The sequence below is a fragment of the Natator depressus genome, chromosome 1, assembly GCF_965152275.1.
Source record: "Natator depressus isolate rNatDep1 chromosome 1, rNatDep2.hap1, whole genome shotgun sequence".
NCBI lineage: Eukaryota > Metazoa > Chordata > Testudines > Cheloniidae > Natator > Natator depressus.
In genome coordinates this window covers 152,945,010-153,070,760 of record NC_134234.1, presented here as the reverse complement: position 1 = coordinate 153,070,760, position 125,751 = coordinate 152,945,010, and the positions used below count along the sequence as shown (strand labels likewise).

At 41.9% G+C, this 125,751-nt stretch overlaps 1 protein-coding gene across 1 annotated transcript; it reads left to right on the top strand.

Annotated features, from left to right (window-relative positions):
• The first annotated feature begins 32,301 nt into the window (after positions 1-32,301).
• EFHC2 (EF-hand domain containing 2) lies at positions 32,302-119,145 on the top strand. Its single transcript, XM_074969207.1, has 15 exons — positions 32,302-32,482; positions 41,630-41,818; positions 46,122-46,272; positions 65,081-65,304; positions 73,449-73,700; positions 75,339-75,449; positions 75,806-75,944; positions 83,804-83,969; positions 85,869-86,011; positions 98,862-99,058; positions 103,047-103,180; positions 107,900-108,097; positions 108,820-108,912; positions 115,211-115,316; positions 118,815-119,145. The coding sequence occupies exons 1-15, from the start codon at positions 32,441-32,443 to the stop codon at positions 118,908-118,910; spliced, it is 2,241 nt and encodes a 746-aa protein (XP_074825308.1). The 5' UTR covers positions 32,302-32,440; the 3' UTR covers positions 118,911-119,145.
• The last annotated feature ends 6,606 nt before the right edge of the window (positions 119,146-125,751 follow it).

Below are 125,751 nucleotides of genomic sequence, written 5' to 3'. Positions count from 1 at the left end.
TACTGAAAGGTGGTTACCCTTCCCTTTATATTTATGACAACAGCACTGGTAAGTGCGATACTAGAGTACTGCATACAGGTCTGGTGTCCACATTTTTAAAAGGATAGTGAAAAGCTGGAGAGAGTGCAGAAAAGAGCCACCAAAATTGTTCAAAGGCTGGAAAAAATGCCTTACAGTGAAGGACTTAAAGAGGTCAATCTGATTAGTTTACCAAAAAGAAGACTGAGAGATGACTTGATTACAGTGAATAAATACCATCTGGGGAGAAAATACAGGGTACCAAAGGGCTTTTTAATCTAGCAGAGAAAAGTAGAACAAGATCAAATGGCTGGAAGCTGAAGTCAGACAAACTCAACTTGAAAATAACGCACAATTTTTTAAGTGAGTGTGATTAACCATTGGCGCAAACTGCCAAAGGAGAAGTGGTGGATTCTCTATTTCTTTATGTCTTCAAATAAAAACTGGAGGCCTTTCTGGAAACTATGATTTAGCCTAACACAAGTTGTGCTTTAATCAAACACAAATTATTGGGCTCAATACAGGGGTATCTCGTTGAAATGTAATGACCTGCAGTATCCAGGAAGTCAGACTAGATGATCTAATGTCCCTTCTAGACTTAAACTCTATGAATGTATGTAATTCCTCAGCAATGTGGCAGTTTGGGGAGCAGGCGAGTATAGCAGGCATTGGTATGTACTTTGCAGGTCACCTTAGCAAATAGAAATCGAGACCACTGTCCATTACTGCCATACTTCAGAATTAATGTCCCCTTGCAAATTCATAGTCTTCACTCCCATCAAGTAGCAACAGTGCATGTGGCTTGCTATCCCCCAGGCAGTGTACCAGGATGTATAATTATTTACTTGTGCAATTGACACCACACAAGGACATGGTCCGGGCAGCATAGTGATCTCATCAGCTTACATGGGTTGAGGATGTCAGTGAGACCACACAGGTGTAGCCATGAACCATCCTACTGCACGGGAATGATAGGCATGCTTAACATTCCAACCATTCCCACTACACAGAAGGTATTTTGTACCACAATGGAAGTGTGATGTTATGTTACTATAAGGAAGTGTGGGTACAGTCCAGGGTAATTAGGGGTGCACGGACATGTTGGTGTTAGCTATGGCACCAGGAAGAAAAGCAACCTGGATGGACAGGGCATTCTTCCAGCACAGGCATTTGAGGTGTCGGAACATGGGCTTAGCCTGGATATGCACATAGTTCCCTGGACCAATACCATCTGCCACACATTTTCTGGATCTCACCTGGATAGCACTCACATTGCACAGTTGTGTTGCTCCAGATGTTGTTGCTGAACACTGAAATTCTACCCAGGATCATTTAGCACTGTCACTCCCACATAGCTGCCTCCTGCATAACGAAGGCATCAGTGGAAAGGTGCTTAGCCATAATAAAAGAGCGTGATGTGTAGAGCATGCAATGTATGCTCAAGTTCCCAGCCATCCCTTACTTGGTTCTCTTTATTATTGATTATTAAAGTAGTGCCTATGAGCCCCAGTCACGGGCCAGGCCCCCATTGTGCTCCATGCTGTACAACCATTGTGCTGATCACTGTATTCTATGGGCATGTGTTTTATATTGCCACATCTTATTGCATAAATTTACTCCTACTATCCACACCAGGGATTGACTCTTCAGCTATTACATGCTGAGGACATTGGCTAGAGGAGCTACATATTCTTCTAGCCCCTCCCTTTGTTTCCCTGCTTCCCTAGTAATCTATGCAATTCCAGCTAGGTTCTGTTTGCAAAGCTACCAAAGGTAAACAGAATGCTGTCCATAGTTTCTGGCTGTCTTCCTACCCAGTATCTTTTCATAAATTCCTTTCCAGCTAATAATACTTACACCTTTTGTAAAGCACTTTGAGATGTACCAAGTAAAAGTGCTGTGTAAGAGCTAAGTATTTTTATTTATTACTATTATCATAAATGAGGCTTAAGTATAGGCACATTAGAAATGCATAAAGTGTGATAGATTAGATCATCTTCTGTTGTTCTGAAGAAGTCCTTGGTATGTATTGCGGCAAGCCAAACCAAAAAACCAATCTATGTGGTTAGATATATGGCACAACAAATGGCATCAATACTCATTTTGCCACTCTGATTCCATGTGAAACAGCTGGCTAAGGAGCGGTTCCACATCCATGAAGCCAGCTCTTCTTTCTCTTTGTTATCTGGCAACATGAGCAGGGATTTAAGAAGTTGTGTAGCAAAATAAAGAAAATGCTAGCGCTGTTCATTTCTAAATGGGTAAAAATTAGCTCACAAGAGAAATCATCTCAGATTCACTTGAATGAGGAGGAGGACTATACACCTCATCAAATCACAACCCCACCCACTTTTTGAGGATGCTGGCTGTTCTATACACCGCAGAGGTACAAGACAGGAGCTGGGTCAATCTAGCCACAGGTTAGAAGGAGAGTGCATTGGCAGAAATGGGTGGGATTCTTGGACAGCTCCAATCTAAGCTATGTTGGCTCTGACCAGCTCTCTGACTCTCTCAGGAGAATCAGCTTCACTTACCTTTTTTTTTTTTTAAAAGCCATACAAACAAAACACGAATCTCCTCTATTTAGATCAGAGCAAAACAATTAAAGTGCTGTTACAGGGTACAGCTGGTAAGCAGAGATGAGTCATGGAAGCAGCTTACAGACTTTTATTCAAGTAGCTCAGGCACCTGAGAACATACTTGGTTGGGGTGAAGACGATGAGTTGAGAGAAGCAGAAATGGGAAAAAAAGCATATTCTACAATGAATGAGTTAGAGCAGTGGCTCTCCGCCCTTTCTATGATATGACCCCACATTATAACAGAAAAAGGTTTTGGGATGCCCCTGCCACTAATTTACACCTCTCTCTCTCTCTCTCTCTCTCTCTCTCTCAGCCATAAAGAAAGGGAGGGTATAAGCCCCAGGTTAAGAATTTTTGCTTATACTGGTTTGGCTTATTTCCATATGGAAAGAGGAATAAACTATACCAGTATAATGCTCTTTTATACTCGTTTAACTGCATCCACACTTGAATTTATACCCATTTAATTATTTCATAAAAAATCACACCTCTATCTGAAATAGCTATATTGTTAAAAAAAACCACCTCTATATAGATTAGACCTAGAGAGTTGACTGGAGCTTATATCATCCAGAACATTCCATATTTTTGTCCAAAAATTGTAATTAAAAATGCTGATGATAAACAACTAGGATACTATACTGAAACAAATTATTTGTGGCAGAGTGGATTTATAATTTTAGAGAGGACTAAAAAGTGTTACTTCAAACTTCGCTATAAAATGTATAAACGTAGAAAACCATTTGAAATAAACTAAACTGTAGACATTATTGGAAGAGTAACAGTAAAGTTTAATATCGTAGAAATTTGTTCTTGCATCAGTAGGAAGGGATTTGCATAGGTAACTCCCATTTATGTTAATAGGAATTATGCATGTAAATTCTTTGTACAATGATAGACTATACCCTATTTGCATCGTTTACATTTCCAGTGACACTTATGTTTGAATAATATATTCTGTTTATGTATCCATGCTGTCACTTACTAAATTATACAGTCATGACTCATCAACATTTCCAGTTTCTTCTGTAGAACCAAAGGCAAGCTCACAGGTCTATAAATTCTTGGATTTGTATCCTCTCTCATTCATTTCGGAGTATAAACTACATTAACTACTCATCAGCATTTAATAACCCTGTTTTTTGGAAGCTATCAAAAATGTTGCATAAAAGCTTTCCAATTTCATCTGCTTTCTTTAGAATTCTAGGATGTGATTTATCATTCTGGGCCCAGTGCTTCGTCAACTTTTAATAGTTCTTATTGCCTTATTACCCACTCTAGTGCAATAGTAAAACCTTTTGATATTTCACTTCCTTCCCCGCAGGAAAATGTATCCCAATTCCCGGGATATTACCTTCTGTTGCTTCTGTGATTACTGGGGCGAAGAATTCCTTTAGGGCCTCTGTGTTATCAACCTCATCCATCTATTCCTGCATCCCAAAGGCCCCTAGCAACTTTGTACATTTGGTTATTTAATGTCATTTTTTTTCTTTTTTTATTTGCAATTTTAATCTTCTTTGTCAGTATTCTACCCTTTTATCTATGTGCTTTCCATAGTCTTACTTTCCTCATAGTGCGTTTTGTGGTATATATCCCACTCCAATTTACTATTTTTAAATGTAGTTTAGGAATCCAAAGCCATAACCAGTGCGGGGCAAGTGAGGCAGCTGCTCAAGGCGCAGAGCTGCAGGGGTGGGGAAAAAAAGGTAGGGGGAGCAAATATGCTTGCTTGCCCCGGGTGATAAAATGCCTACTTACGATACTGTAGGAATCATGTGTGTTAAAAACCAAACAAACTGTGACCTATACACCAAGTGGCTCTGCTGCCCCATATTATAAACGTGTTTCTTACGTACAAATGCAAATCTTAAGTCAACTTTTTTGTGACTTTTTTTTAAGAAGTTTGCAGACAGATTACCTTTCTTTGCTCAGTATTTAACAGGAACTGCAACTGCTTTGTGAAGACAGAAAAAGTCATCTGGTTTTACTCTTACTTCTGTAGCTCTCTTCATCTTCTACAGAAATGGCATTTGACAAATAACTATAACATTAAGTCTAAGCAAACCACAGCGAATATTCCTACATGCCCTCTAGCAAAGGAATTTATTTTTCTCGTGACAAAAATATACCAATATCACAGAAGAGTTTGGTAGATATCTTACACGCTTGGTGGTGGCAGCATACTGTTCAAGGACAAGGCAAAGTTTGTACCTTGGGGAAGTTTTTAACCTAAGCTGGTAAGAATAAGCTTAGTGGGTCTTCATGTGGGTCCCCACATCTGTACCCTAGAGTTCAGAATGGGGAAGTAACCCTGACAGCTGTACACAGAGGTAAAATCACCTTCTTACTCACTACTCCTCTGTTCATACATCCAAGGATTGCATTAGCCCTTTTTTCCACAGCATCCCACTGGGAGCTCATTTTCAGTTGTTTGTCTACCATGACATCTAATCATAGAATATCAAGGTTGGAAGGGACCTCAGGAGGTCATCTAGTCCAACCCCTGCTCAAAGCAGGACCAATCCCCAATTTTTGTCCCAGATCCCTAAATGGCCCCCTCAAGGATTGAACTCACAACCCTGGGTTTAGCAGGCCAATGCTCAAACCACTGAGCTATCCCTCCCCCCCAAATCCTTTTCAGAGGAACTGCTTTCCAGGATACAGTCCTCCTTCTGTATCTATGGCCTGCATTCCTTGTTCCTAGATGTGTAACTTTGTATTTTACTGTATTAAAAGGCCTTTTGTTTGAATTGGCCCAGCTCAGACGCGGGAGTCCTAGTAGGACAGTGGGGGCTAATGTGCCCACAACAGAAATATTGTGGGAGCTATTTCCCCCCTCTCCCCACAATATTTCCTCTGTAGCTGGGCGGGTGTGAGATCCTGCTCCTTCTCCAGCTGAGGCCCCGCAGTGCCAGGGAAAGGGGATGCTTGGAGGTGGGGCTGGAGGTGGACCAGGCAGGGAAGGAGCTGCATCTTTTGGGGACAGAGGGAGGGCTGTTTTCCTAGCAGGGCAGAACCCACTGACATTTATGTAAAAGCAGCAATCAGGGTAGGGAGCTGGGGTATCTGGAGGCCTGGAGCGGGATGCCGGGATACTATTCTGCCACAGACACCCTCACCACTCCACTTCCTCTTCCTGCCATGCCTCTCTGAGGCAAAGGTGAGTGCCTGCCCACCACTGCCAAAGCCCTGGCAGTGCCTGAGCTCCCTCTGCACCCCGGGCTCCTTGGCATACCCACTCCCGGCTCCAAATCTCAGCCCTCCCCCTGTCTCTGGCCCAGCTTACCAAGTGATCCAGATTGCTCTGTCCTCATCGTTATTTATCATTCAGCTGATCTTTCTGTCACCTGCAAATTTTATCAACTGTGATTTTATATTTACTCCCAGTTCATTGATGAAAGTGTTGGAAGAGTGTTGAGCCTAGTACTGATCCCTGCAGAACCCCCCTAGAAATACCCCCATTGCATAATGATTATCCATTGACAACTACTTTTTGAGATCCATCAGTTAGCCAGTTCTTAATCCATTTAATGTGTGCTCCATTGATGTTGTATAGTGCTAATAAATGTCATGTGGTACATATATTGCAAAGTTGGTGTTTTCTGAGTGAAACTTGCACATGCATATTTCCATAAAGGGATTTGCCAAAGGGATGTGCAGTCTCTGTTATTCCAGCTCTTCTCCTGGAGTATCTTTCAGGACCCACCAGACCTGCTCCACTGTGCACTTTGCAGGTAGAGCATGTGAAGCTGCAGTGCTGGGGGTTGGATCTGTTGAGTCCAACCGGGCTACTTCATTTCTTGCTCAGGAATGCCTACCTAACTTCTAAAAGCTGCTTCAGATCCATATCAAATGGGGAGACCTCAGCATTGATTCATTTGAACTGTGGGTTTGTCAGGCTGGGCATTCCCCCTCCACCTTTTTTTTAAAACTTTGGGACACCAACCTATCCATAATGGGGCAAAATCCCCGCTCTTGGACCTTTTTTTTTTTGGATGGGCTTCTCCCTGTAGCCTCCCCTCCAGAGGTCACAAGTTTTTCCTTATATCCAATCAGTTCATGCAGTGAGCAGTTACTGAGACTTTAAATTGAAGCGCTCCTGCTGTGGGCTCCTTACCTTAGGACACAAGTTAGGCTCTGGCCAGTTTGTTCAGTAAATTCTGTAATCAAAAGAAAATCCTGTATTTCTCCTGGCTACATCAAGGCCCAAAGAGGCCAGTGATAGAAAGGAAGGAGTGAATTTACCAAGAAGCAGAGTAGGTCACAAAGGGTAGTAAGTTTCATCTGAGCCCTGTGGGGAAAACGTGTTTTCAGATATTTTCCTTGCAATTTCTTTTGTTGGAGGAGGACAGGTTAAAGATTGTGCCTGTGCTGATTCTGTTTGCATCATGAAACAACTACACTTTGGAAATCATCTGTATACTTTTTTGTATATCCTTCAAAGTAACCACAGAAACATAAGATTAATATTTAAAATTAAAAGAAAAATTCTTAGGCTAAACACACTAATAGAATCTATCTATCATTACCCCTTTGGTCTGAGTGGTCAGGTTGTCTCCATTAGGATATGAAATTCATGGTATGAGTCAGGTATATTTCTGGGGTAATCTTGTGTTTTTACAACAAAAATATAAACAGAGCCCTGTTTCCCTGAATGTGGTATAAACAAACAACACCAGGCAGTTTTCTTGTTCAGAAATCCCCAAGTCTGCTACTCCAATGAATTCTGCAACCAAGAAGCCCTGTCTCTCTGCTTCCTCTCAGTGTCATGCTCATAAATCCTTCTTATGACTCTTTTCTGTCTCCAACACAAACAAGCCTGCCACTGATATCGTAGCCCTTGCACGTGCAACCAGGGAAACCTCTCAGTTCACATAGCTTAGCTCTGCCCTGCCATGCAGCCTATTGTCTTTGAACACAAGTGACACAATCCCGACCATGACTGATTGAGCACTATGGACAAGGGCAAATTGTGTTGAGAAGTGGTTTTCAGGAAACTGCTCAGTATTACACTGGTTTTCCATAACCGGTTGATACAATGTTGAACATGACTTATCCTATGTTAAGATTGCACAATTTTCTTTAACATTGTGCTAGTTAACACAACTCCTCAAGGTCATGTTCTGACACAAGCTAATTTTCTAGTGGAGATAATCTTTCATGGTGCAATAGGAGAACAGTAACCTTAAAAATAAATAGGAAAATATGATTGTAGAACTACAGAAATTGGCAGAGGGTCCCTTTGCAGGGTTGGTACCTGAAACTACTTTAAATTGAAATTTTTAAGCTGTCTTTGTTTTGGCTGACAGGGTCCCTTTAAAACTAAGCAGGTCATGTAGCTAAACTAAGCAAGAGCTGGTCTTCTGTATGAATTGCTGTGAGTCATGTTTGTACTCACAAGGAATAGCGTAATGCGTTAATTGAATCTCTCTCACTGATTTAATTTTCAATTGACAAGTAAATAGGTCTGGTTTAAAAAAATTAACATAGAAAAAGAAGCTGTCAGTAATACTTTGATGATAAATTTCTCAGGTGCACATTTTCCCTTTCTCAGACCAACAAAAATTGCAAGGGCTTAGAATTTGCAGCATTCTCTTTTCAATGAATTCTACCACATTTCATTGCATTAATTTGATGGCTCAGTGTTTTGGCACTTATTTCCAGAGAGATTTTCTTCACATCTTTATATAAAGCTGAGTGTTTCCAGGAAATTTTAACACTTAATAGAACTACTAGTCATTTTCATACCCCAAGAGGGTCAACCCTGACCCAAGCCCCAATACAGAACGTACAAGTAATGCAAAATTGATAGATAAGAAGCCCAGTTTGAGAGCAACATGACTACATTTTAGAGGTCAAATGCTCCCATCCACTTACAGGAGCAGAAGGAAACTGGAACCTCTTGATGTCTATCCAGGGGCGTGGAAGTGGAGTGCATTTTCTTCTAGTTCCCCAGACTACACAGGAACTCCTCTCTTCCTTCATGGGGTTTGGACTCCACTGCTCAGGTGGGGGAACACCAAAGGTAGGATGGGGTTGTGACTGTGGGTCTGTTGTACAATGACATCATTCCTTCACCCCATTTACATGGGGACAAGAAGCACAAGCTCTCACTGACTGAGTCAGCATTAACATGTGCCAATTCCCGTTCCATATTGGAAAACCTATTGCGAGGGGGAATTCCAGGGGCAGGGATGATAAGGTTTGAAATCTAGAAGCCTCTGTTCATTGGCTGAGCCTTAGTCAGGGGTGGGGCTATCAAGAAGGCCAGGGCTTTATAAAGCAGTGAGCAAGCGACCAGGGAGCTTTGCAAACAGGGACCACTAACAGGGAGTTTCAAGAGGGAGTTGGGAAAGGGAGTGGAAAGGGGGTGAGGTACACTTGCCATTCTTTAAAACCTTTAAACTAAACTATAATCAAAACTTCATGATTTAAACAAAAACCCCTATCATTAACCTAGGTAGCTGTAGGAGAAAATGCAGGCAGAAGCCCAGCAGCAGAGTGGGGGCTATCCTGTTTATTGCACTCAGTGTAGCATGTATGATTACCTGCCCTGTGGCATTCGGTGCAAGGAGCTCCTGGCCCTCAGAGACCGTTTATGGAACCAGAGGAGTTAAGGGAGGCAGAGAGGTATGTTGATGAGGCTTTCCGGGACACTGTAGATTTGTCCCACCTCCGGTCAGACAGCCCCTCCGCTGTTAAGGAGGATGAAAGGCCCAGAGAAGGAGAGCAGTCAATGGGAACAGACAGAAGTCTTCCTATAGTTGGGACCTTCCTTCCAGATGATGTTGGGGTATCCTCTCGCATGAGGTTACCTCTCTGGTGGAGGGAACTCCAGTCATTAGGAAAAGGCAGGTGTTAGTAATGGGAGATTCGATCATTAGAAACAGAGGTAGCTGGGTTCGTGATGACCGGGAGAACCGTATGGTGACTCGCCTGCCTGCTGCGAAGATTGCGGATCTCTCGAGGCATCTAGAGAGACTTATGTGAAGTGCTGGGGAGGAGCCAGTGGTCGTGGTATATGTAGGTACCAGTGACGTAGGGAAGGGTAGGAGAGACGTCCTGGACGCCAAATTTAGGCTGCTAGGAAAGAGACTGAAATCCAGGACCTCCATGGTGGCATTCTCAGAAATGCTTCCAGTTCCACGCGCAGGGCCAGGTAGGCAGGCAGAGCTTCAGAGTCTCCATGCGTGGATGAAACGATGGTGTAGAGAGGAGTGGTTTAGATTTATTAGGAACTGGGGAAACTTTTGGGATGGGGGAGCCTATACAGGAAGGATGGGCTCCACCTAAACCAAAGTGGATCCAGACTGCTGGCACTTAACATAAAAAAGATTGCAGAGCAGTTTTTAAACTAAGCGATGGGGGAAAGCCGATTGCTGCAGAGGCGCATGTGGATCGGACAGAGACTTCTCTTAGAGGAGAGTCTATTGATAGAGATTCTCTAGGTTTTAGTCAGGAGGAGGGGATGGAAGAGGACAAAGTATGGGCCAGATCAGACAAGAAACATTCACATAAAGAATCTGACATCAGAAAAGGGCAGACAAATAAACAGTGACAAGTTTTTAAAGTGCTGGTACACAAATGCTAGAAGTCTAAATAATAAGATGGGTGAACTAGAATGCCTCGTGTTAAAGGAGGATATTGATATAATAGGCATCACAGAAACCTGGTGGAGTGAGGACAATCAATGGTACACAATCATTCTGGGGTACAAAATATATCGGAAGGACAGAACAGGTCATGCGGGTGGGGCCGGGGAAGAGTGGCACTATATGTGAAAGAAAATGTAGAACCAAATGAAATAAAAATCTTAAATGAATCTGCATGTTCCACAGAATCTCTATGGATAGTAATTCCATGCTCTAATAAGAATATAATAGTAGGGATCTATTATCGACCACCTGACCAGGACAGTGATAGTGACGATGAAATGCTAAGGGAGATTAGAGAGGCATCAAAATAAAGAACTCAATAATAGTGGGGGATTTCAATTATCCCCATATTGACTGGGTACATGTTACCTCAGGACGAAATGCAGAGACAAAATTTCTTGATACTTTAAATCAGTGGTTCTCAAAGCCGGTCCGCCACTTGTTCAGGGAAAGCCCCTGGCGGGCTGGGCTGGTTTGTTTATCTGCCGCGTTCGCAGGTTCAGCCGATCGCAGCTCCCACTGGCCGCGGTTCGTCGCTCCAGGCCAATGGGGGCTGCGGGAAGTGGTGCAGGCCAAGGGACATGCTGGCTGCCCTTCCCGCAGCCCCCATTGGCCTGGAGCGGCGAGCTGCGGCCAGTGGGAGCTGCAATTGGCCGAACCTGCGGACGCGGCAGGTAAAAAACCAGTCCAGCGCACCAGAGGCTTTCCCTGAACAAGCGGTGGACCGGCTTTGAGAACCACTGTTTTAAATGACTGCTTCTTGGAGCAGCAGGTCCAGGAACCCACAAGGGGAGAGGCAACTCTCGATGTAGTCCTGAGTGGAGCGCAGGATCTGGTCCAAGAGGTAACTATAACAGGACCACTTGGAAATAGTGACCATAATATAATAACATTTAACATTCCTGTGGTGGGAAGAACACCTCAACAGCCCAAAAGTGTGGCATTTAATTTCAGAAAGAGAAACTATGCAAAAATGAGGAGGTTAGTTAAACAGAAATTAAAAGGTAGAGTGACTAGAGTGAAATCCCTGCTAGCCTCATGGACACTTTTCAAAGACACCATAATAGAGGCTCAACTTAAATGTATACCCCAAATTAAAAAACACAGTAAAAGAACTAAAAAAGAGCCACCGTGGCTTAACAACCATGTAAAAGAAGCAGTTAGAGATAAAAAGGCATCTTTTAAAAAGTGGAAGTCAAATCCTAGTGGGTAAATAGAAAGGAGCATAAACACTGCCAAATTAAGTGTAAAAAATGTAATAAGAAAAGCTAAAAAGGAGTTTGAAGAACAGCAAGCCAAAAACTCAAAAGGCAATAACAAAATGTTTTTTAGTACATCATCAGCAGCAAGCCTGCTAAACAACCAGTGGGGCCCCTGGATGATGTAGATATAAAAGGAGCACTTAAAGACATTGCAGAGAAACTAAATGAATTCTTTGCTTCAGTCTTCATGGTTGAGGGTGTTCGGGAGATTCCCAAACCTGAGCCGTCTTTTGTAGGTGACAAATCTGAGGAATTGTCACAGATTGAAGTGTCACTAGAGGAGGTTTTGGAATTAATTGAGAAACTTAACAAGTCACCAGGACCAGATGGAACTATTAACTATTAACTATGGTTTGTAACCTGTCCTTTAAATCAGCTACTGTACCCAATGACTGGAAGATAGCTAATGTAACGCCAATATTTAAGAAGGGCTTGTTAGGGGGCTTATTCCTTCACCCACTTACTTCCCTGGTCCTTCTTGCATGAACAGAGAGCAACAATACCCGAAGTCCAAAGGTGAAAACAATTCGATGTTTATTGGGGTGAACTTCCAGCAAGCATGATTCCAGTTTCCTTCCTTAGTATCCTCCTTCCCAGCTCTGACACCACAGAGCCTTACACCTGTGTCCCTGTTCCCATTCCTGCCCTTAGCCAAACATTATTCCAATTTCCTTACCCCCATTCCCTGTTCCCATCTCCCCCACCCACACACCCATCCCCTCCCACCCACGCCCACTCACTTCCTCATTGACTACAGAGTATATAGTAAAACTTGAGTTCTGCTTAGTTATACCTTAACCAATCATTTTCCTGAAATTTAACTAACCAATCCTAACATATTGTAACATGATTATGTAACCAATTATATCCCACCACCTTAATTAGTTTACACCCAGCAAAATTAATTATACAGCAGACAGGAACAATCACAGAACCAGACAGAGATTATACAGACAAACAATAGCAAAGTGGGAACTATAATGACAAGACAATACAGAAGTGAAGATTTCACATCCCAGCTATTGATAAGTGAGTTCTTGCCAGACAGGATGCTATCAAACTAAGTTTTCTTTTACATTTTCTAGGCACTTCCCTTTCTCTGGAGGTGATAGGAATACAATCCTGTCCTGATAGTGCCTGACAGCCCAATAGCACCTTATTTCAATGTGACTAGTTTGGAATGTGAGGATGTGACTGTTCGCTTCCTAGCTTATGGCTGCCTCTGCTGCTTAGCCAAAGGCCTTAGCCTAAGAACAGGGCCTCAAACTGTCACAGTAAGAGAAGGTCCTTACACCAGCAGACAGTGATTTTGATTCTTTCTTTTATACCTCTAGAACTAGCCAAGTGATAAGAATACCCCTAAATTCTTCAAGTACAGGCCTTTGCAGACAGGCCTGAATATCTATATCCTAACAGGGCTCTAGAGGTGATCCTGGCAATTAGAGACCAGTAAGTCTAATGTCAGTACCAGGCAAATTATTTGAAACAATAATAAAGAATTGAATTGTCAGACACATAGAAGAACATAAATTGTTGCGCAAAAGTCAATATGGTGTCTGCAAAGGGAGATCATGTCTTACTAATCTATTAGAGTTCTTTGAGGGGATCAACAAACATGTGGACAAAGGGGATCCAGTGGACATAGTGTACTTAGATTTCTAGAAAGCCTTTGACAAGGTCTCTTACCAAAGGCTCTTATGTAAATTAAGTTGTCATGGGATAAGAGGGAAGATCCTTTCCTGGACTGAGAACTGGTTAAAAGACAGGGACCAAAGGGTAGGAATAAATGGTAAATTTTCAGAATGGAGAGGGGTAACTAGTGGTGTTCCCCAAGGGTCAGTCCTAGGACCAATCCTATTCAACTTATTCATAAATGATCTGGAGAAAGCGGTAAAAAGTGAGATGGCAAAATTTGCAGATGATACTAAACTGCTCAAGATAGAAGTTAAGACCAAAGCAGACTGTGAAGAACTTCAAAAAGATCTCATGATTGGGCAACAAAATGGCAAATGAAATGTAATGTGGATAAATGTAAAGTAATGCACAGTGGAAAAAATAACCCCAAGTATACATACAATATGATGGGGGCTAATTTAGCTACAACTAATCAGGAGAATGATCTTGGAGTCATCGTGGATAGTTCTCTGAAGACGTCCATGCAGTGTGCAGTGGCAGTCAAAAAAGCAAATGGGATGTTAGGAATCATTAAAAAAGGGATAGAGAATAAGACAGAGAATATCTTATTGCCCTTATATAAATCCAAGGTACGCCCACATCTTGAATATTGCGTACAGATGTGGTCCCCTCATCTCAAAAAAGATATACTGGCATTAGAAAAGGTTCAGAAAAGAGCAACTAAAATGATTAGGGGTTTGGAACGGGTCCCATATGAGGAGAGATTAAAGAGGCTAGGACTTTTCAGCTTGAAAAAGAGGAGACTAAGGGGGGATATGATAGAGGTATATAAAATCATGAGTGGTGTGGAGAAAGTGAATAAGAAAAAGTTATTTACTTGTTCCCATAATATAAGAGCTATGGGCCACCAAATGAAATTAATGGGTAGCAGGTTTAAAACTAATAAAAGGAAGTTCTTCTTCTCTCAGCGCACAGTCAACCTGTGGAACTCCTTCCTGAGGAGGTTGTGAAGGCTAGGACTATAACAGGGTTTAAAAGAGAACTGGATAAATTCATGGAGGTTAAGTCCATTAATGGCTATTAGCCAGGCTGGGTAAGGAATGGTGTCCTTAGCCTCTGTTTGTCAGAGGGTGGACGGCAGGAGAGAGATGACTTGATCATTACCTGTTAGGTTCACTCCCTCTGGGGCACCTGGCATTGGCCACTGTCCGTAGACAGGATACTGGGATGGATGGACCTTTGGTCTGACCCAGTATGGCCATTCGTATGTTCTTATGGGGAGCCCCTGGACGCAGAGTTTCTTAGAAGCCCAACAGCTAAGGAGCCTCAGGAAGCAGGAGTCAGGGCAGAGGAACAGAGCATCTGTGCAGAGGGCCTTGGCTTCTGGTGGCACCTTGGAAATCTGTAGGCTGCTGAGCTATTGCCATTTCAAACCTTCTCCACTCCCTGCAATAGAAGAATTATGAGGAAACGCTGCACGTATCAGCTCATGGAGTTCCCAGTGCTCTACCTGAAATATTCCCAGGCAAGGAAGCACGGTGTCCAATCTGGTTTTGTTTCAAAGAGGTTATTTTATTTCAGTGGGACACCCAATCTAAAAAACCCTCCCTTATTTAATCATAACCTCATTTGTGTCTATAATGTCCCCTTGGAAATTTGAGATGGAGGGCCCTGATTCTCCACTATAGTCGAACTGCACATGAATACAGGAGAGTGGTGGCGATAGGGAGCTCCTTGATCCTTAGCTGCCCAACTCCAGTGGAAGTTAGAGTAGCCCTCCCCAACTCTAACATCTGCTGCTGGTAATAGAACTTTCAACAATGAAGGATCAGGCTTAATGGAGCTTTGCTCCACCGCACCTTCTTCTGTCTTGCTCTGTCTATAACCATCCATGTAACATGCCTGACATACCCCATGAATAGAGGAGAGTGCGTGAGGGGTAGAGAGACAGCTGGCATAGGAGGTGGCAGAGTGATCTCTGCTGTCTTTCCACAGAGAAAGTTCCCCTGTGCAAGGGAATTCTCCACTGGCTATCTTTAGCCATTTTAAGATGTTTTTTTGGTTTGTTGTTGCAAGGTTGCTTAGCAGTGTTGGCCTAGTAGTAATGCTTTTTATTTTATTTTAGAAAAAAGCATAGTCAGTCATTGGCTTGGGAAAAACACATATATAAAGAATGACACAGGCTTTGTAAGCAGATATAAGGGGATAAACTGGCACTGTAGGCCATCTCTTTAACTTTCCATAGAACTGTGTAAAATGACAAATCTGTTAAAATTTGTCATTATAATACTGCTCCTTCTTCTCAGGTTCTATATGCCATTAGGGATGGAGCTCCCATGACTTTCATGGAGTTGATCTGGGGTGACTTTTCTATGTGTATGTAACCAAACTTCTGTTGTGTATTATTATTTCAAAAATCCCTTTAATTAGAAACATTAATAATTTACTTCATAATTGCAATGAATGGCCTCTGTGCCATGTTTCTCTTTGTGTGGACATGTAACATTAATCTCTGGAATTAATTGTGATTGCACACCTCATTGTTTTCCTTTGAATAGCGGACATTCAAAACAAAAAGTTCATAGATGCATGAGGTAATAATAACAACACAATATTTTACTACACACAGCTGATATTTTTAATTTTTACTAATCTGTATGGGCTATGTTATTGTAAATTATACAAGACAGACAAATGTAATGGTTGATTGTAATAGTTTACTGCTATAGCTACCAGGCATCCCACATCTCTACATTTCCTAATGTATTACTAGAACCAAGCATGCACAGAGCAAAATCAACACGCTCTTACTTTTCTCTTAAGGACGGCAGCTTCACTATTTATTTAAAAGAAAAGCCAGAATAAAAGGACTCATCTTGATGGCCTTTTTCCCATCCCACTTGTATAGATACAAAACTAAAGTAAATCTCTTCCATTGGAAGCAGATTGGTACAAAGTACATGCTTCCATCATGTATAGAGAGGAAGGGCTAGACTGGAGTACACCTCAGGCAATCTAGGACTGTATTCCCAATAGAGCTTGAGCATGCATTTATTTGCAGGCACCATATGGCTTTATAATTTGGTAATAGGCATTCATATGAATAGCTTCTCATTGTTATCAGAAGAAGATAATCCCCAGGTGAATAGAACACTGACATTTGTGTAGTCATTGCAGTGGTTAATCACAGCATAAGCATGAGCAACAGACTTGGCTGGATAGACACACAAAAATGTCCTCTTCACTGATGCTATTGAAAGGTGGTTTGTTGGCTTCTAGGTGCTAAACTGAGGGTCACTGAAGAGGTAATATCAAACCAGTTTCTGAAAAATGCATTCGAACAGTGGCAAATAGAATCAGCATTGACTAATGCAGGTTCCTCCTCCGCACTTCTGAAAACCTCCCTACGGTGAGTTCTTGAGATACCTGGGAGCATGGCTTTGTGCCTGAACTACAAAATTTGGTTCTGGATTCAAACTTCCCCAAAGACCGGTGGTATTTAGATCTGGTGTTTTAGTATGGCTCATTATAAAGATGGGGCCATAAGTAAAGTCGGGGTCTGGATGTGAACTGACACTAAGTTTAGATGGTCTTTGGATTTGGAGCTTCAGTTTGAGCCCATTTGTACCAATTTTTGTTGAATTAGGAATACCTTATTGCAAAGGTTAGTCATTTCAGTTCAGCTCTTAATGATGTTATCTATCAAAAGGAATTTCATTTAATATGAATAAAATAGATGCAGAGACTATGTAATAGGAAACATCCAACAAATACTTCATAGTTTACAGTTCTTTTACTCTGCCTCAGTATAGAAAGCTGTCATTGTTAAATGAAAAACTAATTGCAGAAGTCACTAATTTTTTCCTGTATAATGCTCTGTCTGATCATCAAGCTAATTTACAATAGGAAGAAAAAAAGGAAAAATGTAAAGCCTTCAATTTTTCTAAAATTGAATTGTGGCTGGTGTATAGATTAAACCCCTGATGTGTTGCACCTTTAAACTATTTAAACTCTACAACCCCTCTCCTCTGTGAAGCCCACAGACAATAACCCAACTCAATAAAATTACTGTCACCTACCCATAAGACTAAATAGACCTGAAATCAAAACAAATATAATGCTTCTTTTAGGTCTCCCAGTGCAGTTTATGTTGACCATCTACTTAGATAATAAGTACATTGGGCTATTTCGTGGATCAGAAATATTGAATGGCTATCTATTCAGTAAAAAGAAAAGGAGTACTTGTGGCACCTTAGAGACTAATAAATTTATTTGAGCATAAGCTTTCATGAGCTACAGCTCACTTCATCGGATGCATTCAGTGAGCACCATCTATCCAGTGCACTAAATGAGGCAGAAGTCCTGTGGAAAAACAGTATGTGATCATGTAATTAAAGTCTATTCATAATGCATACACACAAGAGGGCACAGGTAGCCTTAATTTCGGAATTTCCTAAATTTTGAGGGCTTGACTTCGCAACCTTAACATTCTTGTAATGTCATTTTTGGGGATGTAATATGAAAATGATAATACCATGAGGTATCACACTAGGACCAATGTTATTTAACTGTCATTATTTGGAAAAAGGCGGGAGCAATGTGGTGGCAAAATTTGCAGATGACACCAAATTATTTAGGTTCCTCAAATCAAGAGAAGATTGAGCAATTCCAGAAAGCTCTAACCAATTTAGGTGAGTAGACAACACAATAGTAAAAGTATGTCAATGTTGATAAATGCCAAGTAATGTACATTGGAGGGAATAATCTGAACTGTCACAAACATTGCTAGTTCCTAAATAAACTGTAGGAAGTCAGGAAAACGACCTGAATATCACTGTGGATAGCTCAGTGAAAACCACTGCTCAAAAAAAGGAAAGCAGCTGTTAGGATACATAAGGAATGTGATGGAAAATAACACTGTCATTATAATTTCATGTATGCAGTGTTGTAGCCGTGTTGGTCCTAGGCTATTAGGGAGACAAGGTAGGGTAATATCTTTTATTGGACCAACTTTTGTTGGTGAGACAAACAAGCTTTCAAGCTTACACAGCTTCTCTTCAGGTCCAGAAGTCGGCCCAATAAGAGATATTACCTCAACCACATTATAATTTCATGGTATTCATGGTATAGTGTGTTCTGTCACACTATAGTATAGTATAGTATAGTATAGTATAGTATAGTATAGTTTTGATCACCCTACCTTTACAAGGATATGATATGTAGAGGAGATTCACAAGCAGGAAATGAAAGTGACCATAGGTATGTAAGAACATTCAGAGATGGAATGTTTAATTAAGAGAGGAGATGAATACGAGGAGTATACAAAATAATTAATTGTCTACAGAAAGTAGGTCATAGAATCATAGAATATCAGGGTTGGAAGGGACCCCAGAAGGTCATCTAGTCCAACCCCCTGCTCGAAGCAGGACCAATTCCCAGTTAAATCATCCCAGCCAGGGCTTTGTCAAGCCTGACCTTAAAAACCTCTAAGGAAGGAGATTCTACCACCTCCCTAGGTAACGCATTCCAGTGTTTCACCACCCTCTTAGTGAAAAAGTTTTTCCTAATATCCAATCTAAACCTCCCCCATTGCAACTTGAGACCATTACTCCTCGTTCTGTCATCTGCTACCATTGAGAACAGTCTAGAGCCATCCTCTTTGGAACCCCCTTTCAGGTAGTTGAAAGCAGCTATCAAATCCCCCCTCATTCTTCTCTTCTGCAGACTAAACAATCCCAGCTCCCTCAGCCTCTCTTCATAAGTCATGTGCTCTAGACCCCTAATCATTTTTGTTGCCCTTCGCTGGACTCTCTCCAATTTATCCACATCCTTCTTGTAGTGTGGGGCCCAAAACTGGACACAGTACTCCAGATGAGGCCTCACCAGTGTCGAATAGAGGGGAACGATCACGTCCCTCGATCTGCTCGCTATGCCCCTACTTATACATCCCAAAATGCCATTGGCCTTCTTGGCAACAAGGGCACACTGTTGACTCATATCCAGCTTCTCATCCACTGTCACCCCTAGGTCCTTTTCTGCAGAACTGCTGCCTAGCCATTCGGTCCCTAGTCTGTAGCGGTGCATTGGATTCTTCCATCCTAAGTGCAGGACCCTGCACTTATCCTTATTGAACCTCATCAGATTTCTTTTGGCCCAATCCTCCAATTTGTCTAGGTCCTTCTGTATCCTATCCCTCCCCTCCAGCGTATCTACCACTCCTCCCAGTTTAGTATCATCCGCAAATTTGCTGAGAGTGCAATCCACACCATCCTCCAGATCATTTATGAAGATATTGAACAAAACCGGCCCCAGGACCGACCCCTGGGGCACTCCACTTGACACCGGCTGCCAACTAGACATGGAGCCATTGATCACTACCCGTTGAGCCCGACAATCTAGCCAGCTTTCTACCCACCTTATAGTGCATTCATCCAGCCCATACTTCCTTAACTTGCTGACAAGAATACTGTGGGAGACCGTGTCAAAAGCTTTGCTAAAGTCAAGAAACAATACATCCACTGCTTTCCCTTCATCCACAGAACCAGTAATCTCATCATAAAAGGCGATTAGATTAGTCAGGCATGACCTTCCCTTGGTGAACCCATGCTGACTGTTCCTGATCACTTTCCTCTCATGTAAGTGCTTCAGGATTGATTCTTTGAGGACCTGCTCCATGATTTTTCCAGGGACTGAGGTGAGGCTGACTGGCCTGTAGTTCCCAGGATCCTCCTTCTTCCCTTTTTTAAAGATTGGCACTACATTAGCCTTTTTCCAGTCATCCGGGACTTCCCCCGTTCGCCACGAGTTTTCAAAGATAATGGCCAAGGGCTCTGCAATCACAGCCGCCAATTCCTTCAGCACTCTCGGATGCAACTCGTCCGGCCCCATGGACTTGTGCACGTCCAGCTTTTCTAAATAGTCCCTAACCACCTCTATCTCCACAGAGGGCTGGCCATCTCTTCCCCATTCTGTGATGCCCAGCGCAGCAGTCTGGGAGCTGACCTTGTTAGTGAAAACAGAGGCAAAAAAAGCATTGAGTACATTAGCTTTTTCCACATCCTCTGTCACTAGGTTGCCTCCCTCATTCAGTAAGGGGCCCACACTTTCCTTGGCTTTCTTCTTGTTGCCAACATACCTGAAGAAACCCTTCTTGTTACTCTTGACATCTCTTGCTAGCTGCAGCTCCAGGTGCGATTTGGCCCTCCTGATATCTTTCCTACATGCCCGAGCAATATTTTTATACTCTTCCCTGGTCATATGTCCAACCTTCCACTTCTTGTGGAAGGTCACATTTTTTTTCTAATAATGCAAGAACAAAGGGACATTAAATGAAACTGAAAGGCAACACATTTCAAAATGACAGGAGGAAATACTTTTCCAAGCAACACACAATTAACCTATGGAGCTCATTGCCACAAGAGGCCAAGAGCTTAGCAGGATTCAAAGAAGGACTGGACATTTATATGGATGATGAGAACATCCAGATTTACATTAGTAAAGATTACATTTTAAAAATCCGAAAGATTTGAAGAGACAAAAACCCTCCTGCTTCAGAACCTAACCTAACTTTTAAATGAGTGGATTAGAAAGAAATGTTACCTACTGTGGCAAGACACCGTCTCTGCTGCCACAGGCTCAGGGCTGCCCCCTCTGGTGGTGGGGGCCTGGACTCTGATGGGAGGACAGTGTTGTGGAAGTGACTGAACCTTCTTCACTTGGGAGATGTGACAGACCTGCAGGGAGGGGCCCATTTGTGTGGAAAATCTATGAGGAAGATTTCTCCACTATCTCAAAAAAACCCCAAACAGTAGTAAGTTAGCACTTTCCCTATCCTATCACCTATAATATCAATAACAGTTACCTTATTTTTTCCACTTCCTTCCCTCACATCCAAACAGTTTTAAATTCTGTATCAAGCATATTCAGCATCCCTAAGGTTAATCTGATTTGATCCTGTCTTACTCCTTATATTTAGACGTCTTTATTGGGCACTACAACTTGAAACAGAGATGTCCCAGATACATTATATAACAACAAAATTACGTGTACATGTAAAAATTAACCGGTAGTAACTTGACTTATTGCTTGGGCTTGAGGATCAGCATGATCCTGGCCTCCTCATCCACATAAAAGTTATTCAGCCGCAAAAGGCCCTTGAGCATAACATGACATTTACAGCATCTATCTGTATTTCTTGTTTATTTCACATAAATTTCCTTTGGTAATAACTTGATAACTGAGAAACATTCTGCAGCATCCAAATACGGTACATGATTATCCCATATTTTATACAACACATGTTAAAGTAATTAATTTTCCCAGGCAAATGTCATACCATTTAGTTCATAGTTAAGAGCCAAATATTTGTGCACTCATTTGTTAGAAAGATATGCATAAGCACAGAACACTTTAGTTCCATTGTACTGAACAAGTGTAATTTAAAGGGACACTGTCATGGCTGTTAAGTTCTTAACTTTCACATTAGTTGTTGTTCCACTTAATTGCAATTCCCTTAAGAATTCTGCCCAGTTTTATTTTTTTTTAAATATCCTTGCTACAGCATTTAACATGGGAAAAAAAAAAAAAAGACTGGACCTACTGTGTTGTGGAGTGCACTGCAGGCAGTCTGATATTTGTGTCCTATGGTGCCAGAAGGACATGTTTTATTTTAACCCTCTCTATCCTTTTTATTGACACGATCTTGAGCCTGTCCCATTTTTAGTTTGGAACCATAGCAATTGGGAGCCTGTAGGTGAACTTGAACAGAATTGCAAGTTGGAGAAAGAAACTTCTTTAATCTTTCCCCCCTCCCCACCGCAGCCCCCAAAACAATAACAACTCTGGAGCACCAATTCACAAGACAATACCCTCCATCGATGAAATACAAGTTAGCAGCATTACATCATCAGAACAATCTCGCATTGGCGAATCATGCTCTGGGGGCATGAAACCATTTCTGGCAGTTTCTCATAGCTGTTTATTTCCAAATTAACCCTTTTACATATACTACACTCTATAATGCAAAAGACCCTCACAGCACTATATTTAAATTGGAACTGAACAAACCAGTTCAGTGAACTGAAGAGTAGAAATACAGCTGAGCAACTACAAATTCTCCTCACACTTGACAAGATTGGATTTCCTGAGCGAAACCAGAAATTTCTACTGAAGCTTCCAGTTCAATAATTCTAACCTACACAGCCTCTCCTATTTCCTGCATGGCCACTTGTTCTTCAGCATGTTCAACATGCTTCCAACAGCTTTGGAAGCAGGGGGCCTGATTCTCTTCTCACTTACATTGGTTTTCCACCAGTGTAAGTCCACTAACTTCAGTGACATTAAGTGAGAGGAGAGGTAGGCCCACACCTCTTGTCAGTCACTGAAAGGAAGGCAGTGCTGCTTCTGGAAGAACTGATTTAGAAATGGGAATGGGTGGCTTGGCAAAAAGTATGAGGAGGACTGACAGACATACAAGCAAAACATGCAGCAGATGAGAAGATATGGATGGTCAAGAAATACAAAAGAGGCCATGAGAATAAGGAGGATCAAGAAGAAGCCAGGAAAGGGATGATGTGGGGAGGGAAGAAGGGCATGTAAGAAAGCCGACAGAAATACAAGACAAAGGGGGAAGAAGACAAAAAGAGACAGGAAGAAGTGCAAAAAGAAGAAAACAAAAAGACGAGAAAATGAAAGGCAGTGTGAAAAGAGATGGGGCTCTGAAACATCTGATTTTATTCGTTCACAGATTTTTGAATCCTTAGAGTTTCTCCCAGCACTGCTTCTAATGCAAAAATGTACCAGCTGTTTTAATATCTTACACTGCATTAACAGTCTGTATGGACAATATGCTATCCTATTCCAGGCAAAACAGATGATTCCTCAAAGCAGCTTTGATCAATACCAGATCCTCAAAGCAGCCTGCAAGGATAGCTTGAAAGCTTTTTATTTTAAAAATAAATGGCATTTCCTCCTCTATTTTCTTAATTGAAATAGACGTTGAATCTAGGACACAGTGTACCAGTAGCATGAGGGTGGAGTATAAGTACATCCTTAGAAAAGCCTTGATCAATATTAGAGTCTCAAGACTGACTGGAAAAAGGAAGCTTAAACATGGGCTTGGGAATTTTTTAAAATGTTTTTCTTTTTATCCATCAGCCTAAAAGATTAAGCTGGGAAATGCAGAATTTGGAGGAGAGAGGGAACTGGTAATTCCTTCATGCAGCTCCAACTGATGTCAAAGCTTCAAGGCAGCCTTCAAGGGGAAACTTGGAGAAATGCCTGGGAAATTTTCAAAGGCAGTAGGCAGCAGGTTAACAACCCTTGATGAGCAGAGACAGCAACTGAGCTTTTAAGCAACTTGCTGTATTTCAGTTATTATATTTGATAGTGTTTACAATAGAGTATTCAGGCTGCAGACAAATAACCAATGGTGGAAACAAGAATAAATTTCTCTGGGCACTTCCTTTGGGCCAAATCTGTAGTTTTGTTACCTGGGCACAGCACACAGACACAGCAGAAATTCACAAGATGCATGTGCTGTGTGTAGTTTTGTGTCCTATCACTGAAGGGAAATGTTACCCAGTGATTAAAGTAAAAGGAAGTGTATATAAGCAAAGTACAGCTCCCCACTCCTCCTTGGTTGGTGCAGTGAGAGTTCCTCCTCCTCTTTCATTCTACTTTAAACTCTGACGTTGCCATTCTGTTTTTTACGTACTGTACCTTTAAATATAGAGGCCTCTCCCTGGCAGCTGCAGGGTTGGCTGGGGGACAGATTGCCATTTTGCATTTCAGTTCAGTTGCAGAATGTCACAGAGGGAGTCACAGGGCTCTCCCGCCTTATGGTGACTTTATATTAGTTCTTTCTGTGCAGTTTCTAAATCTAAAATAAATGTCACCTAGATTGAGAAATGCATGCTTTGTGTATGAGAAAATATAACAGGGAGGCCTCAGTAAATGATGAAAAATGGTTATTGCTGCTGAGCAGTGGATTCATACTTCCCTTCGTTGCTTGTGTATGTCCTGTCACATGGGGCTAGAGCTTTCCTAGTCTTCCCAGCAGTTGCTGTGCGTTTTAGTAAAAGTGTGTCTACAGTTTTCCTGCAAAAACAGAGCATTCGAGCTCTGAGTTTAATCAGATGCTTTACTTTCACATGCATACTATTTCACATGCTTTACTTTCACATGCATCTCACGTTGGCCCATGATGTGGGGGTGAGTAGGAGCTGCACAGTTATAGCATATCCCAGGTCACACTGAATATATACAGTGGTTGCACTTTAAAAGTTTCTGTCAGTTGGAAAGTTTTTGCTGCTTTTACTGGTGATCCTCAGTATGGGTATGATTTTCAAATGCACTCCGTGTAGGTCTAACTCTGCTTTTTTTAAAGTCAGTGATGAAATTCCCACTGATTTCAATGGCAGCCATGCTGACTTCTTCTGATCACTTCTGCCTACATGTACACAGTATGTATATCAAACTGGTAAGAACTTCAAAACCTGTAGAGACACTTTAAAAGTACCACTGTACCTGATGTAACTTTACATCCTAGTCTATCTCATATTCATGCTCATTATTATGAAATGGCAAGCTTTTACTATGAAGTATTTCACATACAAGCTCAGATTCTTCCCTGTGTTAGGGCAGCTTAGCCAAAGTAACTAGCCACAGGAAGGTCACTTCAATGTAGGGGGATCTGCCAGTAGTTTAAAACTGGCATAGCTGCTCTTAAACCGTCCCTCTCTCTGAAGCTGGCATAGTCAGTATGGCTGGGAGAAGGGGATTATTGTCCATGTGCCATGGCTCTTTCCGACTGCTACATCGTAGATGCTCCAATTAAGTGAAGATTTTGCAAACATGAAGGATATATAGATGAAATGCATTCCTGGGACCAAGTTCTCTTCTCATGTATACTGGTGTGAATCAAGTGTAACTTCATTGAAGGAAATGTAATTACTTCAGTGTAAAACCAATATAAATGAGAGGAAAATTAGGCCCTTTGTGACAAAAATGCCCAAGTGGTGAGTAGTTTTGTTCAAAGCAAATCAGGAGATCATAGTTTGAATATTGCTTGAAAAACAATCCCAATACAGATTAGAATCACTATGTTTCTCTTTTCACCATGGTAATAATATATTGTATTTTTTTTTACCCCTTTGGCTTCCTTTCTGCCTTCTTCCTCCTTGTACTATAGAACCAATACAGTGTCTGATCTACGTTTGCCATTATAACTCTCTGTTGCTGTCAGGATGTACAACTCTGTCCACATATCTATTCAGGGGACACCATCATAGGACCTAAACACATCAGCCACACTATCAGAGGCTTGTTCACCTGCACATCTACCAATGTGATATATGCCATCATGTGCCAGCAATGCCCCTCTGCCATGTACATTGGCCAAACCGGACAGTCTCTACGTAAAAAAATAAAGGGACACAAATCAGATGTCAAGAATTATAACATTCAAAAACCAGTTGGAGAACACTTCAACCTCCCTGGTCACTTGATTACAGACCTAAAAATCGCAATACTACAACAAAAAAACTTCAAAAACAGACACCAACGAGAAACTGCTGAATTGGAATTAATTTGCAAACTGGAGACCATTAAATTAGGCTTGAATAAAGACTGGGAGTAGATGGGTCATTACACAAAGTAAAACTATTTCCCCATGCTTATTTCCCCCCCCTACTGTTACTCACACCTTCTTGTCAACTGTTGGAAATGGGCAATCCTGCTTATCACTACAAAAGGTTTTTTTTCTCCTGCTGATAATAGCTCTCCTTAACTGATCACTCTCGTTATAGTGTGTATGGCAACACCCATTTTTTCATGTTCTATGTGTATATATATCTTCCTACTGTATTTTCAACTGCATGCATCCGATGAAGTGGGTTTTAGCCCACGAAAGCTTATGCTCAAATAAATTTGTTAGTCTCTAAGGTGCCACAAGTACTCCTCGTTCTTTTTGCTGATACAGACTAACACTGCTACCACTCTGAAATTAATTTAATATTACTGTCCTTTGTCATTAAAATCTTCATTTAATACAAAGATTTTATTAAAAAATATTTTCTTTTAACACTTTTTCAGTAAAGGTACTAATGAATCTGTTTTTGTTTTGGCCATATTCTCAAAGGAATATAAAAAGTGAGGAACACAAGATAGCCATGATAAATCATTCTCAAAGAAAACTGGATGTGGTTACAGAATCAATGATTCTAGACAGGATATATTGCTCCTTCACTTCTGAAAGCAAAATGTGACTGAAGAGTAGATGGAAAATGTTTGCAATTGTGTGTTACGTTCCTACAGCAGTTCTCAAACTGTGGGTCAGGACCCCAAAGTGGGTTACATTTTAATGGGGTTGTCGGGGCTGGTATTAGACTTGCTGGGGTCTGTGGCCAAAGCCCAAGCCAAAGTTGAAGCCCAAGACCCCGCTCCCCACCCAGGTCGTGTAGTAATTTTTGTCATCAGAAGGGGGTCACAGTGCAATGAAGTTTGAGAACCCCTGAAACAAAGCATATGCTTCTCTCACCTGTTACATCATGTAGGCCAAGAGTAAAGTCCTAACTGTGCTGAGTAATTGTGCAGGGTGAGGGATGATGTGGAGGGAAAGCAGCAATTCTGTATGTGTTCCCCTCCACAGCTGCCTCTGGCCCCTCCAAGGCCACTATACAGGAGCTAATTTCCATGCAGCTAAGAAAAGCTTGGCCAGAATGTGAGGAAGAAGTCATGGAACTATTCACTGTGGATGTTCCCTTGTTAGTGAATTGTACTTTGCAATGATGTCATCTGATACAATAGTAAGGGCTCAGGCATTTTTATCACCATGTTGTCTAATCTTGCTCTGTGTTGTGTTAGATGACAAGGTAGCAAAAAGGTCTGAATCCTGTCTACAATATGACTTCCACTCTTACTACCTCTGATGGAGCTACACTAAAGGTGAATTATGGCTGCCAGTTTTCCTAGTGAGATGCACGAAAGAAGTAGGAAGAAGTGTGAGTTCTTTTTGGGCTATAGCTGTGTGAGTCAGACTTCCATTGCTATCTGGAAGGCAAGAACAACACAGGTCTTGTCTATATTGGAAATTTAGATCAAGTTAAACCCAACGTTGTGAGTTCATGTTAACTAACGGGATGTTAAACACAATTTTGCAACTGGTGTAGATTTGTACAAGTTATGTTTAACAACATGTCAGCTGGTTGCGGTTTAATGTATAGTTCCATGACCATCTGACACAATATTAAACACAACAGTCCCTGCCGATATTGGTTGCAAAGTCTGTTTGACATCATGTTAGTTAACATGTCACCTCAAAGTCATGTTCTAACAGGACCTCAAAGTCATGTTCTAACAGGACCTCAAAGTCATGTTCTAACGTGACCTAAGTTTCTAGTGAAGACAAGCCCACATATAAGGAAACCCTTATATAGCCTGAGATCTGAAGGGTGTTCCCTGGGTATCCCTGTAAGTCTCTGGGTGAATGAAAAATTCTACTTACATATTTGTCCTGGGCTCCTGCTCTATTCAGAAGTCAGGAGAGTGGCAGCTTTTTGAAAGTCCTGCAACTTTGAGGGCTGTGTTTACATTCTGTGCATTTTTACACAGGAAGAGAAGCATATGGCCCACAGTGAATAACATGTTTTTGCAGAGTGTTAATTGTGCTAAGTATGGCTTTCAAAACCTCACTTGGAATTTACTTATGATTTTTAATAGGATGCTGATAATACTGTAGTATAAAACCATCTCTTGTTGCTTGTGACAGATGAAAGCACACATTCCTTCAGCTACAGAGAGGAAACTGATTTTTGTACACTTTCAAAATATATTTACAATCTGATGTTACCTAGCAGCTCTGTGTTCTTGGGAAACCAGGGTACAGTACCCGGCCTGTCTGACTCACAAAAGACCTTTCACCCTCTTCCCCACCCCCCGCCCAGCCTCTGCTTGAACCAAAATCGATCAGAAGAAAGACTTACAAAAAGCAATGAAAAGGCAGTGAGATACACACCTAAACCACTGGGATAAGGGTGACAGGATTAAGGAAACTCCCCTAGCCTCATTTGCATCAAAGATGGGACAAGGAGGCATCTCCATTAACATACAGAATGGAGAACAGAGATTCCAAGGCAAGAACCGCATGGAACTCTGGGACCAGAAAAGCAGAGTAGCACTGCATCATGGGGGATCTCTGCTCCAGATATTAATGATCCAACCCAGGCCTGCATACACCCAGCTCAGTAGCTATTCAGACCAATTCTAGTAATAAATCCTTTATTGGTATCCAAAATAGGGAAGCTCCCTAATTGCATTGTGAGCTCCATCTAAGGAACACCGCCCATTGCCAGGAATGATCAGCTCCGATTGTCTAACCTGAACAAAACAACTTTGGTATACTCCCTTGAGCTATCAGTTTACACATAAACAAATCTAGTGTTCTCCCTTGAACCATTGTTGTTTCTCTACAAAAAACTGCTACCCATGCTCAAGTAAGTGTTCTGATACCTGGATCCAAAATCTGCAGCAGTTTCATTAGGACTTCATCTTCTCCTGACTGATCGTGTTGGAGGCTCTGCCTGTCTCCAGCACTCCGGACCCTCAGCTACCACCACTACTTGCCCCCCCCACCCCCCCGAGCGATTCAAGCTTCACAGAGTGGTGAGAACCTAGCTCTCTCTCTCTCTCTAGGTATAGCCTTCTGACCCTGACTTGTGTGGGCAGTTACAGTTTTCTAAACCTCACTTTTATAATCAAATTTAAGTTAGATTTAATATTATAGCCGTTTTGTTTGTTTGGCTCCCCTATGGTTATTACCTGGCAATAAATAACTTTAATGACTGAGCTGGTTGCTTCTCTTTCTCTCCCCCCCACCCACCATCCCCCAGGTGTTTTTTTGTTTCCTCATTCACTCTGCAGCAACGCTTCTCGTACCTAAGCTAAAAGATCCCTGCAGTGCCCAAAAATCCTGTGGGGTTTGCTCATCAGGTGGGTTACTACCAGAACAATCGTAATGTGAAAGTGGGGATAGGGACGTGCTGAACCTGGGACATAGGAGGGTGGCAGATTGAAAGTGCTGCTTGACCCAGCCTGCTCAGGCGCGCTCTATTCTGGAGTGGTGCCCATGGCATAGGAGGGGGACAGCTTGGAGGTGCTGTTCGACCCAGCCTGCTGAGTCCAGGGACATATAAGGGGTCAGCTTGGGAGTGCTGATTAACCCGGTCCTCTCAGACACACTCTGTTAATATGTGTGTGTGTGTGTGTGTGTGTGTGTGTTCATCTGATTCTGGGGCTGGAAGAACTCAGCCCTGGGGAACCTACGTCCTGCAGGATAGCTCCATTGCAGCAGGGAGAAGTAGAGCTCCGTATGGGAACACAAGTGACACAAGCAGTACATTGATAGAAGTACAGAAACCCTCCCACCCCCAGAAGAGTAACCCTAATAAATGAGCATACCCCAAAGTAATGGGCAAAGCTGGTAACACTGATGATTTGAGATGATAAAGTTAAGGACATTATTTCAAAAGTAAAGTATGTAGGAGGAAAGTTTGCATTTTTGTTTATTTGTCTTGGATCCGATAGGGCTTTAATAACATCGTGCATCGACTACAAGAAAGGGACCGAGAGACTTTTTCCATTGGACCATATGAACTGGAACCATAAACTCACTGAACATTAAATCTCACCAAATGAGGGTCAATCCATCCTTATCATCGTATCCACTCATTATACTCCACACCTGAACATAGCCATTATATGAACAACGTACCCTCATATCTCAATGTCTGTACTTTGACCCATCAACCTTTTACCCCCAAGCGAGGATATTGCAGATTATGTATTCCTTACACCATCCTATCTTAAACCAAACTTTTCACCCCTTGCTAATCTGTATGTTATTCCCTGATAACCAGAAACTTCTATGCTTAAACTCTCTACCGTTCACTTTTTAAAAAATCATCTCAATAATGGCAGGAGTTCATGCTGATGGAAAAGCCATGCTCACTTCTGTATTTTCACATCTTTATAGAATTGTCCCGACCTAATTTAGGATAAACTCTGCAGTACTTTCTCAATTCTTTCTGAGTTGAAAACTGAGGTATTAAAAGGTATTTTACTAATGTAGTAATATCATTTCATCAGCCTATTGGTCAATACAAGAAGTGTCCATGAGTAGTTATTATGAAATTGCACTAATCCATTTAAGCTTTCCCTGTGGTTAACTAATGTAGTATGGAATGGGGCTCATACCTGGAAAAGAGACTGAACAGAAAACTCTGTTTTGCTTAGAAATTTTAAAAAGTAGAAATAATTTCTCACCAGGAATTAACAGTGAAATGTATATGAAAGTAGAACTTTTAATTGGATTCTCTGAGCCTATTTTTGATAGTAGCCCTCTTGCTTTCAAATAGGATTTATGATGCTGGATCTATGGAAGTGAAAAGAAGCTTCTATGCTAGTTCAATAATCACAAAAAGAATAGGAGCATATTGGCATGTAAGCATTCCAAGATGCTTTGTGTCAATGTCCTCCAGACCCTCTCTTTCAAATGAAAGCTACTAACATTGACAGTTTTGCTGCTTGAATATACACAGTGTTTCCTGAGGACTATACAGATAAATAAAAGGTAAAGACACATTGAAATGGATATAGAAGGTACGTGTATCGTAGGGGTGTTCTTAGAACTTCAGTCAGCACAGAAAGGGGTTAGTCATATGCGTGGTACTGGTGCTACATACACACAATGGCACCTTCAAAAGTTGTACAGCTTTTTGCAAAACTTCTTTGAAACCAGAGGTGGTAACAAAACAGGTTATTTCCCCCAAGGAAAATTTCAACTTTTCTGCAAAACGTCAAAAACTGAAATATTTCTACCAACAATCAAAGTAATTTGATCAGGAAATGCTGCTGTGGGGATTGTTTGAGTTGTTGTTTGGATGCCTCATGTTCCCATTTTTCTCTACAGGCTGGGCTCCCTGATCAGACAATATCGCCTGTGATACCCCGTAGTCTTCCTCCCCCAACCCCCCGCCCCGTTGAAGGGAGGCAGTGCAATATGGGAGTCTCATGATTATGGTGCACAAGGAGAACTGACACCTGCCTGCAGAGTCTGACCCATGGAGGATACAGATAGGAAGCAACTGAACTACAGTGCCGAGGAGGCACTGTGGTGGCAGATCAGAGTCAAAATATTTGTTTTTTTGGCTAAAATATTTCAGCTATTGGCCAAAAATCAAAATCTTTTTGGATCTAGGCTGTCCAGTTTTTTTAATAAAAAATTGAAATCTGCTGTGGAAAGCAGAACTTTCTGAATTTTTTTTTTTGGCAAAAATCCAATTTTCTGTGGAAAAACAGTTTTGATGAAACAGTGCTAGACCATCCATACGTGAAACACAAGGACAGACAGGCCCTTCAGCTGCTGCTTTTCTGGACTATGTTTTGGAGGTGCACTGAGCATCCAGAATGCCCCGAAGAGGGTGTCCTATTTACCAGGAAAAATTAAACCTCCCTTGGGCACTATCAGCTTAAAGTTTGTGCTCAGAACCGTGCTCGGCACTACTTATAGTGAAGTTCTTGAGTAAAACATCATCGTGATGTTTTTCTTTTTAATGTCAATGAAAACGGTTTAAAAATGTTTACATATTGCCACGTAATCCTGTAAATGCAAATAGCGGGCATGGGGCCAGTGCATGGGAAGCAGAAAATGAAATCCACTGAGCTAAATTTCATGGTCAGAACCGTGTAACGTGCAAGATCAAACAAAAAAGGTACGAGATTCTCTCTTTAGCAGGTGCATTTTGCACCTTCCAGGGGGCCACGTTTCCAAGCTTTTCTCCACAGCCACCAGGGTTGGTCACTGAGCGCCCCTAAGCGAGGAAGACAGGCGGAAATGCCACCCCGATCCCCTGACTCCGGGAGCTGGCGCTTTAAGGGAAGCACCCCGCCCCCCGCTACAAACCCCGGGGAGTCCCCGGCCCAGGGAAACCAGCAGCGGGAGCCCAGGCTGGGCGCTGGGTCCACAGGGGCGGGGCAGCCGGCAGGGGCACGTGCAGTCACCGCCCCGAAGCCGCAGGGGGCAGCCGAGAGCCGGCACTCCTCGGCCGGGCCCCGCCCCGCCCCGCTGCCATGACACCTCCCCCTGTGATGTCAGACGCAGGTCTCTAGGCAACAGAATCCCAAACAGCGCGTTCACGTTTCCTCTCCGCCTGGCAGCGCGGGGGGCGCGAGCGGCCGGGGTCCGGGCAGCAACACCAGCCCCGGGGCGGCGTCGGGCTCGAGACCGGCACGAGCATGGCGCTACCGCTCCTGCCCGGGAACTCCTTCAACCGCAGCGTGAGTGACAGCGGCAGCCCCGCCCCCGAGACCCCGCCCCCAGCCGCATCCTGTGCCCCCGCTCCTCGGCCCCCCCCCCGGTCCTTTGCCATCCCGCACAGCCCCCTGCCCCTGCCAACCCTGCAGAACCCCCTCGGCACTCCCCCTTCCCCTGCATCCTGCACCGCTACCCTCCTGTCCCCTTCCCACAGCAACCCTGTGCATAGCCCCTGCCCCTAGCCCTCCCCCACCCACTCTGCCCCAGCCACCCCCGGTGTCCCCCCAGTACCTCCCACCCTGCCCTCCTTGCATAGCTCTTTCACCAGCAACCCTGCATAGCCCCTGGCAACCTCACATAGCCCCTCCCCTGCACCTACCAGCTTGCATCGCCCCTCTCCTGCACCACCTACCCCTTGTACTCGCCTGCACCAGAGCCCCTTGTATCTAGCAGTCCCACTCAGCCCCTTCACCTGTACTCTTTACCCATCACACCTACCTTTCACAGAGTCCCTACCCCTGACCCAGCACTCCTGGCACCGAGCAACTGCACAAGCGCCTGGGTCTGCATCAGAGCTCCATCTGCACTGCTTCTACCTTCTGGTACCCTCACACACCTTGTAGCTCCCGCACCTAGTAACCCCCCCTGCACCCCTCTCCTGGCACCTGCCCCATGAATGCAGCAACCCCCAGATATTCTTTCTAATCAACCCTCACCTACCCACACACTCCCAACTCCCCCTTTGTTCCTCTCTATATGCTCCCTAGGTATCTCCCCAGCATACCATACTAATCTACCATGCAGGTGTTCGATGCCTTTGTTTTCTCATGTGTGGGGGAAAAAGGGACAATGATACTTGGCTCCCTTGATCAAAAGCTTTTGAGATCTACTGATGAAAAATTCTCTGAAAGAGCCAAGTGTTGTTGTTGCTCCCCTGCAACGTACTTCCCAAGTGCACCCTAATGAACTCCAGGCTCCCCCAATATTCTTCCACAACATACCGTTCAGCATTATCACTTCCAGTATGAAGAAAAGGAGGACTTGTGGCACCTTAGAGACTAACAAATTTATTTGAGCATAAGCTTTCGGGACTACAGCTCATTTCATTGGATGCATGCATAGCCCCGATGAAGGCATGCATCCGATGAAGTGAGCTGTAGCTCACGAAAGCTTATGCTGAAATAAATTTGTTAGTCTCTAAGGTGCCACAAGTACTCCTTTTCTTTTTGCGGATACAGACTAACACGGCTGCTACTCTGAAACTTCCAATATTCTCTCAATATACACAAGTATAGCTCTTGATTGAACTCAAGATGTGATTGCTTCACACTGTCTCTCTTATACTTATCATGTTCCTAGAAACCCATATATTTGAAATGACTGTGCTTATCTCAGGGGAGAAGGAAGTGTAAGTCTAATTTTCAGAAGATTATTAAAAAAATGTTTATTGCCGACATCAGGTGTTGGCAGTATTTGCACCTGAGGAAATGTTGCCACAAATGTGGTCTAGCAGCAAGTGTAGATGAGGACAAACACAACTTGTCCTTGTCTATACTTGCAGGTGAACAATGTTTCAGCTGTACCCGTTGTCAGCAATAGGTATTTTTCTCTGCGTATATGAGGCTTTGCTTCCAATACACTTATCCTCTCTGGCCTTGTGTGCACTGGAGAATTATATAGTGTGTGATTAAAATATTAGTCTGGGCCCAGTGTAAGTGGTATACTACTACAGTGTCCACACTATCAATAATATTTCACTTGCACTTATCTCTGCATCCACCCACAGCTGTAAAGGAAGCACATTGCCCTCAGGGGTCAGTGATGGGAGGACTAATTATCATTTACAAACTAGTTTTAGTGCTTCTCAATTTCATGAATACTGTAATATTGCAAGCTAGCATTGACTAAGAACAACTTTATTCAGACTTGCTTACAGTACAGCAAACAAAAAAAGATATAAAGTATGCCTTTAAAACATTTGTAGCAAATCTGGGACTTGGGGGAGAGAAGGGGGGAACTGACCTCTAGTATATCAAAAAAAATTCCAACATAGGTATGTCATAGGTGCTTTCTTCTGCTTCCATTGAAGTCCATGGCAAGACTCCTGTTGACTTGTTTGGCAGTAGGATTGGGCTCCACAGTAGTTGTCACAAGCAGACTTAACTTAAATTCTGGAGTTTGCCACCTTCTCATTACACATTTATTGAGCAAAAGTAAAATAATGTTACATTTATAACATTTCTTCTTTTTGAAGGCTAAAGTAAAAAATGAACGTATTTAGCAAGCAAGGAAGAACTGAATAACCAACCAGTAGTTTTTAGGACAGTTTGATCTTTGCTTGTTTATGTAACAAAGGAAAATGGAAAGACAAATACACTGTTTAAAAAAAACCACCAAAATCAAAACCAGGACACTTCAGGGATAAACAAAGTTAAGAACGATAATACATCATTCATAGCTGACAACAGCATTATTTATATAGTTCCATAAGTATTCATGGCTGTTTGTAAATATGTAGAAGGACAAGGTTCTTACCATGAACTCTAAAATAAAAGAAAATAGAGTTTAGGCAGCCACCACTTTTTCAGATCTGTCCATTAAGGATGGGGAAATTTAAATAATAAATTTGCTGAATAGTACAAATATTATCAAATATTTTTGAATATCAGTAGGTAAATACTCGGAAGTGAGTGTGCCAAAATGAAGTTCAGGTTCAAAGGCTAGAGAGAGAGAGAGTTAAATCTTCATGAGAATATTCTACTCAGTCATGTGGCCTCATTTATCTATTTTGTAATCATTCTTCAGATATTTTAGCTGCTGGTTGTTATTGCTAGCTTGTGCTGTTCTCAGTGCCCTTTTCTCGGAGAAGACTAGGAGGTGGGATGGGGGGTGTAAATCTCACTCTAAAATTTTTGTCATGAGCCACTTTATCTCAACTACTACAGTTGGCCTACTGTGTTTTAATTTTGTAATGAACTGGCTGGTGTGTATATGATTCCTCAGATACTCTGGTGATGAGTGCATTCATAGGTGCTGGTGCACCCCCTGGCTTGAAGTGATTTCTATCATATACAGCAGGGGTGGCCAACCTGAGCCTGAGAAGGAGCCAGAATTTACCAATGTGCATTACCAAAGAGCCCCAGTAACAAGTCAGCGGCTCCCCGTCAGCTCCCCCTCCAGTGTCTCCCACCTGCTAGAAGCACCTAACCCTCCATCCCTGTGCCTCCCACCTGCTGCGATCAGCTGTTTTGTGGTGTGCAGGAGGCTCAGGGGAAGGGTAGGGGGAGGAAGAGGAGCAAGGGTGTGGCAGACTTAGGGGAAGGGCTGGGGGTCTTGGGGGAAGGAGTGGAGTGGGGCTGGGGCCTGGGGCAGAGCCAGGGGTTGAGCAGTGAGCACTTTGTAGCACATTGGAAAGTTGGCGCCTGTAGCTCCAGTCCCGGAGTTGGTGCCTATGCAAGGAGCCACATATTAACCTCTGAAGAGCCGCATATGGCTCCAGAGCCACAGGGTGGCTACCCCTGATGTACAGGGTTTACAGTTTGATTCAAAGGCTCTCAGCACCCCTATGATACAAATAGTTCCAGCAACCCTGGATGCATTAGAAATACCTACATAGATGTGTACCATCTCTATCCACTGGATGGAAGCAGAACTGCTCCATTGTGTGCTATACCTTCTTTCTAATAGAGGAGCTCCTTTTAGCTTAATCGGTAAAGGTTTCTTTCTTGGTGGAGAAACGTTAGGAGTTGTCTCTATTGCTTCTGTGAAGTTTTGAACAGACTTTGAGAACCATGAAGGTTCTACTTTATCACAGATTAGATACAGTACTTGGCTTTATATACTAAAGGTCTAGATAAGGAACATATATATATGGTGTGTGTATGAATATAATATATAGTTAGAACTCATTGAATTATATATACGTGTGCACACACACACACATAGTCCAGAGAGATCTAATTATATGCATCATTTTCAAAAATTAAGTCACAGTTAGTACAAGACAGTACAGAACACAACAGAGCCGGACGGTACCATGCTCACAGCACTAAGGTGGTCTTCCAAGGCTATGCTTGCTGTAGTCTAGCAGTGATGCTTAATTTTGCTGAGAGGCATGTTTTTGGAGGTTGCTGCTTTTATATACTTTTATATACTATATACAGACTAACAAAAAGGTTTGGACCATTCCTGCCACAGCTGCCTTCCCTTCTCTTCTCTTCACCATGAGAACAACAGGTGCAGAGCAGCAACAGTAGCAGTGTTCTGGATGTTTGGGGGGGTTGCTGCTTTTATATACTGGAAAACACAAAAACCACATTGGTTACTACTAGGAGCACTACCACCAGTGCCTCATCTTTTGTGGAGAAATCTAGTTCCAGCAGTAGCACCTACAAAGCAAGAAGGATTAGTGGCTTTGTCCTTGCTATTCCTGTTAGCTCTTGGCTTATTTTTTTTTCTGCTGTTAATTCCATCATTCCGCTTCTTGTTGCTGTTGTCAACACTACTACAATGACCATTCTCTTCTGTTCCCGCTGCTACTGTTATGCCAGTTACTATGCCTATGGGAAGGGCAAGAAGAAGTGTGGATGGAGAGGTGAAAGTACCCATTTTATTTGATTTGTACATGCCTAATCAGGAAATTTGCCGAACTAGGATGTCTCTCAGGGGTACTGGTTGAGCTTTGTGATTTTTGGCAATTATTCTAGCTCAGTGGAGATGATGAATTTGTTAAAATTGGGGCTTGTAAAGTGATTTCATGATGCTTAGGTCTTTGTGTATGTCTCAGTCTCCTTCTGGTTCTGTATTTGTCAAAATTTATCTACCAGTAGCATTTAGTCTCTCCTTAGCTATGATCCATACAGAAAGGTTTCATCTCTGCTTGTTTCCTCTTTCCATATCAACTGTACACAATAGACGGCTAAGATGGACACCTCACAGCTGCCCCTGTTGCTGGCACTTGGTAGGTAGCAGTCCCTGTCCCTGTCCTACTGTAAATAGTGCCTCCTTCCAACTTGGCAGCTTCCCAGAAAACAGTATTACTACCGAAATGGCTTATGCTGTTAGTGGCCATTCTACTTAATTGGGACCAATATCTAGCCATTTGGGCATCCGAGTTAATTAGACTCAAGGATTATATATAAATCTTTATATGTACACCTTGTAAATACCTAAAGATAGATTTTTACAGTATCCGACCTAGTGCCCTCTTTTCACTGGATGAAACTGCAGAACTAACAGAAACCGTGCAACTTTTGATGTTTCATTTGCTGCAGAGGGTGGGATGATTTCTGGTAGAAATGGATCAGGAGGCAGCAGAAGCTTGAAACATTCACTGCTTGCAAAGGGAAAAGGGAGGAACTCGCCTCCCTGCCCCCTCCTTCTTCTGCTTTTTCTTTTAAGGCACTTATCATGCTCCATTGAAAAACAGGGGAAAATATATTGTGCAATTCCGTTTTCCTGATCCTGCTAATGAGGCCAGGATTAATTAAGAACCAATGATGTCTTAGTAGTAGTTACAGCAACAGGACAAGCAGTCACAGCTTCAGGAGCAGGAAGTCTCAAAGGCCAACTAGCATTGCTATTGTTAATGTGGTGGTTGATTTTTAATCCATGTAGAATGGCAGCATTTTGAGCTTCGTATAATCAGTGCCACACAAGCTGTAGGCATACACTTTGGGAATGTTGTTTGCTAGGACAAAAACTTGTGAAGCCTGATAACTATGATCCATCTGTTGAATCTTCTCTGTAATGGATGTCCCAATTTAGTGCATGAGAGGTATGCCCAAGTACAGCAAAAAGAATGCACAAGCTCTTTTGAGTCCAGAATGGGTAAGGAAAGTGGTGCGGTGGCATGCCTGGCACTATCTCCCTCTGTCATCCTACTCTCCTGCTGTTAGTACTGTCCCATCTGCCTCCACTCAAGGTAGCAGTACCATCACTTGTATTCTCTGTTCTCTTCTCCACTGGGGCTAAGGGCAAAAAAAACCCCCCAACCTAAATTGGTGGTAGCAACATGAATGCCTATTATTGTTCCAATCATGCAGTGCTTTAATACCAAGATCAAGCACAGTTCCTCTCACCCCACCATGCAGCAGATCACACAGCTGAGATGATGACAGTGGGCATGCAGCCCTTTTAAATTAGAGGGGTGAAGGGGAGAAAGCTGGATTTTAGCTGACCAATGAATTTTTGTTCCAAAAGTTTGAGATCCTATTGAGATGCACCTTTTCTCAAATAGTTCTGCCTGGTACTTCTCAGAAGATCTGAAAGTGAGTTTACAGACCTGAGAAGAAGGTGGCTGTGGGGGAAGGTCTCATCTTCTGTGCCACTAATGTTTGGAACAGCTCAAATTCCATGCATGCACCTCTGACTTCAACAGCTTACTGGAATTACCCTCAATGATGCTAATGTTGCTGTTGTTACCATGACAATTGCTGCCTCATGCATTCTCTGCTACTTCTCCAATGTTGCCAACCTCAAGAGATCAAAAGTTGCCCCCCCCAAAATCATGAGATTTAAAAAAAAAAAAAAAGATTACATTAGATTGCGGCTCCCACTGGCTGTGGTTCGCTGCTCCAGGCCAATGGGGGCTGCGGGAAGGGTGGCCAGCACGTCCCTTGGCCCGCGCCGCTTCCCACAGCCCCCATTGACCTGGAGCGGCGAACTGCGGCCAGTGGGAGCCGCGGTCGGCCGAACCTGTGGACGCGGCAGGTAAACAAACCGGTCCGGCCCGCCAGGGGCTTTCCCTGAACAAGCTTGGACCGGCTTTGAGAACCACTGCTGTAAGGGGCATTTTGGGCTATCTTTTGATTTTTGAGCACCCCCTGCCCATCCCCAGTGTGTCTATGTGACAGTTAGTGCTGCCCACTCTCCCAAATGTACTGGATAAGAGGATTTTGGCCCCTGCTGTAGGAGCTGTCACCCCCACATCTGCATATCCACTATGCAGCGATTAATCCTGTCCCTCCCAGCCTCACCTCTGGTCCTTCTCTTCATTCCTCTTTTCCAGGCCTGTGGGGCGGGGGCCGTCTCTCCCTTCCAGGCTGTTGGGGCAGGTCCATGGACTCTTCCCACCCCTCTACCCCTTCCCAGGCTGGGTGCTGCAGGGGGAGGGGGCGGATCAGAGGCACTGTCCTGTCCGTGTTTCTCACAGTGGGAGGAGGGAGTGGAGCTGCATTGATCTGCTGGGCTTTTTGTTCCCTCCTTCCTTCACCCCTCCTGAGAGTCCAGCAAGCAGAGGAGTAAGACTCTGCTGGCTTCCTGCAGGGCTGAACTTCACAAGGGGGCTGCAGCTTCTCACGTCATCGTGAGATGAGCGTTGGCAACACTGTACTCTCCAGTCAGTGCCACCAGAACTAGTGCATCACTGTTTCTTCGTGTTATTCTCCTTAACAAATGCCACACATCCCTAAACATATTGGATAATCTGCAGGAAGTCTTGGATGGTACATGGCTAGAAAATGGTCAGCTTAAATTTGCCTTCTTTGTTATGGCCGTAAGGTCTAACATGGTGAGAGAAATTGCCAATAGATATTGTGGCAACTTCTGTTGCTTTGCTTATCTCTCAGTTTCCTGGTCATCCATTATTTCCAGAGAGAACCTGGATGTCAGAGTGACGTCACTGCCACAGTGTATACCATATGTATTCACTTCCAGTGCTTGGTCAAAGCAACCAACAAACTATATGTGTAAAGAGACCTTTGTACTTTTCTTCCTTTCTTACTTAAAGGAATTTGCTGGCACATACACACTGTTTGAAAAGTTTATTGTTCGCAGAACCTTTTAAGGTTAGTTTGCTTCTAATAATGATTCTGCATATAACCATTTTTAAGTGTTCTTTATGTAGAACCCTCTATGATTTTGCAGCAAACAGTGGAAGATTCTTGATGGAATTTAATTATTCGGCCATTTGGTTTTCATATAAAAAGTTACATTTCCGGAAGAATTCCTATGGGAGCAACTCTTGATCACTTAACTTAACAATTTAAGACACAACTAACCAAAATAAAAAACAGACAGAACAACAGGAAGGCTGTCTCAGGAGAGGCTCGAGATACACAACACCTAGTTTTGAGAGCTGTTTTCCTTTACCTAGATAAAATACTTCCCTCACTTATTGGCCATGCTTTTGACAACTGCGTTTTTCTCCCCAGCTATTGCTTCAGTAATAGAGGGGGAAAAAATAAGAAATATTAGATGTGCCCAAAGTGGTGCTATTCTGTAGAGCCCTTTGGTATAAATCAGCCATTTTTGCCTGCAAATTTATCTTTTTAAAGTCAGCTTTATTATATTTATTTCCCATTTGAACTCAAATGTAGAAAGCTTTCTCCTGCTATGTCTCCTCCACACCACCTTTCCCAGTTTGGTGAGGAGCTGCTAAGGTAAGAAAATAAGGAAACAGAACAAGAGAGCCGTTGACCAGCATCAGAAAAAAAAGACGGAGAATAGAAGTAGCAACCCGCAAACCTTTTACAAAGAAATTGCCATACTGGATCAGACCTGTGGTCCACCCGGTCTAGTGTCCCATTTCTGAAGGTAGCCAGCATCAGATGCTTCAGAGGAAGATGCACTGTGTTATAAAGGAGTACTTCTTTAGTTGCTTTCATTATGCTTCCTTGACCATGAACATGCTCCTTATACTCTTAAACAATACTTCACTTCTCACTGAACATATGGGGGTACATTCCTATTGCGAGAAGCAGGGAAAGAATGGAAAGGAGAGATCTATTCACCCTTCTACAGGCATAGGGGCAACTGCACACAAGAAGATGAGGGAGGACCAGTGGAGTAATTTTTGTCCAACAGTTGGACCGAACAAGGAACTGGTTCCACAGATGAGCACAATTCCCCCTCTTCCCAAATCCCCTCACTAGTACTATGTCCTACGTTTATACCATTAAAGTTTGTGTGTGTGTGTGTGTTCATGCGTGCTCATCTACATATGATCAAATATATCAAGGATACAAATATCCCTATCTGTAAGATGGGTATTGAGAATTGACCAGCTGGATTGGTTCACTTGACTGGCAGTATTCTGGTTATGATATATTTTTAGAATTTCCATTTATGTTAAAATTAATTTGAGGGAAGTTTTTAAGCTGTTGATTTAAATACATCTTTTTACGATTATTTAGTAATGGCGTATTCTCTTTTTTCCAATCTGTTTACAGCTAGGGAAAGAAAAGTTTCATAAGTCTCAGCATTGGGGTTACTGCAATAAAATTGCTATGTTGGTGGGAGAAGATAAACCTGGAATAGGAGGTGAACCTTTGCGTGGACAAAAGCTGAAACCTAAATATACTGTGTTTCCCAGAGGTGTGGGAAGTGATGCTCCTTCATGGGTAGCATTTGATAAACAGGTATGTAGAAGCGATCTCTGATATAAAAGTGTTTTTACAAATGGTTAATTTATGCTAAAAAAGTATAAAGTGGGTAGAACCCAGTTAAAGAAAAAGGAAATATTTTCTGCACAGCAATGGTTAACGTTTATTTTTCCACAGTATTAAGTGTAGCTACATTGATCGATATACTAACTGCAACTGTCTAAATAGTCCACCACAAAGTTCCTAACTGGGGATTGGAGGGTACAGTGTGAATTCTGCAGGACATAAAGTATAAGGAAGGACAATGATATATTTCTTTTTAGTGAAATATATGGGGACCAAGAAATTATCTGGTTATCTTAAAAAAACATCAGTGGAGCTCATATATGAAAAGTTACAAGATGTAATTGATAACTTCTATCCCTGTCCAGTGGTGAGCTATGTATGGTTCAGAGACCCACTGGAACAGAATTGAGGCTCTGCTTCTACAAAGTAATTCGCCTGTCTAGACCTTTATACCTGTGCGAAGCGCCATTGACTTCCCCGGAACTCCAGATGGGTGTAAGGGTCTGATTGGATAGACTACCAAAATATTTTAAGACATTTAATATCCAATAGAAAAAATGAGTTATTTGATTTGTCACCCTAAATTGTGTTTGTTCTTAGAGCACTTATGTGGTTTTTTTTTTTAAATTAAAACATAACTAGTCATTTTTCAGTTTAAGGTAATCTCCTTTTCTCTTCCCCTCTGCCCCATCCTTTCTAAATGATTTTGCATTATTGAAATGGATGACTTAGCAATTACATATATTTCAGTCTTACAAAGCATAAGCATATTCATATACAAGGGTATAAAGAGAAACAATGTTTGTGGAGCAAAAAGCTTAATTGATCAAACTAGTATTACAAAGTGAAAAGCAATTGGGCATATGAGTACAGTAATGAATGGTTATTTAGGACCTGATCTTGCATAGAGGTCCTTGCATGTGGGCTCTTCCATCTAGACGGATTCCCATGGGGGTCAGTGAGATTCCATTTGGGCACAAGGGACCAGCTGCATGGATTCCTGTGTGGATCAGGACATTAAAGTAGAGAGGTATGTCAGCACATAATGCATCCCATTATTATGGGACCAATGGCTCTGCCCCAGAGGTAGGCTTGCAAACAGTCTTCTCATTATAAACCCTGTACGTAGCCTAATCACATCTGTTTAATCAAGAAGCTGAAAATGTGACATGCTTACTCTATGGCAAGAGGAGTTTATTTTGCCAAGTCTGAAGGATCTAGATAAAACTGGTTTTCAGTAAGAAGCAAGTAAAAATTCCCCCTACTTTTGTAATATAACAAAAATAACTAATACTTTTTGGAGTGCATATAACGGAAATATTGACTTAGTTTTAAATTCTCCCTGAGCCACGGTAGCTTCTTCATGCTCCTCTCTGGGACAATGACGCTCCTGGGGGTTGGTGGTGGAGTGTCTCCTTTGGGCACTTACAAGCTCTGAGAAGAGGGGTGCTCTGTGGAAATGTGCTGTCCAGATGGGGGGAGGGAGGGGAGATGAAATCTCTCTTCTGTTCTCCATGTTGATGTGTCTGATGCACCACGCCTCCAAAAGTCTTCTCCTTTCAGAAGCAACTTTGTCTCAACAGGACCCCTTCCCAAAAGGCAGATGATTCTTTATGTACACCACTCCTGCAGTGGATTCGGCAAGTAAAGGCAGAATCTTTCTTTGCCCTTTGCTGTTACCAACCTTTCCCTCTTTAGCCTTAGTTAATGGACCATTGTATGACTTACAGGAAAAAATAGAAAATGATGGAACCATGACTTCAGAGGGAACCATGACAGAAGTACTTTTCCACTAAATGTATGAGACAAAGGTTTTTCTGGCACACAGAACACACTACTGTGTAAAGAACCGAATGGGGTTGGAGAACATACCAGCCACTGGCAGCCTCATGGTCCAGGTGCCCTGCACAATTAGCCTGGTTCCAACTTTATTTAAGTGGAAGTACAAGCACTGGTTTGCTAGAAAAGCTTGAGTGGAGATGAGAATAACCAAGGCAGACAGGCTTGAAGGCTTGGAAAGGGATGGGTTCTGGAGGGCTGTCGGGAATGTCAGGAATGAAGCTGGGGAAGACACTTCCCACAGGGAGAGGAAAAAGAGGATGGGGGAATAGTATCAGCCCAAACCATTCTCTGGTTCTTACCTTACCCTTTTCCCTCCTTGGAGGAATTCTCATTCATCATTTAACATGCCTTCTTTGAGATGCTAGCTATACATATGTCAAGCTGCCCAGTCACCTCCCATGGTTATTCTTGCTGCCAGAGGTAAGATTTAAGCTTCTACAGAATTAAAAATAAGTAATAATCAAATTATGTTTATATAGCATTTGCATGAAAGCGCTTTACAAATGGGTGGGCATTAGTGTCCCCGTATGGGAAAACTGAGGCAGAGCGTTGAAGAAAGTTGTCTGTGGACACGCAGTCAGTCAGCAGCAGAGCCAGGAATGGAACAGGTCTCCTTGTCCATTGAATCACAATACATCCAGTTTTGTTAAGATATAAGTAATGTCATCTGAAATAGTTGAGGGGTGTTGGGCAAAGTTAAGATTGTTTATGTTTACTTCACTGACCACCAAAAATTTTAGCCAGTATTTTCACATCTGGGTGCCTAAGGTGAGGCACTTAAATCCATGATTAGAAAACTGTATAAATGCCCAACTTAGGCACCAAGTGTGAGAATTTTGGCCTTATTTTTTAATTATATCAACTCAAAGTTGATCGGAGACTATATTGTACTATTTAGACAACCTTAACTGATAACTTACAGATTTGTTATGTTTTTAACTCCTAATGTTATTGTCCTAAAGCTTAAGTGTTAACTCATTTGTTAACTTGCAATCAAGGTTACTAAAGTTCTTAAGATTTTTTTTGTTTTTTTGGGCCAGGGGAAGGGTGGAAGTCAGAAGGGCATTATCATGTACTGTTCAAGTGCTGCAAGCTGCCCAGGTCTTTGTTCCTTCAGGGTAAATTTTAACCCCTTTTCTGTAAAGAGAGATTCTCCACTCTTGCAGTTACATCCTTCTTCAGCAGAGCAGGAAGGACAGCCCAATTAAGAAACAGGACTGGGAGCCAGGAGATCTGCCACAGAACTTCCTGTGTGATCTTACAGTGCATTTGGCCCTTCTCTGCCTCAATTTCCCCAGCTGTAAAAATGGAGATTGATACCTGCCCAGGGATGTGCTCAAGTCTACTTAATTACTGTTTGTAAAAGTACTTTGAGTGTCTCTGGTGGAAATGCTAAAGAAAGGCAAAGTATTAGCAATTATGTGTTATGTTATGTAGAGAATTTTGACATCTTTAAAAAATTTTGAAGCCTACTTCTGTCAGACATCCATCAGTACCCGTATGGCATGAAGAATGGATAGATAGGGTCTTTCTTCCATTGGTCAATTTTATCAGTGGAATCCAGATTAAAAATGCATTCTTTCATTACGTAAATCTTGAAAATATAATGCTTATGAAAGAGGTACTAGTTAGCACTGGTTTGAGCTGGACATGATAGGGAAAACTATGCAAGTTTCCTTCGTGTTTTCTTGCCTGTTTGTGCTGTGCTTACTTTCCTCTTGGTCCATATACAAACATTTTTTACAATTTTCCCCAAGCTTGACCTCACGAATAAAGACAATAAATGGTGCCAAATTGTTGAGTAGTTTTGCTATGTGCACAAATGAGTATTAATAGACGAGCAAAACTCACTAGTACATGTAACCATATGGAAGACGTCAGGGTCTCTAGAGGTGAAAGCTGCTGTAGTAAACTACTGAGCAGTGCACCCACAAATATTATTTTAGGATTACTACTACTATAAGTTAAAGGAAGGGAGGATCTAGATTTATGTTTGGCGAGGCCAGCCCCAGCCTTCCCAAGGTTCACACGCTCACTGAAACACAAAACCAGGTACGTTTTGAAGTGATTGTTTTGTACAGCCCTAAATGGCACCCAGTTATAGGAAGCTTATATGGGCTTTCTCTGTGACAGTAGGCTGCTGATAGCTTAATATTTGATTTTTTTTTTTTTTTTTTAGTGTAATCTTCCTTCTCTACTCAGATGTGGTGATAAAAATGCCACCCAAAAGAATATAAAAATATGCGATTTCATGTGGATTCGTATTCTTATATTTTTGAAAAGTAAATCTACCTGCTGAAATGCACACATTTTGTTATCTTTATAATTAATTGTGCATCTGTACAACTTCCCTTTGACATCTTTTTTTATTGCAAACACACTGGATAAAGACTTTGCTTCTTTATATTTATTTATTTATGCTTTTTTGTAGGTATTGTCTTTTGATGCCTATTTTGATGAAGAAGTGCCTGAAAAAAATCAAGAGCTATATAGAATAAGACATTGTAAAATATACTTCTATCTTGAAGATGACACAATTCAAGTGGTTGAACCCCAAGTCAAAAATAGTGGAATACCACAAGGTACCTATTTATAATAGACCTTCCTTTGTTTCTTCACCTCTAATCTTTTCCTCATTGAGGTCTTTGTCCGTCTAAAAGGATACCTAAAGTGTCTGCTTACATAGGCTGTTCTACACTACAAAGTTTTGCTAGCATAGTTATGTCCACTAGGAGTGTGAAAAAAATCACACCTCCTACCTGACATAGCTCTCCTGGCAAAGCCCTCACTGCTCTGCTGACAGAGGGGCAGGTATTGGCTTCTGTCAGCATAGTTAATGTTTGTGGAGATGGTGCAACTATGCTGGGAAAAGAACTTGTGCTGGCTTACGCCACTTCTATACTAGGGGGCTCTGCTGGCGTAGCTATGCTGGCCAAGTCTTTGTAATGTAGACAAGTCCATAGTGTAGCTAATTTTGAGTACAAATCTATGACGGACTATAGATAAAATTCCTTTTCTTGCCATGGCCATTAATGAGTACTTCCTCACAGGCTTCAGTTTAGAGCAGGGGTGGGCAAACTTTTTGGCCTGAAGGCCACATCGGGGTTCCGAAACTGTTTGGAGGGCTGGGTAGGGAAGCCTGTGCCTCCCCAAACAGCCTGGCCCCGTTCCCTCCCACTTCCCGCCCCCTGACTGCCCCCCGCAGAAGCTCCCACCCATCCAACCCCACCTGCTCCTTGTCCCCTGACCACCCTCTCCGGGGATCCTGCGCCCCTAAGTGCCCCCCCGCCCCCCAGGACCCCAACCCCTACCCAACCCCCCTCGCTCCCTGTCCCCCGGCCCGATAGGCCCCCTGGGACTCCGACACCTATCCAACCCCCCCCCCATTCTGGGACCGCCCCTGCCCAGAACCTCTGCCCCATCCACCTGCCCCTTGTCCCCTGACTGCCCCCCAGGACCTCCTGCCCTTTATCCAACCCCCCTGCTCCCCACCCCCTTACCATGCTGCTCAGAGCAGCAGGACTGGCAGCCGCACTGCCCAGCTGGAGCCAGCCACGCCGCCGCGCTGCCCGGCAGGAGCTCACAGCCCCGCTGCCCAGAGCACTGGCGGCACAGCGAGCTGAGGCTGCGGGGGAGGGGCCGGGGTCTAGCCTCCCCGTCTGGGAGCTCAAGGGCCAGGCAGGACGGTCCTGCGGGCCGTAGTTTGCCCACCTCTGGTTTAGAGGATCCAGGTCTAGTAGAGGACCCTCCTGTTTTTGAAAAAACATTCTGTGACCAAGCTGCTGGACAAAGTCCCTATTTTTACACAGCTATGATTGAAATTACATGATTATGGGTCTGTCAGCACAGTTACGTAAACTCTTAGTTTTCCAAGGGGATCCAAATTTTTATATCTGCACAGGGCTCTACTTATCAGTGTTAGGGGTGAAATAAAATCCAGGAGTCCCTTTTCCTTTAGACAGTGCTTTGTGTACTGAATGACACTGCCTCTCTTGGTGTTGAGTGGCCCCTCCTTGTGATCAGAGGTCTCACTGGCTGTTCAGCAGAGGAGCTGGCTCTGGTTTCAGTAGGCACTCCTAGTCCTACCTGGGCAAATGCTCTATCAGGCTCTGGATGAAGGCTTGTCAAATCTCTGATTCTTTTAACGTGGGAAAATCTGAAGAATTTAAACCCTCCGTCTGCGATTGGAGATGGCAGCCCGGAAAACTGTTCCTTGGTTCATGTGATACAGAAATGAGAGAAGCTACTTCTGGGTTAGATGTTCACAGCCTTTCTTGGCTACTAGAATGATCTTCAACAGCTGGTGCACCTGAAGCTTGAGAGCCTGCAATACAACATGGGGTGCCACTATGGGGCTTGTTGCAGGCTTGTTTCACTAAAGCAAGATAGAGCAAGACCACTCTCCATTCCATTGGAGTTAGGTGTTGGAGCAAATATGTATCCCTATTGCCCGTGTAGTGGTAGGGGTTGGAGAGGCTAGGCTGCTGGGCTTAGAGTCCCACGCCGTTTGCTCAGGTTCCAGTGGGGACTGGAGGACTCTGACTGATCTCTTACATACTTGATTGAAGCTAGTGCTAACTGCTATTGGAGTACTTTATTTTTTTTTCTTTTGGTTTTAGATACTGTAACTTACCTTGAACATTATTGTAGAGAAGCAAAAATATTTTCAATGCACTATACAGGTGTATCTGGAAGAACTTTATGGCTTATACAACTCAGTCCTGATTCTTTACTACAGAATTAGCAACTATTCTTGAGAGACAAGGTGGATGAGGTACTCTCTTTTATTGGGCCAACTTCTGTTAGTGAGAGAGACACACTTTCGAAAGTTTGTCTTTCTCACCAATAGAAGTTGGCCCAATAAGAGAGAGTACCTCAGCCACCTTGTCTTTCTAATATTCTGGGGCTGATAAGGCTACAACACTGCATACAACAACTCTTGAAGCGTTAAAATTCATTCAAAAGGACTACTCTGAGATTTTTTTAAAAAACTGTCTAACTCTCTGTTGCCACTTGGGTTGGTGAAGAGGTTTTATAATTTCAGTGTGTCTATAGCAGAGTTTTTCAGACCGTGGGGCATGCCCCCAGAGGGGGCCATGGAGAAATATTCAGGGGGACTTGGGTCAGCCCTGCGTGGGTGGGGGGGTGTTGGGCAGGGAATGCCATTTCTACCCATGACTCACCTCAGCAGGCCACCCAGCCTATGGGTCAGTGTCAACATATACATGCCCAGTGCTGGCTCTGCCCCTAGAGACCATCACATGCACCTTCCCCTACCCTGAAAACCCCAGGGAGGGAGGGGCAGGTATGGGGGGGGCCCTGCAATCAAAAATTGTAACTCAAACGGGGGGGGCTCAGCTCAAAAAGTTTGAAAACCGCTGGTCTATAGAGAGATGATATGGATAGAAAGCCTCTTCAGCCAACCAGATTACAGATTTCAGCCAAGTCATTTGAATAAAATAGTCCATAAAGACAAAATGAGGATTTTAAGTGTTCTAAATTTCATGGCGGCTGGTGAGCTTTTAGTTGCCTGATGTAGGTAAACTGCAAAATACAATGTGTCCATAAGGAATTTATATTTTGTGTTAAATACCCAGGAAAGGTAAGAAGTATGCATTAACTTGGCTTTTTGAAAAGGTGAGAAACTAGATTTTACAGAAGATTTTACAGAAGACTTCTATTACTGGTATATGTGAAAATGTCTATTACTTGTGTATTGTTTAGCCTGAGCACATTAAAAGTACTTAAGCAAAGACAACATTTTAAAAACACTGTTTTAAAAAAAAAATCCAAAATCACTAGTTGCCAAATACATTCAGTTGTAGATACAACAGTGGTCTAATGTTGTTAATCATATTTATATGCTGGTAACCCTCAGAACCCGTTCAGGACTAGGGCCACACTGCATTAGGTACAGTATAGATATGAGAAAACTCAGTCCTTACCTAGAAGAGCTTAATCCTGAAAAGGAGGAGGGTGGGAGAACAGACAAAGGGCGTGGGAAAGAATTACAGCAAATAAGTGAAGAGATCCTGGTAACAATGGCTCATATGTTAGTTGCATGTAGTTATTTTTATACATTTATTTTTGTTCATACTTACTTGTTCTCTTTTGAGTGACTGTGCACTTACACGTTACACTGCAGGTGTATGTGCACCCAATGCACTCGAGTCAGAGACTTTTGCCAGTAGTACCACTAGGTGCGGCATGTGCCCTCTCCCATCTTGTACACCTAGCCAAGGGCATAAAAAGGGCTGATCTGCTGCCTCCCTCTTAGTTTCTTCACGCAACCCGTGGCAAGAGCTGGAGCTCCCCATACCTTTAGCTTAGGTTTGCCAGCTTTCTAAATAATTGTATTGTGTATATATATGTATGTATAGGTAGTTCTAGTGTAGCTATAAGTTAGTGTAATTATTCAGTTCTAGTTTAGGAAAAAACTGTTCATTTGGAATGAAGAAAAATCATCAGGATTCAAGCAATGTACCACATGCAGAGCTGTTTTCCTTGTGACAGGCAGGCATAAAAGCTTCTTGATTTGCCTTGGTAAGGGACATGTGCAGTACTTGTACCTCCTTCCCTACCAGGACTAAGAGACTGAGGGATTTCCGCCTCAAAGCCCTGCTGAGGCAGGGTGATGCATCCCTTTTCCTAACTGGACCCCAACAACAAAATAATTAAATCAAGTCGACAAGAAGTACTCCTTCTGCTACCTGGGATCCCAAGCAGAAATTGATGGGAAAACGTCACTCTTCACCCTCCTCCCCAGCCTCCTCAGAGCACTCCCAGCATTCTGACCCTTCATCTCATAAGAAGGCTTCCAGTAAGCACTCCAGTACTGGTTTGAGGTGTCATAAGCACTCACGGGCTCCATTTGAGGTGACAGTGTCAACTTCGGCTCCTTTGGGGCCATTGAGAGCAGTGTCTTCATCCTTACTTGGTACATGGTCAGTAAAGCTGATTCAGACCCTATTGGCACTGCTGGCTGTCCAACTATCCTAGCTGAAGTCTTACCTGTCTTGGTCCCATTGGCTCCTCAGGCATTCCTGTCTGCAAAGGAATCTGTCTCTCCCCTTACCAGACTTTCGATTGTTATACCCGGCTCCAGTTGGGGCAACTCAGTGTCTTTGGCACAGTTGATACGATCAGCACCTTCAGCACGATCAGCACCACCAGCCTGCTCAGCAATGCCAGCGCCTTTGATGTAGTCTGGGCAGACAGCATGTCTCTCCACATTATTATGCCAGCACCATTGGTTCTGCCAGTACCAATCACCTTGTTGGTACTCCGGCCATCTTGTCCCTTTGTTTCTTTGGATCTGCTGGTGTCCTCCATACCCTGACCACTACAGACTCCAAGGGGGACTGCCCCTCCCTTTTCTGAAGAAACCTACATTTCCTCTTCAGACTTTGAAAGGGAGGAACTTGTATCACCTTGAAGGTCTTTTAGATCACCTTTATAGCCCTCTTACATGGGGGTTATGGGTCCTAAGAATCAGGACTGGTTTTCCACCCTGGGCTACTCAGACATTGCAGTATCCCTCCTAGCTTTACTGATCTTGTGCTGCTCTGAGGGATTCTAGACCACAATCACAATCTGAGGGGAGGATTCCTCCCACTCCAGTACAGGAAACCTCTGGTCAGGCTCCTGCTACCATCCGTTAACTTACTGGATTCAACAAAATCTGGAAAGGAGAAATAATGGAGGAGCTCCTAGATGTTCTTCTCTTCTCCCCCCCATATCTCATCCTCTTCTCCTGATGAAGCCGTCAGTCCAGATTCAACGTCTTCCCCCCAGAGGACTTCGGAGTTATTAACCTCAACATTTGTGAGGTGCTCAGATTCTGCCATGATGGGGGCGAAACAGTTACTTACCTGTATGTTAATGGTTGTTCTGTGAAATATGTTGTGTACATATGTATGCCACTGCGGTGTATGTGTGCCAAAAACATTTGAGTCAGAGACTTTTGCCAGCAGGACCATTAGGTGGCACATGAGCCCCTGCTCTCCTCATACACCCAGATTAGGGCATAAAACAAGCTTGTCTGCTGCCTTCCTCTTCATTCCTCCTTGCTGCTATCTAATGTCCAAAGTAGTGGGGAAGGTGGGAGGATTGTGGAAAGTTCATGTGTACAACACATCTTGAAGCACAACACTTACTGTACAAGTAAGTAATCTTTTTCCCTTCAGGTGATTGTGCACATGTACATTCCACTGCAGGTGACTCATCAGCAGCTCCAATACAGATGGAACAAATTCAGATCACCTGAACAGAGACTGTAATGCTGATTTGCTGGAGTTAGCATTGTCACAAGAACCTTGAGTAATGGTGTAATATCTGGAAAAGGTATGTACAGACAACCACATTGCTGCTTTGTAGAAGTCTGCTATCAGGATATTGCTCAGAAGGGCTGATGAAGTGGACTGAGCCCTGATGGAGTAAGCTGTTATTCTCGGTGGAGGACAGATGTTAGCAAGATTGTAGCAGTGCTTAATGCGGTCAGAAATCCAGTGAAAGTTTCACTGAACTGACATGAAAAGTATGTCTATACTGCAGTTAGACATCTATGGCTGGCCCATGCCAACTGACTTGGGCTTGTGGGCTCGGGCTAAGGGGCTGTTTAATTGCACTGTAAATGTTTGGGCTCGTGCTGCAGCCTGAGCTCTGGGACCCTCCCACCTCACAGGGTCATAGAACTCGGCTCCAGCTCTACATCGCAATTAAACACCCCCTTAGCCTAAGCCCAAGTTGGTGGGCACAGGCCAGCCACGGGTTTTTAATTGCAGTGTAGACATACCCTAATTGGCCTTTAACTTTCACACCGTAGGCTACAAAAACCCTGGGAGAGGCTCAAAAAGATCTAATATGGTCCAGGTAGAACGCCAAAGCTCTAAAAACATCGAAGGTGTGAAGTCTTTCTTCAGCTTTGGAGAAGAAGGGGGTTTTGGGAAGAACACCAGAAGATGAACAGTTTGGTTCAGGTGGAAAGTTGACACTACCTTTGGAGTAAACTTGGGGTGTGGCCTAAGGGAAACTTTGGCTTTATGAAAGACCATAAAAAGAGGGTCACCCAGAAGAGCTTCAAGTTCTGAAACTCTCCTTGCAGAAGTGATGGTAGCCAGAAATGCCATCTTCATAGACAGTAGAGGTAGTGAGGTTGTTGCCATAAGTTCGTAGGAGGATCCCATTAGTCTAGAGATCCCATACAGGTAGGGGACTAGACACAGATGGGTAAACATTCAGCAGACCTCCTAGATATCTGGAAACCAAAAGGGTGAGAGAAAACAGAAAATCTGTCTATTGCTGGTTGTAGTGAGATATGGAAGCCAGGTGGACTTTCCCAGAACTAACTGAAAGCCACATGATTTCAGGTGCAACAGATAGAATTTAGACATGTACTGGACTGTTTGATGGGGCAATAAATGTTGTGATTATGCCCAAGTCATAAACCTAAACCGAAACTTTGCTGCATACGTGGATCTTTGGTGCATCTCTACTGGATTTTTCTGTTTAACAAGATGGCTTAACTATCCTGGGAGCACAATCTCTCATGAGTTTTCAACCAGGGATCATCCATGAAGTGGGGAGACTGGAGGTGGGGATGTAGAAGAGACTCGCCCTGGTTCTGAGAGTGGTGGTGAAGTGGATAACATATCCCTCCTTTACAGTGCTGAGCACCTACTTGTCTGATGTGAAGTCTTTCCAAGCACAGTGAAAGAGAGAGGTGTCTTCTGGAGGAAGAAGATATGGTCAGTGTGCTGTCCTTGATCAAGCAGTCAAAATGAATGCTTGGAAGTTGAAGATGTCTGCTGAGAAGGGCCAGCTGTAGACAAAGTTGACTGGCAAAATCAAGCTGTTCTAGACCTTCTCTTCATGGAATCTTGTAACATACATGAATCCTATAGTACGGATGATGCTGAAATTGTTTCCTCTGTCACTGGGGTGTAAACTCTTAGCATAGGAAGCATTACATGGGAGTCTTTCAGGCTGTGCATAGCATCATCTGTTTTTTGGGGGATATAGCTTGGACCCTATGAAGGGCAAGACCTTGATTGTATTTTGCAGCTTCTTTGGAATGCCAGAAGCCTGCAGCTAGGAAAAAGCACTCATGGAGATGGACGTGGCCATGCAAGGTCCCATCAATGTCATCAATGGCTGCCTGGAAAGGTGTTCAGGGTATGAGATGTCCTTATGAAACCAGAGCCAGGAACTGTTCCTTATATTCTTGCGGCAACTTGTCATCAAATTTAGAAATTTTGCAAAAAATAATAAAAGTATGCTTAGACAAGAGAGTTTGATAGTTGGCCACTCTGATTTATAAAGTAGTGGTAGAATAAGCCTTCTGGCCATATAAATCCAGTCTCTTGAACTGCTTGTCTTTGGGAGTGGTTTTAGGATGGGACTGTCAAGAGCAACCATGACCACCAAGGAATTGGGAACTGGTTGGGTGAAAAAATAATTTAAGTCCGGCTGAGGGACTTGACAACATTTGTCCATCCATTTGACTTGGTATAGATGTGAGGTTCTGCCAGATGGTTTTTGCCAGCTCCAACAAGGCTTCATTGTTGGAGGCAGGGGTTTCTAAAATATCAAGGGGGCTGTGTGTATTTTCTTGCACAAGCTCAGTGTGCACTCCTAAGGAAATGGCCACTCTTTTCATCAGGTTCTCCCTTCGCCTCCAGAGACTTCCAATGTTAATTGATTTAACCTCTCAATACCTCTGTTAAGAGGGGAAGTAAAAATATCCTCATTATACAATTGGGGAATGGAGGCACAGAGATTAAGTGTCTTGTGCATAGTCACACAGGAAGTCTGGCCGAACGAAGAAGTGAACCCGAGTCTCTAAATCCCACTCCAGTGTGTTAACTACAAAAGCATCCTTCTGGTGATTTTAAAAAAAGGCATTTAATTATTACTGAAAATGTATGGATTTTTTTGAGGGGGGGGGCAGCGCTCAAGGTTGAATTGCAGGAGAAGGGATTGTTGGAGTAAGGGGAGTGGATTAAGTGAGAGGATAACGGAGTTGGGGGAAGTTGGAGGGGTGAGGGGAAAGAAAAAGCAGAGGGGGGTGTAAGAAAGATAATAGTCATGGAGAATCAAGCTGGGTAGCTAAAGGGCTGCAGTGATAGGAAAGGGGCAGAATGAGGGAGAAACAGCGAACAATGGCAATAGAGGTAAATGAGGGGAAAGAAGTCTCCAGGCCAAGTGTCAGGGTTGATAGAATGGTGGTAGAAGACTGAAAAGGCTCCTGCTTACTGACCCTGTTTTTCATTTGGAGAGGATATAGTAGGGTGATCCAGAGGGTGTTTCTGGGTGTAGTACTGCTAGGGTAGCTGGAGGGCCTTGACTTATCCCCTACGCTTTCAGCTGCAGACGGTTGCTTCAGTGAAGAGGCTTGGGTTTTCTATTGTCCATTCCCTGTGAGATCTCTCCAGCTTCTGCTGTATCCCATGTAGTGTAGATAGGGGGTGGTGTCCTGTGTGGGTCTCTCTGGGAATGGTGGGGTCATGGAAGGTTGTGAGTTACCCAGTGTGCTCTCTGTTGTGGCTAGTGCTGGCTGCTTTGGCAAAAGAGTATTATATAGACTCACATACCGAGAGAACATGTCAAGGTAGACACACTTGAAAAAGAAGAGTTTTTCTGAAGCAAAAATTATGAGTTTACAAATGTAAAAGAATTAGCTCACAAACAAAACAGCAGAAAATGTGTGTTTACCAGTAATCAAAACCCCCTAAGAGTAAAGGATTTCCAGAAATGATTTTCAGAGACTTGAAAAAAGTTTCTGTGAAATTGGCAACAATACAGGGATGTGAGTATGTACAATATATAAATAAGGCAGCTGTGACGGAACTAAAATTGTAAACTTGATTTAATGCTGGAAGATGAATTGCTAAAATTTGAACTTACAATACTAAAGGAGGAAAAAAACCTTCGGGTTTATTTTACACAGCAGGGTAATGTGCTCCATGGAGGTGTGTTTCTAAAGCTCACCAACATGTTGCCCATTAAATGGTTCATATAGACCCTGCTGGTGCTCTTTAATGTAATCGTGTTTGAAGCAGAACTGCATTAAAGCACATTAGGGAACCTTTAGTGCACACCAGCAGGGTCTACGTGGACCAATTAATACACAACACATTAGTGCTTTGTAGAAATCTCGTTCCTGTAGAGTGTTACCCCACTGTGTATACAAGCCCTTAGAAGCATTAGAAGAAAGCTATCCAAGCAGAGAAACAAATACATTCATTCATGTTTTGCCCGGCCAATTTGAAACTGACTTTGGAGAAACTGGAACCAAAGCTAAAAAATACCAGGACAATCAAAATACACAAAACTAAGTAAGGCTATGGGGGCTGTCATAAATATAAAGGGAAGGGTAAACCCCTTTAAAATCCCTCCTGGCCAGAGGAAAAATCCTCTCACCTGTAAAGGGTTAAGAAGCTAAAGGTAACCTCGCTGGCACCTGACCAAAATGACCAATGAGGAGACAAGATACTTTCAAAAGCTGGGAGGAGGGAGAGAAACAGAGGGTCTGTGTCTGTCTGTATGCTGCTTTTGCCGGGGATAGACCAGGAATGGAGTCTTAGAACTTTAGTAAGTAATCTAGCTAGGTATGTGTTAGATTATGATTTCTTTAAATGGCTGAGAAAAGAATTGTGCTGAATAGAATAACTATTTCTGTCTGTGTGTCTTTTTTGTAACTTAAGGTTTTGCCTAGAGGGATTCTCTATGTTTTGAATCTAATTACCCTGTAAGGTATCTACCATCCTGATTTTACAGAGGTGATTCCTTTCCTTCTATTTGCTTCTATTTCTATTAAAAGTCTTCTTGTAAGAAAACTGAATGCTTTTTCATTGTTCTCAGATCCAAGGGTTTGGGTCTGTGGTCACCTATGCAAATTGGTGAGGATTTTTACCAAACCTTTCCCAGGAAGTGGGGTGCAAGGGTTGGGAAGATTTTGGGGGGAAAGACGTGTCCAAACTACGTTTCCCAGTAAACCCAGTTAGAGTTTGGTGGTGGCAGTGGATATTCCAAGGACAAAGGATAAAATTAATTTGTATCTTGGGGAAGTTTTAACCTAAGCTGGTAAAAGTAAGCTTAGGAGGTTTTCATGCAGGTCCCCACATCTGTACCCTAGAGTTCAGAGTGGGGGAGGAACCTTGACAGGGGCACAGAGTGAAGGAGAGATCAGTAATTTTGAAAACACAAAAAAAACTCTACCTAAATCTTTCCAGGGTCAGAGTTTTACTGCAGAGCAGTAACAAGAAATCCTCCATGTGCAGAGGAGACAAGTTAGGGTGATTCTAATATGCATTTCATAATCCCCAGCTAACTTGAACCCTGGCTAGCTGACGCTCTCTGTTATGAAAGTCATTTATGTCCCATGGGGTTAACTGTAGTTTCCAGTGCAGCTTAGGTCCCACAATCTAGAGCACAGTTAAGCAGCTGGCTGGCTTTCCCAAGGTCAGCCAGCTGAAAAGGAGAGCGGAGCTGCCTGCTGGCTGGCTTCCCCAAGGCCAGCTGGCTGAAGAGGAAAGTGCAGTCAGGCAAGCGAGGTTGCAGTTAGCTCCTCCAATTTAACTGAATCTGATTATCTAAAGTTTTTTGATGTTTCCTGGAACGTTCAGATAATCAGGATTCTATCATGTTTATTCAGGGCCAGATCATGCTCTTGCTGCATGCTTACACAGGTGAGTGGATATAAGGAGCCCTCTTACTCCTCCATGCTTGCTTTTTCTATTGTGGGGTGAGCAGAGGCTCCTGGGGTGCTACTCCCCTGTTCTGTGAAGGTTGCTTTGAGTGAGTGGAGTGAAGGCTTCACTCATTTCCCTCCGCCTCCCTTTACTCAATGCATGGGCCAACACAGCTGAGCTAATGTGTATGGGAGGTAAGATATACCAGGAAGAGTGCTGGTGCTGTTTACTTTCTCTGTGGAGTTAGGGAGGAAGTGGAGACTCAATTTTGACATTTGTTCCCTGCTCTACTCAGCAAGATTACAATTGTAACCCTTCTGCCTGTCAGAGTTGGCAGCAACAAGGGCTGGGTTCAATAGCTAGGGGTTCCATTCCAATAATACAATGCAAAACCGGCTCGAGCCCCTACCCAGTGACCTGGGACAAATATATACCACCCCTGCTGGGCGCCTCCAAGAGGCAATACTTCCCCTCTTGCAAGCACATAGTCTGAGTGTAGCAAAAAGCCTTTTAATAACAGAGAGAAGCAATGTGGCATTATGTTGGGGAAACACCACCAACAGGATTCATAACACAACCCACGAGCAAAACCCACCCCAAGCAAATTGGTTCTTGAGTCCAGCAACCCAAAATCACTCAAAGTCCCAAAAGTCCAACAACCCAAAAGTCTCTGTCCTTGGTCAGGGCAGCCCCAGAGTTCAAACGTTTATCTGCAGAGTTTTTACCTCCCAACCTGGGTGGAGGATGGGGAGAGGGGGGGAGGGTGTTAAAGGGCACCTTACATGGTCCAACACTGATGGCCCCACTTCTCCATGGGGCTCCGCTCGCTGTCCCGCAAACTACTCTGCTCCGCCAGCCACTCCACTTGCTGTCCCGCAAACTGCTCCGCCAGCCGCTCCACTCACCGTGCTGCAAACAGCTCTACCATATAGCTTCAGTCTCCCCCACTACTTAACACAACACTCAGTGATTTCAGCTCTTTTGTGATTTCAGCTTGTAGTAGGGGAGCCACAGTGCTGCTGCACCATTAGCCCAAAGTGAATTCAGCTCAGCATCCTGTAACTAGACTCCTAATGGAGTCAAAATTAGCTCTGATATTCCACAGTGGAGAGAGGAGGCAGTGCAATTAGCATGTAAGGCCCACACCAGGGGGCCCATACCACCAGGTATTAATACCTGTTCCCAGCCTCTCTCAATTCACAGAGTTTTGGAACCCATGTCCCTTGCCTAGCGAGTGCTACTTAGTTGATGGCGTGTCCCTCCATCATAACAAAAGGCCAAGTACAGTTCCAAGCACAGTTCCCATAATCAGGGTAATAACAATTTATTCTTCCTGCCCCAATAACAGAGACACTGGGGATCCAACAGCAGCCAAAGTGACCATTTGGGCAGCTATGGCCTCATTCTAGGTGGGGTGGATGTGTCTATGCAAATGAGATTGGCCCCTGAAGTTCTTTTCCACAACTTGCCACACCTTACCACCAGATGTCAGGGTGGAGCTCATCCTGACTCTGCTTACACGATCTAACCTCAAGGCTTCCTTGCATCCCTTTTTGGTATTAAAGATCTCTTGTAAGATGTCATTGGACTTGTCCAAATCAAAAATAAAAGCACACTTTAAAGAGACACAGACAAGGGTGCTCTATAAATATATCAACAACTTCCTGTCGCTCAGACTCCAGCTAGGATCGTGGAAAGTCAGTCCACCAGTCATGCCAGAAAAGATAATATGTTCTGGCTCCTGGAGTAAGCATATAGTGAAAATAAATGCCAGCACCACAGGCTGGTACAGAAGAGAAGCTATATTCCAGGTAGCAAAATGAGTATAATGAAGAAGAGGGTTGGCCCTACTGAACAGAAGGAGATTACAAAAAAAAAAAATCAGTAATGCAATAGAATAGTCTGGTGGATGCTGCACTGTATGAAGTAACATCTACTGAAAGAGGTGTCAGAATGTTCACTCATTCTGAGTGATCTGATTGGCTGAGCATGCATACATAGGTCCTCTTAAAATGGATTCTTATGGCAATTTTTTTTGATGCGGAAATGGTTTTCCCCCACCCCCCCCCCGATGAAAGTAGGATAATAAAAACCTAATCTGTGCTGAACAATGTCTATTAAATCTCAAATTCACCAGTCTAAAGTTTATCATCTACAGCAGTGGTTCTCAAAGCCGATCTGCCGCTTGTTCAGGGAAAGCCCCTAGTGGGCCGGACCGGTTTGTTTACCTGCCGCGTTTGCAGGTTCAGCCGATCGCGGCTCCCACTGGCCGCGGTTCGCTGCTCTAGGCCAATGGGGGCTGCGGGAAGCGGCGCAGGGCAAGGGATGTGCTGGCCGCCCTTCCCGCAGCCCCCATTGGCCTGGAGCAGCAAACCGCGGCCAGTGGGAGCCATGAATGGCTAAACCTGCGGACGCGGCAGGTAAACAAACCGGTCCGGCCTGCCAGGGGCTTTCCCTGAACAAGCGGCGGACCAGCTTTGAGAACCACTGATCTACAGTACATGTGAAGAAATGAACCTGATCAGGCATAACAATATCTAATTTTTTTAAAAGGGTGCTTTTGACACTCTCTGCACAAGACATTTTTCATTGGCAAAGAAATTCTTACCTACATAGCACCAAGATGAAATGTGTATCCCAGTCAGACACAGTATCCATGAAAAACTAGTTGAAAACCGACTCTCGGAGTCTTTTGACTACACTGGGAAGATGTATCATGTTAGAAAACCATCAACTAATGCGTTTTAACTAAAATGCTAATTAAACATGATTTTGCCCCTTCTATGGGTAAGGATAGTTGTGTTTAAAAATATGTAGCAGGTCATGGTTAACCCAGGGGGAGACCTGTCAGGGTGGTCACTGGGTGACTCAGTGAAGCAGAGGTGGAGCTCATTCGGGCAGGTGCATGCTAGTGTAGGGCCAGCTGGAAGCCTGAGGCAGGAGCCATGCAGGCTGGAAGCCAAAGCAGTCTGTAACACCACAAGGCAGAGGGAGAGTTCCCAGCCAAGTGGTACCATTGCACAGACTGGCTGACTGCTCTTTCTGTGGGATAAATAGCTGTCCACAGGGGTCATCTGACTTGGTCCTGGCTTGTGTGTTGGCTGTTGCAGCATGCCTGGGGGATGAGTCATTGCAGGCTCTGGCTGAGGGATTACCTCACAAGACCCAGGTGTTAACCATGACCAGTTAACATTTTTTAAACACAACCTGTGCCTGTGTACAGTTGGTACTAAGTAGTGTTTTACATCATGTTAATTAGAATATGTGTTATGATTTGTTGTCTTAGCGGAGACATGGTCTAAATGTGAAAATAGGTAGTATATTGATACATCATAAACCCTGAGGAGTATCTTTGCAACTCATTGTATGGCTCCATAGAGCAGGCTTTGTCTATCGTGGGTATCCAAACCTGGTGTTGGACTAGCTAGATAGTAGCTCATAATTATTTTCCAATGAGAGGTCAGTGACACAGATATGATACATGTGTGACATAACTGGGTCTTAAATTGTAGAATGAAAGTAGGGGGAAAACACTGGGAAATTTATTTATTCGGTTAACTACCGTCAAAATTAGAAGAAATTGGCATCTTTTAAGAACAGGAGTGAATATTTGACAAATAACTCTGAGAATACAGGGCTGGAATGTAACCCATCTAGAGCCATTCCCCAGGGAAATAAGATATCCAATAAAGAGTTTCCATGGGCTAACTAAGAAACAGAGCAATTCACACACCAAACAGGAACACATAAGAAAAATCCCAGGAAAATTACCACTTCTTAACACTGGAGAAATATCAAAAAGGGATTCAGGTGGTAACAAGTAGAGTGCAAGATGCACAGCTGAAAGATATTGGGAAGAGACCTCCTACTTGCGCGAAGACTAGGGACAAGACCCCTGAGATATTGTATATGACACACACTTACACAGTACTCACTTAAGTACTAGAACTGTTTGAATATTGTTACATCTTTATTAGTATTGTAAGGCACACTGGGAACGAATAGTGGTAAAAGAACTATGTAGCTGTAAAAAGAAAAGGAGTACTTGTGGCACCTTAGAGACTAACCAATTTATTTGAGCATGAGCTTTCGTGAGCTACAGCTCACTTCATCGGATGCATACTGTGGAAACTGCAGAAGACATTATATACACAGAGACCATGAAACAATACCTCCTCCCACCCCACTCTCCTGCTGGTAATAGCTTATCTAAAGTGATAATCAAGTTGGGCCATTTCCAGCACAAATCCAGGTTTTCTCACCCTCCGCCCCCTCCCCCCACAAAATCACTCTCCTGCTGGTAATAGCCCATCCAAAGTGACCAGTCTCTTCACAATGTGTATGATAATCAAGGTGGGCCATTTCCTGCACAAATCCAGGTTCTCTCACCCCCTCACTCCCCTCCAAAAACCACACACACAAACTCACTCTCCTGCTGGTAATAGCCTATCCAAAGTGACCACTCTCCTTACAACGTGCATGAAAATCAAGGTGGGCCATTTCCAGCACAAATAAAGGTTTTCTCACCCCCCCCCTTTTTTCCCAAAAAACCCACACACACACAAACTCACTCTCCTGCTGGCAATAACTCATCCAAACTGACCACTCTCCCCACAATGTGCATGACAATCACGGTGGGCCATTTCCAGCATAAATCCAAGTTTAACCAGAACGTCTGGGGGGGTTAGGAAAAAACAAGGGGAAATAGGCTACCTTGCATAATGACTTAGCCACTCCCAGTCTCTATTTAAGCCTAAATTAATAGTATCCAATTTGCAAATGAATTCCAATTCAGCAGTTTCTCGCTGGAGTCTGGATTTGAAGTTTTTTTATTGTAAGATAGCGACCTTCATGTCTGTGATTGCGTGACCAGAGAGATTGAAGTGTTCTCCGACTGGTTTATGAATGTTATAATTCTTGACATCTGATTTGTGTCCATTTATTAGCTGTAAGTAGTGATTATAACAGTTTACAATTTTTGATTGAATGAGTTGGTGATATTATTCCAGTCCTAGCCAATAGATGTCCTCATTACAAAATTATTGCCACAAAGTAGTACCTTTGTTGCTAGACTCCTCAGGGAGGCAAAGATTGAAAGGACATGAAGGCTTAACTACCTTCTCATTCCCTAGAGATGGTTTCTCAGTAATGGGTTGAGAAACATTCGTGTGGGAAAGCTTTCCTTTTTACTGTTGCCCATGCTGGTGTTCCTATGTGGATAAATCCTTAGACTAAAGTCATCTGTTGTCTTTTCACCACTTGTTATAAACACTAAATTCACTCAGAAGAGAAAAATAATCATCGTGGGTCCTAATGCATACATGCCTAACTGCAGCACGTTACTTGAGCAGTAGGCTACAAACTGCTTCTTAAGTACTGTGAATAATATGTAATTTTAAGGCATTGGTCACCACAATGCACAGTGCCCAGTTCAGCAACGTACTTAAGCACGTCTAACTTAAACAGGAATAGTCCCATTGAAGACAATTTATGGCCACTTTAAGGTCCCTTTGCACGCTGCTAACAGTGTAACAGTGCATTAGTGTAAATGAGACTCGTACACCACAGGACACCCATCTGCTGTTCATTCCACCCTTTCCCTGAGAGTCTGGTTTTCCAGGCATAAATATCTAAAGGAAAAACCAATGTAAAACTTGCAGTGTGATGGATGTAAAGTTTGTCATTCTCAATGTTGGGAGTGCCTGTTGGGAATTACCAGCCCGAGAGGGACAAGTATCCAGACAAGGGATGGAAGAAGGGCTACTAGTTCATCAGTTCTCTTCCTAAAGTTAAATGTGCAGACATTTAAACAATATTATCTGTGAGGGCTTTGAGGTGGCATTGTCTGTTATCAGTTGTATCTGTTTTTTGACTTCCATGATTCAGCATGGAGAGCAATGGTCTCAAGGATAGATGCTTGCAGGCACCCATGGGTGTAGCAAAAGGCTGAAATATGACAGAGTTTATTTTGAGGGGTTGGGTGGGGAAAGGAGGTTAGACTTGTAAAAGCAAAACTAAGGCTGCTGTGGATGGGCCAACTATGGTTAGGCAGCTAGTGTGCTGTGACCACTGCTTATTGTTCTGTATTTAATTTGTCTTATTGTTACCTGGTGCTTCCCCTACCTGGTGGTGGTTTGTGCTTGTTATCACTCATTTCATATTTAGATTGTAAGCTCACTGAGGCAGGGACCATTTCTTTGTGATGTATTTGTACAGTGCCTAGCACAATGGGGTCCTGCTTCCTGATTAGGGCACCTATGTACTACATAATATAAATAATAATGGGTAATTGAGCAATCAGCTGATTATGGCTGGCTCTGTGTAACAAGAAATAGGGCAACAAGCAGTTTGAAGGTTACTAGGATTTAATCATGTTCAGAACCTCTGGAAAGAGATTCCGATAGTTAGTAACCCCAGTCCTCCTGATGTTGTATATATATATAAGTCAATGAATGCCTTATCTTGTGGCTGCAGCACAGGAGGTGGAGTCAGGAGTTCTGGGTTCTTGTCACAGGCTATCTGTGGCAAAACTGAGGCCTCAGGAAAGTAATTTAACCTTTGTTTCAGTTGATGACTATCAGTTGATGGATTCTTCATGGATGGAGTGGTGTTTACAGATATTAGTGAACTAACCCAAAGTCTTTTGAGATGCACAAAGTGCTAGGATTGTGAATAATAGAAAAATGTAAGATATATACTGGTCCCCTGGTGTTTGGCTGATAAAACAATATGATTCCCTTTCTTAAGTGTGGATATTAGCAGTCACCTTGATCCCAGGGAGATGGTCCTTTGCTTCAGGTATTATAAAGAATAAAAGCAAGTCCCAAATTTGTCTAGGTTGTCAGATTGGTGAGCCCTGAGTCTATTCTCCAAGTTAGTGGTCTGCATTTCCCTACTGGAAGCCAATCAGTTCAATATTGCCCCTCCTTTCAACTTACTTCTCAGTGACCTTAAGCTGAAGGCCCCTCCCTCCATGCTTGGAAGTTCAGGCTGTTTCTCCTGGGCAGGACAGTTGTCTTCTCTTATCACAGTGATGGATTAATGTTCTCACCCTGTAGAGTGTTGTATAGGGACATCCCATCTCTGCCATCCTTTGTTTCCCAGACTGTGTCATCCAGCTGTCCACCTCCATAGAGTTTTAGCCATTTGGTTTTTGTGTGACTTTTCACCTTTCTCTTTAGAAAATAGCTGGTCATAAAAGGCAGTAGGGGCTACCATAGCTTCTCAATAGAAGTGGCAAAGACCGCCCTCCCCTTTGGATGGTCATCCAGTTTAGAATGCTGCTAAGAAAATACCCGCCAGTCATGTCCTGAGATCTAAGGGCCACAAGCTGGGAATCTGTTCCAATAACATACTTGTAAATCTTGGTCTCAGAAGGTAATGATTTTCTTTACTTGCATCACAGAGGTGTGTTTGACCTCAGTATTTGGAGAATGATTTGTGACCTTCTGAAGGTGATGAATGCAAAGTATTATTATTAATTATTATTATTAATATAATTATAAGAAGAAAAAAGATCCCCCTTTACATATAGTTATATGCACAATCTTTGTTGAACAAAGGAATAGTTGTCTCAGTTTCTCTGATTTTTTATTTTATGTGGGTTCTTCCATTTTTTTAAAAATCAAACAAGCCTACTGGGTTAATGTGAAATTGGATCCTTGGAGCAAAAGATACTTACCTTATCATTTTGCTACAGGAACTATTGTCCGGCGTCATCGGATTCCACTTCCACCTCCTAATGAAGATCAGTTTTATACTGTAGATTATTTCAACATCAATACAGAAGTAATCTTTTATGCCCAAAGGTATAAGATTGTAGATTGTGATCAATTCACAAAAAATTTTTTGAGGAAGCTGGGAGTCCGATTAAATCCTCCAGCATATCATCCAGAAGATCCATACACCAGAGCCCGGCAAAAGGTAAGGCAAGACAGTGATGGTGAAAATCTAATTTTACAAACACAAAAGCCTCTGTGAATTCATATGCAAAGAACATTTCCCCAGCAAATTAAAAATGTGTCCAAGTAACTATTTTAATATATGTTAATTAAATTTGGAATTAGTACCAAAAAAATAAAGCAGAAAAGAAAACACCCATTTGGTATACTTTGACTCACTATCACAAGCAATAGCATGTAATATAGTCCCAGACAAGTCAATTTTCCTGTTGATATGCACATCTACTTTGAAGCAGAGGAGAAGCATTTGGGGAATAGCTAGCATGAGAAAGTCTTATGATAAAAGCAATATCTGTTGTGTGTATTTCCTTGATAAAACAGTTCTTATCTGTTACTAAAAATTGTAAGAACACAGGAGTGAAATTGTCTTCAATATTTGTGTGCATGTTAACTGCACAATATTACATTTAATATCTATATAAAATGAGTTACTTCCAGCCCTATATGTAGTGAATCAGATTTATTAGAGACTTAGTATAAAGAACGAGATTGTCTCTAATAAATCTGATTCACCACGTGTAGGACTGGAAGTAACTCTTTTAATATAGATATTAACTGTAATACTGTGCTAGATGTTTCCCAGATGCCTCCCTTCTGCTGAAAAGTAGCAAGAATTCCTCATGGTTGTTTCCCACATAAGAAACATGGGGAGAATCTAGGAGATGATCGGGGAACTTCTCAAATAGCAAACAGGGGAGGAATCAGATGATCCGAGTAATGTGGGCCCTCAGCAATAAACTTTAACATCCTTTTCAGAGTCTGGTTGAATTCTTCAACCAGACCATCCATTGGCGGATGATAGACAGACATATATAGAGTCTTTCGTTTTAGTAGATCACACTTCAGTAGCCAAGACGTAAAGCTGGTGCCTTGATCAGTAAGACTCTCCTTAGGTACTCCTTACTCTGGCAAAGATTTTTAGCAGTTCTGCTGTAATAATCTTTGCATTGAGGACATGCAGTGGGATTGCGTCAGGATAGCGGATGGCGTAATCCACTGTAACTAATACGTGTTTGCACCCAGCGGCACTTTTTTGTAAAGGCCCTATGAGTTCCATGCTGAGTCTTTCAAATGGGATGCTTACTATGGGGAGTCAGACCACAGGGGGCTTTTGTCACTCCTTTAGGTCCTACCTGCTGGCATGTGGGGCAGGAGCCTTTGACTTCTTGGTGAATTCTGAGCCTAAAAAATATGATCCAGAATCCTGACAGGGTCTTCTCATGATTGAGGTAACCCGCAGAGAGGGTGTTGTGAGCCAGTCGCATAGCCTCACACCTATGAGGCCGGGGAATGAGGAGTTGCAACTGAACTTCACCTGTCAGTTGGTCTTTCTCCAGTTGGTACAGTTGCTCTGCCTGGAGCTCAAACCAGGGGTACTGCTCTGCTCAGAGGCGGATTTACAGTGAAACACAGGGTGCCCTGCCACGGGGCCCCCCAACAACAGGGCCCCCCAGAGCCAGGCAGTTGCGGGGGCAGAAGCTTGGTCCTGCCAGCTCCTGGGGCTCCTGCTGCAGGCTCCGCACCCACCGGCAGCCAAGGTCCCCCCTCCCCCACCTCTCCCCCCAAGTGTGCTGCCTTCCTGCCCCTCCCCCTCCCCCTCCCCCTCCCTCTCCCTCCCAGCACTTCCCCCGCTGCCAAACAGCTGTTTGCAGGCGCTCAGGTTGCTCTGGGAGGGATGAGGAGGAGCAGGGCTGCAGCGCGCTCGGGGGAGGAGGTGGAGAAGAGGCGGGGGCAGGGCCTTGGGGAAGGGGGTGGAATCAGGGCAGGGTGGAGCAAAGGCAGGGCCCCCACACTCCCCCTACACCTACACCCTCCCCAGCGCCCTGCCATGAGCTGCTCAGGGCAGGGGGCTGGGAGCACCTCCGTGACCCCAGCCCTGACTCCTGCACCCCCCCCATCCACACCCCTACCCTGAGCACCAAATAGGAGCTCCTGCACCCTCCCCCCCACATTCCCACCTGCACCCCTTGCACCAAATGGGAGCTGTCCCAGGTAAGTGCTCCACACCCCAACCTCCTGCCCCAACCCTGAACCCCCTCCTGCATCCTAACTCCTGGCCAGACCCTACACCCCCTGCCCACCCTGACTCCTGCACCCCCCACACCAAAGGGGAGCTGCCCCAGGTAAGCGCGCCACTCCCCTGCCCCAGCCCTGAGCCCCCTCCTGCACCCAGCTCCTGGACAGACCTGCACCCCAACTCCCAGCCTGCTCCTGCACCCTAACTCCCTCCCAGACCCTGCACCCCCAGCCCTGAGCCCCCTCCCGCACCCTAAGTCCTGGCTAGACCTCTCACCCCAATGTTTTTTTACATTTTTTTTTAATCGAGCGCTCTTATCCAAAGTGCTTTACAATCGTTAGCTAACGGTACAGACAATATTTGGAAAGATCATTAAGTGGTCTCCCAAGACCCTCAGTGATTTTCAAGTGGTCGTTGGAAAAATAAGTTAGACTACAAAAACAATCAAGGTACTTCACTTTATTTTCATTTACTTCCTATTACTTATAGGAGGCGGATGAAGAAAAAAAGAATGAAAAATGGGGGTAAGGGGGCAATAAGAGAGTATGTTCTTTTTCTTGGCTGGGTCCCAAGGAGGAGCCCCAAAAATGAAGCTGAGCACAGGGCCCCACTAACTCTAAATCTGCCACTGGTTCTGCTTGTTGAGGGTCTATCACCTCCCTGTTCACCACTGGCAGTTTGCTGTAAATGGGGTCCTACCAAATTCACAGGCCATTTTTGGTCAATTTCATGATCACAGGATTTTAAAAATCTGAAATTTCATGATTTCAGATATTTAAATCTGAAATTTAATGGTGTTATAACTAAGGCGATGTTTTAGTCATGTGTATTTTTAGTAAAAGTCACGGACAGGTAATGGGCAGTAGACAGAAATTCATGGCCCGTGACCTGTCCGTGAGTTTTACTAAAAATATCAGTGAATAAAATTTGAGGGGGGGACTGCCCACATGAAAAGCAAACTCCCACTGCTGGCTGAGTGGGCACTGGCCCTAAGCCTAATATTTGAGGTAGCCTTTCCTTACGTGGCTTGTCTGCTCCCATGCCTTGGCTTTCCTGCAGAGGAGTCCATGGGGCTCCCAGCGACCTTTGTTGAGCTGAGATGCTGTGGTTTCCCAACAGGGACAGCCTGGGGCTCCTTAGAGGCTGGTGCTTCTGAGACCATACCGCCTGATCGCAAATACCCCTGGTGAGTCGAGGGGCTCCCTTGGCGTCAGGCAGGTTCTTGTGTGATGCTGCCAGAGCCACTTCAGCAGCTAGATCCTCGGCTAGGGACTCTGGCTGGTGTTTGAGCACCTAGTGCCTACCCCGAGCTGGAAGCATGTGGGCAAACTGCTCCACCCATGATGAGCTCAGCCAGCTGAACTCCTGTCCAAATCTCTGGCTTTAAATACCTTCAGCATAGGTCTCAATTTCTGGGCAACCATGTAAGGTCAGGCTCCCTGGGGGTATTTCTCCCCATGGAACCTCTGTCAGAAGGTCTTCTCCATGATGTCAGGGTAGGTGAGTATAGCTGCTTTCACTTGAACGTAGTCTTGGGCACACACTGTGTCCAGCCCCTGATATGTAGCTTATGCTGGTCCTGTCAGGTCAGGTGGCTACTGGGCTGCTGTTGCTACTCACTCAAACATTGCCAGGAAAGCCTCTGGGTCCATCCTCAGGTCTCATCTTAGTGAGTTTCACTGACTGGTGAGGCCTATGGGCTCTGGAGGGGAAACCCCTGGGAGACCCTGAGCTGCATCAGACCCTTAATTGTTGACCAGCCTTTGCTGCTGTTCCTGCGGTTGTGCCTCTAGGGTCCAGGCCAGCTGTTGCTGTTGGGCTGCCACTTGCTGCAGGAGTTGCGGCTTCTGCTGCCTGTTGCTGCTGCTGATTCTCTGTCATGCACTTGAGAAGATGCTTGAGATCCATGTTGTCTGACTTACCAACTCAGACCTGTAGAGGTGTAGGGTGTTTGACCATCTGGGTCAATCAGTCTTCACCCTCTCCGGGGTGGCGAGGAGTCCTACATTCTTCACCAGTTGTGAAGGGGTTGACTCACTGATGGTGCCTACTCGTGGTGAGGCATGGCATAGCAGCTCTCTCCCCGCTGGGTATCTCCTGGCGATGGTTGCTTCTCTGTGGTGATCTGCTTCTTCCTGTGACTTGGTCCTCCAGCAAGGTCACTTCACAGTCTCTTCACTTCTGGGGTGGGGTGGTCCAAGAGCAAAAAGTAAGGGAATTAATGCAAATAAACTGAATTAATAAGAGACAGAGGGGAATGACTCCGTCTCAGAGTGTGTCAGAGTCTGGCCCTCACTTCCCTCAGGGAAGGCTTCAGGCAGTGGTTGTCGGGGAAGCTTCTGCCTTCAGTCAGCCCTTTCCTCAGGGGCTGAGCATTGACTGTCTGTCCTCTTTGCAGGTATGCCCACAAATGAGCTGCTGTTAAGCTTCTCCTTCAGCCTGTGCACGCTTTGCAAGTTTAGCAGGCAGAGCTGCCTGAGCCCAGAGTATTTCTTTAACCCTTTGTTGTTCAGTGTGGGGTTTGTATACCCAGTCACAACATCCTGCTTATGATATTGCTTAGGCTGAATGAATACTAATAAACCTATTAGTCCTCATCCTAAGAGGAAACCTGCACAACACTTTTTCAAAAGACGAGCCTGGAAACTTGCATTCAGAACTCTGGTAGACACTAAAAAACATGGCCTGAATAGAAACATTAGATTTATGGCTTATTACAACAATCTGTAACCCATTAATAACCCCCCCCCAGCTTCCTCCTCCCCTTGCCACTTCACCTTTAATAGTCCCTTGAAATATGGGTTAACTACTTGTGCCAAACAATCTGTTCCTCTTTATATTTAACTGTGACACTCAGAGTACATTTCCCAGACTTAAAAAAGAGCTCTGTGTAAGCTTGAAAGCTTGTCTCTCTCACCAATAGGAGTTGGTCCAATAAAAGATATTACCTCACCCGCCTTGTCTCCCTAACATTTTTAAAGGTAGATTTAATTGGGATCATGGGGGTCTACCAATACTTTGGACAATACAGCTATAATTCAGAGGGATGTTGATAAATTGGAGAACTGGGCTATAGATGACAAAATTAAATTCAACGAAGACAAATGTAAGGTGCTACATTTAGGGAAGAAAAATCAAATGCACAAATACAGAGTGGGGGATAACTGGCTTGGCAGCAGCACTGCTGAGAAGGATCTGGGAGTTTTGGTGGATCACAACCTCAACGTGAGTCAGCAGTGCGATACTGTTGGGGAAAAAAAAGAAAATGCAATTTTAGGTTGCATTAACAGAGGCATAGCATGCAAGTCATGAACGGTGATAGTACTACTGTACTCGGCGCTGGTTAGGTCTCAGCTGGAGTGCTATGTCCAGTTTTGGTCACCAATGTATAGAAAGGATGTAGAGAAACTGTAAAGGATCCATAGGTGAGCAACAAAGATGATCAAAGGGATGGAATGCAAGCCATGTGAGCAAAAGCTAAAGGAACTGGGTATGTTTAGTTTGGAAAAGAGGAGATTCAGAAGCGATGTGATAGTGGTCTTCAAGTACTTGAAAGTTTACCATTAAAAAAGATGGAGAAAAGTTGTTCTCTCTTCCACAGAGGGCAGGACAAGAGACAGTGGGTTCAAACTACAGCATAGCAGATTTAGATTAAATTTCAGGAAAAATGTCCTAACTGTAAGAACAGTAGGACAATGGAACAGACTGCCTAGGGAGGTTGTGGAAGCTCCTTCACTGGAGGTTTTCAAAGGGATTCTGGATAGGGATAGTCATCTGTCTTGGATGGTTTAGACCCAGCAAATCCTGCATCTTGGCAGAGGGTTAGACTAGATCACCCTTACGCTCCCTTCTAACCCTATGATTCTGTGGTCCAAGCACAAGTGTGACTGTAGATTCATTTCTTTGGGCACTTGTTTTCTGCAGGGCTTGGGATCCGTCTCCCCACAAATCAGGGAAGAGCAGTGGGAGTAGCAACAAGAGATTTTTCCCTGGTCACTTTCTTGAGGGCCATGTCTCCTTTTCTTCCTCACCAGTATGGAGAAGAGGAGGCATTGTGCTTTTTTTCTGACCTGCCCCCTTGGGAGTTGTGGTCAGGGGTTTGCAGACAGTTTTCAGGGGACTAGCGAGCATCCATGGAAGCAGCAATTAGTACAGACCCCACATGTCTGCCTCTCCTTTCCTGTTGTTGAGGCTCCTCTGTGACAGTGCTCAGCAGTGACAATGGGATTTAACACCCCATAAAGATATATGAGGCAGCCTGCACATCTTGGAAGCTGTGTCAGGCTGTCTGCAGCCTCAGGCAGACATCTGTGCATTAGTTGTCCTTTGATGTTTTCAAGCTTTTCACCATAACTACAAGGGCTAGAAAGAAACTTCCTTTATTTTTTTGTCAAATGAAAACGGAATTTTTGAACTCATCACATGACTTCGGGTATTGGGCCTATCCCCATGTCTTAATCTGACCCTGTAGAATACACCTTTGTGAAAACACACCCAAGACGTATTTTCCTAATGTTGATGAGCTCTTAGTTGGTAGTGGATGTCTTTGCCAGATAGCTCTCAGCTTTTATTGCTAAAGGTCAATCCTATTTCTTTTAAGACAATGTATAATAAACTCACTCAAATGGGGAGAGAGAGAAGAATACCAAAGACAAAAAAATGCAGCTTCTCTCTTTTGGTATTTGCAGTTCAGCTACTGGAAAATCATACACACAGCTGTAGTGCAAATTCCAGCTGATTTTGTGGCTCTTATTTTTCTGTGACTAGTCCGTGGAAGACAAATATTTTATTTTACTATGATTGGGCTGCTCAGGACCACTTTGAACAAGGTGAAGCCTCTCTTGGTTAGCTAAACCAGGCTCTAGATAAGCAGATGGCAAAAAGAGAAAGATATGAAAGAAGCAGGAAGAATAAGGTGGGGATGGAAAATGCTACACAAACAAGGTGCAGTAGGAACGTTAGATTCATATCTCTGCAGTTGCTCAGACACAGCCATGGAAAAAGTAATGACAGGTTTCAGAGTAGCAGCCGTATTTAGTCTGTATCCGCAAAAAGAAAAGGAGTACTTGTGGCACCTTAGAGACTAACCAATTTATTTGAGCATAAGCTTTCGTGAGCTACAGCTCATGCAGCCGATGAAGTGAACTGTAGCTCATGAAAGCTTATGCTCAAATAAATTTTTAGTCTCTAAGGTGCCACAAGTACTCCTTTTCTTTTTGCGGAAAAAGTAATGTTGCCTAGTTCCCTCCTCTTGTTTAGTCTGGTCACAGCACCTTGGAGGTCTAGGGAAAAGAATGCCAAATTGTGTGGTTTTAAATCCCTGCATTCCAACATTGGGGGATGGTGGTGGCTATGATGGAAGTGCTGGTGCTGGTTGGGTTTGACATGGATATGCAAAGCTTAGGGTCACGTTCTAGAAAGTTTTCAAGTTCCCCTTAAGGAGAAGAAAATATCCAAAAGTTGTCCCATCTAAATGCTGTAAAGGTCAAAGGATGCGTCTACATGTAAGCCATCAAAAATTTGTCTTGATTCATCAAGTTTAATCTGTTTCTAAAACAATCACGTAAGCTCCCCAGAAGCCTTGAAAACGCCAGATCAAGTTTTTTCGTTTCAAACACCATGGTTTACATCATCTCTTTGACTGCATCCTATGCTTTTTTTCAGCAACTATTTTACAATAGTTAATTACTGATATAAAATATCTTCGAAGAAATCAAAGAGGGTGGTGATTATCATGAAACGTAGCCATATAGGTACCAGAGATAATTTGTTGAAACTTGTGTGGCACAGGTTATTAATATCTTATCGTTAAAAACTTGACAATTTTCTGTTTGGAAGGACTATTTATAGCAGGAGAAACAAGGATTTAAAAGTCTAAAAATAATTGATCTTTTCAAAAATATACTGAGAGTATCCTCTTTTTTCAAATAGTGCTTTGGCTATGTTGTGTTTGATTTACTGTAGCTAAATTACATAATTTGAAACCCTTAAAACTAATCTGAGAACATGTCTTTACCCTGTGTTTTTTTCCTGCACTTGAGAACACGTCATTTTAAAAAAGCTCTCTTTCATTTCTCCTTGATCTTCAGATTGCGGATAGTATAAAGCCCTTGCGCCCTTATGAGCGCTTTGACACTCTGAGACAGTTTCTGGAGTACGATGGACACGTTTTACGTTTTTACTGTATGTGGGATGATACAGAATCTATGTTTGGGGACCCACGAGAACTTATTCTGCACTATTTTTTGGCTGATGATACTATTGAAATAAAAGAAGTGATACCAGTAAACTCGGGCCGGGATGCTGTTCCACTTTTCCTCAGTAGGAAGAAGCTACCAAAGGTGAAGAATAAAAAATACAGCATACTTTAAGTTTTTTTGCCAACTAAAAGCTTAAATGCATTATTTTCAAATTCCTGTATTAGGAGTATAATGTTAATTACAGTATATTATCAAAATGACTGAGTATGACCACAATTACGGGATTTTTTTTCTTGCCCATGTATTTGATCACACAATAGGTACAAAAATTATAAAAAATAATTAGGCTTGGGAATGCTGTACTTAAATCAAGAAGAGAGAAAATTCAGGTGGGCAAACTAATAGGTTTGTATTCTACAATTTCCTTTTCCTTATAATTTTATACTAATTGAGAAGTTTAAGTTTAATAGTTTATTTAATACCCCAGCACACCCGTGTAAATCAGTGTAAGTCCATTGAAATCCGTGGAGTTACACCATCATAAAAATGATGTGCATTCAGAATTGGGCCATGATATTTTACTAAGTCCTTAGAAAAAGTCCAGTTTCAAGATTCAGCAATGTAAATTGTTGCTAGCAGCTACAGTATCATTGCTTTAACTTGAATTCTTAGAGTCGGGTCTAATCCAAAGCCAAATTGAAGTCAATGGGAGTCATTCCACTGACTTCAATCGATATTAGATCAGGCCCTTAGAGGGGGGTCTACTAATTAGTTTAGTCCTCCATAACTTACTTACCATTTTAGAGTTTAAACACAATGAGCATGAATCACCTTTGTGTCATTCCATTCTTATACTGGTGATAGACTTGCATCACGGTAAGTCTGGAGTAATGCAGTGTTGAATTATTTCCCCCCTCCTTTGCCTTTAATATTTGTTATAATATTTAATTCTGTAAGCCATAGGTGTTTATAAGCCAATTTTAAAAAAACAACCAATCCCTGCCTTGAAGAGCCAACAGTCTGGGACCCTGGTCTTGCAGTGAGCGCTGACTTAGCAGACCCTATACCCATGCACTGCTCATTGAAGGATTGGGATTCAAGTGTCTACTTCTCTCTGAAGTCAATGGAAGTTAGAGAAAGGGCAGCAAAAGATTACCCAAAATGGGGATGGTATACAGGAGGGACTGGGGTTACATTAAAAGATAATAAAATCTGTTTTAGTTATGTGTACATCTAGTTGATTCTTCATTTAAAAATGTTTTTTGGGTTTTTTTTGGTTATAACTAGAATAAATTACTAGTATAAATTAAAAACCTACTATAGGAACATTAATTATAACATTCATCACAATAGAATAGGCTGATTAGCTCTTTTCTATATTTGTGCAGCACCCAGCACAATGGGGCCCCAATCCTGTTTGCAGCTTTTACATGCTACAATAATATAATAATAACTACCAGCAATAATAATAATCCTCAGAGCAGAATTTTATAGGTATGCAATACTTTAGTTGTGCTAACCTTTGCTTTCCAGTTACTTCAGAGAAAGAGACTGTGCCCTTAGGTGCACAATAGGACTCTGAATGTATAGTTTGAACAGCAGAGTGGCTTTGGAGGTCAGTAACATAAGCACGCCTCATTATGCTCACTAAAAATGTTCACACAAAACCAGTCATATAAAAATTGTCTCATACAACCACTGGTTTTGTTTGGTAACTGAAGTCTCTGTTTTTTGCTTTATTAGATGCAGTTCTTAAGCATCTGTTCTCTTTCCTTGCAGTATGCTCCAGCAGGGCTGTATCAGCCTGGTGCAATCACAGATCGCACAGTTCTCAATGTGTTTGGAGGCTTAGTAGGAAACAAAGGCCGTTACATTCTGGACAATCGTAAGGTCAGATATTTTTGAATACCTTAGGCCATCTAACATAATTACAGTTGTTTTATCGTTTCTAACATCCTGCTTATCTAAAACAAAGAAGGTTATTTGTAAGAATGGTGGTGTCACTGTAGAACTGCTTAAATGAGCAGTGTTGAAATTTAATATGCAGTGTTTGTGAAAATGTTTAGAAAAAGCTTTAGCTTGGAATGGGAGTAAAAACATCCAAAATGTGAAATATGGAGGGTTTTTTTTTTTTGTTAAAGATCAAATATTTATGTAAAATTCCAACAGTTTGGTTTTTTTAGAAAGTTCCATTTTATTCTGAGATTCATAGAGATGCTTCTTAAATCTTTTTTTTCTTTTCTTAGACAGGAACTGTGCATCAGGAATTTTACAAAGACTCTGACCTGAAAATAGGGGCAGTGATCAATGTTTGGGGAAGGAGGGTAAAACTCTGTGACTGTGATGAATTTACTAAAGAATATTATACGACAAAGTATGGAATCAGTAAGTAGTCATATTTATCCTTTTCTGTGCCCGCTTTTAAACTTTGAATTTTTAAAAGAATCTATTAATAGCAACCCTTTTATCTTTTTTTAATTAGAAACCAGGAGCTATAATCTGCTTTAAGTAGCTAACAGCAAAATAGTAGTTTTGCAGGGGTCCCAGTGGAGTTGTTATAGAGTCAAGGCCAGAAAGCACCACCCGTCTGACCTCCTGCACATCACAGACCACTAAACACCACCCAACCACATCCAGACCAAGCCCAACAACCAGCATTAGACCAAAGTGTTACAGTCTTCAGGAAACTGAACTATTGTGTGCCGAAGTCAGTGAACAGGACTGAGGTGCACCGATGCAATGGCAGGGAATTGATTTAGTAAGATATACCCAGATGATCCTAGCAAGTGACCTGTGATCCATTCTGCAGAAGAAGGCAAAAAATGCCCAATGTCTGTGCCCATTTGACTTGTGGGAATATTGCTTCCCATCCTTGGATATGGTGGTCAGTTAGACCCTGAGCATATGAGTGAGACCCACCAGAAGCCCCTGAAGTGTGAGATTTTAGCAACATAAGGCATGAACTGTAAGAGATGTCCAGAGGTGCCTAGCCCAGTCCTCTCTCAGTGCAGGCAACCCTGTCATACAATCCTACTTCATAAATTATCTTAAACCTAATTAGGTTGTTTGCCCCCACAGTTCCTGTTGGGAGGCTGTTCCAGATTCTCACCCTTCTGATGGTTAGAAACTTCTTCAAATTTCCCGCCTAAATTTATTCATGGTCAATTTATACCCATTTATTCTTGTGCCAACATTGCCCCATAGCTTAAATATCTCTTCGCTCTCCCTGTATTTAGAGAGAGCAATCATATCCCCTCCCAGCCTTTGTTTTGCTAATCTAAAAAAGCCAAGCTCTTTTAGCCTCCCCTTGTGAGGTAGGGTCTCCATTTCCCTCATCATCCTAGTAACCCTTTTCTACACCTGTGCCAGTTTGAATTCATCTTTCTTGAACATGGGTCATCTGTCATGATCTATTTAAGACCAACCCAGATTTGCATGTTATGCCCTTGACTGTTTTTATTTCAAAACCAGAACAATAAAATGATCCTACATAAAGGCTATTGATTCTTCCACTTCCCTGTTCCGATATCCGTACCTTCAGTCAAAGTATGTAAAAGAATGTACATCTGAACATGTGTGTACACTGGTTTCATATTCTTCCCCATCACACTGCATTTTGTAAAGATGTCAGATGATCTATTTTCTGAAAATGGTAGCTGAGTTTAGATGTTTGTCTCCCTTGAGATGATTCAGTGCATCCTCACAACAGTTGTGTTTTCCTGCACAATGGTGCTGGCAAATCTACACTTAATGCTCTCTACTATACAGAATCTGTGCAGTCTGGAACATCACAGCAGCTATCCCATAAAGCCTCAAGAATTGCAAACTGGAGCACTGAATTTTGGAAAACAATCAGGGTTTGTCTCCAAGATGGGAAAACATTCTGGGAGTATGGGATTTAGTTTAGCAATCCCAGAATTCCCCATTCAGAATCAGAGCTGTTTTTAGTATGGGTGTCTCCTTGGAAGAGCAGTTTATCCTACCATCAATTTAGTTATCCAGTGAATAGATACTAACATGTATCTGGACTGCTCAAAAGTGGTGAGAAAAGTGCTGCTACAACCCTTTCCTGACATGTGAAACCAGATACCAGGGTAGACTTGTTTGTGACCCAGACTCATGACCAGATGGAACACAGAGTTTGGACCAAAGTCCAATTAACTCCTTGGTGGAATGAGGTACTGTAGTGCTGTAGAATGACAGCAGCAAATGACTGAAAAACATCAGAAGGAGGAAGGCCACCTTTTTATTTCTCTGGAGCTTGGCCCAGTATTACAGTAGAAGCCTTTATTGAAGCTAACTACACATATTGAATACTGCTTCTTGCCTCACTTGTTGGCATTAGAAAAAAAAAACAGTTGGAACAATACTGGTGCAAATATGCCAGACATTAAACAAGACCCTATCAGAACATGTTGTTAAAATGAAGAATGTCCATACCGTGATTACTGGAATGGTGAATGGGGCTTCTGTAATTGGGGTGGTGTGGTAAATGAAACACACACAACTATTATCTGCCCACCAAGTAATACAGCTAAATATTACGGCTGCAAAGGTTGTTTCTCTAGCGTAATAGTGGCTGGTTGACTGCTGGTACTAGTTTATGGATATTAACTTCAGCTAGTTGGGCAAGTTTATGGGAGGGCAGAATGGCACACTGTTTCCCATGCATATATCAGAAAAATAAATAATGTGTATTAGGGTGGTAGGATCTATGATTCTATGTAGAAATGCAGGCATCTCAATGTGACCCACTTTGTTAGCAGGGGTTAGAACCTTGCATAAAGCTGCTAAGTTCTGCTGACTTAGCGTGACGTGTTAACCCCCTGGATACCTTATCAGGATATAAAAAGGAGTGACCTTTTAGTCAGAGAGGACTAAGGGTAGAGACAAGGAGGTCCTGTGGGTAATTCTTGGAACAGGTACCGTTGGGGGAGAAAACTCAAGGTTGGGGTTTATGTTTTGTTGTTTGTGAGTTACCAATAAATTCAAACCCCAGGAAGAGGGTATGTTTGTCCTCCATGGAGCTTGTGCAGACTTTATTTGGAGCGGGCAGAAATACCTCTGTGGGCTTGATCATGCAATGTGCTCAGCACTCTGTTCCTGATCCAGAAAAGCATTTAAGCAGGTGCTTAGTTTTAACTTGTCTTCAGTAGGACTGTGCCCTTGGCAAAGGTTAAGCACTTGCTTAAGTGTTTTGTTAAATTGGGACTAGAGTGCTCAGCACCTTGCATGACCAAGCTCACTGGTGCTGTTGCGATTTTGAGTTACCCATCTTACCCCTTGCTGTTCTTTGTTCAAGCATTTATTTGACTATATGGCTTCAGCAGGAGTTGTATGCTAATAGAATTGCCTTTTAGGAGGACAAGGAGATTTCTCTTGAAGTGCAGTTGTTATGATAATCAATATGTTTCCAATGTTTCTGCCTGTTTTGCTCTGCATAATATTTGTGAAAGCAAAGGGAAAGTTTTCAAAGGACAGCAGCTTTGTAAACGATAGCTCATGCCCTTCAGCGGGAAGCCTGACATTATTATGGATGAATGCAGCACTGGTCTGAATGCAAGGGATAGACACCTTAATGTCGGATATAGTCTGCCTAAATTTTGCTAATGCAGCTGCATAGAAAGAGAAGGATGATCTGAATGCAGCAATGGCCACATATACATTATAGACAATGAATGCCCAAATGAAATGGGAAATATACTCTTGAGTGTGTCTCTGAGGAGAACTATATTTATGCTTTTTACTTACTGTCTCATCATAGCACAGAAGTAGAGTAAGAAGTGTCCTTTCATAAATAATATTTAATTAATAAATAATAGAAAAGTATGTGGAGGGGGAAGAGGGCCTCCTATTATTCTTGTGAGCCAAAATTAAATAGTATCACATTTTTGGTTGCACTGCCAACCATGTGACAAATAGGTGCTCTTATAATATTCCTTTTGGAAGGCAGGAGAAAAGGAGGCATTGCCTCTTTGTTTTACTTGGTAGGTGAACTGTGAAGCAGGATCTCATGCCACTAAAATAAAGTTGGAAACTAGGGGAGGCCTCTTCTATACCTGTTGGTTGTTGGCAAATGCATGAACCTAGCATTATGTCCGGTACTAGTCATCTGTGTTTAGTCCAAGGGAATTGCAAGTACCCCTTCACTGGTACTTTTAAAACTCCATTGAAATTGGAAGCAAAAGATGAAATCTCAAATTTGAAAGCTGATTTCTTGCCAGCATAATGCTTTTGCTATGCCACTGAACTGGTCCTTATCACCATTTTCACTACTGAGAAGACTACATAATATTCAAGTTGTTTTTATTCTTAAGGGGGACTGGATGGCTCTGGGGATTAATAATGGGATATAAAGTTTTTTGCCTTGATGTTGCTGGTTCAGATCTTGTTTCGTGATTGAAAGTGGTTAGAATGTAGTGACTGTTTGGTATGTTATGTGAAATGAATCTGAGGGTGTCAGTGGGTAGGTGTTCTGGTCACCAAAACCAGCACCACAGTTAGATTCCTTGAATTGCTCTGGAGACTGAACTGCTCTCTCATGCATAGAGTATGTCTTCACTACACAGATAACCCAGGCTTTTACCTGGGTTTTAGCCCGAGTTCCCTAATATCTAGATAGAAAATCCTCTGACTCAGATCTGAGGGTGCTTTAAGCCCAGGCTATCTTACATTGCTCAGCTGGAGGCATGGGTTAGAGCCCACTTTCACTTTGGCTAGAACCCACCCACTTGGCAGTGAAGATGTAGACAAAATCACTGATGTTCTGGTAGTCCTCCGATGCCCTTCCTACAGTCCCTCCAGACAGACAAGTTCTCCCTCAACTGACTGGGAATGAATCCTACAGCAAAGGAGTATGGGATATACCTCCCTCCCATCCCTCCAGACACGCATGGCCGAAGGCAGAAACAGTATGACACATTAAGTAGGGTAGGACTGTGCAGTGGGGGCACTCACACTTGGGCACCTAACCCAGGTGCTCAGACCCAGATGTCAATCATCCAGGTTAACTGTGGAGTGAAGACATACCCATCGAGATGATCCTTCAGTTTCAAGATTGAGGTGCATTGATGCAGCAGGGTGGAGAAGACTGCCAATGCCTATGGTGTACCTGTCCTGTCCATGAATAGGATTTCATTACCCCAGGCTTTCAATACCACAGTAAATTCACATTAAAATGTTGCAAGGAATGGTACAAGATCATCATAGTAGGGGACGACCAACCAGGAGATGGATAGATGTTGTGCAGCAGATCACTGGAAGATCAACTGCTGTGTGTGCAAAGTTAGCTATGGATTGAGAAGGATTCTGAAAATATTGCTATGCTATCAAGAGTATTCAGACTTGAATAAATGGACTTTACTTACTTTATTTTCTGCATTGGTCCCTAATGATTTGCAAGATTTTTTTTGTGAAGAACATATAAGAACATCGGGTTACTCTGCAGATTATTACAGCAAGTGACATATTTACAAATGTTCAAAAATACTTCTGCTAAACTGTTTTGTTACAGACTTTCAGGACTTTAATAGAGATAAAATATGAATTCAGGGATAACAAATCATTAAATTCTTAGGAATTGGTTCTGAGGGCCAAAGTTAAAGACCACACAGGAATATTACATAATTACACAGAGCCCAATCTAGACTGGCTTTATGTAATGGGACCTGGGAAGACAAAAAATGGACACCTAAATACTACAGCAATTGAATACGATAATATTTTGTTGATATCATGACTTATTAATGCTATATTAAGCATGGTTGATTACAGGTATGACTGACACATTAAAACATGTGTACAATTGTTGAGTACCAGGAGAGTAAAACTAAATTGAGTAATTATCTTGTCTACTAGACATACACTAGGTGGCACTCTTGGAGTGCAAGAAAGATCTTAATCAGTGTTCCATTTGTTATGTAGGTCCCACAAATTAAAGCTACTGTAATTGAGAATAATAAACATTATAAATCTGATAGTTCTTTTTCAACTAGAGAATACATGTGTGATCACCTTGTAATTCAACATACAAACTCACATAGGGGTTTTTCCCCCTCTCAATATGCAGAGACTTATGTACACAGTGTTTTGTTTTTTAACTAGAGTCGGACATGTAACTCCTCACACACTACACTGAAATTTTCTAGAGGGTCAATATTGCCAGAAATAATGTTTTTAGAAAATAATGTTTTGTCATGTGTTTACTTATATGATTCTACTCTGTTACAGTGATGGCTTTTGGTGTAAAATTTGAAAATTTCCTAGCAGGAGACTTCTTTTTATGTATTGATTTAGGATTTGAGCCCCCCCAGACTAGTTGCGCTATATCTATATCTGTATATATAAAGGGCATGTGTAACTTCTGAGGGAAATACATTGGCTGCTTTGTTTTTATAGAAACTCCTCTTGACTGGTTCAAGAGGAGGCGTTAGATTTTCCATTAAGAACTTATTTTCAACAGGATATGTTGCAAAAGAAGTAACTGCTGAAGGAAGCATGGAGAAGGTGCTTCTTGTGTTTAGGACTTATACTTAGGAGAAATTCTGACATCTGAATTCTTGCTCTACTTTTCAACAACAAACTTGTGTTAGATAAATCTGAATTTAAAAGAGTAGGTTGCTATGATCTTCGTTTATTAGCATGTTCTAAATCACCGGTTCTCAAACTCCATTGTGCTGCGACCCCATTCTGACAACAAAAAGTACTACATGACCCCAGAAGTGGGGACCACAGCCTGAGCCCACCAAAGCCCGAGCCCCGCTGCCTGGGCAGAGGGCCTGTAACCTGATCTCCATCGCCCAGGGCTGAAGCCCAAACATGAGCCCCACCACCCAGGGCTGAAGCCCTCTGGCTTTGACTTTGGCCCCAGCAAGTCTAACACCAGCCCTGGTGCTCCCATTAGAATGGAGTCGTGACCTACTTTGGGGCCCCGACATAGGTTGAGAACCCCTATTTTAAATAGATATGTAGACTGAAAAAGCACTTCAGGAAAAGTTTGAATTGGCCCAAATTTCACCCTTTTCCTCTACATGTGCCAAAACCAAACCTACAGTACAATAATGTTGGGGATGTTTCAGATAAAAAATTCATTATTCATTCAATCAGTTTTTCTTCCTATAGAACTGTGTGTAAATTTCACCATTTTCACTGGATACTTTTGTTTTGGTAATGAAAAGGGAAAAAATAGTGAATTAAATCTCTCCCACTCCAGGTAGAAGAGACAAGGCTTGGGAAGAAAAAAAAACCCATTCTTGTTTGTGGCCATTGTTGTACACTGCCTTTCTGAGGCCCTCAGTTCTTTCATGGACCGTGGATGCTGTGACATCCTTCTGGCTGGTGATTTGCCTAGTGCGTTGTCCTTTTGTTTTCCAACATCTATCAGTGTTGCTTCAATGTTAATAAACTTTATTTTCAGGGAAAATAATAATCAAAACTGTATCTGTTTAGGTTCTTATGTTGGCTGTAAGCCTCAATAGCTGTTGCAAGTTGTAATACTGGGAAACACAGGTTCAGGGGAGCAACTATGGCATGCTATAGCAGCAGCTGACACTGGGGCAGCAGGATCTTTGCTAGATATAGGGATCAGGGTGGACCTTATAACAGCTTGTTGAGCTGACAGGCATATGTGAAGAGAGGACAGATTGGTTATTGGTCATGTTCATATGGAGAAAGGGATCATAGTTGTGGAATAATGCTGATGAGTGAGTCTGGAGGTAAGGCAATATTTAAGAGTAGGGTAGGGGAAGGACTATAAAAGTAAAACTTCAGAAAATTTGGATGTATTTGGGATAGGACTGAATTTATTGGCAACTTGCCAAGACTGACGTAAACATTTGAGTTCTTCCAATACAAAGATAGAAATTGACCAAAAAAAACAGAGAAAAATATCACAAGTAAGGAATTTAAATTGTGGAATGATCCCAAGGGATAAGAGTTGAAAAGTGGTTTTAAAAATTTGGTTCTTCTGTTTAGGAATAATATTTCCCTTCCTATTGACTGATTTCTGCCAAACATTACTGGGCATAGATGAAATCCTGGCCCCATCAAAATTATGATAGCAGTTTTGCCAATGATTTCAATAAGGCCTGCATTTCACCCTATAAATAGTGAAGCAAGCATGATTTAAAGAGAGAGGTTCTGCTCTGTTACACAGATATATTAATAGACATCTATACTGAAAATGCAATATCTTTAATAAAATAGCATGATCTGAAAAAAAATCTTGTTATCTTATTTTCTTATAGAGGATTTTACTCCAGTTCCATTCAAGGCTCCACCTCCTCCAAAAATAGAAAGGAAGTTTCCACCATACACTGGATTTGGCTCTGAAGAGGATTCTCTAGGCTCCTGCATGAGCCTTCTTCCCCAACCTCCCCAGAAAGATTTCAAGAAATTCTTGGAGAAAGACAGGTATTTTAGTGAAAGATAATCCCAGTTGTGGCAAGATGGCCAATGTTAGTATGGTGGGTCCTGCGCTTTTCTTGGCAGGGGGCTAAGATGCCATCTCTTGCCCCTGCTCTTGGGCCACTGAGGTCCCCAATAGTGGCCCGGGAAGGTGGTAGAGGAGGGAAGCAGGGGAGGGGTCTGGGTTTGCTCCTCACTCTGAGCCCCAGCCCCTCTCAACTCCTGTGGGTTCTTACCCTCTTCCCCCTTGGGTGGGGAACCTTCAGTCCTTAGATGTTGGGGGAGGAAGTCTCCCTCCCCTGCGGGAGTGGGTCTCCCTTACTTCGGTTCTCTGTTTTTTCACATCTTACAACACACGTCCAAGTCCAAGTCCTCCCCTGACTGCCTGAAGCAGGGGGTTTTATTAGGTTCCTGACAGGGCTTAATTGACTACAGGTGCTCCAATTAACCTGTAGCAACCCTTCCTAGTCTACAGGGAACCATGCCTTAATTAGCCTAGGGCTTATATATTTCCCCTCTACCACTGCTTCCTGGCCCACCTGTATCACATAGTCAATATTTTTAATACCTGGTTGCAGGGGAGAGTGGTGTTAAGTGAAATCTCAAGGTTACCTGATGTAAGTTTCCAGGTGTATTAGGACTTGGTTAGCAACATTGCATTCGGCATTTCTGTGAACTAGGCAAATACGGTCTTCTATGAAGTTAGGGTCTCATCTGATTCCCATTAAAATAAATGCAAAGACTCCTTTGACTTCATCTGGCATTGGATCAGGCTCTGAGGGTATGTCTACACTGGAGTTAGGGTGTGATTCCCATCTCGAGTAGACATACTTGCACTAGCTCTCATTGAGCTATCGTACTAAAAAAAAGTTATGTAGCTGTGGTAGCTCATGCAGTGGTGAGAGGTGGTTGGGGCTAGCTGCCCCAACTGTGACCCAACCAGACCCTGTGGATACATACTCGGGGTGGCTAGCCTGTGCTGCTGCTGCCACTCCCGGTGTTACCGTTGCTCCACTACTATTTGTAGCACGCTAGCTGGGTGAGAGTGTGAGTATATCTACTTGAGCTGGCAGTCACCCCCCCCAGCTCCAAGTGTAGACAACTAAAAAGAATTTCAGAAGATCCACAAATATGATATAACCCCCGTTTGTTTCTCTTGAGATTTCCTGAGAGTTCTTTTCTTTCTTGACTGGTTTTCATGCACAGTTGTACTATAGCAATATGAAAACATTAGCACCGTCTATTTCCATTGTGGGTTATACAGACTGTGCCCTGATTTATGAGTCCTGAGTAAAAAACAAAGCTGCATTGCAGATCCGAGGTTCATTAACCCATGTGTAGAGCCTTCAGAAAAGGAGAATGCTATTAGAAGACTTGGTAAAATTTTAATAATTTATATAACCTCTGTATATTTTAAAATAGTAACGTCTAAATCAATAAATATACTATTGTTGAATTCATTCGGTTTTCACATTTAAAAAAATAGCCACATGGGAAAAGAATCTGATTGGCCAAATTTCCTGGAGAGGGTCCTGACATGTATTTTGATTTGTATTTAGGTTTGAAAATGAATACATCTAAAAAATGTTTCCCCCCCCCCGCCAATTAAATTTCTGGAAATAAACATTGAGCCTGATTTGCAATTGAGATTGAATACAGATGCAATCAGCATCTGTAATCAGAGAACCAATTGTGCCCTGAAAAATAATTCCTTTCTATCTGGCTGACCCTGCTTAGCTTTGTTAACCCCAGCTGAAAATTATTTTTGAAAAAATAGGGAACTTCATTCCATTTCCTGTCCAGACCAAGAATAACACAGTTTATTTCACAAAATGCGTCTCCAAGTGATGGAAAGGTTCATCATTCTATGTACTGAATTTCTTGCCACTTCTTCTGCCCTCATAGAAAAGGCCTCGAAAGTAACCTGCTGCGCTTTCTTGCAAAATTTATTACTGATAATCCCATTGACAAGGATCGGCAATTCATTATTTCTTATTTTCTGAGTGATGACACAATTTCAGTGTTTGAGACCCCACAGCGAAATACAGGTAAGAGATAATAATCCTCTGGAAGCAATTCCAACAGCTCTGCTGCTTTGATTAAAATGTAGTGATCATTAAACCCTAATGCAGAACGCAGTCCTAATGGAAGCCTGTGCAAATCCTTTTGAATTCAGTCAGATCTACATTTGCTTCTTTTGGGCTTGACAGAGGTCTACTGTTTTACCTTAATAGTAGTTTGCTGTGCTAATTTATAATCTGTGATACTCAGAATGAAACCATTTGTTGTAAGACAGCACTTCACAACTTTTAAAGTTATTGGCTCCTAAAGATGGTGGCACATATTCTATTTGCAAATCTTATCCAGGGGAGCTTGCTTTTGTTAGAGGTAACTTATAGAAACTGTATTGCTGTCATTGATGGTAAATAGGGATAAACCCATAGAAAACATAACAGATTGGAAATCATACAGTAAGTTCTATGTTTTGCAGGATCAATATTATTAGTCTAGCTATATGTTTTCCATTATATAAAGGCACGGTATAAAAACAAAATCATTGTAATTATTTTAATATATGTAACAATATCTTAAACAATATACAGTTTATTGGCGTTTGAAGGGTAAATTTGGTCTTGTGCCAGTAGCTGTCCTAGTGACCTACTAGAGTGACATTGATTTGAATTCGAGGAGACAGCTCATCCAGCCTTTCTAGAGATGAACGCTTCAAGTTCTTGTCCATATATATTTCACTGTTGGTGAGCATGCATCCAGTACAATTAAGTCCAGATACTTTGGGCCAGCAATGTTCTTTGGGGGTCATGCCTGCGCCCTGAGTATTCTGGTGCCTCTGAGGGCCAAAAGGGCAGGGCGACCCTACCCTTCATTTCCTTCTCCCTTCCTTTGGGTATGGGTTGGAACTTGCAGTGTCCAAGCTTCTTTGCTCATTATGTGGCCTATTCTTTGTCATGTAAATAATTCTGGATAGTGGGGTACTTAGTAGTTAGTTAGTTAATAGTGTTATTGTTACAGATTTTTGGTAGTAATTCCTTTCTTCCTTTTAGAAGGAAATTCACTTTTTTTGTTTTCCTGTGAGTTAGCTCTGGTACTCAGATCAGTCATTATGGCTGAGCAGAAATTTCCAGGCTTCAAAAATTCATCTTCCTGCAAGGCTGTAATGCCTTCCAATGATGGGCACACTAGATGCTTGCTGTGTTTGGGTGAAGTGCACATAACAGAATCACGTACCATCTGTAAATCATTTTCTATGAGAACCCAAAGAGCTAGGGAGTCTCCTCCTAAAATATTCTCTCTGGAGAGGTCAGTGCATCCCAGTCAAACTCCGAGACACCTGGAGCAGCAGTTTCTTAACACTCATCATCTCAAAGTGCTCTGGCTGCCTCCTTAACTCCTGGAGTCAAAGTGGGAGCAGAAGCAGCCAAACTGGGGAATGCTGCACTGGGTGTGGGGTAAAATGGGGCCTCAAGGGGTGATCTCTGACTCTAGCATCTCCTTGAACCGTGAACTATGCAGGGGAGACTTCCTGCTACTCTGGAGACACTAGGATGCAGGTGGTGCCTCCCCTCTTCCCTTATAATGTGGCCTAGCTGACCAGAGTCTCCAGCCGGCTGGAGCAGAAATGACCAAAGTTTTAACTGGACTTTCTCTGCCCTGTGTTTGATTGGGTGTTCCAGCACACTCCTCTCCCTCCCTCCCTCCCATTCTTTTCACCTCAGCTTCACACCACACCTGTCCCTCTTACCCTGTCTTTCTCATGTCCTGGCCTTCTGTGTCCCGTCTCCCTTCCCTTTTCTTTCCATTTAACCAATCCCTTCCTAAGTAAATCTATACCCTAACACCCCCACAAAAAAAAAAACTTGTGGAATTAGTTTAATGTTAGCTCCCATCACACTATTCACTCTGCCATTGTTAGCAACTCCTTCCTCCACCCTCTGTTTGTCTTGTCTATTTAGACTGTAAGCTCTTTGGGGCAAGGACTACCTACACCTCTGGGTTTGTACAGTGTCTCGCAAAGAGGGGTCCATTCTTTGTTGGCCCTTAGACACTATGATATTATTTATTTATTACTGTAGCACCTAAAAACCTCCGTCATAGACCAAGATCTGATTGTGGTAGACACTGTTCAAAATAAACATGATTAATAATTAATAACAATAGCTACTTGTAAAGATCCATATTTCTAGCTTGATAAAATCTCAGGGTACAGAGGAAGGAAAGAGCACTGGACCCACAAAGGAAAGAGATCTCTGTCCTCTTCCTCAAGGAACCATAAATCCTCTCCAACTTCAGAAGAAAAATCTCTCAGTACAGACCTCTCAGCACCAAGGCCCTGATGTCTCTCACACTAATAACCCTGGCACCATGACCATCTACCATCTACTCACCTGTCTTTGATACCAACATATTTGGTATCGAAATCCTATATAGCATTGAAAGACCTACTGGTCTCTTCAGTGCTGGACTATCCACTATTAGCAGTGATGAAACTGCCTCCTCCAGCGCTGACTGCTGCTCTGACATTGGTACCAGGTACATTAGTGGTACCAACCAGAGCACAGACCAAAGGTGCTCCTAGCACACTAGCTGCTATAGCTCTTCCTCTCCAGGAGGACTATACATTCTTCTCCTCAGGTTCTGAAGGCAGTAGGGAGGTTGGACTAATTTGTTCCCCAGGGTCCAGATATTTAGGTAGCATACAATGGAGAGGGAGTCAAGTTGCAAAATGCAAACAGTGCAAGAAAGAAATGCAAAGCCTGGTTGCCTGAATGAAACAACATCATGAGAAGTATTTTAAAGAATCCTTATTGAGGTTACAGGAAGAAACCATCCCAATGTATAGAAAGAATAGTAAATATGGCAGGCAACCAGCTTGGCTTAACAGTGAAATCCTTGCTGATCTTAAACACAAAAAAGAAGCTTACAAGAAATGGAAGATTGGACAAATGACCAGGGAGGAGTATAAAAATATTGCTCGGGGATGCAGGAGTGAAATCAGGAAGGCCAAATCACACTTGGAATTGCAGCTAGGAAGAGATGTTAAGAGTTAAGAGAAGGGTTTCTTCAGGTATGTTAGCAACAAGAAGAAAGTCAAGGAAAGTGTGGGCCCCTTACTGAATGAGGGAGGCAATCTAGTGACAGAGGATGTGGAAAAAGCTAATGTGCTCAATGCTTTTTTTGCCTCTGTCTTCACGAACAGGGTCAGCTCCCAGACTACTGCACTGGGCAGCACAGCATGGGGAGGAGGTGACCAGCCCTCTGTGGAGAAAGAAGTGGTTTGGGACTATTTAGAAAAGCTGGACGAGCACAAGTCCATGGGGCCGGATGCACTGCATCTGAGAGTGCTAAAGGAGTTGGCGGATGTGATTGCAGAGCCATTGGCCATTATTTTTGAAAACTTGTGGTGATCTGGGGAGGTCCTGGACAACTGGAAAAAGGCTAATGTAGTGCCCATCTTTAAAAAAGGGAAGAAGGGGGATCCGGGGAACTACAGACCAGTCAGCCTCACCTCAGTCCCTGGAAAAATCATGGAGCAGGTCCTCAAGGAATCAGTTCTGAAGCACTTAGAGGAGAGGAAAGTGATCAGGAACAGTCAGCATGGATTCACCAAGGGCAAGTCATGCCTGACTAATCTAATTGCCTTCTATGATGAGATAACTGACTCTGTGGATGAGAGGAAAGCAGTGGACGTGTTGTTCCTTGACTTTAGCAAACCTTTTGACATGGTCTCCCACAGTATTCTTGCCAGCAAGTTAAAGAAGTATGGGCTGGATGAATGAACTTTTATGTGGATAGAATGCTGGCTAGATCGTCGAGCTCAACAGGTAGTGATCAATGGCTCCATGTCTAGTTGGCAGCCGGTATCAAGCGGAGTGCCCCAAGGGTCAGTACTCGGGCCGGTTTTGTTCAATATCTTCATTAATGATCTGGAGGATGGCGTGGACTGCACCCTCAGCAAGTTTGCAGATGACACTAAACTGGGAGGAGAGGTAGATACGCTGGAGGGTAGGGATAGGATACAGAGGGCCCTAGACAAATTGGAGGATTGGGCCAAAAGAAATCTGATGAGGTTCAACAAGGACAAATGCAAAGTCCTGCACTTAGGACGGAAGAATCCAATGCACCGCTACAGACTAGGGACCGAATAGCTAGGGAGCAGTTCTGCAGAAAAGGACCTACAGTGGACGAGAAGCTGGATATGAGTCCACAGTGTGCCCTTGTTGCAAGAAGGCTAACGGCATTTTGGGCTGTATAAGTAGGGGCATTGCCAGCAGATTGAGGGACGTGATTGTTCCCGTCTATTCGACATTGGTGAGGCCTCATCTGGAGTAATGTGTCCAGTTTTGGGCCCCACACTACAAGAAAGATGTGAAAAAATTGGAAAGCGTCCAGTGGAGGGTAACAAAAATGATTAGGGGACTGGAACACATGAGTTACGAGGAGAGGCTGAGGGAACTGGGATTGGTTAGTCTGCGGAAGAGAAGAATGAGGTGGGATTTGATAGCTGCTTTCAACTACCTGAAAGGGGGTTCCAAAGAGGATGGATCTAGACTGTTCTCAGTGGTAGCAGATGACAGAACAAGGAGTAATGGTCTCAAGTTGCAGTGGGGGAGGTTTAGGTTGGATATTAGGAAAAAACTTTTTCACCAGGAGGGTGGTGAAGCACTGGAATATGTTACCTAGGGAGGTGGTGGAATCTCCTTCCTTTGAGGTTTTTAAGGTCAGGCTTGACAAAGGCCTGGCTGGGATGATTTAGTTGGGGATTGGTCCTGCTTTGAGCAGGGGGTTGGACTAGATGACCTCCTGAGGTCCCTTCCAACCCTGATATTCTATGATTCTATAAGTGTTCCTTCTCAGGAGGAAGCTGTGTTGAAGATGATGAAAGGAACATGTCTGAACATGCAGGATTTTCAGGTTGGTAAACTTTTATTTCATAATCTTTCTTAAGGACTGCCTGTCTTCCTTCTGGACTATTCTTGAATTCTCATGTTTGAGCAAAAAAATATAGTGGTATTATCATTTTAGATGCAGTTGTGATAAAAAATAAATAGCTGAAATAGGCAGATCTTCCTTTTACAATTTCACCTTTAAAGTAGTACTGAGTGTCAGGGAATGCAATGAGTAATGCTAAATGAGCAGTATGGTAATAATTAAATAACTGCATTGACTTATTTTGTTTAGGAGACTCCATCCTCAACATACAGGATTCTGAAGACTATTCACCTTCAAGATCACCATCATTTTCTATCGTTTCAGAGTTTTCTGCCAATGATAGTGTTTCAGTCACATCATGTATGTCACATAGCCACAGTATATCACCTGTAGCAAAAAGAAAACAAAAATCTCCATCATCCAGAAACAGCCATAGATAAGTTTGTGATAAGAACCAGCAGATTACAGAAAGAGGTAATTGATGAAAAAATTGCCCTGTTTGTTTATGCAACAAACTCTCATTTCCGTATGATTGAGAACCCACACTTTATTAACATGGTTCAGTCAGTAAGACCAGGATACAGTTCAGCAACAGAGCAGATGTTGCAGGCACATTGCTGGATAAAGTGTGTGAAAGAGAAATTGAGCAGTGTGCAAAAGGTCTAGAGGGTAAAATTGTTAACCTGAGTCTTGATGGGTTGAGCAATGTCCACAATGATCCTGTTGTATGTGCTTGTGTGACAGCAGAAGAAGGGAATGTCTTCCTTACAGAAACGATTGATACATCAAGAAATGCACACACAGCAGAGTACTTACAAGAAGTAGCAGTAAAAGCTATAACAAACTGAGAAAAAAAATACAAATGTCTAGTATGCAGCTTGGTCACACAAAATGCTGCAAATGTGTCCAAGATGAGAAGAAATTATTTAGAAGAGTGTGAAGAGAGTCCCAAGCTAATAACATACGGTTGCAGTGCTCATTTGATGCACCTCCTAGCCAAAGACTTCAGTGTTCCGGAAATAGAGGCTAATATTGTTGAAATTGCAAAATACTTCCGTAACAACCACTTTGCAGCAGCTGCTCTGAAAAAAGTGGGAAGAACCAAGCTAACTCTCCCACAAGACATGCGATGGAACTCAGTAGTGGACTGTTTTGAGCACTATATCAAGAACTGGCCTAATCTGATGACAGTTTATAAACAAAATCATGAAAAAATAGGTGGCACTGTCGCAGCCAAAGTTCTCAACGTTGATCTTAAGAGAAATGTTGAACACATGCTGAGTACCCTGAAGTCTATTTCTGTAGCCTGGAACAAAATGCAGGGAAATGGCTGTTTTATTGCTAACACTGTTGAAATTTGGAAGGAACTGAGTGAGATCTTAAAAAGAGAAATATGCAATGACAGAGTTAAATTACAAGCATTAAACAAATAAATGGGACAAGCACTATCTCCAGCTCATTTTCATGCAAATATTCTCAATACTTGGTACCAGGGTCAAACCTTAACTGCTGAAGAAGAGGAGCTGGCTATGACATGGACATCCAGCAATCATCCCTCCATAATGCCAACTATAATAAACTTCAGAGCTAAGGGTAAACCATTCAAGAAATATATGTTTGCTGATGATGTTTTAAAGAAAGTCACACCAGTGAACTGGTAGAAGTCACTTAAGCACTTGGATTCAGACACTATTGAAGTGATAATTTCACTTTTAACAGCAGTAGCTTCTTCTGCCAGTGTAGAAAGGATATTTTCTTCCTTTGGACTAATTCATTCCAAATTGAGAAATCATTTGGGACCTGAAAAAGCAAGAAAGCTTGTTTTTCTTTACCAGATTACGAACAAACAGGAAAATGAAGGTGAAGACAACTGAGTGAGCTGCAGAAGCCAATATTTCAAGTTTCTCATGTTGACTTGGCTGACCTAGTCAATTTAATTTTTGGTTTTTGTTTTTAAAAAAATGTTTCATTTAATTATTTTAGTTTAAAACAATGTTAACAAAAACAAACCTGATTTTTAAAAAACTTGAATGTTTAACTAAATTCAAAAATTCGTATGCTTGTTTTGTTAAAATATTACATGTTGCTGTTCAAGAAAAAAATCCAGAATACATAACGTTGTTGTTGTTGTTGTTTTAGTTAAATAAAACAATTTAAATGTCTGTCTGGTGATGTTCTCCTCCTAATACTGCATGGCAAGAAAATCCTCCAAATATTAATGATTAACCTGTTGAATAGTCTTCCTGAATCATGATTTAAATTAAATCCACCCTGGTCTTCGCTCTTTAGGGATCTCTAAAGTGATTCAAATAACAATTGAGGATCTCCCATTCAAGGAATGTGAACTCAGTGCTAAAGCAGATGAGGCCTTACGCTCTCTGAAGGACTGACATACCACACTGAGATCCTTAGCAGTTCTATACTCCTGCACCATTGCATTTATCCTGAGTGTTCTCAGGATGTTCAGGCAAGATGCAGCTAGGATGATCATAGCTTCGGCATGGCTAAGACAATTCTGGTACTTACACCTAAAGAATCTCTCCATCCAACCTCCAATACAATTGCCTCTCCAGCCAGTAATATCTCAGGCACTATCAGATTCTCCATCTGGATCCATGTTCCCTGCACCTTATGGCATGGGAGCTGGCTAGCTGACCTGAATGGAAAGATCCTATTAATCTGAAGTACAAAACATCCTAATCCGCAGTAGAAAAGATTCTAGAAGGCATACTTATGCTGCCAAATGGAAGAGATTCATAATCTGGGTGCAGCATCAGTTATCAACATCCCTGGAATAGATTCCAGACATACTGGACTACCTTCTATCTTTAAAGAACTCTGGACTGTCAGTGAGTTCCCGGAGGGTTCACCGAGCAGCCATCTCAGTTTTCCGCCCTCCACTTCAGTGATATTTTACACTTTCACACCCTCTGGCAGCTAGGTAATTATATTCCCCAGTCAGAGAACCTCCCCCTCTTCAGGAACTATAAATATTGGACTGATTGGGGCTAATGGGCCCACCTTTTGAGCCAATGGCCATAAGTTCTCTCTTTCCACTTTTTATTAAAACAGCTTTTCTGTGGCAGCAACACTGGCCTGAGGGGTTGAGGAGATACAAGCACTTGATGGCAAGCCCCCCCATAAAGACAGAGTGTCAGTAAGACCTCACCCTAAATTTTTACTGAAAGTGGTCTCTGTCTTTCACTTAAGTCAGGTCATCCCTCTACCTGTCTCTCACACCTCCCCCCCATCCACATTCAAATAAAGGTGAGGTGAAATGGGACACCTTACAGAAGTTCTTAGAGTGCTCTCCTGCTGTGTAGATAGGACTAAGCCATTCAGGGTATTTCTAAGATTATTGATATTTTATGCAGACAGGGTAAAAGGACAAGTCCTTTCAACACAGATGTTCTAACTGGATTTCTGCTTGTATCAAGTGATGTGATGAATTAGCAAACATACTCTCATAGGTGGGTCTAACATCTCAGTGTACCAGAGCAGAAACAACCTCTGTTGCTTCTTTGATAAATGTTCCCATATTTGGAGATACTAGGGTAGCTACTTTGGGCTCAATACACATATTCACCCAGCATTATTCCATCGTGGAAGCATCAAGAGCAGATGCTAATTTTGGTAGGACTGTCCTACAGTCACTGGTTAGGTAGACTCCTAGCACCCACCTCCTTGTAACCTGGGTCATTGCTTGTGAGTTACCAACAGTGAAATGTTTATGGACAAGCTCTCAAAGAAGAAGAAATGGCTACGTGTACCTTACAGTAACTGGTTCTTCGAGATGTGTTGTCCGTATATGTTCCATGACCTGCCACCGCCCTTCCCCCTCCCCTCTTGGAGTAGAGGCAAAAATTCGGTGTAGAAGGGACCTGTGTTCCATGGCTTCTAGCTTTCACACTCTACTGTTCCATCCTGCATATTGGATCCATAACTAGTTATAACAGAACTGTCTGTAGACACAGTTGCTTCCATGTATGTTATATCAATAGAGAGAGGATGCTGGTACAAATCCCACAGTGTGGAACAATATATCAGTGTCTTTCCATTGCTTTGGCTTTTGCTTATTTTAGATAGTATGCAATGCATATCGCATACACAAATCCTTTATCCACATTGATGCTTCCAGTTGCTGCTGTTATTGTTTATTCCTTATTTTATTATGAAACATTTGTGTATAGTGCTATAGGGATGCATGGCAATTCACATAGCAAATAAAGATATGTCCACCTCGGGCAGCTAAATTGACACAAGAAGACACTGGCAAGAGAACAACAAGCAAAGGAAATGGAGGGATGCAGGGAAGAAGAAATACACAGAATAAAGTTAAGGGTTTGTTTGGGTACTACATTACCTATTGTAGTAGTTCCTAGGTGGTCTTTTTTGTTTTGTTAATTGCCTTTAAAAATTGTTTAAATGGAATTTGCGGATTGTTGTTTGAGGGATTGTGAAAAGCAGTGGGTTTTGAGAAGAAGTATTCTAAGGGAGATTGCTTGGCCTACCAGACCAGTGAGGCCATTTCAGGCTTGGAGGCCAGCACTCAGGAGAGCACAGGCACTTGTGCGAGAAGGGAACAAAAGGGGATCAGTCATTGGCAGAGAGAGAGTCAGCATAAAGATAAAAGGAGGACTGGTGGCACCTTAGAGACTAACAAATGTGTTTGAGCATAAGCTTTCGTGAGCTACAGCTCACTTCATCGGATGCATACAGTGGAAAATACAGTGTGGAGATGATATATACACAGAGAACATGAAACAATGGGTGTTACCATACACACTGTAACAAGAGTGATCAGGTAAGGTCAACAATTACCAGCAGGAGAGCGGGGGGTGGGGAGGGAACCTTTTGTAGTGATAATCAAGGCCCACCTTGATCATCACTACAAAAGGTCCCCCCCATCACCCGCTCTCCTGCTGGTAATAGCTCACCTTACCTGATCACTCTCACTACAGTGTATATGGTAACACCCACTGTTTCAAGTTCTCTGTGTATATAAAATCTCCCCACTGTATTTTCCACTGTATGCATCCGATGAAGTGAGCTGTAGCTCACGAAAGCTTTTGCTCAAACACATTTGTTAGTCTCTAAGGTGCCACAAGTACTCCTTTTCTTTTTGTGAATACAGACTAACACGGCTGCTACTCTAAAACCTAGCATAAAGATAATAGCTCAAATCGAGTGGATGAGGTTACCCAGGCATAAAGTGCAGAGGATGAAGAGGAGAGGGGCCAAAGACAGAATTCGGATGTAGAGAGGGGGTAAAGAAGAGGTGGTGCCTCCAGAGGAAATACTCGAGGGAGCACTCCAAATCAAGTATCTGAAAGTCAAATAAAAGTACATGAGTTCAGAAACGCAAAGTAGAAGAGAGTTAGGAAGGATGATATGGTCAACAGTGTTGAAGGTAGTAGAAAGGTCAAGTAGGGTGCGCCTGGAAAGGTCAAGGAGGATGAAACTGAAGAAGAGAGATTTGGACTTGGCCAAGAAAAGCTAATTGGAGATTGGCTCAGTGAGAGAAGCCTCTGTGGAACAGAGGAGTGAAAGGAAGTACAAGCAAGAGGAGGAGCTAGGATGTGAAAGGGGTTAGGGAGACAGGGTAGCAGTTGGAAAGGTGGGAGAAACTGAGAAAGATTTACTTCTCAAGATGCGGAGAAGTAGGTATGTTTGAAGGCCAAGAAAAAGAAGCTAGCTGAGAGAATCAAGATTAAGAATGAGAGAGGAGTGGTGGCGGAGGTCACAGATGGGCGAGGATAAGGGCAAAGGGACAGGGACTGAAGGAGGAGAGTGGGAGGGACACTTTGGCATAGGGAGCAAGGTGGGGCTGGAATGGGGCTAAGTAGGGGGGAAATAATGATGACTTCAGACCATCAGGAGTTAGGGAGTAACAGTAAATTGTTTTTTTTTAAATGAAAGCCTGATCATCCCCTCTTTTACTCAGATTCAGTATGCTTATTTTAGTCAGATTCAATACGCTTATTATTCCTATTTTAATTTTAGAAATTGATGTTAATAGGCAAGTTAAACTATTTGGAGTTGCAAAGCTAACACTAAAACCTTAAAGTTGTTCTTATTTTTCTCATTATAGCATCCTGAAAATCACAGGGGGAGAAGCAACGCAATATTAATATTTTGCAAATTAGATTAGAAATTTAATTTCATTGGACATTTTGAAGCTTCTGTTGAAAAGGGGGGCAAAATCTGAGACCTATGGCTCCCCAGACAGGAGACTATAACCCGTTTTTCACCTCATGTTAATACTAATCTAACAGCTGTACAAACACCTGCAAAGGCTGATCTGATCTCAGTGGAAGACTTTTTCCTTGGTGTTTATTTTGAGTCTGCTTCTTGTAGATTTCCATTTGGTCATCTGCAATCCAAATTGCTCATCTCATCTCAACCTAAGGCCCTTAACCTAATGGTGTTCCTTATTGTTATTTTCATTTTTCTTTGCACTACTAGAAAAGCACTACTTTTAAACATTAAAAAAACCCAGAAAAATACATTAAGGTAAATTTCTAATTTAAACACACAGAATGAGGGAAGTGCAGTCAGGGCTGAAATTCCAATCTCATGGTGGCCAGTTGTGCTTAAGTATTGCATACATCTTCTAAAACTGTATGTTAGTCTCTAAGGTGCCACAAGTACTCCTTTTCTTTTTGCGAATACAGACTAACACGGCTGCTACTCTGAAAGCTGTGTATGATCTAAAGTATCATATGTGTTGTAATACCTAGGTGAAAAGGAATGTGTTAAGTTGAGTTCCATTCTTAACTTTGAATTTTCATGCTTTATTGGGGTTTAAGCTAGACCCTGATCATTACCTTAATGTATTTTTTTCTGTCATTTTTATGATGTTAGTAAAGCAATTAAGTAAGATATCTGATCCAAACTCTTGTTTAATAAGTAGTTGGGTTTCACATTCACTTACAGTTTTGACTATAAATGGCATTTTATTACACTGTCCATCAGCCTTTTATTGGACTTACATCACTACAGAATATGTAAGACATCATAAAAAGTTACAAAAGTATGCTTTTTGGCTTTTGGTTTGAAAGGTTAGATATAAACAGGAAATGAAGCCCAGGCACTACGGAATTGGCATAGTGCACATTTAACATAGTAACATATCTTGATAAAACATAACACTTGACAGAGTGTATTTTAGAACTTGGTAAATGTGATGCAGATTTGCTGGGCATTGCAAAACTATAGTAAATCAATTCAAAAGAAAGCCTATTCCTTCTACTGTTTTACATGCTAGTCACTTTAGCTTTACAAACAATGGTACCCGTTCTGCCCTACTTGCACTTGTACTTGGCACTTAAATGTAATTTACATTTTAAAATCCCCCTATAGTATAAGTCACACAGTGCCCTTCAACCATGTGCTCAATTCCCATGATGTGAATAAAATAATTATATATGAAAACAAAATTACCATGAGGACATCAAGTTTACAAAGGAAAACAGATCAGAATTAAGTTGCATTGGAAGAGCTATCTGGGAAAGCTAGAGCTACCTCAGTGGTATGTTTTTCACATTCATAAGCTCTTAAAAAGAAGTTGAAATAATGGTAAACCAAAAATTCAGTATATATCACTAGGACGTTCTCCTTATCCAAAATTGTATTTGGCTTTCGCAGTTCAAGTGCAATTGCTTGTGTTGTATCCCTCCCAAGGATCCGAGTGCTGGTGTCTGGGTTGTGGAAACCATGAGAAGAGGCAAACTTCTGTCACATTTTCATGAAAAAAGGAAGGTGTTTGGCAGCCATTAAAAGGAGTGTCATGGAATGTGCACAGTGTAATTGTTGCTGTGGGCACTGATATAGATGGTCCTTTTCAGGAATGAGAGAGGGAGTATGGGAGATGAAACTTGAAGATGAAAACTAATATTTAAAAACAAAATAGCAAAGTACAGCTAATAATTTACAATTCTGTTCCTCCAGGGATACTTGGTGGGAAGTTCCTGGAAAGAAGTCGTATTAAGAAGCCTGGGCAGGAGCTCTTTAAGAGTGAGATATCTGAGTACTTCAAAGCTCAGGATCTGTTTGTTGGAGCCAAAGTTTGTTTCAATGGTCACAACTTTCATTTGGTGGATGCTGATGAGTATGCATTCAACTATATGGAGAAGCATGCAGATGAGGTGAATTGGGCTTTTGCTACTTTATTTTGCCTTTCAGCACTATGCATTGAGTATCATATCTATATAATTTTCTCAGAACCAAGATTACCATGTTTCTTCACACTACAATGTGTACTGAACTATCATTATTTAATTATTTATCTTAACAATTTGATCATTTCGTTCCCCTCCGCAACGCCCCCCCCCCCATGTGTATACAATCTCTGATCATTTGCTTTGTCACAAATATCACACATTCCCTTCACAGCTGGGGATTCAAGCTCTCAGTTGCATTGAGTTTCATGATCTGCTGACACTGGCATTGTTTTCAGAAAGGAAAGCAATAATTAGCAGAAGGAGGGGAAAAAGTGATGATACATACTTTTCCTGTGCCAGTTAATTTATATCTGGTCCTGGTAACAGAGTCAATGTTAACCAAAGCCACAAGGTATCTCATAGTTGTTCTGGCTGCATCTTCCAACAGCAGTGGTCACATGAGGCACTAGCAGAAATAGTAACTTGGAGGAGAAGATAAAAACAAGCTGCTAAAAAGAATGGCAGGGTATTATGGGTGGACTACTGGGCTGGGTATGTTGTGGAGAAGCATACACTTACAGAGATTCTGATGAAATAACTATAATTATAGGTGTACATATTTGGGAAGTCTTTTCTCTGAAGTGTTGAAAACATTATTCTGAAATTATTTTAAAATGTATTTGAAGAATATGTGACGTCAGGAACTCCTGAGTTCTAACCTCTGCTCTGCAATACTCACCTTGAGCAACTCCCTGAGGGCCAGGTGGTGCCCTGAGGCACAGTTCTATACAAAGCATAAATTGCATTGCTTGTGGTGGAGCACCAGAAAGAAATGTGTCTCCGCTTGGCCACACTGGCAACATGGAAGCGCTGCCACGGCTAGAGCTAGAGCTCTCTCACAGCGCTACCATCTCCACGAGGGGCATAGATACCAGCTCTGGGAGCGCGGCTCCGAGCACTGGTGCACCGTCTACACTGGCATGTTACAGCGCTGAAACTTTCAGTGCTCAGGGGGGTGTTTTTTCACACCTTTGAGGGAGAAACTTGTAGTGCTGTAAAGTGCCAGTGTAGACAAGCCCTCAGACTCAGTGTGTCTGAGTCATAATTTCTCCAAAGCTGCCCTTTCCCACAGTGGCAGGTGGGGAGGGGCAAAGAATACACGGAATCAGTCCTTAATAAGAAAGGAGATTGCCCTCCAGCCTTGTGTCCTGCCATCTTGTGGGGGTGGGGGAAGGGGGGAGCACTGTCACTCTAGTCAGATCTTTACCTATTCCCTGCCCACCTGCTCACTGAAAGGTAAGGCAGGCAAGAAGCAGCCATTCAAGGACTCTGCTGTGCCGAAGTCCCAGATCCCAGGGGCGGGTAGGCCTAACACTGTTTCATGTGGGAGGGTGGAAATCCTTATTCCACTACCTAGTCGTGGTAGAGTAGACACAATCTAGCCCTTAATGCCTTTGGGCCCCATGCACTACTCATTTGAGTGAGACAAACAGGTTTTCAGCCTCTGTTTCTTTGTAAAATAAGGATACTAACATTGTCTACCTCACTCGGTGAAGTAAGGATTATTTGTTATAGAGTGCTTGTTGATATAAAGTGTTTTAACTGTTATGTATTAATAAAAAAATAAAGCTATATATATACCTCTTATTCCCTGCAATTTGTTTGTACTCCTAGTATCATAACCAAACTTGCTCCAAAATATACAGTGCACCATTAAACTACAAATGTTCTTTGGAGCTGCTGTTTGCATTTGATTAATCCCTAAGCAAATAAATGAGATCCTAGTTTTTCAGACTAAGTGAATGCATATATCAGCATTACAATCTGCAGAATGTGAACAAGAAACATTGAGAAAACAGCCCTTTAAAAATGAGTTTTGAAAACTATTATTCGTGCAGATAAGACTTTAAAACAGATGGTGAGAATAAGCTTTACTGTTGTACTGATGCCTAGGTGATTTATACATGGTATTTGAATACTGAATATTAGGATTAAGTATGCTTGTTCGTCACAGTGGTCCAGGGAGAGTACTTCATGCACCTCTTCAGGTGGAGTCATGTACTTCACTTACCTGAGCAAATGTAAGGAACTCCAATAAAAGTTGGAGATAAACAGATAAAAAATAAATACATTCTAGAGGAAGAGAGTTTTAAGATTATTCTTAATCCTTTTATTTTTAAATTCAATATTTCTTTAAACTTTAGTTCTCTGTTTCCTTCCTTTGCCTTGATCACTTTCCTCATCAGTATCTGTTTTTAGAGTTTTAGAGTTGGTCAAAAAAGTTCCGACTGACCATTTCTCCATTACAAAATTCCATTGTGCCAAAACAGAAGCTTTCTGCAGAAATTTGTTGATTTTTGTTGCAATTTTGTTTAGATTTTTTTAAAGGCATTTTGATAAAGTTCCATTTCTATATTTTTGAAACAGAGCATTTTGATTTTCATTTTGAAATTGTTTATTTTTATATTATAAAAAATAAAAAAATCTGAAAAGTTATAATCAAAGGAAACATTTTGATTGATCCAAAATGAATTATTTTCAAAAATGTCATTTTGTGGCAAATTGTGAAATTGTTTGGTTTTGTTTCGATTTGGAATGAAAACAAAGTTAGACACTGAGGAATTTCCCACAAATTAGAAATTCCAGTTCCCACACAGCTCTACATTTTTTAGCCAAGTTGAAGAGACTAGATGAAAGCACGTTAAGGAGCTGGTAATGTGTGTCAACAAGGTACACACGGACAGATAGCCAGCCTGCCACGCACTCGTGCGCGGTAGAGTCACACTCCAGCTTGCTGTAAAGTAAGTATTCATGTAGACAAGCCCTAAGTCACAAAGTGTGCAGGTCCTGTCTAGCAAGTAGGTTAATTCAAACAGGTGATTATTAATTACACTAAGGCCCCTTTGCGCTGCTCAGGCAATGTTACTAGGGTCTTAAGGTACACCTACTTTTAGGGCCCTTAACACAACCAGAGTGATGTGAAGAGGACTAAGAGACGCTGGACCTGACTCTCGGTTATGCTAAGTGTAGCTGGGAGTTGGGCCCAACATCTCTTATGGTTAGATCCTTAATTGCCAGTCTTATCTAATTTCAATATTTGCTACTCAAAATAACATCATGTATTGAATGGGAGAAAACAGTTTTCAGCTTGTTTCATTATACTGTATGTTCTGCAGCAGAGCATGTCTGACTTTCGAGAACTTGATTCAGCATTTGTTAAATGACTGTTTATTCCAAAAAATAAAAATCAAAGTTTTATTCTTGTTGACTACACACTTTTAAGAGTAGCAAGCAAATTATGTACAGGGTTTTAACATAGCAAAGCTGAATGCTGGATTTGAAGCTTAAGTGCTCAAGTCTAATTGGAATGGCCTAATCGGGAAGAATGACGCTTGTTGAAATAAATGTTCATCTTACGTTCTGGGAAAAATTGGTTCCTAATAGTACAATCTGTGCTGAACTTAGTGTGAATGACAAGTTTATATGACTGAGCATATACATTGGAACTGCAGTGAACTGTTCACCAAAGCGAAGGACACAAAGATTTATTTTAAATTGATCATCTGTATTAAATGAGGATTAAGTGGGATGCAGCAGTGGACAGTGAGGGCAAAGGTACTGTTTAAACTTGTGCTTTAAAATGTACCTCTACGTGCTTTGATGTTGCATTGAAGCAAGACTGGGCAGCGTTTCAGTCACTGAAATTTAAGCTTTCTGAAGGTGTAACAGATAAGTACATTTAGTGAGATTTTAACATTTTCAGTAAAAAGCAAATTTTCTCAGCAGTTGGCTTTGTCTCAGACTCACCTAGAAAATGCCATGATATGTACTGCACGTTTGAGGGGAGACAATGAAGATGATAATGCTTAACAATTACACAGTGCCGTACATCTCCATAACACTGTGCATACATTAACTAAGTAATGCCTTTCTGCGTGTAATATATATTTTCTGTCCTCCCCCCTCCATTAAGTTCCCAATGGCCAATATCAGCCTCATCCTGAACAAACTGAAGGCTATAGGAGAACCTAGTTCCAGAGAGATCAAGCAGATTTTTGCAGCCACTGACCCTGAACACACCAAGGTGATGGAATATAACCCTTTCAGGTAAGAACGAGGGATTCTCAGTTTTAACGTTTACTGAGGATGATTTTTGAGAAATGCACAGAGCATTGCTGTTTCTTGAAGCTCTTTGCACAATTGTGTATTAAGTGTTAAGTGATAGATGACTTGTATTTGATTTCCACTAGTTTTAGGACTTTGTGTGAAATGCAATACAATGAAAGGTTTTTCAGGTGAAATTTAAAGAAAAGGAAGTGATTCTGGCTTAGACGGAGAGAATTTTTTGAATAGCTTGGACAGCACAAATGAATGTGGCTGTTCCCTGTGGAGTTAGCCATGTGGCCACAGGAGAATAAGATCAGGACTGCATAGGCAGGGGAGTAGGTGAATGTACGGGCAGACAGGTAGGGTCAGCCAAGTCAGCTGGAAGTTCTGAAAATCAGGAAGACAACTTTGAGTTGAATTCAGAGATGGATAGGAAACAATAAGAGAGAATGGGGTTAATTCAGTCCTGATTCTTTGAGCAAGATGATAGCCTGGTCACTGAATCCAGGCCCCTTGAAGTATAGGAAACAAACTGGGAAGATCTTAAAAGAGCGGAATGTAGTAGTTCACTCAGGCAGCGATTAAAGCGTGCATAAGTATTTGAGCAGAAGCTGGATAAATGGAAGTCTGGATTCTGGCAATGATCCATAGGTGGTAATGAACAAATTTATAGGCAAGTTATATATGGAAAGGGAAATTAAATTCAGGATGAAGGCTGGCTTCAAGATTTCTGGCTTTGGGGGTAAAGAAGGGGTCTGAGCTAAAGAGAGTGGTAGTAAAGTCAAAGCTGTGGGACAGGGAAGATTGTTTTACTTAGGACGTCAGTTTCTGAAACTTTGAGTAGTAGTATATGATGATATAATCAGGAGCTTCGGAGGTAAGTTGGGTGGGTAAATGGGAAATAAAGAGATGTACCGTGGGATGTCATCCATAGGGAAATGTTAGCTCAGATAGAAACTACTGATGAAATATATTAGAAGATATATAGGTGAGAAGAAAAGGGCCAAAGACAGGTCTTTGTAACACTTCATAGTAGAAGTATCAACGAAAGAAAGAAAACCCATCTTCAGTAATGAAAAATGGGTATCTAGAGAGGTAAGAGTCATACCAGGAGAAGTCAGTACCACTGGCACCTTCTTTTTGCTCGAGGTACTCAGGGATCAGTGTTAGAAGTTTTATTGAGATCAAATAGGTGTCAGTGCATGATCAAAGTCAAGATATTAGACCATTAAATGCATTGAGATGGTTAGTCTTACTACTACAGTAAGAAAGGGCAAAAAACCTAGTTGATGATGTATATGTTGAAAAACCGTACTATTTGAGTAAGCAGTTTATTGCATATGCCCAGTAATCTGTTTAAAAACCAAATGACTTGATCATTAAATATTTGCTTTGGTCCCAATTCTGCACTAATTATCTGAAATATTTTGTTGTTCTCTGCCATGCATTGGTAATGTGTCAAAGTCTCTAGCACTTGTATTACCAAATTGGAGGGGCAGACTTTAGAAGGACTGACTGCACTTACGTCTAGTGGGAAAAGGTTTTTATTTTGGGAGGTGTAGCTTTTGTTACATTGAAGCTTACTGTGTAGTCTTTGAAGCCCGAATTCTGTGCCGCTGTGAACCGCCTGAGTGCTAAGCTGTTTGGGCAGGGCAGTGTGAGAGGGGCATGGAATGAGATGCATTCTCTCCCCAAGGCTGTGGAGCCACTCTGTGGTCCTTCTTTAATCTGCGAGGCTTCAATATCCTCCTCCACAAATGTGAGAGGAGAGGAGGACTTACAAAGCAGTGGATCTTCTAGCCTCATCTCTTACATGGATCACCACAGGCCTACCTCTTCATACCTCCTGTGTGCTGAGGTGAGGCTCCTGTGGGGATGAGCTGTACCTCATAAGGTGTGCTCATCACCTGCAACTGCTGGCCTTCTGAACCCCCTTGTGGAGTGGAATCCCACCAATTCTGACCGGGGAGTATCCACAGATTTGAACTCTCTTAACCAGACGTCTTGTTCCATTTTGCAATATATGCATTACTATAGAACTGCCTGGAAATATATCCACCATTCGGAGGGAAAATATTTTTATTCCAAAGCAAACAGAAAACCTCTCTGCTTCTATAAAAAGTCAATTTTTTTGAGGGAACATATGTTTTTTATTTTATTTTTCTCTCATATGTTACTATTGCTTTTAATCTTTCACAGCATTTCACAATTAGAGGCCTTTACAAAATGCATATTTTTAGTACATGCACACACCTGCATGACAGTCTGAAGCTGTAAGGGACACTTAAGTTTATGCTCCAGTACTACAGTCTTCCTGGCTTGTCTTAGAATGAGACAAGAATTTTACTGTGCTCCGAAGTTTACAGTTCAAATATACTCCTGTCTGCCTAGTTAATGAGTCAAAATAGCTTTCTCCATAATGCACAGATCCTCTCTTGTGTACTTTTCCTCAAGCTACACTGAGAAGATACACCCTTAGATGTGATGCAGTGAAGCAGAATTCTAATTATAGCATTTATTTATTGTGTTTACAAACCCCAAATCATACAGCATAGAAAACAGGAAATAAATAAATGGAATATACAGAAAGTATCTGCAGAGGTATTGGTCATGCTATTGAGAAGCTTTGTTAAAGAGAGCAAAGAGCAGTCTGGAAAATTAAACACCCTGTCTTAGTCCTGTCCTGACCTCTGGTTTTCAGAAGGTGATATGCAGGGCCATTCACTGTGAGAGACAAAGCAGAATCACATGGGTTTAATGAAGATGCTGCTCTTTCATCCATCTTGTGAAACAGTTTTCTTGAGCAGTTAATTATAATTTCTTCTCCGATCCTCCTAATCTCAATCTGCTTCATTCTTATAGAATAAAAAAATTAAAAGAAAAGAAAACTAAGTTACAGGGAAAATTCATGAGACAAAGTGGCTGAGGTAACATCTTTTATTGGACCAACTTCTGTTTGGTGGGAGAGACAAGCTTTCGAGCCACACACAGCTCTGTGTGGCTTGAAAGCTTGTTCCTCTCACCAATAGAAGCTGATCTAATAAAAGATCCTACTTCACCTACCTTGTCTCTCTAATTTCCTGGGACCCACACAACTACAACTATACTGTACAGGGAAGATTCAGGTTACTTGACATTGTTTTCTGGCAGGAGAAGTCAATAAAATTCTGAGTTGGAATTTTGGGTCTTCAGCACTGTTCAGATTATAGTAACCCTAGAAAGTCCCTTAAATTCCAAAAGAGAAAATAATGTCATCTGGGGAAATCTTTGGTGCTTTGATTGTCATTGTCTGAGTTGAGAAAACATATGGAAGGACTTATTTAGATCCTAATCCTGCAAAGATTTAAGTGTGGATGTAAAGTTGTGCATGTGAATAGACTCACTGAAGTCAAAGTGACTACTCATATGTGTAAGGTTATGCGTATGCTTAAATCATTGAAGGATCCGAGTCTTAGTCGTAAGCCGTTTGGGGTGGGGATAGTCCTCTACGATGGTAGTATAGTGGTCAGCACAAAGGGCTTCAATTTTGATTGGGGCCTCTGAGCATTACCCGTAAAACACATAATAACAAGGGAGGGACCAAGCTTTGGTATAGTGTTGTATTTCATGGTAGGCATTCAATTCAAATGCAAATGCTCAGTTTGCCTGTGTCTGGAAATAAGATTTATCTGGAGCTCTGTATACCTTGTCCTCTCCTGATATTCATCTCCAGTCATCGTAAATAAAGGGTCTTTCTGTGTTACTTAGTACAAGTCCAGCTCACAGTGAACCAGCTGAATCAAAGCAGAGAGTACATTGTGTTCAGTATCCTTCAGTGGATAGCTCTGAGAATTTAGACTTCATAGGCCCTGGATTGACACCTTTATTTGGGCAGGGCTCCCCAAAAAGCAAATCATTTAAATGAAACAAATAAAACAATCGTTAAATTTGTGGTAGAGTTGTGTGTGTGTGTGTGTGTGTGTGTGTGTGAGGGGGGCAGTATGTATTTGTGTTATGAATTAATTGTTGACTATTAAGGGCTACATTATCAGAGAACTGTGCAAGGTTTAGCCATGCACCATGCTCCTGACATCTCTCTGCCCAGCTCCTTGTTTTTTTATCCATCTGCCAATCAGAGCTTCTGGAGTGGGGCCAGCTTTCACAGCACTTCCTCTGTGCTGGGCAGTGGAACTTCACACCTCTCCCCCATTTGCGTGCCTAGCTCTGTCACTCTGTCCTTTTGGCACTATCCTCGCCTGTTTCCCTATTTTCTGTATTTTCTGTGTACGTGACATAAGTGCAGTTGCGTTGCTAGCTCGTAGTCTACAAATATCTGATCAAGTAGGGTGGAAGATGAAATAAGATCATGTACAGTAGTTGGACATAGACAATCACACAATAAATACTGTCTTCAGTATGACTCCAATAGGACATTGCTGTGGAAAGGTACTTCAAAGATTACAAAGATTTGTATAGGACCAGCATTGTGCGAGGTATTTTACAGATCGGTAGGAAGAAATGGTCTCTTCCCTAAAGAGTTACAATTTAGGTAATTTCTAAAACAGTTTCTTGAGTAGTGTTGAGTTCACGTTAAACTATATGGACTTAATATCAGCACCACAAGTTGAGCATAGTTCATCACCTAATTTCACAGAACTCTTAATTACATTAAATACTCTGCTTTAAATTGACTGTTTTGCTTATTTTTGTCTATTTAATTTATTTGTTTCTTGCTAACAGAAATTTGATGGTGAATATCGCTGGTGAAAAATTGTCAGAACATGAAATTATGACTATTGGACGTTATTACAGCGTGCAAAATGAGTTTGAAATGGACATCAACTTCCTTCTTGCAGTGGCTCAAGAACAGCTAAAGAAAAATAGCTTTGAGTATTTCGGACAACTGTCTGCTACCTTTGTATACAATGACCGTGAAAAGTAAGGTTTCTGTATTTAATGCAAGCTAATAATTGACTCCTTTTTTTTTAAAGTTGGTTCACAATTTGATAAAACTCTATTTGGAGACCCAGGTTCTGTCTCTCTCTTGCCTAGCATATCATATGAATACATTCAAAGGATTTGGTTTCTGGTAGGAGCCATGTGAGGATGAATGAGAACTAGACTGCTTCTCTGTCCTCTTTTTTTCCTTTCTGATTTGCTGATGGAGTCTCCATCATTTCAAATGTATTGAGTAGCCTGTGAAATAGTTATGTTCCTGGTCCTGTCACCATAGAAAAACTTTTTTTTTTTAAAATCTTGGAGGAAAAATAGACATTTATCAAAAATAAAAAACCTGGGATTTTTAGTCATTTCAAAATAATCACTTACATAAATTGTTTGTCCTTCGGGTTTTGTGGATCATAGATTTAGAATTAGAAATCTGTAAACGTATACCTTCCACTTGTAGTATACATGTGTCTTAAATATTTTAGGGGAAGAGGGCTGTGTGTGTAAAGTGTTGATGTTTTTCCTATTATGCAAAAGTGAAGTTTTGTGAAATGTGATTTTCATTTTTACCCTTAGATTTTCAACAAGTTTTATATTATTTCCTTATTCACAAAAACATGCATTCAAAATATACATTTTGCTTCCATATTGTTAAACCTGTGAAGACAGACAACATGAAGGACATTTTTTCATTTCATTTTATATTTGTGCAGATGTGGGTTGCTGCCCCATGAGAAATGCAGGACTATTTGCAAGTCCTTCAGATTGCCAGTGGCTGATGATCTTCTGCGAGCTTTACTGACCATGTAAGTCATAGCCAGATAAAGTGCTGTGTGTGAGTACAAGTCACTTGCACTGTAATGTAATGTATGTTTAATGGCAGGTGAGTATTTAACGTAAATTGTAGAAATATTTCCTAAGAATTTCAGCAGTTCACAGAATTGTGTATGTGCTATTGTGCTGATTCTTTCCATGCATTTCTTTGAGTCTTCATATTGGTAAACATTTGCAATTAACAAGGAAGAGAATTGCAGCATTTTCGTCATTTTTGGTTGGCAGAAAAAATCACCTAGGCTACGTATGAATACTATGATTGAATAAGCTTACAAGAATTAACCACTAATGTTTATTGTCTGGGATAAATGGGTGGAGAATTCCCATTTTTACATTCACTTTCTCCGTGTATTGGTTTGAGGAAAAAACATAGTATCTCAAGAAGGTACACTATATATGATCTGAGAAAGATGCCATGATGAATAACGTGGAAAAGTTCATGAATCAAATAGATGGTATCACTATAGATACAACAGTCCTTCTTTGTTACTCCTATATTACTCTTGGTGTTGTTCTTACCTGAAATATATATTTTAAGTTTTTAGAAAAGGGAGAGAAATTATTGGCAAAAGCAGAATTTACATAATAGTTTCAGTATTTTTTCTTGGAGTGTTAATTTGGTTGTACATATATTCTTTGAAGTAGAATTCTTGATCAGCTACACTGATCAGAACAAGAACAGAAAAGCACAAATGTTCAGTGCCCTTGTGTCAAGACTCTAGAGGGCAGAGTTCACAATAAAAACAGGTTTACCAGTTGGTGATCTGAACACTCATCACAGATTGCTAGGCCTCCACAGAATCATAGAAATGTTGGGCTGGAAGGGACCTTGAGAAGTTATCAAGTCCAGCCCCCATCTTTGAAGCAGGGCTAAGCCAACTGGCCAACAGTCTAGTCTGAGTTTCAGAATATGGTCTTTGGTCTCTTTTTTTCCCCTACTAGAAATCATTAAGAAAATTATTTTGAGAATATGGAGACCTCTTAACATCATGTCAAAAGCAGAAGGAGGTCTTATTTCTTGTCAGGAATAGATGCTTTCATGCATGCAAGCTTCTAGCTTTTAGCGGAAGTTCAATATATGCTTCAGGGATTTACCATTGAATGACAGGATTCTGTTCAAACAGGAAGGTGAGGGAAAGTTTGACCACCTTTAAATCCTTAATGCCCAAATCTAGCCCTCTACACTTCACCAAGCTCACAGGACACTGCTTGGGGGAGAAATCTTTTAAAGTCACTCTTTACCTGCAAGTCTGCCTTAAGAAACCTAAGGCACCATTGTTTTTAAGCCCAGTTTGTCTATGCACCAAAAGCATTCAGAGGAGTTCCCTGTGGTAGCCAGATGGATGACTTCTACAAATTGCTGGCCATTCATCACTTCTGACGGTTGGGTCACAAGCATTAGTCAAAAGACGTATAAAATTCATTTTTTTAGAACTCCCACAAAGCTGTCAAGCAGAAAAAGTGCATCGGGACAATTGGCATTTAGAGTTAGAATTCTCATAGTCTCAAAGACTGTGATTGAATAGATGCAACTAGAGGAGGAACGAAGTGGAGTTTTCCTTTATTTACTAACTAACACCGAAGAACAACTGGCAGACCTGATACATCATAGGCTTCAAAAATAAATGTGTCTTGTTTGGCATGAGGGAAAGCTTTTGAAAGTTGACAGCCTCTCTTATAAGGGAGGGCTGAATGGAGTCAGCTTCAAAACCAAAAATCCACCAAACCCCTTTCATTTAAAATTATTATTAAAATAATATACAATCTTAGAGGACAAGGAGGATGCTTAATATCTATTGCAAGATCATTTCGTTCCAAAAGTTGCTTTATACGATAAAGGACTGCGAGTAATTTGAGTGATAAGATAAAGATTCGTTGCATTGAAAGATCTCAGTGTGTACAGCAAGTCCTTACATTACAGATAAGAGGAAAGTATTTAAATTCTTAAACAAAGGCTTGTGTAGTTGATACCACTTAAGTAAGGATGTGTATTTAATAGTGACTTGTGTTTATTTGGGTTTGTGGTCAGGAAAATGTTTCCTGTAACGGATTTAATTGGAATTAATTTCCATTTTAGTGGGAGGCCTCAAATTCTACCTTGCAGGTAATAGGAGTGTTTGAAGGATATTTAGTATCTTGTCCCTCCATCCCCCCATTTATCATGAAGGTTGAACAGCCATGAAACATCTAACATAGTAGCATTGCTGCTGATAAGCCAGTTTCACTTCTGGAAAGTCCACTGTTTAATCTAAAGCAGTGCCGCTTATCACTGATGTCCTTTCACCTGTTTTTATGGATGAGGAAAAATTTGATTTTTATTTCCCTGGGTATTTCTAATGAACATTTCTGAATTTATTAAATGTATTAAGGAGGAAAATAAGGCAAATCCCACAAACACAGGCAACTTTAGCTACTGCATTAGCTGGGGGTATATATCCTACAGCTTGCAGTTTTTTTCTAAATAACTTATTGTTAACTTTTAATTTTCTATTTAAAAAGTAATACCCATAAATATCTATTATTTAACATTTGTATATAATGCCGCAGGTGTCGGTGGCTCTTATCAAACAGAGTAAGGATTTAGGCCACATTGAAGTAAATAGGAGTTTTGCTATTGGCTTCAATGAGCCCAAGATTTCACCCATGAGTTCTGTTCCAAGGAGCATCCCAATCTAAGCAAGTGAAGAGAGAATCCTGGCCAATAATGTCAAGTTACAGTGCATTGAAAGTACTAAGGCAATTCTTAGTGTCTCATTGGTATAAATATATTTTTTAAAATTACAGAGCAGGTGCAGATTTTTTACCATGATGTATTAAGATATGCAGAGGCTTCCTATTTGTTTCTACCAGTAAAATGCAACATTTATTATAGCATTTCTTTAAGTTTATGCAAACATACAAGGAACAATGAGCTTGTTTAATACACAAGCACAATTAAAATGCTTGAAAAATAAAATTTTGTATTTTGAAATAGTTGGTATTTTCTTTTGATCCTATTTTTATTTATTCACTGTGCACCTAACAGTGCACTAATAGGCAATTAAAAAGGGCTTACAAACTAAATAGGGACATGGCGAATGAGGAAAGATAAAATGGAGGAAAGGAAGCAGGGAGAGGGAATGTACGACAAAGGTTTCAAATATAAGATCATGAGTTAGTTCGTCTGTATTGCACGCATCTTGTGGCTTTAAAAAAAATGATAAATTTTATGCTAAATAATCGCTGTGGAGGACACATCTGGGTGGTTTCTCTCAGCCCTGCTGCTGTGAGGTGGTTGTGGTGGGCTTCTAGGGCAGATGGAGGCTTGGCAGCTGTGACTCACGAAAGCCTGTGGGGGCAGCTGCCAAGCTGGGGAGGGCTGGAGCGGGTGTGCCTCTGGAACCTAATATCCCAAGTGGTTGCTCCTTGTGCCAGGAGGCCCACACACCGTAACTCCAAAATTTACTGTAATCCCTATATGGGATGCAGTGATGAACATTCAGTAGAAGAGTGCATACATCAAAGACTAACTTTATGCAAACTAGATGCATTTTGAGTAGAGCTGTGAAAATGCAGCACCTTCAGGTTGCCGCTGTTTGCTGGCTGTTTTTTAGTTCCATTGTATAACCCCCAAGTTTCCACATGTGTATGAGCCAACACACAACGAAACCATTACGGTTTGCTTCAATTTTAATTTGAACAATGCAAAACTGTTAATTTGTTTTTACATGGTACCACCCCGAGGGTCACACACTCCTCTGAGCACCCCACCTCCCCTGGCTTAACAGAAAGAGGGAGAAGACATTCAGGCATCTTTGATCCTCAGAAGGGCCAGAGCAATGAGATTTGGGCCAGAATAATTCTGTCCCTAGAACTTCCCTCCCACAACAGGCCAGGACCTCTCTGTTTTTTTTGTTATCTCTTGGTGCGTGAGCCCTGGTGATTTTTACCCAGGAACCTATCCTCAAAACTCTGTACATTTTGGGGGTGCTATGCTCCCTCCAGGAGGGTAGGCATAATTCCCCATCCACACCAAAAAAGATCTTGAGGCAGACAGCAGGACTCAAAAGGCTCCCCTGGTCATCCTGCCATACTCTCTCTCCAGCCCAATGTGTTTGGCACCTTAGACACACCTGTCTCTACTGTGGCCTTAAGGAACTTGCAGGTACCAATATTTAGAACTTAACTTTTTACAAACATTTTTTTGGTTTTTCTGTTCCCTATGACAGACAGGTAGTGTGGTATACATTTGTTAGGTACATGCTAATCAGTATATTTACCACAGGTTAGCCACCAACATTACTCAGCTCATACTGACCAGTTGTACAAACCAGCTTGTGTTAGTCCTTTAATCTTTCCCTGTAACCAACTTAAACACTTATTCATACCCAGAATATACAGAAGCTATCAAACAAACTGAAGTAGCAGCACAGCCATACTCAACAAATATTCCGTTAAGTCAAAGTGACATAGCCCTTTCTATGGCTATCAGATTAACATTTTAATAAAGTGTTTTTCAAAACAAAGGAACTTAAGCTCTGTAAATATTGCTATCTAGAAAAAGAACACTTGGGTTGCAACTTTCCTGGCTGGAAGAAAAACATTTGTAAAAAGGTTGAGTCATTCAGCACTACATTCTTATAAATTGATAAAGCAGGCTTCTACACGTTGGGGTATTCCCAGGTGAACACATTCTGCAGAGGCCACAAACAAGAGCTATCTGTCTTCTGCCAAAGAAAGAAGAAAATTGTTCTCCAAGTGTTGTGGGGAGGAATGATTCTTAAACCATATTCTAACCTCAAATGCTTTGATGATGATCTAGAGCTAAACTAAAGGGGGACAAGGTGTCACATGATCTTAGTTGTCTCCTTTTGGAAGAGGCAAATCTAACTTCCTTTATTACTGAAAAGCATTATAGTATCTACTCATATTAACTCTGATCATTCAAATGTAGGGCTCTCTTTCCAGTCCATCTAGTACCTTTGACTCCAAACTCATAACTCAGAAATAGGGCATCTCCTTATTCAAATTCACTTGTGTAAGCAGGTGCAGTCCATGCGAGTCAAGGGCTTTGTAGCCACCTACTATATACCAGTATGAATTTGGAATATTTTCAAGCCACTTTTACACAGCTGCCTAAATATGGATTTAGGAGCTAATTTTCATCACCCAGGCTTGAAAATTTTCACTCTAGTTAAGGGTACTAGTTCAGAGACGGCATTCCTAGCTGATCAGGGTGCTTTCACAGTCAGATCAAAGGACTTTGGCCCCAATCCAATGCTTGTGGAAGTCAGTGGGAGTCATTGGATTGCACCTATACAGTCTTAGATGAAAGTGGTCCAGTATAGGTTTAAGTAATTAAATTCTTTCACTTTTCCTGTATATAAAAAAACTGCTCGGTTAACCTGTAGAACTCTGAGTCTGTGCTGTGGATTATATCTTGACTTTCCACAAACCAGCAAAAGGCCAACCTATACTGAGAACATACAACTTCAAAGGGTCTAATTAATGAAGTTTTAGGATGTCAACATAATGTAGTACTCTAACTTCTTCTTCAGAGGGTTGAAAGCAATACTACAGGTTGGTAATAAAAACAAATCACATGTCATAAGGCTTATGAAATTCAATGTGTGTGAACCATAGATCATATTAAAATAATATGTGCAATCAAAGGTTAATGCCAGTCAACTTTTATGGCACATACTTCCTACTTTTTGATTAAGAAGCAAGCATTTGTCCTGCTATACTCAGCACTGGTGATCGCAAAATGGGTGCCCAGGGCATTTTGGATGGGTGCTTATTTTTATGAAAGGATTATAAATCAAAGTAGCAAAATAAACCAGATCAGCTGTATTTTCGTGTGTCTATAGCACCAGCAGGTTCTCTTCTAGACATAAAGACAGGATTTTACAGGGTGCCTCCAAGAACATTTTCACTCCTTATCCCAAAACTATAAGGCTGCCACTGATCATAACATTCATTTATTGAAGAAAAATTGGTTAATAGTAATGTTTAAAAAATTGAAATGAGTTGAACTCTCATACACTTTAAAGACAATGAAAAGTCTTATGTGACAGACAATAATGAAGAGTAAAGTTTTATATGAAGTGTAATATATAGAACAATAGAGAGACATATTCTGCAGAGTCTTCTCCTTAGCCAGTTGTCCATTTTCTATATTTTTGAAATTAATTATCAAATATGCAATTTGTTGTGTGATGTAAAATATGACAAAGTATATTAAAATAGGTAACAATTGAATCAAAATATATATAAATATTCTGCTTTTAGGTTTGAAGATGGCAAGGAACAAGTAGATTATAAGAAGTTTGTCAATGGGCTGAATTGGAGAGAGAATCCAGTTCCGACTTTCCAGACAATAAAGGTTCCTATAAAGGTAAAGTTAAGACGTTTAAAACAAAAAAGCAGTGCACAAAACTTGAAAGCTCCTTTCATGCTGCCGCTGCTGTCATTAACTCAAAACATATTAACACCATTGATTTATCCAACAAAGAATATCTGGGACTCGATCTTTATGGATCTTGTCTGGGTTTTTTGAGCAGTTTGTTTCTGTGGTGAGGTATTGGGCGAAGCAGAGAACCAGTGTAAAGCAGGGGAACTCTGTAACTCTTTTGTGCACAGTGGATGCCACATCTCTAATGGATTTCTAGGGAAATATAGGAAGGAAAATGGCTGTGCTCTCCTGTGAACAAGGGCATGACTATCAGGTGCTCACACTTTCTATTACACAAACCTTATGTTCAGAAGTCACAATTATCAGGAAAGTCTACAAATTCCACTGACTCTGCAAAATGTAACGACAATTTCCTGTAACTCGGTGGAAACTTGCACAGAATACACCACTTCCTTGGTAGGTAGTGGGAGTAGCATGGAGAAATCAACTAATATGTCTCTCTCAGCCTAGTACTTAGAGTAAGTAAAAATGTCATTTCAGCAAACGGCAAAGATTAATCTGACCTGGCTGTCTTGTGCTGGTGTGAGAATAGAATGGTTTAAAATAGAATTGTGCATAAGCCAGTCAAATTGACTTTTTTTAAAAATGTCATAGCAAAGAAATCCAAAGCGTCTTAGCGCACATATAACATCGCTTTTCTGACCCAGCCCTTGACTGCTGATATTGAATGTGTTTCATTTAGTCTCCTCTGCTTCTGCTGGTTTAGAAGCATAGGGTTCACCACATTTTAAATTCAGCAGCTGCATATTTTCACCAGTGATATACAAGTGCTGTGTTTTCATCCTGACAACATACTGGCTTCACTACTTGCTCACGCTTCTGGAGCCTATAAAACTGTCTATAGGGGCTAGTGAGGGCACAATGCTGCTGAGTTGCTAAGATTTCCTGGGTGTCATTTTCTTGGATTCCTTAATTCAGAAAAAATTTCTTGTATGCCTCTAAGCAAGATCCTGTACATATTTTTACAGCATCCACATTATACTGGATATGTTTTCAGATTTTAAAAGTGTGTGCTCCAGGTTTTGATGAGGGCACTTTTCAAACAGGGAGTTCAGAATTCTACTCAAAGATATTACTCAATGATTATGCTGTGATAGCATCCAGTGATGCTCGTCAGGATTAGGGCACTGTTGTACTAGGTGCTGTGCAAACAGAGGTAGATGCAGTTTCTGACCCAAAGCACTTACAAAACTATGAGGATGGGCACCATGTGAGGGGTGGATGTGTGTGTGAAAGAGGCAGAAAAATATACAAATATGTTGGCTCGTTATTTATTTCATATTTTTCTCCTAGCTGTATTGGCTGCCTGCCCAACTGCCTCAGACTAGTCATTGAGCACTGACGGATTTCTTGTAGGTGGTGTGCCTGAAGTGAATCTTGAAGAGGGGGTGGAGGACCTGAGTGGTAGTGAGGAGAGGCAGTGTGCTGTTTGTAGTCGTAATAAGCCAGTCAGTGGCTGTGATCACAGCTTGCCGCTTTGCCTCACTGTTATCAGATGACAGTGTTTTGTAGGCATCATGGCAGAGGTGATTTGAGGGAGGATTGGTTTTATGGATTTTGACAGGGAATTTCTTCAGTGTCCATGGGACAGCAAGGGAGAAAAGACAAAGGCACTTGTGAACCAAGAAGTCAGTTAGGATTGGCATCTTAAGTGGAACAAAGGCTGTGATCAATATAATAAAATATCAGGGATAATTTGGGCAGGGTTATAGTGCAAAGGGCAGGAAAAGACATTTGTGTTTGCAGTGGAGCCAGTGGAGGGGCTTACAGAAAGTGAGCTGACAGAGCTACAGGCTAGGAAGACCATCTTAGTGGCAGCAGAGTGAACGGACTTAAGGGGAGCAAGGTTGCAGACAAGACCAAAAAGATGGAAGTTGTTGGTTATATTCTTATTTTATTATTTGCATTACCGTAGTGCCTTGGAGCCTCAGTCCTGGACCAGGACTCCATTGTGCTAGGCACTTTGCAAATACAGAACAAAAAAAACCTGCCCCAAGCCACAGAGGTGTATTCAGTTATCCACTAGATAGGAGAATCACTTCTGCATTCATTGTTTAAAAAAAAAAAAAAAAAAGGCTGGAAATTACATAACATACAGATTTCAGAGTAACAGCCGTGTTAGTCTGTATCCACAAAAAGAAAAGGAGTACTTGTGGCGCCTTAGAGACTAACGAATTTATTTGAGCATAAGCTTTCGTGAGCTACAGCTCACCTCATCGGATGCATTCAGTGGAAAATACAGTGGGGAGATTTTATATACACAGAGAACATGAAACAATGGGTGTTGCCATACCCACTGTAACGAGAGTGATCAGTTAAGGTGAGCTATTACCAGCAGGAGAGGAAAAAAAACCTTTTGTAGTGATAATCAAGATGAGCCATTTCCAGCAGTTGACAAGAACCTGTGAGGAACAATAGGGGGGAATCACTCGATTATCACTACAAAAGGTTTTTTTTTTCTCCTGCTGGTAATAGCTCACCTTACCCGATCACTCTCATTAAAGTGTGTATGGTAACACCCATTGTTTCATGTTCTCTGTGTATATAAAATCTTCCTACTGTATTTTCCACTGCATGCATCCGATGAAGTGGGTTTTAGTCCACAGACGCTTATGCTCAAATAAATTTGTTAGTGTCTAAGGTGCCACAAGTACTCCTGTTTTTATAACATACTGAGATATCCTGCACTATAGTAAATGAACAAACAAGTTAGTAAATTATGTCCAAATTGGCTGTGGTGGCATTATTTATCCAATTTATTATTTTGTTGGTTAGCTGTAATATATAATAATGAATTTATTTTAGATGAGTACATTTTAATGAAAAGATGAGTAAGAAAAGAAGAAAGAGAAGATACCAAAGGGAATGTAAATCCTTTTATTGATTCTTTGACTTTCTCAGCTGAATCTTTATCCGAGCTGTGGTTTAATATGCACGACAGTAATTTTGTCTAGGTGTAAGATGATTATATTTGACAAACTAAAATTTCAGTTTGTATTCTTACTCAGTGATGTAGTCCTGAAGTTTTGATCTTCTAACTTACATTTCTTCTTTGTTTTGTCTACTCGTTTGAAAGCTGACATTTCCTACAAAATGTCTTGTTCTCTTAGCTGACCTCCATGTCTTTGAAGTATAGTTGTGTGACTGAACAAAACAGTACACACTAGTCTTTGATTTTTAAAAAAAATTGTGCAGAAGTGGAGGTGATGGGATATTTTTAATAAAACCTTCAGTAGCATTGATCAAAATCAACACCACATTTGATCAACATCAACACCAATGCTTTCCACATTTGTTTTTTTCACAGGTGATTTGCATGTAGAAATGAAATAACTTGCTTAACATTATTTTGTGACATTTCTAGTTATTTCTGTTTTCAAAACGGAGTTCTAAGTTTGTCCTCTTGTTTATCACTTTCAGTATGAAGATGACTGGAGTGGGCAGCCACCATCCCTTCCAGTGAAAAGGATCAAATATTTACCCCTAATAGAGGATGTTTTTGGCACTGAAGAATAATCTGGTCTATGCAGGTCACTTCTTTTGAATTACTGTTGCAACTTCACCAAGCGTGTCTGGACAGATACTGTAAACTTTCCTTAAAAAATAAAAGAATCACAGATATAGATTTTACTGAATTTAAATTTCTTACTCCAATGTAGAAATATAGTTCATGTATTTTTGTAATTCTTTCAAAATACAAAGTACTGTACTGTAAGTACATGAGCACAATTAAAAATATCCTTTAAACTGATCTTCATGTTTGCTTATATGTAGAATGCACAAATATTCAGAAATCTTACAGTGAGAATCAAATGTAGCAAAGCGTGACTGACCCTAAACCATTCTCATCTGCAAATAAACGAAAATTATCACTGACAACATTAAGTCAGACTATATCAGCACAATAATTTAATATTCTCTTCAATTTTTTTTCATGCTGCTTAGTTTTATATTGATGTATCCCTGCTGAATCTTAAGTGTTGTTTATGTCAAAGCCAGTTAGTTTATGGAGGGGTTCTAGCACAGCATAACATTTCCTGGTATCAGAGATAATTACAGCCTACCAATATAGAAGTAAATATCTTGCAGAGTAACACAGAAACTCTGAGCTCTTGATTTTTGCTTTACGTACATCCTAAATCGATAGACGTCAAAACTTATTTGGGGAATCTGTGTGAAATGAATTGGTGGTTTTAGTCCAGTCTTAGTGAACAGGTGTCCTCAGTGTAAAACTGCACTTTCCCAACTGAAACAAATTGATACCCTGCTTATCGTTCAAGATTGTGATGATTAAGTGGCGTTCCTGTCAGTACTTTGTACGTATATAGCACTGTACGAGTTCAAAGCCATGTTTAGACAGGAATTCCTTCATTATCACTCCACCCCTGTGAACTGGTAAGTATTATTCCAGTTTAAGAAGGGTGGGGAAGCTGGGTCAGAGGTGTGGAGGGACTTGCCCAAGGCAATAGTGAGTCAGTAGAAGAACTGGGATTAGAACTTAAAAGATCCTGACTCTCAGCTCTGCACTAGTATTTTCTGGTTACTTTTGTGAAATTATTAAATTCTTTGATTGAGGATGACAGGTTTTTATCTCAAATTGCAATTCAAGGAGAAGGACAAGTGCTTAATTTAGAAAGACAAATACTTAGCTTATTTTATGATTCTGTATTACAAACAAGTTTAATAGATTATTTAAATCAGATTTGTTTTGTGGTCATACATTTTAAACACAGATTAGACTCCATAATGTCATAGATTCCAAGGCCAAAAGGGGCCATTGTGATCATCCAGTCCAACGTCCTACAGGCCACAGAGCTTCCCAGAATTAATTCCTGTTTGAACTAAAGCATATATTACAGAAAAAACATTCCATTTTGATTTAAAAATTGCCAGTGATGGAAAATCCACCACAACTCTTAGTAAATTGTTCCAAATCATTAAAAATGTGTGCCTTATTTCCAGTCTGAATTTGTCTAACTTCAGAGTCCAGGGATTGGATCTTGTTATACTTTTATCTGATAGATTGAGGAGCCCTCTATTACCAAATTTTTGTCCCCTATGTAGGTACTTATAAACTGTGATCAAGTCACTCCTTAAGCTATTTTAGACTTGATAATGCCTTCTCACATGTCTGACAAGATCTCTGTGTAGATAAGTAACAAGACTTGTTTTTCTTGGAAAGAAAGGTTGAGAACTACCATCTTTCTGTCTTTTGACTATTTTGTAATGCTGTTCTGTGTATTTTTAATAATACTCACTGAATTTTCTCCCTGCTTCTGTCTGTGCCTTCTTTTCTTTCTCATGCACTAGGCAACATGGACAGCCACGGAAAAATCTACTAGGAATGGTGCATAGCAGGTTCATGTAAGGATTTTCATTCTTTGCCACCATGTTCACAATGTGCCTGGCAAAGTTGTGTGGAACTACATAGTACAAATAATTTTCACCAGATCTTCTGTTCACAAGTGGCAATGAAAAGGCCCCAGCCAATTATCAGCCAGCCTTATTGTTTGTATAATGTAACATAAAGCATACAACCCCCCTGACTATTTCAACCCCTTAATCCTGCCACCAGGTTCCTCTCTCTCTTCACATTGCTAATGAGATGCCTGAATGAAGACCATATCATAACATTATGTTTCCAGATGGCATAAGGCCACAACTTTAAAGCACTTATCACATAAAGTGGGAGGCAGTCCTTACCGTTGATCTTAACGAACAGTCTCTGGAGAAGAGCCTCCCTCATATCGTAAATATATCTTCTGTCCACAGACATCCCAGCTCTGCATGACAGTAGCTAAGAGATGCACACTGAGGTACTGCCTCACCCCACTATGCTGACTGGAGCTTGAAAGGACCCAATGTTGACTTACTAGCTCAACCCAGTACCTGAGAATGTGTCAGGGGCCACAGTGGGGCAGCATCAGAAGCCAAGACAGGGTCAGAGTCAGAAGCCAAACCACGGGTCAGGGCCATGGTGGAGTCGGTAGCCATGCAAAAGAGTAAGCCAGAATCAGAGTCAGAACTCAGACCGAGGGTCAGGCCAGAGTCAGTCACTGGAATTAAGGTGAGGAAGCAGGAGCAAGGAGCAGAACCAGCTGAGAAGGCAGGAACTAGGACCAAGGTATGGTAACGGACAAGGGTCAGGAACTTGATATCAGGAGTCTGGTCAGCAGTGGACCTGGCAACTAGTTGCTCAGACAAAAGGTCAGACAGGAACGGGAAACTTTATGCTTGGTGGTGTCCAATCAGCAGTCTGCTGCTAGTCTTCTGACCCAGCTGAGTCAGTGAGAGTAGTCTGTGGTGTTGAGGTGTTAGCTGCACTTCCCTCATGTAAGCTCGTGGCACAGAGACTAAGGTTCTTGCTTGACACGTCCCCCTTTTTCCCCTCCCCACCCCCAGCCTGGGTTCGAGCGCCGCGGTACCTGACAGAATGGGAATTCTACATATACCTCAAAAAAGCTGCTTCAGCCAAACAACTTGTCATATGACAGCCAGGGTTACCTGCCACCAGGTGCAGCTAATGCATTGCTAAGATGCTGTCTCCCCCAACACCTTCAATCCACGTCTGTGTGTCTCCAGTAAAGGTGTCTGGTACAGTCACCATGTATAACAGGCACCCATAAACAGTGTTGTCATGAACCAGCATCAACTTACCACGAACATGAGTAATGTTCCTCATCTTATAATATTTTTCCATGCCCGGCTCAGTACACCAGCTCTCGTGGACAGCAGTGCCAACTGTACCACCTTCATGTACACCCAGATCAGTGCCAATGACTCCTTGTGCAATTCACTCTCCTTCATGCTACCTCGTCATTTTTGCCCAGATGTGTGAAGATAGTGTTGAGCTCACTCGTCCTCATTATTACATCAGGTGTCACTCAAAGGAGCTGATTCCACCTCATGACAAGGAGGCCCCCCCCCCCCCCCCCGCACCAAAACAAACTGATAGACCCTCTCTTTGGTCTGTCTTTTAGCTCAAAAGGCAATTCAGTATCCCCAGGTACAAACTTCCCATGGAGGATCTACAAAGATCTTAATACCATGATGTCTGAAGCTTCAGAAGGTTTAGTCACTCAACAACAATAGGAGAGAAACATCCCTCATTCACCAGTAGCAACTTGCCAGCTTATTTCTGGTTAAACACCATCAGATGCTCCCACGGTTCCTGATAAGGAATTACAGAGCCATTAGAAAAACTTTTCTCATCTGGGTGATCCAGCAGTCGGGAGAATAAAACTAGTATCTTGACGGGAAGGAAGAGAGAGAAAGAAATTCCATCCAGGTATAGCATATTAAGATTATATATTATATAGGCTGTTACTGTGTACAGCTGGATGGTCTGAAACATCTGCCAGTTTTTGTTTTGTTTTGGTATGTGTTATCAGTAAATAAATTGGCTGTCCTCAACTGCCCTTCAGCTGAGCCATCTGTCCACTTCCTCTCTCCCTTCTTTAGCTAATAGTTTTACATTGAGAATTAGCCATAGTAAAAAGTGGAGGAGCCAGTTCAGAGTCAGCCGCTTCTCAGGACCATGGTGTAAGCCAATGGTAAGCACCTTGGTAGAAATACTCTTTAACAGTACAAGTTCATAGTGTTAACTACGGTAGTTTAGAAAATGTCCTCATTGAAAGGGAAAACTGTTAGAAGAATGACATTGTCTTGAAGGTTCAGTGGTACAAAATTGCCACTTGCATGTATGAGAGGAAACTCAGAGCTCCCATTATGGTCACCATGATCCATAAGCTCACTGAAGTCAATAGAAATACACCCATTGTCTTCAGTGAGCTTTGAATCAGATCCCAGCTGTAGTATCCATAGATAAAATTCTTGCTCTATTGACGTCAACAGTAAAGCTCACATTGACTTCAGTGGAGTCAGGTTTTCTCCTTAACTGTGTTGCACTGCTAGACCCCAGATCATCAAAGCATTTAAGCATGACCTTAAGCCCATCTCTATTTAGCAAAGCCATTTAAGCATTTTTTAAAAAAATCTCATTGAACACAGTGCAGCAGACACACATGCTTAAATGCTTTGTTGAACGGGGATGGACTGCTGAATAGAGGCCCTGGTGAATTTAGTCACTGTAATAAAAATACATTATATTAGAAGATAGGATAGAAAGGAGGTATTATAGAAGTGTGTGTGTGCCTGTGTGCGCATTTGGGTCTGCACTCATGTGCATGTGCTATATGTCATAAGTTATTACTGTATTTTTTTCATAGTATAAGCCAACAATTAGCAATTAAATTCCCATTATGGGATCATGTTGGTAATTGTGATAAATTGAAACTATGTAACTGCTTTAAACTGTTCTCTTAACTAATCCAAATACTGTAATACTTCTATAATTTAGAGATAATATCCCCATTAGTACTGTTTATGACTCAATAAACAGCTCCCACAAGTTAATAAATGCCAAAGCTGTAAACACCAAGACTATTAATGCTGTAGAATTTCTGTGCCTCCCTCTTTTGTTGGTGGTCTCGATACAGCAAAGGGAAATGCTATCTCAGGAAAAACATTTATTCTGGCTATATAAATACAAATGAATTGTCTTAAAACCCATCTGGAAAGCTCCCATCCTCCCTATGTCCCAGGTGGTCTGGCAACAGTGAAGAATTCTGAATTTGTCTGCAGGCAATAGAAAAATCTTCCTTTTTAAATAAAAGAAAGAGGCTTAGTTTTAAAAGCTCTGATGACGTCTTCACCTTGTCTTTCCCTGCTGTGGAAAGTGGGAACAAAAATCCCCTCCACTGCAATTATTCAAGTATGTTCATTCAAAAACAAAAAAAACCAAACAAACCAACCAACAATACCACCACCAGTAGTGTCTGGATTTTTACATCTCTTTAACCATTTTGCTGCCAGCATTCTTCAATTCTGATGGACAGATGGATTTGATGGAAGAGAGTCTGTGGGTGTCACTGGCAGCCTGAAGGTTAACGCGGGCAAAGCTTTTCTGTAGTAGGAACTCCTTTGGATTCAGAGCTGAGGGAGTGATTAATGAAGTCATTTGCAAACAACACCAACCCTTTGCTTTATCTAAAAAACAAACGCATTGAAATATGTTTTTCAAGATGCCAAGACTCCATTTCATTAAGTAATCAGTTGTTCAATGAGCCAACTGTACCAGGGGAGTTTTTTTGCTGAAGTACATTAATTTTGTGTATATGTTTGAATTCATCAAAATAGCTGAATGTTTTGGCCTCTGCAGCTGAGTTAATCCATTTCTGCATGAAAAGCCAGAGTGTATGCAATGGATCAATTTCTCTCCATCCCCCATCTCCCACATACATCTTGTCCTGGTTATGTAACCCCTGTTTTTATTTAATTTCCCGCCCCCCACATCATTTCATAGCTTCTATTTTGTCACTTTTTGTGAGAGTCTGTTTCAGAGCGGGATCATATCTCAAATGGCTATTGAGATTCATGCTTTTGACCTCTGTGCTCTTGCATTTGTGACCTTTACACATATGGGGTGGGGTTGGCGTTGAAGGCTTCCAAAGAGCTAGTTATCACGCAAACAGAACCTCCACAAATATCGCCATCAAATATTTTTCTGTGCAAGTGCAATTAGCAGGAAGCAAATGTATTCTCTGTTGGCTTTAGAGCTGTTTTAATTTAACTATCCTTTTTATTTTGCTCTTGGGTTATGTTTCAGGAATAATTGTAGCTAACAGTGGTGTAATCCCTAAGCAAACATGCAAATGCATTTCAACACTTTCCATATGGCACATGCACTAATATTTTGTGGCCACTCAGCAGATCCAGAGATGCACCCATTGATTCCCTGTAGGAAAGAACAAAATGAAGAAAAGAAAACCCACTGAGGCAAAATCAGTTTTTTCTAATTAGAAAAACAAGAGACCCAGCACCCTAGTGGAGCAGAGGGCTTTGTCTGAAGAGGCAATCCCAATGGTCATTAAGTCAGTGGCAGTTTTATTATTGATTTCAGTGTGAACAGGATCTGACCTTAATTCAGCATAAATGGGTCTTCTTTTGCTGCCTCCCTTAACTCACAGCATCATACACTGTACATGGTATAAAAATGGATTGTGACTCCAATGAAAGCCAGAGCTCACAACTGACAAGGTTCTTAAGTAACTTTAGCAAAACTATCCTGGGATATTAAAAGCAATAATTCCTATCCATCAGAGAACACTCTTAAAATGTTCAGCATATATATTGGTGAGTGGTACAGTGCATCACACACACCATCCTAAGAAAAGTCTGTAAATTGGTCTGTAAAGCCTATTATACCTGCAGGTCTGCAATACCAGCACTGAAGTATAGGGAACTGGTAAAGTGACAGACAAATGTTTATATATAAAAACCTCCAGTGGGAGCAGAA

Excerpts from the sequence above, each read along its gene's own strand:
- EFHC2 (XM_074969207.1), top strand. The coding sequence starts at position 32,441 with ATGGCGCTACCGCTCCTGCCCGGGAACTCCTTCAACCGCAGC. Across the intron at positions 65,305-73,448 it reads ACACCAGAGCCCGGCAAAAG|ATTGCGGATAGTATAAAGCC; the intron begins GTAAGGCAAGAC and ends CTTGATCTTCAG. Across the intron at positions 75,945-83,803 it reads TACGACAAAGTATGGAATCA|AGGATTTTACTCCAGTTCCA; the intron begins GTAAGTAGTCAT and ends ATTTTCTTATAG.